The sequence below is a fragment of the Pempheris klunzingeri genome, chromosome 22, assembly GCF_042242105.1.
Source record: "Pempheris klunzingeri isolate RE-2024b chromosome 22, fPemKlu1.hap1, whole genome shotgun sequence".
Lineage (NCBI taxonomy): Eukaryota > Metazoa > Chordata > Actinopteri > Acropomatiformes > Pempheridae > Pempheris > Pempheris klunzingeri.
The window spans coordinates 15220594-15345420 of NC_092033.1; the positions used below are offsets into that span (position 1 = coordinate 15220594).

General features: G+C 41.4%; 8 protein-coding genes across 10 annotated transcripts; 3 read left to right on the top strand and 5 right to left on the bottom strand.

The window, feature by feature from the left end:
* Positions 1-2961: 2961 nt before the first annotated feature.
* Positions 2962-31886, bottom strand: creb3l2 (cAMP responsive element binding protein 3-like 2). 2 transcript variants are annotated; one of them, XM_070853674.1, is made up of 12 exons: positions 31761-31886; positions 12808-13051; positions 12481-12680; positions 12298-12376; positions 11944-12146; positions 11578-11724; positions 11346-11404; positions 10602-10670; positions 8915-9014; positions 8499-8628; positions 6411-6645; positions 2962-5464 (listed from the first exon to the last, which is right to left on the bottom strand). In XM_070853674.1, exons 1-12 carry the CDS (start codon positions 31857-31859, stop codon positions 5389-5391), a joined length of 1641 nt encoding a protein of 546 aa, XP_070709775.1. In that variant the 5' UTR covers positions 31860-31886; the 3' UTR covers positions 2962-5388. The 2 variants fall into 2 exon arrangements, with proteins under 2 accessions (XP_070709775.1, XP_070709774.1); XM_070853673.1 differs by having other exon boundaries at positions 12481-12683.
* A 1974-nt stretch (positions 31887-33860) lies between these two features.
* On the bottom strand, positions 33861-41047 carry ssbp1 (single-stranded DNA binding protein 1). Its single transcript, XM_070853775.1, has 6 exons — positions 40817-41047; positions 40224-40281; positions 38946-39086; positions 37464-37551; positions 35877-35965; positions 33861-35650 (listed from the first exon to the last, which is right to left on the bottom strand). Exons 1-6 carry the CDS (start codon positions 40952-40954, stop codon positions 35607-35609), a joined length of 558 nt encoding a protein of 185 aa, XP_070709876.1. The 5' UTR covers positions 40955-41047; the 3' UTR covers positions 33861-35606.
* A 2530-nt stretch (positions 41048-43577) lies between these two features.
* On the top strand, positions 43578-49982 carry LOC139221659 (peroxisomal succinyl-coenzyme A thioesterase-like). The gene is made up of 11 exons (XM_070853578.1): positions 43578-43720; positions 44578-44783; positions 44933-45032; positions 45739-45929; positions 46074-46237; positions 47030-47149; positions 47328-47410; positions 47497-47590; positions 48302-48382; positions 48918-49059; positions 49358-49982. The coding sequence occupies exons 2-11, from the start codon at positions 44591-44593 to the stop codon at positions 49480-49482; spliced, it is 1293 nt and encodes a 430-aa protein (XP_070709679.1). The 5' UTR covers positions 43578-43720; positions 44578-44590; the 3' UTR covers positions 49483-49982.
* Positions 49983-51030: 1048 nt separating this feature from the next.
* Positions 51031-63734, bottom strand: c22h12orf56 (chromosome 22 C12orf56 homolog). The gene is made up of 14 exons (XM_070853577.1): positions 63483-63734; positions 59692-59887; positions 58941-58956; positions 56952-57165; positions 56100-56255; positions 55435-55523; positions 55115-55259; positions 54494-54588; positions 53642-53731; positions 53463-53550; positions 53306-53380; positions 52278-52355; positions 51944-52125; positions 51031-51144 (listed from the first exon to the last, which is right to left on the bottom strand). Exons 1-14 carry the CDS (start codon positions 63732-63734, stop codon positions 51033-51035), a joined length of 1788 nt encoding a protein of 595 aa, XP_070709678.1. The 3' UTR covers positions 51031-51032.
* Positions 63735-68799: 5065 nt separating this feature from the next.
* Positions 68800-86376, top strand: cd9b (CD9 molecule b). 2 transcript variants are annotated; one of them, XM_070853675.1, is made up of 8 exons: positions 68800-68976; positions 78996-79098; positions 83984-84081; positions 84672-84746; positions 84855-84956; positions 85313-85402; positions 85532-85615; positions 85717-86376. In XM_070853675.1, the coding sequence occupies exons 1-8, from the start codon at positions 68908-68910 to the stop codon at positions 85780-85782; spliced, it is 687 nt and encodes a 228-aa protein (XP_070709776.1). In that variant the 5' UTR covers positions 68800-68907; the 3' UTR covers positions 85783-86376. The 2 variants fall into 2 exon arrangements, with proteins under 2 accessions (XP_070709776.1, XP_070709777.1); XM_070853676.1 differs by lacking the exon at positions 68800-68976 and adding an exon at positions 74607-74718.
* Positions 86377-89255: 2879 nt separating this feature from the next.
* Positions 89256-96710, bottom strand: tmem243b (transmembrane protein 243, mitochondrial b). The gene is made up of 5 exons (XM_070853479.1): positions 96654-96710; positions 93192-93468; positions 91914-91964; positions 90551-90655; positions 89256-89911 (listed from the first exon to the last, which is right to left on the bottom strand). Exons 2-5 carry the CDS (start codon positions 93267-93269, stop codon positions 89792-89794), a joined length of 354 nt encoding a protein of 117 aa, XP_070709580.1. The 5' UTR covers positions 93270-93468; positions 96654-96710; the 3' UTR covers positions 89256-89791.
* A 1354-nt stretch (positions 96711-98064) lies between these two features.
* meig1 (meiosis/spermiogenesis associated 1) lies at positions 98065-99378 on the bottom strand. Its single transcript, XM_070854154.1, has 3 exons — positions 99307-99378; positions 98490-98641; positions 98065-98294 (listed from the first exon to the last, which is right to left on the bottom strand). Exons 1-3 carry the CDS (start codon positions 99353-99355, stop codon positions 98166-98168), a joined length of 330 nt encoding a protein of 109 aa, XP_070710255.1. The 5' UTR covers positions 99356-99378; the 3' UTR covers positions 98065-98165.
* Positions 99379-99728: 350 nt separating this feature from the next.
* Positions 99729-110241, top strand: dclre1c (DNA cross-link repair 1C, PSO2 homolog (S. cerevisiae)). Its single transcript, XM_070853752.1, has 16 exons — positions 99729-99907; positions 100040-100091; positions 101058-101142; positions 101926-101985; positions 102092-102147; positions 102455-102556; positions 103307-103379; positions 103481-103621; positions 103762-103863; positions 104773-104909; positions 105080-105134; positions 105278-105366; positions 105946-106043; positions 107705-107791; positions 108488-109317; positions 109504-110241. Exons 1-15 carry the CDS (start codon positions 99799-99801, stop codon positions 109258-109260), a joined length of 2019 nt encoding a protein of 672 aa, XP_070709853.1. The 5' UTR covers positions 99729-99798; the 3' UTR covers positions 109261-109317; positions 109504-110241.
* The last annotated feature ends 14586 nt before the right edge of the window (positions 110242-124827 follow it).

A 124827-nucleotide genomic window follows, 5' to 3' on the forward strand; every position in this document is an offset into this window, starting at 1 on the left:
ATCCTCCCTACGCCCCGACCTTGTCATTTCTGACAGATGCCAGTCATTCCCATTCATTATCTCAAATGAAATTAAGCCTCTCTGCGTGTCCCAGACTATGGAGTACCGTGACTGTGCTGCTTTCCTGCAGGCTTCCATGTTCTGAGGTATTTTCACCATGTGAGCTTAAAGACCTCATAATTTTAGGGACTGTTGATTCCTAAACTTATTAGAAAACCTCAATGTCGCCCATCTAAACTTCCAACCTGATTGCCATGACCTCTGAATGCAAGATTCAGAGATTTTTCTGACGTGGAGGTTTTCTTTTAGGTACTTTATATACAGTTTAGTCCAGTTTAACCCGACACGACGGTCAGGGGCCCTCCAAAGGCCCACAAAAGAGTTCTGACACAAATCTGTTTCAGTTTTGGGACTTCACTCTTGTAAATTTCCCCGGCATGGGACTAATAGAGGAATGTCTCATCTCAGTCTTTACCTTTTTTGGAGGGTTTTACCTCTGTGGGCTTCATGGTTTCAAATGAAACCATCTGGGAAATTTAGACTTAGTGGAACTGACAACAATTCAGTCATCTGAAACATGTCAAGGGTAGAAGAAGAGTATTAGGGCCTGTCATAAGGGGGGAAATTTAGAGGAGGGAGGGTTTTTATTGCAATTCAAAACTAAAGTAAAACTGCTGGGAATAAACACAACGTTTCATGGGTAAAGTCATACTTGTTGTGGCGGAAGTTCCATATTTACTGCTTATATTTTTCCCATTTTACATTCATATTTTATATCAAACTAAGGTTGAAGTGTAACCTGTGTGCCAGCCAGCTTGACCTTCAGTGTGCAGAGGCTTTAACTCAAAGCGTCCTCCTAGAGGCTCCTATCTTTTCTCCCTCACACAGATGAATTGGAAAAGCCTGTCTTGGCTTAAAGAGGAAGGTTAAGACAGCCAGGTGTTCGTGGCTATGAAAGCTCGTATTGTTTAAACAGAAAGGATCTTTGTCAAGGCAACTCTCACTTTTTTCTGTCACTATAAGACCTCAGCCTTTGGTCTTTTGTCTGTCACACCTCTGATGTAAAATCTTCACACTGAAACACTGCATTGTCTCAGTACTACAGGTATGTTGGCAACAGAGATGCTTTTCAAACAAAGCCTTCGCTAAATGCATGAACATTAAAACTAGCCCGCTCACTGATCGGGTTTTCCAGCCTGCCTGCCTGGACTGTGTCTGATTTCCAAGGAAATCCCCAGAAGGGATGAAGACAGTTTTATGAAATGTATCCATTAGTACTGCAGCCAAATGCAAAGATGAGACAGAAGATGAGGTATTAACACTAAGTTTGGTTTTTAGGGCTTTGTTTTGGAAAAGTAGGTTGCCATCCTGCACTAAATCCAGTCAGGACAGTCAGGGTGATGATGAGCCATCTGGCCTTCAGCTGCAAGACCTGCATTTGCTCTTAAAGGGGGCGGTTCGGTGGCTGCTTTTGACCTCTGACCTTCCTGGGAGCCTTTTTCAAAATTACGAGGTGGGATGTCAAAACGTTTACCACAATATCCAGAATTATTGTATCATTTTAGAGCCAAATGCTGACCTCTTATCACACACTTTTGACTCTTACTTTGACTTAGTATTTCATGATTTTCACTTAGTACTTTAACATTTTGACATTATCTCACAATCCTGACTTATTTTGGCTTAGTATCAGTAGACATAATATCACATAATTTTGATTAGTATTAAGTATCTCATAACTGTGACTTACTTAATCAACCTTGTAACTTTTTATTTTTTTATCACATAATCTTATTTTTAACTCCGTATCTCATCATTTTGATGGATGTCTACACTTTGACATTCTGTCTCATAATTCTGACTTGAAATCATACATTTTTGACTTTGTCTAATTTTGACTTGGTATTACAACATGTTATCACATAATGTTGATAATGACTCTTCCAAGTCAACATTTTGAAATACTTTTGACTCACTATCTCTTCATTTTGATACCTTCTCTTTCTACTTTTTTTCTTTTGCTAACACAAATAGGCTTCCATGGACCTCTCTGGAAGGGGTAGCAAAACACAATTTTTGGAGAGGGAACAAAAGTCTAAAAACCCTCTTTAAATTTGATGAGTCCAGGCTCGCATCAGGACACGAAGGCAGAAAACTATGCTGAAACTTTCTCTGTGAGCCCTGATGAAAGAATTTTCCATTCATAATTAACAAGTTGTCTGTTTCATCACCCGTGCTACACAGTCTGCTCTATTTTATTTAGTTATTTATATCGATTATATCGTGTAACACATTTACTGTGTTACTGTGGGACCGGACTGTCATGAAGCTGTGGGACTGTGTATTGTCTTGGGACTGTCAGAGCAATTCGCACTGCTTATTAAAAGGCTCTGTTGCTGATCTATTTTCGGATCCTCGTCATGATGGAGGAGATAAGCTCCTCTTCAGGCCTGTGTTTTGACCATGAGACGCAATTCTGGCTTAATGGAGTTTGGCCTTAACTTAATTTAAAGTTGCACAGAAAATTCTTTGAAGCTCTGAACGACTACTTATCCTCCACTGAGGTAAACATTATATTTTAGGCATGTTCAGTTCATTCTTTGTTCTTAATTTTTTTTGCTTGTTTGTACTTAACCTAAAAAATATGACAATGATTGTCATCTTTTTACTTTTGAAAAAACAGTAAGCGGTGGATATAGATCCAATTTTTCTCATATGTTTCAGCTTTGTGACAAGACTTTTTCCAGCTGATCCAAGAGAGTTTTAAATAATTAAGTTAGATTAAGACCGAGGAGAATTTTCTTCAAACCATAAAGGAACATTAAAATACTTGGTTATCCTCATACTGGATGTGAACATGTTCACAGTTACAATACTAATGTGTTGATGTTTAGCTTTCTGTCTTTTCTAATGGGAGCTATTCACCCATGAACAGGACACACACACACACACACACAACCATAGAGGATATGCTTTTACTACGGAAAATACTTTATTCACTTGAAAGCAAAGAGACAGGAAGCCTACGTCAGGGTGGCTTTACACAGGAGCAACATAGGAATGAAATGTGATTTGGGAAAAAAAGCTCTCCACTGGCTGCTAGTTTCAGTCTCGTAAAAATATGTTTATCTTATCTCGTGTTTCTGATGATGTTTCCTATAGAATCTTGACACAACAACATACAGGGTTCACAATAAATCTTTGATGACCTAGCCACTGTTCTACAAAGCTTAAAATATGAGAACTACACGTACTAATCAAACCAGGATCTATTTCTGGTGACAAATCAATTCATCCTCAGTTGTAAAACACGATTACTTAAATTTCTGGGCTTAATTTACCTCAATGTTGAAGGTCAACATTACTTCAAACCCATCTGAGTAAGAATGTTTTTAGCATGAGAGTGACTTTTTACAACATGGATGAACAGAAAGAGAACAGGCCTCACATCTGCCGTCAAGTCTTTAACACACGAGAGAACATGTCTCAGTAAAGCTCAGAAATTTCAAAGCACATCTGTGATACTGGGATTGACAATTAAGACTTTTAAAGCCAAGATCTGTAATCAACAAACTAACAGAGAGTGAGGACAAACCGTGAGGGCATCTTACGTTCATAATTTATCAACGACACAACATCCAAAATAGACTCCAAATGAATTATGGATTGGTTTATAAACTCCAGATCCCAGACACATTAGACTTTCTTATTTATTCACAACTTATATTTACAAAAATAGATACTTTTTTTTTTTTTTCCATTTCTGGGAAGAATGGTTTTTGGCAAATGCTGACAGATCGCAGGTAAAGACACTTGGAGCCGGCGGCCAAAGTGTTTAAGGCAAAAGCATCGTAGGATTAAAGGCCAAAAAAAAGTTAGACAGTGCAGACAGTTAATTCTGTGGTTCCATCACAAATAAAAAAAAAAATTAAAAAAAAATCTGACATCTGAGGAAATAACACTCTGGAAACAGGGGAAACACGCCGGCCTGGCTCTGTTAAAGGTAGCAAAATCTGCCTACCAGCACCTTTAGAGCTCGTTAACTAATATATTATCTTATTAGAGGAGCTGGTAGGTGTATTTTCAGCTTTGGACAGGGCCAGGCTAGCTGCTTCCCCCTGCAGCTGCAGCTGCAGCCTCATGTCGAACATACAGATATGACAGAGGTATCCATCGATCTTCTCATGTAAGTTTCAGCAAAAAAGCAAACAAGAATATTTCCTCTAATGCCAAACTTAAAAGAAAGTCAACATAATGGGAGGCAGTAGTTACTCTGAGATGTTGTTTGCTTCAGACTGCACACAACAGCTGTAAGAGCAGCCTGACAGATGTAGCCCCTTAAGATGCTTTGACTTTTGACTCTCACATATTGAGTCTTGACTTGCACACAGTGACCGTCAAACAGAAAGAACCAAGTCAAAATGTCTGAAGCATAGCTAGCAGGGTCCCCACATGCCAAATATGAACTTTTATGGAAGAAAATCCACTTTCTGCATTTGGAAAACATTCATATTTTACTGGATGTTTCACAGATTTGAGTGTTACCGGCAAAAACCCCAACATGATGTTTATAGGGGTGTTGACATAAGCAACATTTCGTCTCCAGCCTCAGGAAATCAGCCGCTCTGCATTATTTATGTCAAAATATTTTGTCACCCTTTTGCAGGCAAATGGAAACTGTGACACTCCTTAGAACCCCCGAGCTAAGCCGTCAGATGTAGAAAATATGAACAATGCATAAAAGAGTACAATAAAATAAAAATACAAACACAAAATACAATATCAACACAAACAAGTATCAAAATGGGATGTATGCATCACTGGAATGGAGTAAAAACATTTAATATTAAAAGAAATACAACTACAAAGAGCAATAATTTTTTTTGAAAACAACAAAAAAAAAGGTTTCTATAAATACAAAGGTTCTCAGTCAGTGTCCTGTAAAAAGCCTCACATGTCATATTTTAATATATCTTCCACTGGAATAAAAGTTACATTAGTCACTAGCTCTATTTGAATTGATCTCAATGTGATTTTCTTAAACAGTGTTTCAAGCTGGGTCAATTATGACAACAGATACAACGGGCAAGTTGACTCATATAAAACCTATTCAGTGCAACTTTACTTCAGGAGTTAAGGCAACCAGTGCCTCTTTGTTATCATATGTTATATTATTATTACTATTCACTAATTAATTAATACTATTACAGTGTATCTGATTAAACAGAGATAGTAGAAAAAATTACCTTAAACAATCAGCAGTGGGAACTACTGTATGAGGTTTGCTCCAGGACACTGAACCATGCTCTACAGGGGTCAAAGGTCATCATGGGGTTCAGGGGAGGAGGTGGTGGTGGTGGGGGTGTGTGGGGGCTGTTGACATGAGCCTCAGGAGGTCTCGTTGACCCGTCGCTCCAGCTCTATCACTTTACTACTGCTGTCGTTCATCCTCTGCTCCAGAGACCTGAGACACAAAGAGCAGAGGTTGGTTCAGATGACACGAAACAACCTGTAATTACACAACCAGCTGCGTGAATCATCTTTAATGGAGGTTTTTTTGTTTTTAAACTGTTCCACCGAGGTGATTTTTAGCTTTCCTTTGATAGTTGGACATACCTAGACCTTACATTTAAATTTAAATTTAGTAATCTTCTCTTTAGCCCCTTAGTTTCTCTAAGACCAGTGGTTCCAAACGTGGGCGTTAGGACCAGTGGTGGAAGAAGTACTCAGATCTTTAATACAATAACACAAAAAAAGGCAGTGGTAGACCAGTGATTCTTGTGTTCTGCATGGTAAAATGACTGTTTTTGTCAATGGAGTCTGGTGGCTTCAAAGAGAGTGATATGAAAAGGTTTATCTCAGTAGGGTTCCTTCCTGTTATGTTGTCAGGCACTTAGAATAACAATCTGAGCCTGTCCGTGGTAAAAATAAACACTTTTATTGGACGCACTCTGACCGGAGCAGTAGCCTGAAAGGAGCTCATTCACAGCCTGTGGCTGCCAGTGGACACAATTTACTGCACCAATTCCGAAACTTTTTGTACCTTGCAGTCAACTTCAACCCACATTATGTAAAAATATGGCACAGGTTTAAAAATATCAGTTATAATAAAATATCATGCTTTAATAAGAAGTTGAAGTCCACTACAGACTTGTGAAAAATGAGGGTGAGGAGGAACAAAAACACAAAGGTTTTAACTATAGTTTTTATGAAATAGATGCAAAAGGTCACTTGGATTTGGAAGCAGTAAGAACTGGGATGGATTCACAGGAACAGAATCAAACCACAGTTTCCCTCTCAAGGGCAAATTGTTTAAGTTGCATGAATTAAAAAACCACTGCATTACATCTAGGACTTAATAAATAAATAAATGCTCTGGCCGCTCACGCTAACTACACACTGATGTTTACCTGTGCAGGTCTAGGAGCAGGTTTTTCGATGTCTGCGTTTCGTTGCTTTTATTCCTGAAAGGTGGATGTGTTTCCACCATGTTGGGCTCCACCACCAGTTTCTGTTGCTCCGAGCGACGCCACGCTGCCATGACGACGGCTGGCGTGTCCTCCCATTGGTCGGGATACTCTCCGCCCAGGCCGAGGAAGTGCGGCTGCTCGTCTTCAAAGGTTGATAAGAGACTCCTCGATTTAACTGAAGAGAGACATCGAAAAGATTTGAATGTACTTTTTAAATCACTTTACTTTTTTTTTTATTTCTTTAACACATAACTGTTTTAAAAGAAACTGTTATTCTGTATGTCAAACTTGGAAGATCAAAGTTTTTTCAGACTGAACACACCCAGCGGCACCAGCTGTCCACAAGAGCACCACAGTCACACACACAAACACACACTATCCCGCTCACCCTTCATCATTTTAGCCCCACGTGTTCTTGGCTGGTTTTTGAAAAACAGTTGTGTGTTTGTGTGTGTGGGCAGGACGAGGCAGGAAAATGAATTTGATTGTTAAGAAAATTATCTCTATTACAAAAGTGTACGTGTGTGGGCGGCAGCAGAGAGGATGTAGTGAAAGGTCAACTCTTCTAATCAGCCTCTGTAGCTGTTGTAGCAGTGCTGTAGGTGGAATCTGATTATTGGAAATGTTATAATGGACCTCCGCAGTTATATAGTCGGGAACTAATGATTCATTATGGCGGAAACAGCAGGATAGGTCAGTTTAGCTGAAAACCGTATAAAGAGACTCACTGTGGGTGTTTCTACTTCCAACTCTCTAACTCAAACCACTCTTTGGTAGCTATATTTCAATGTAGCTACACACACCTACGAATATATATAACATATACATTTATGTAACTGTGGTCCAAATGACAACAAAAACATTTATCTTTCAAAATATCTTCCAAAATAGCAGTTTTTATCCCATGTCTAGTCATTCCGTTATATGTAACCAGATTTCTACAGTTGCAGATAAAGATTAGGCTACACTAATATTACAGTATTATACTTAAGAAATAAATTACTTCAGTAAGCTGTTAAAAACCATCAGCATTCACTTCACTTGCTTGGCCTTCATCATCATCACTTTCATACCAGCGACTGTAGAAAGTAAATCAGCTCGAAACCGACAAGTTATATTCATCGAAGAAGGTTCATTTAATTAGAAAAACTCATATTACATAATATTCTCAAACTCATATTAAATGCCTTTATTCAAATTGAGGATTTTGTTCAATATATATTTGATTCCTTCTCCATCATGGTCACTTATATAATAAAGCTTTCACACCAAGTCTAATTTGTTTCCTCCTGCATTAAACAAGAGGCTGTTGTCTCACTTGGGTCTTCAATGTACATTAACCACTTGACGAATAGAAGTCCAATATTATCCCCTTTTGGCTTTGTTTTTGGTCTCCACCAACACCTAAGCTAGGTGGGCAGTCACTTTTACAGTTCAAAGTGCAGTACAGTACAAATTTCTACAGATAATTGTTTCTGTTCTTCATAAGTATGTTGTTTTTTTATCTCAGCCTCAGTCTCAACCACATTATATTAACGTTTTAGAAGTGCATCTTAAATTTAAGCCTTTCAAATTGCATATTTTAACCCACATCCTTTGTAGGGGACAGTGGAACTTGCTTCTTTGTACTTTCAACTATTTTCCATACTTCAGGAAACAGAGAGTCGGACACTGAGCTGTCAGGAGATGGGGATGAAGAGAGCCACGCAGTAGAGCGGGTTTTTAACTCTACTTTATGTTTGTTTCAAATATTCATTAAATAAGAAATAATCAATGACAAAATGCAATGTTTTATTCATGACCAATTTGTGCCCTGTAATTTACTTTGTGAGAAAACTAAATATTGTCCACTACAAGGGAAATAAACCATTAACATTGTAGAGAAAACAATCTTAGTGGTATGTATCTTAGACTCCGACTACTTAGATTATGTAAAGAAAATCTATATAGTATATATAAATAAAAATCTATATATTAAACCGGTTTTCTTCTGTGTGTGTGTGTGTGCGTGTGTGCGTGTGTAACTACCTGTGGTTGTGTACGACTCTTTGGCAGCCAGCTGTTTGGAAGCGATGCCAGTTTCAGTGATGGTGGAGCACGGACTCAAACTGCTGGGGTAGAAACTCCCCAAAAACAGAGCAAAGCACAACACGACCACCTGCAGACAGAGAGAGAGAGAGAGAGAGAGAGAGAGAGAGAGAGAGAGAGAGGAACAGGGGGAGGGAGAGGGTAAATAAATTATGAATCAATGCTAACCTGCTAATGAATGATGGAAGCAGATGTTTCCAATTCAATATTTTAATGAATGTTTCATCACCACAATCTCCTGTCAGCATGCACACACACACACACACACACACACACACACACACACACACACACACACACACACACACACACACACACACACACACACACACACACACACACACACAGTATAGTACCATTAAGCATGATGATGTCTGGGTGCCAGCCACCCTGCAGGACTTGGGGACTTTGCCTGCCACCACCGCCTGCAGAGACTGCAGCTGCTGCAGCAGAGACCTGGGACACACACACACACACACACACGTTAGATACCCATAACATATACACACTCACGCACAAGACATAACCCGCACACACCCGATAAAGTGTATGATACAAATGCACGTAAAGGGAATGATGGAAACTTCCACTCCTTCCAAGACTAAGTCGATTTTAAAAGTTTAAATCATACATACAAGGTAAGTCTTTTTACTTTGTAGCCAATAATATCCCCGTGCTGTCATTTAATGTTTATTGCAGGATTTGTAAGAGATTATTTGAACAGCTTTTATTGTTGTAACGGATCTACATTTTCCCCCACCAACTTTTATATAAACTGCAAACAGTAAGTGAGTAAAATAACTTTTGTTGTTTGTTAATGTGTCTCATTCCGCAGAAGTCAGATATTCAACTGAGGTTTTATTCTGCTGTCTGCTTCACTAAAAAAGGCAGCCGAAACCTCCCGACAACACATGCACGCTATTCAGGTGTACCAGCATCAACACACACACGCACACACGCACACACACACACACACACACGCAACTGGTTCATTTAACTTTTAGACAGTGACGATAAAGCCCACTTTAACCACTGAGTGGAAAACAAGACAAAACAGCTGTGTTGTAGTCAGCTACACTTAACACGCTGCACTCACTGGGTGCATCACACGCACACACACACACACACACACACACACACACACACACACACACACACACACACACACACACACACACACACACACACACACAGTTTATCCATGCATAACGAGAGCAAACAACACAGTCCAGTTGAAGCGGCTTGAGTCTTTTACATTAAAATAGCCTCATGGTTATGCATGGCTGCAGAATTGCATCTGAACACCTCTACAGGAAGCTTCTGATTTTGTGTTGTTTGCAGAATAATAAAATTCAGTCGGTGTTTCCCGACGCATCCTCCCTCCTCTCAGCCACACACCGCGTGTTATAAAAACAAGCAGCTTTTTAAAAGAGGGGATCAAGGCGAGGAGTTGAATGTGAAAGCGTAGAGGATGTATCAGGACAGACACACATCCAGATAGGAGCATTTTTAGGTCTGAATCATCCCTTCCTGTTTAGACTGTCACCGCGCCAGAGTCATTGTAACTGACCGGAGTCAAACTTGTCAGGACTCCTGTAGCGTACTCATCCGTGGGTTACGACTGACAAGTTGAATTTATAACTAGTTCTTGCCTTTTCCTTAAAACTGTACAAGCTTTTCATCACTTTACTGCAAGAAAACAAGAAAAAAAGACCTACTTCATATTATTTAACTTTTAAATTTAGCTATTAAATTAAACCTTATCTCTTACTCCAAAGTCTCCTTCACACAATGAAACTACTTTAATTCATTAGATCTTTATTAGAAGTAAAAGGTTTAGTAAATTATCTAATGACATCTGTCTGAAGGATGAATACCATGTTCTGTTTGAGGCAAGCATTGTTAACTCTGAGTCTGAATCTAAAATACATGCAAGGGCCCTTTATTTTATATATATATATATATAAATATATATATATATATATATAAAAAGTCAATTAAAGTGTGTGAATGTGTCGTGTGCATTGATGGTGTTGATCTTACTTGTTTGTACACTCCAGCGTTTCCACTTTCCTGCGTAGCTCGTTGTTTTCGTTGGAGCAGGTCTCCACCCTGTGACCGGACAGGAGCACTGCAGGGTCAGTGACAGGACATGGCCGCCCTCACACAACATAGACCACTTTTATCTATCTATCTATCTAGACTAGATTTCTTACAACATTTGGAGTTGCTGTTTCGTAGGCCCTCACTTTTTGTCACTTCATAACCTGCTGCTCTTATTCTGAATCAGTCAGTCAATCCAAATGTTTTTCTACTGCTCCTTTGGCACAAATGACGCAGTTCAAAGTGCCTCACAGATGAATGACAAGCCGACAGTAAGACAGAAAAAGTGTAGACCGTAATAACAATTATAGACCAATGCACGTGAGAAAAAAAAAGAAATAATGAAAATGTCATGAATTAGGTTTAAAAGGTATGATATCAGTGACAGCAGTGAAATGGGGATTAAAAATTGGATACACTGACAAAGAAATAATAAAAAGCAATAACAATGATAGAATGGATTTAAGTAGAAGCTTGACTAAACTAGGTAAAATAGATAAAAAAGACAAAACAAATGTTGCAAGGGATACAAATATGTATAATATTAACAATAAAAATAACATAAAGTTAAACTTATATAACTTATAATTCATGCAAAAAAAATCAGCCTTACAAAAACATGCTGCGTTCCAGATTAGATCATTTAAACACGTTGACAGGCGGAAGAAGAAGAGGAGGACTTACTTCTTCTCCAGAGTGTCCATGTACTCTTTCTTCTTCCTGCGACTCTCCTGAGCAGAAATCTAAGCCAGAGTGAGAAGACAAGGGAATATTTTGGTTGAAAGAAGCACAGAAGTTTTCTCTGTGTATGTGTGTGTGTGTGTGTGTGTGGACTATGTGGACTTAAAGACACGCACTCATATTTGGGGTTTTCCAGATTACAAGTTTTCACACCCTTCCTGTCCAGAATTTGTACCTTATTCTTGATCTTCCTGCGGATCTTCTTCAGCGCCTTCTCCTCGGCTTTGGTGAGCGGCAGTTTGGTGGGGACGGGGTAACCTTCGGCCACCAGCGTGCGGCGCTCCTCCTCAGTCAGCATCAACGGGCCCGATCCCTGCAGTTTCTACACACACATAAAGATGAATTCAGTCGTTGTGGCCCATAATATTGTTGGAACTAGTTATTAAAGCTGCAAAAAGATGGATTACTTCAAATGGATTGAAAGAGATGCACTAATCTCATCCAATTGGCACATTTCTGTCTGATTAGTAATCAAAAGTGAGATGTTGTGTGGGATGGGGAGAGTAAAGCGGCAAACAGGTTGTTATCAGATATTACGCACGTGGGGGGCGGTGAGCAGGGGGGAGTTGGAGAGGCAGGAGGAGGCTCGTGGCGACACCTTCAGGCTTGCCTGGGATGGAGGGGGGCTGGTGGGGGAGGTGGGGCAGGACAGGCCGGGCGGGGCGTGAACGGGGCTCTGGCTGCCCTCCCAGTCGCTGCCATGGGAGCTGGGAGGGGTGGGAGGCATCTGCAGCGACTCCAGACCTGAAACACGATGGTTAACTGATTAGCCATTTTGCAGTCATTTGGGGTTTTTTGGCCAAACAGCCTGCAGGGGTCATCGTAGCATCAGATAACTGACATGCAACAACAAGAGTAAAACAAGGGGGAGTGAGGGAGAAGTTTGAATTCAGACCTTTGGGTGAAAGATTGAGAAACTGATCCACTTCATGAGGTTCCAGTTTAATCTGGGGGATGATGTTCTCCTCCTTTATCTGCGAGGAGACACAGGAACGGTGAAGAGAGACAAGAGAGGGTTAGAAAACAGAGGACAATCTGCAGAAATATCAGTTTCCATCATCAGCCCCGGAGCTCTCACCTTGATGCCTTTGCCCTGGTTCAGGCTGTTGACTGTGGGCTGAACTGGGGTGGCGGCAGCGGCAGGGGCCACAGCAGGGCCCTCGGGTGCTTGGGGCCCCGGGGCCAGAGAGAGGGACAGGGTGGGGAGGAGGGAAGGAGTCTCACACAGGAGGCTGTCGATGGCCTCGTCCTGCTCCATGGGCCACTCGCCGTCGGACTCTGCTGAAGAGGAGGCAACAATGGAAGCAGTACTCCGTTTAATCAGTTCTTTTGATTGGTAGATTAATAACTGAATTTTGATTGTCCTTAAAATTTTAGCACTTTAAAGGGCCAGTCTGTGTCTCACCTGCTTCACTGCCTTGCTCTCCGGTCAGGTGCGACAGGGGCGACTGTGGTCGGCTGTCCCCGCACAGCGAGTAGCTGTGCTCGGCCGTGATGTGCGGGGGAAGAGGGGAAGACGGGGACAGGTCGCCTCCGTCTCCTTCCTCCATGGCCTCCCCGCCGCCCCTCCCTCCGGACAGGAAGGGGTCGCTGAGCAGCTGGCCCAGCAAAGCATCCTGGGAGAGGTCGTCTAGGAGCTCGGAGAAGTGCTGCACAAGAGGAGAAAAAAAAAAAGACACTATAAATATCTTTGGGGGATATTTGATGCAAGCTTAACATATCAATTTGAACCCATCAGAGAGGAGGACACATGCAGGAGGAGCCAGACAGATAATTATATAAAGCCACATAGTTAGAGTCTGTAATTAGAGGCTGCTAAATTTTTTAGTGCCACCTTTCCTTGAAGTTGTCCCTCTGCTTTCTCCCCCGAGGAAACACTAAAGCAGCCAATTAAAAACTTGTAAAATTGTCTTTCACTGAAGACAAACCGGGCTGAAAATCTCACCCCTCCAATCACTGTTTCTCTGTCTGTGTGTCTGTGTGTGCGTGTGTGTGTGTGATTCTCAGTGTGGTGACACATTTACCAAAACAGAAGTTAACAGACAACCCCTCCCCCCCTACCATTAATCTCCTCTTTCATCTCCCCATCCTTGCTCCTGACATTCCTGCCGCTGCATTCTTCTTGCCAACTCTTTCTCTACCATCCCTCAACAAGGTGAGTGCAGCTCTGCCTCCACGTTCAGGTGTTGTGCCTGACATAAACAGAAGTGCAGCCAAAGCAAAGCTGGTGGTGATGTGCTGAGAACATACCGACATGCATCTATCTCCTGTCAGTGTGAGCGGTGCATGCAGCTGTAGGTCTGTAGCACCTTTGAACATTTTCTAACATGAAACTGGCCTCTAATTATTGTTTGTGAATCGTCACCAGCAAAAAACATAAGAATCAGCTCTAAAGCTGCAGTTTTACAAGTGTTTTCATTATCGATTTTTTTCTCAGTTAGTCGATTAATCTAAAAAAAACATTAGAAATTTTGTTTAGTCTTGTTTTGTCTGACCCAAAAATATTCAGTTTAAGATTATATATTGAGCACGTTGGTGAAGCTGAACTCAGAGAATGGCTGACTTATTACCTAATTGTATAGAATAAGACAGATTGTTGAGTTGGCGTCATGAAAAATGACACTTTATTCTAAAAAATTCTTTCATTAGAAAGAAAGAAAGAAACTGCATTCATCCATATTCACCCATTATCTTTTATTATAGTGTGAGATGTATTTACTTTATAAACCAACACACACTGGCACACATGATATGAACAACATTTCTTGCTTTCTTGCTCTGAAATCTAAAATCTTCTGCTTGTTCAATAGTTTAGTCACTGATGAGCCTCCCTACACTGGCCTCTAACACATTACATATATATTTTGATGAATGAATGCCTACTTCATGCCTACTTCAGACTTTTCTTTTTCCACTCCTGTCTTCACTCGAGCTCATCGTCCAAAAGAATGTGAAAATATTTCTGATGTAACTTCAACTGCTTGAATTTTGTTGCCGGGCAGAATACGCCGAATGTGTCCTTGTGGAATTTACGTCTACTTGTCGGAAACACTCCGGGTTTGGCCAATGAGAGGGAAAGAAACGATCACACATGGAACTGTGAGATTTTAGACTGCCGACTGTTGGACGAAAAGAAAAAAAAATCTGCAGTTTAGACAAATTCTGTTTAGTTATGTAACAAAAGAAGGGTAGATGGATGAAGTGAGAGTGAAATCAAGATGGAGGACGGGAGGAAACAGGAGGAAGGTGGAGGGCCGAAAACCAAGCATGAGGCTTCAATTACGGGCCGGGAGAGACTTGACTTCTAGCATTTTCTATTTTTCTACACACACACACACACACACACACACACACACACACACACACACACAGTTAAATGACCTTTTCACTCCATAAACACACAGCACACTCCTGCCGCCGTTTGCTGCCCTAAATGGCCCGATTTCGTGCCTCTCTATGTGTGTGTGTGTGTGTGTGTGTGTATGTATGAGAGAGAGCAAGAGATAGAGAGAGAGAGAGAGAGAGAGAGATAGAGCAGTGCAAACACCGACAGCATACCGTGAATCTCTTGAAGGGGAAAAGACAAATATTTACACATGTATCCACCAATGGGTCCATTTCCATCTCTTAGAACAACCATCGGCGTGAACAAGCCATGATATGGATGTATGTTTAAGCGTGTGTGTGTATGAACGCCTGTCGTGTGAATGCACGTGCCAGAAGCCATCACATTACGTGCAAACATTTGGAGTAGTTCACAACACTTCCCTCCAGCGTCTCTTGGTAACTACATCTCCGTGGTTACCGAGAGTCATCTTATACATCATACTGCAGCTGACAGTTATGGGTTCTGCTGTGGTGATGATGATAATAATTATGTCAGCTCAGATGAATAAAATACCAGTTGTTGCCTATAAAAATGTTCCAAAGATAAAGATAACTATCAAAACTACATATTAATTCAAGTTTGAAGAAAAATGGATTTGAAATATCTCCATAAAAGAACCATTAAGGACATTTTTGCATTATTAACAGAAGTATGGCCTAGAATATTTTCCTAATATATGATAAGTTGACTACTGTATCATGATGATACAACTCATGTTTTGGGGATTTAAATACAATTCTGGCAAGTTTTTTGGATGATCAGGCCTAAGGTGATGACTGATTCAGGTCAGCTTTTAGCTCAGAAAAACATCAGGATGGTAAAAGAAAAGGAGGGTGTAGATTTTAGGGAGGAGAAATTACAAATAGAAACCATTTTAGAAAAAAATGCTAAGCCATATCTTGTGGGTTTAAATCCAGTTTAAGTGACCTTTGATGTCACCTCTTTCTCTCTATTGCTTTGTCCCGCTACTCATTTCTGAAGAAAAGCTCTTAAGTCATTTTTTTTTAAATCATCTTAAATGGCTGATGAATCCACCAAACATGAGGACACAGTAAGGAATGAAGCCTCATCTTGTTTAGGAAAAGGAAATGGGAGGGGTCCAACCCGGCCTGCATGAAAACAGAACCACACCAAAAGCACATACTGGGGATTATACGCTCCCTGTCATTTTTGCAGTGTGTGGTTGTGGTGGGTGTGTGAGTGTGTGCGGAAGAAAGAAATGTGATGCAGGACAGTGGGCCGGGCTGCAGGATCGCTCACTGGCCGGGTGTAACTCATCACACACAACAGAAACCTCTTTGTCTCTGCAGCCCAACAGAGAGGTGTTATTTAGGGCCGACTGTAACTTGATGCTCTCCAGCTGGGAAGCAGAACCTGGGGAGTTGAAGTCTAAACGGGAAAACTGGGAGTTTAAACTGGAACTAGGGCACGAATCAGTTGGTAACACTCTGGAGGAGCAGTGGTGATGGTAACAAAAAGGCTATTCTCATATTTCTGTGACTAACACGTTGCCTTTAACACGGAAAAACAAGCAGAGAACATTGCAGAAAGTGCAGATTGTAATCTTTTAATGAAGTTACAATGAAGTCGGAGGACGGAGGAGGAGTGATTATCTCTCAAGCTCTGGTGAAGCATCAGTGTTGTGCACAAAAATCCTGTGTCACCCAGAGAAAAGACAACCCCCTCAGTGAATCGGCTATACTTTGTCTGATTTTAAGCAAATCAGAGAAGGCTGACGAAGCGTACATGCCAAACTAGGCCAGACCAGTCTGTTGAATAATCAAAAAGGAAAAAATATTAGCTGAGTTTGAGCTGAGGGATGTTGACATTAGGCATTATGGATTAAACAAGATGAGGATTCCACTAGAGACTAGATGAGGCAGTGCCAGAAGCACAGTACTTTGAGCTCACTGCTATGCTTACATACTTTCAATGGCAATGCTAACATGCTGATGTTAAGCAGGTATATTGCTTACTTACTATTGCTTACCGTTTTGGACTGGCACGATAGCATGCTTGTATTTGCTAATCAGCACTATATACAAATACACTATACTATACATACGGTTCAGGAATGTAATTGGTTTTGCAAGAATTTGGACAGAAACCAAAGTACTAGACAAAATTAAAATTTCAAACTGATGATGGTGGTGAAAAGTCTCCAAGCATTTCACAATTCATCCTGTGGGGGACACGAATGTTTGCACCAAATTTCATGCCAATTCATTTGAGTTGTAAAAGTCAGAGGATCAACAAAGTCAGTAGGAACCATCCTCCTACACGGGGAACAAGACTGCTTTTGCTGAAGTTCGAGCCAGTTCATGTGATAGTGGTCAGGACTTTTGAGTCAAAACTACAAATGTTTAGGTCTACCTCATGGTGGCGCCGAAGAGGAGAAAAATCAGTGCACATAGAAGTAAGCAGGATTCAACCACTGGAGAACATGAATATCCGGAAAATTCGTCAAATAATAAAATAATATTTTAAGTGGTGGACCATTAAAAAACGGGTACTAAAATGTTCCAGATTGGCACAAATATTTAAACCTTTTTTTAAAAGAATATTTGACTATAGTAGGAAGTAATCATTATTTTATGTACAAAAAACAATTGATACCATTTTTTTCACATTTTTGAATCACATCAAAGTGTATGCTCCGTTTGTATTTATGTTCTCATCAACTGATGGGTAAACTGACCAATAGCTCTATTTCCTAAAAAAAAACTAGCTACTAGGCAGAGTGGTGATTGACAAGGCTTGACAGTAAAAGCCTTGACAGCTGTATTGGTCACTAGTTAGCGTCTAAATTAGTGGGAGGCGGAAAGGGGCTGAAGGAATGTCCTCTCAGGTCTGTAATTCCTCTGTAAAGTAGGATGGGTCTGTGTGTGTGTGTGTCTGTTTTAACCCTTAATGACCACAGGTTTCAGCTTCGGAGGTAGGAGGAGAGGAAAGTTTGATGATGTAACACCTTCCTCCCCTGAAAAGCCAAACCAGATGTGAAAGACTACACCGGAAAAAGTAGCCTGACACACACACACACACACACAAACCCACACAAAGCCAAGGGTCATCTCCCTCAAGTGTCTGTATTAGTGTGTGTGTATTAGTGTGAGTGTGTGTGTGTGTGTGTGTGTGTGTGTACCTTGCCCTGGACTTGTCTGCGGGCATTTTGCTGATGGTACAGCTTCCCAGACACTCTCACACACACACACACACACACACACACACACACACACACACACACACACACACACACACACACACACACACACACCTTGACGTCAAGATAAACTGAATGACTCATTTGTAGACTGGACCGTTTCCACCATGTGTCCCATCGTATCCTGATAACCACTGTTAAAGTTTGAGATATGCAACCATTTATCTGCCAGCTGGACTAATTATACTGCAAGAACTTATCAGCTGCTGCACTTTAAAACTCTTAGTGCCCAACTGCAACATCGAAAAATCATAAAACGAAAAACGAAATTTTCTTCACTGTCACTATGAAGGAGAGGCATCAAGTACAACTCAAGGCTATTCTATAAGTAAAGAGAACACTTCTTCAAATTGAATTTAAAACACTTTTATACGAGGAAGGTCAGTCTTCCATCAAAACCCTCTCGGTCAAATGCTTAGCTCAGTGGTATTTTAGCACAGAAGAGGAAGATGTTCATTCCTCTTCTCTAAAAGCTGGTCTGAGATTCTTGTACAATCCAGTTCTTCTGGCTCTCTGGTGAAGCTCCCAAAACACTTAAACATAAAAAAAAGGCACATCATTTGCATATTTGAACCTTGGTTGCTGTAGTTACAGTGCTTTAGCATTAGCATTCCCGCCTGACACTGGTGCATCCCACTCGAGCAGCTGTAAGCCAAAGTGCAGTATCTGCTGGAATCCTAACAATGTGTGCAAGCTGTTTTAACACTTAGCTGAAGGACATGTGTAGAAACTTTATGTGCGGAGCAGCAGGCATTCCTTCACTGGCTATTGATTCAATCTTTAATACCTGTTAATGACTTAAAGTGCAAAATGAATGAATAAAATAGAGCCAGGAGACAGCCAGCATTAAATTCATAGAGAAGCTGTTGTTAGTGTGTTTAGGAATGTTTAGGAATAAGATGCCATTTCCCTGTCTTCTGTCCACTATATTTGATGGAGCATATTTATGTTGACAACCATGTTGTGTATGTGTTCATGACTAGTTGTGGGGTTTAGGGTGGGGGGTTTGTGTCCTATTTTTACATACACTGTGGTCAAAATGAGTGGTAGCTTTAAAAAGTTTTGGAACTGGTCCGGGAAGATCGCCTCAGCCGGCAGCCACAATGGCTCTAATGTAGTCCTTTGGGTCGACTGCGCCCAATCAAATTAGGTCCACTAAAAGTGCTTGTTTTTGCCTCCGACAGTCTGACAGCATCATGGAAAGCATCCCTGCAGTGACAGACCTGTAAGATCTTTTTGGTTTAGCCAGAAACAGTCGTTATATCGGCAGGTTCAAACCCACCAGACTCCATTGACAAAAGCAATGTTTTTTCCTCGCAGAACGCAGGAGTCGCTGGTGTTTTAAAGAGTTTGCTCGTATCCTACTCACACAAATATTATGTTGGAACAAAATATATGTTTATCAGGCTAAAAAGTTTTGAGGATTCAGCCTCTGGGGACCATGAATGTCAACTGTTTAACCGACAAACCAACTGGCATTTGCTTCCAAGAGCCACAAGCTCAACGCTCTTACGTTAAGGTATGTATGACCAGACCAACACGAGCACTGTAAGGAGTCAATACAAATCTCCTTACAACAACTAACCCTGTTAGTTTCAGCTGAGCCAAAGCATGCATCAGATAACCGTGATAGTTGGCAGGACCATATATCACTCTGGAACCACTTATCATTTGTCGTAACAGCACAGAGACTCCACTGTTTTTGCTGTGGCATTGATATTGTGTGTGTCAACATAAAAAGACAGATCACAGGCCTTGAAGGGCTTCTGCTATCTGGGTCTTATCCTGGAGGGGGGGGTGGACTGCAGGAGGCGAGCCCAGCACCAAGACCTCATGTCTGGACCGGAGTACTTAGAGGGTGCAGCTTTATGTGTGAGACCTTCATTTCTTACACAGCGGCTACACACTGTGGCTGCTTGTCTCCACATGCAGACACACAAGCACTCGCCAGCCTTATTGACATCATTCGTTCCATAATGTCTGATCTGCCTGGAAGAACTGAGGCCGGAATGACCTCGCCTCACAAAAATGTCCTCGTTCCAAGGGAGACTCAAAGTGGTTCTCACAAGGATAACAGTACAACTCACACACTCCCGCTGACCCACATTCTAGACAGCGATCCCGGCTCAACTTGCCAAAATTATCTGCTAATCAAGGAGGTACAGGAAGAAGCACAATAGTCATGGATGAAAGAAAAGGAGTAAAGAATCTTTTTAGTCAACAGTATAATTAACATGGGAGTTGCTGGTTTACTGCGGCCTGGATGTTTGGGTAGTGTAAACCACTTTTAGTTAGTTTGTTATAGCTAGCTGGGATCTGAACTGAACCCTGGCTATAAATGACAAACAGGTACAAAAGGTTTTGGAACTGATCCATTAGATTGCCTCAATAAGATCCTTTTGGCTTAACCAGACGCAGCTGTTAAATCACTCTCTTCGAAAGACATTCAAAGCCATTTCACTTTGCAGAACACAGTACTTTGTGTGACCGCAGTGTTTGAAACTGTTTGATTAAATTGCTCGTTTAAAGCACCAAAGTCACACATTAACACAAACAAACAAAAATTCGAGGCGATGTTGTCTTACTGTTTTTGTCTATGGAGTCTGGTGGCGTTTGAGGAGAGCGATATAACAGCTTTTTCTGGTTCAACAAAAAGGATCTTGCTCTTTAACAAATTGGTTCATCTCTTTTAGGCTTCTCTCCATGATGCAGTCAGATGCTTAGAATAAAAATCGGAGCCTGTCAGTAGCAAAAACAAGCACTTTTAGTGGAGATACATGGACGAGCGCAGCTACCATCAAGGATTAGCCACTGAAGCCACTGCAGCCTGTCAGATGAGAGGATTTATTGCTCTTCTCTTTGTCAGCATGCACATTTTAACTATTGTCTTAGATTGCACCACACAAATGATCAAAATCACTCTAATCATTGATGAAAATAGTGACTTGTTGCAGCCCTAAATAATAGCCACAGCTTTTCCTGGTGAGCACTGAGGCGGATACTTAACTCGTCCAACCCTCGAGGAAGATATTAACTAATCAGATACTTCAGCTCTGAGAAAGGAATGTGTCCCAAAAAGAGATGTATATTCAACACAAGCAAATAGCTGATTGTTGTCCACAGATTATTTTTTAGCATCCAATATGTTTGATTACACATATTGTATAGTTGAGTAAAAGTACAGACTGGTCAGGAGGGCTGCTTCTGTCCTGGACTGCTCCCTGGACTCCATAGAGGAGGTGTGTGAGAGGAGGACATTAACAAAACTCAAGTCCATCTTGGACAACCCCTCTCACCCCCTGCACGGGACTGTGGGGGCCCTCAGCAGCTCCTTCAGCAACAGGCTGAGGGAACGCTACCGCAGGTCATTCCTCCCATCAGCCATCAGACTCTTTAACATCAGCATCACTGGCTGATGTTAACACACTGTTTTATTATCACAACATATATTTATTTGCTATTGCTTATTTTCTACTGTTGCTTTCTTCACCCTTTCTTTTCAATTGTTGCTGCTGTAAAGTGAATTTCCCCCTATGGGGGATCAATAAAGAAAGTCTAAGTCGTTGGAGAATGCATTTGCCATAATGACACCAGCAAAAACTGCATTCAAATAGTCAATTTCAAACCTCCTGAATATAGAAAAAAATCTGCCTTGATGTCGTCATATCTTTGACTTTCTGTCAACAAAAATGTGACGGAGGTGAAGTGATGGTTAATGGATGTAAACAACAGGATGTGAGAGAGGATACCAGTAGGCGTGACATCCAGCAGGGCTGCAAGTGTTTACTCTCCACCCACAGGCGAGGACAGAAATACACATACATAAACACACAACGTCTAAATGCGACAAATATCACAGCAGATCCCTTGCAAACCTTTTCCCATTGAGGGAAGTTCCATTTCCTGTTAAACACCAGGGGTCCTAGACCTATTTTCTGTCCACTAATGTTTAACGCTTGAATAAAAGAAGGCCTTAAAGTCAGAATTTATGCAGAGCCACAACAGGAAATGAATAAAAAAATAGTGTCCTTGAGAGAGAGAGAAGTTCACAGATTGGAAAAGAAGCGGATTCAAAGGTCAAGCCCATGTTGGTGTTGGTGTGGTGTTATCTGAGGGCCGCTGTGCCGATATTAAAGTGCACATGTGTGGGTGTGGGTGAATTAGTAATACAGATCAACAGGACTGGCCTCAAACTGAGAAAATAAAGGAAAACAGACGAAGATGACAAATGGAAAAGGCCTCCTCATGGGTCTCCCGTCTTGTAAAGTCTTTCCCCATCTGGATCCTGAAGCTTCCCAAAAGTCCAAAATCCCACCCCCAAAATACACACACACACACACACACACAGTAACACAAACTTTCCAGTCTAGCTCTGCTCTGTCACACTGACCGATCACTGAGTGCAACCCCCGCTCTTCCCACACATATCCAAACAAGCACTGACCCTCCAGATGTTACACAATGACTTCACCAGTCTCACACACACACACACACACACACACACACACACACACACACACACACACAGAGATACCAGCTTGGAAAAGTTTGTATTTTAGGCTGATATGTGTCTTCTTCCTCTGTGTGATAGAGCTCCATTAAAAACACATCAGTGAGTCACACTGTTTGAACTGGGTTCCTTCTCACCACGAACACACACACTGTAGATCATTTTGACTCACCAAATATTCACCAAAACACCAAATAGGTATTAATCCGTGAGTGAAAATAGCCCCAACAACAAATGCACTATTTCCTCCTGTCTGGGTGACTTTTGCTAAAAACTATAGAGTCAACCTGTTTTAGGAAAGGACTAAGCCTTTTGACTCTTTTCTTATAGAAACAGTCTGACACATTACCCATTACATCACACCTCAGGTCTCGACAGATTAAACAAACAAGATATAAGGTTTATTCATAGCAATAGAGGTGCTGGTACGTGGCTTTTGTTACCATCAAACACAGCCTCCCCGTTTCCAGACAGCCAGGCTCAGCTAACCTGCTGCTCCCTGTACTTTTATATTTACAGCACAGACAAGGGGGTGGTATTGATCTTCTCATGTAACTCTCAGCAAAAAGGCAAATAAGTGTGTTTAAAGATTTACATCTTCAGTAGGAACCAAGACACTAACAGGGTAGGGAAGTCAGAAAGTACTAAAAGATGAGAGAGGTCAGAGAGTATTGTGATGTTTTGGTCAGTTTGCAGAATGCAGGAAGAAAATAACACTTTTTAAAATGTTTTCAATGTTAAACCAACACGAATGAGAAGTGCTCAGAAAAAATGGAAATTTGAGGATCTACATTTCCATGACAACTGTGCATCTCCATCTGCTGAGGAAGATAATGTACAATCATTTAGGATGAAGTTTATTATAATATTGGACTGAATGTTTGGTCCATCTCTCCCGGTCCTCAAACACAGCTGCCAGATGCAGAGAGACTGTTTGTGTCAAACTCTGTCTCACCCGCCTCCCATCCTGAGAGTGTATGCTTGTGATAAACTGGGTCAGCACACACACACACACACACACACACACACACACACACACACACACACACACACACACACACACACACACACACACACACACACACACACACACACACACACACACACACACACACACACACACACACACACACACACACACGCATAACTTTTTCCATCTCTGCACTGTAACACTGACCGGTCATCAAGTACTATCGCACACACACACACACTTCCAGCCTTTGCTCAACCGGTGAACTCCCTCACCCTCTCTCCTGCTCCTTTCCAGCTCTCCCTTTTGTGTTTTTACATTTTTCTCCTTCCAACCTTTTCTTTTCCATCAAGTCTCTCTCGTTTTAATTCGCTTGATCCCCACAAGTGCCAACTGGAAATGACTTCAGGGCACTACTGCCTTGAAAAGAGAGGATTTAGTTGAAGCTGAGCTCACCTCCAGCCAACTGACCGGCCTCATCTTGTGTGTTTTCACTGTGTTTATCTGGATGTTTGCTGCAGGATTAACTGTTCGTCAGATCCCCTATTCTACATCGTGCGACGACAAAATGCAAAGCGGTGGGTCTTGCGGCACCGAAAACGTTGTGCCAGAAACAGATGTGGTTCTGAGACGTCTAACTCCTCCTTCCACCTCCTGCTGGATGCTGGGTAAAAACTGGGTCAATGCCGGTCTTGCTGAGTCCCCCATCATGAGGGTTTTAATCCCTGGAAAAGGCAAACACTCCAGGAAACTTGTTTGGGCGCGTCGCTGATCTTAATTCCTTAGTTAAAGTGGAGCTCTTTGAGGCGAATGCTTGCCAAGTAGAGGCACGCTTGAATGTCAAGTTATACACACAAAAACACACTCTCTCACACACACACACACACACACACACACGTACACACTGAACTTTGCATGGATGAATGGGCTTGTTCATGTCTGTTCCAATGAAAAGGGTCACGTAAGAGAAAGGTGTGATGGAGAGTTGTTCCTTTAGAGGAATGCAGACATGGGCCAAATATGATTTGGTTGCTAAGGGTTTTGAAATGTTGATACCACGACTCATATTCTGGATTACAAGCTAATAAGCAATTTTTGTTTTGCAAAACCAAATTTTGCACCTTAGTGTGTTTACCAATGTCACCACTACAGCGCTGAGATAGCCAACAAAAGTCCCCCAGACATCAGACATCAGACATCAGACTTCCCTTGAAAAGAAGGCATATCACAACGAAGCAGTTCAGCAGGAAAAATGTGAGCAACGGAGACGTTTCCGGCATTTTGGACAGGAGCCGACTCGTCCCGACTCTGAGCTCAGCCTGGAGGACGAGGAGGAGGAAGAGGAGGAAGAGGAGGGCTGGACAGAAGGGTGAAAGGTTAACTAGATGACGGATGGAGAGGTGTTTTGTCTTAAACTGGTCTCGATAGCACAGCACACAGGATATGAGCTGCAAGACCCATAAAAAAACCCATCAAAGTGGAGTGGCTCTTACAGCTTAAACACCTCGCTGTTTAATAAGCAGTTTAGCAGCTTTAAACACTTTGATGCTCTCAGGCGGTCTGACTACAAAAACTACAAACTAAATATGTTGAAATTTCGTTGATTCTACAGCTTTAACGTCCATAAGAGGGGTATTTTTTTTTTCCAACATCGGTTTTATTTAATATAAGTCCAGAGAAAAAAAAGTAGCAGTGGAAAAGAATGTGACGAAGAAAGAAAGGGAAGTCGGTTAGCTGCCTTTCACCAAGCTGCAACTATACAAGACTACTTCTAGGCTCATTTTAGGGCTGGGTGTAGAAGCTACTCACAGGGATATTTAGCCCACACCCTGCTAACCACACACACACACACTCACACTCAACCATTTCAAACATTTGACGGGGCCTAAAGCTAAACTAGAGAGGGCAAATACAGAATCAAGAGCGAGGAAAGAGTAAATGAAGACAGACAGAGGAGGTAAATTTAGCTCTTCCTCAGAGAGTGAAGGCTCCTGTGGATTTTCCATAATGATCCCTCACACACTGATTACTACCTTCGCTTTGCTCTCCAATGGCCGCCTGCCTGCAGCAAAACTTGAGCCCGAGTGCACTTTCAAAGTCAGGGGAGAAGTTGCATCAGATTCGAAAAAGGAGAAAGATGTGTCCTCCACATCCATCTCTCTCTCAAACAAGCACGAAAAAAAAAAAAACACTTTCAAGTGGAAATAGACACACTTCTAACTGTGACTTATCAATCTGAAGTAAATGTTGATTGCACAGTGTGATGGCTGGAGAATAATGACACCATCAGCGTTCAGATCGCTTGAGATGAAGGCTCGATTTACAGCACAAGGAGAAGTGCGACAACTGTTGCGCAACCAAACGGGAAGTGGATCGTGCTTTTGTTTTCCCCCGGGGGCTGATGATGGCTACGGCCAGTAGCTGAAACGGTGGACGCCGGAACATCCTAAGTATCAGTGGAAACTCTACGCCATTGATGGAGAGACGGCAAAGAGGGATGGTTGATTAAAACCTGAGCTAAACAAGAGGGGACTTGGGGCGGGCCTTCACTCGATGGGAGAAGCTCCAGGACTTGAGAAGGTTCCAAACGACCTGTTAACTGGGTGTCCGACTCTGCCTTTATCACAAAAAGTTGCCCGTTTTCACTTTAATACGTTTTCTCCAAGCAGCAGAGATACCAAATCCAGTCAATTCTTTGTATCATGTTTCCGCCTCTATCTTAAAAAGACACCATCAGAGCTGTTTCACACAGTAAACTCTTAGACCGACCTGTGGATCCAGCACCACACCTCCAGTAATAACCCTGCACGCCTCATTATCGTACACGGGTGTTCTCTTTTGGCTGGGATTCAAGCTGTGGCTCGTCTGGTTGTGATATTCGAAACTGGAACGTGAGCGGCACTGAAATTTATACATACAATAGAGGTGCTTGACCTTTGATTGGTAATAAAATGTGATGACTTGTGAACTCATTTATTCATTATCTATATAAAACAGGGCTGTGTATGTGTGTGTGTGTGTGTGTGTGTGTGTGCGAACTAAATGACCTTCTCTCCCTACAGACTGACACTGCAGACACATGGACCATTCAGAGAGACACAGAGCGAGGCCAACAGCGAACAGGATGCCCTGCCCCGACGGAGAACAGGCTCTGCACTGTGACCACATGGATCAAGCTGCTTACCTTCAACTCTTGCACTTGTCGAACAAAGTAACTCTATCCCCGAGCGTTGCGCCGAGCTGCCCGAAGCCACCGTACGTTTTAATAAGAGCTCGATTAACAGACGGGGGGTGAGCGCTCCTCTGCAGGTATGCCATGCGTTGTATAAGCGGACACATAGCTGGAGAGCCCTGAAGCATGTGCAGAGCAAACATACTCTTTTCCTCTGCACGTCAGTCTGAGTACACCATGTGCTGAGCACCACGCCAACATTTATAGGATGCAAGTTCATATGTGCAAGTGACTGAACTAGCGTTTAAATTTAAAGGCCACTCGCTGTCTTGGTCTATTTCCTGAACTCTCTGACAGAAAATGTGATTTCAATGTCATTTTTCCTCTTTCTTTGTATGTAGCTGATCATAATCTTTTACTAAAGGCTCATCCCCAAAATATCACAGCTTTCTGGACTGTATACTTATTTACATTCATTGTACAGCTGCAGCACTAGTTGTCTATGACAGTTGTTCCCGACAGATGGATTACCCAGATCTACCGTAGGGGACAAAAACCTACGTTTCCTTGAAGATGCCATATTATGCAAAATGCCCTCTTGAATGTTTTTTTTTTTCAAACATAAATGTGTGTCCCTGGTGTGCCAAGAGATCAACTGACTATGAGAAAAGACCATCTTCTCTTTTTTTCTCCTGCTCCATCTCTCAGTAAATACGTGCGAAAAACACACCGTTTAGATTCGGCCCCCCTTATGACGTCATAAGGAGATCCTTTTCCTGACTAACATCAGCTCCCGGTAACGTGAAGACGTCAAAGGCAAAGCAAAGCAGCAGGTTGTTCTTCTACAAGTGAACTGGCAGAAAGAGGATGAAGACAGAATGTGTTTTCGGAACATTAAACAATGTAAACCTCCAAATACATCTAAAATAAATAAAATAAATCTCCCAGCTGTGCATCAGCCCAGAAACACTTAACACTGTGGACTCATGCACAAGAGCAAAAGAAAAAAGAAACTTTAGCACAAAACCTGACTGACAAGATCTTCCAGTAAATAAGAAAGAAGAACCAACAGACCAACAGACACCAACCATCTATGTTTTCCATCAGTTACAGCATCATTTGAATTCCTGACAATACTAACGCATATTGCATGAGTAAGAACCAGTACGAGCCACGTCACATCTATTATTACTCCACGTCAACGTCAAAAAGGTCATAGATGAATGGAGAAGAATGAAGGCTCCACCTTCACCTTGGTCCAGTGTTATTGCTGTAAAACCTGAGGAACTTGATTATGATCTGAGCCTTCGTGCAGCGGAGACAAAAAGTTGGGGGGGGGGGGGAGGATGGGAGAGCCATGCGCCTGACGAGGGAAGCAGGCGTGAAGGTTGGGGATCCCACACATGCAGCTCACTCAGAGTGTTTACATTGTTGTGAGGAATCCCAAGTCAACAAACCCCCAGAGAGAGAAAGTGAGAGTGAGACCGGGACCCAACAAAGACCCCAGTCTGTTTCTCAAGCTGCCTGAGATTCAAACACTACAGTCTTGTTGGTCTTTGCATTCAGGCACCCCCCCTCCAACCCTCTCCCTCTCTCTCACACACACACACACACAATTCCTGCTTTACTAAATATAGAAAATTCACCTCTCTAACAGGAGCATCTTAGTACTGCTCCTTAGCACAACCTGGCCCTTGTGAGGTTACGGTAGGTATGAGTGGAAGCCTTTATATTCAACACAGGGCAACTTTTGGTCCAGTTTTATACCACAATAACACCAATGAATGTAGAGCCAGACTGCCTAATATGAATACCAACACTGACACTGTGTGTTATTAAAAGAAGCTTTTGTATAATAACGTAGGAATTTGTCTTCATTTATGAGGCGAACGCATCATTAATACTGGCCGATGACTGGCCAGACAACAAGAATTTCTGATCCAAGAAGGTTTTAAATAGTTTATTTAAAGTTTATTCATCCTCTTAAAGAAGGAGGAGGATTTTCTGCAGTTTATCTTTTAGTTTATCAGAAAAAAAAAAATCACATTCAAATTCATTCAAATGGCCCTCTGAGATGTAAAGTAGAAGGACAAAAGCTCCATAAAATGAAGACGAACAAGTACAAGTATGTCAAAATTATACTTAAAGGGAAACTAAATGCAAATGAACAATATTTAACATTCCCTTCTCATTTGTCCGCTACGTTGTTCCAACTACAGATTGTACAGATTTTAATAGTTAACTGCTGGAATCAGACATTCGGGGCTGCTTATATGAGCTATAATACAGTCTGGGGGAATAATAATGGCACATGGAGGTCGCCACAGTCAAGAGTCAGGCACCGCCAGCCGTGCAGTGCATTCTGGTTGTTGTAGGTTTTCTACCTTTTGTGCAAAAGGGAATAGCACAGCCCTTTCTATCTGATCCTCAAATCATGTTGTACCAAAACATTTGTGCCTCTGAACTGCGTAGACAGTGCAGCTTTATTAAAAAGGCCATCTTCACGACTAGTGTAAGTAAAGTACTCGAGTAAATACTTTCCACCACTGACATTCAGCAGCTATGCATCATTTCCTCTTCATTCAGACACTTATTTTGTTAATTCTTGTCGTGTATCTTCTGTAGCCCTGAGGGTAATTGTCTTTGTTCTCATCGCTTAATCCAATGTGTCGATCAGCAGGCCTATCTCCAACGTATTCCTGTCACTTTTCCAAAAGCACAAAATCAGCTGCAGCTCACTGGTCTGATACCATCTGCGGGTAACTGTAGCCTCAGGACTTGTTTAAAGGACCATCACAAGTCTTTACCTGTCTGTAGGTAAAGTCTGTGTGTGTGTGTGTGTGTGTGTGTGTGTGTGTGTTGTCTCAGGCTCAGTAGGCCTCTGTGGTGTCTGATTCCCGTCCTGCACGCCAGCTGGATTTTTCCCTGTAAACTCAAACGCTCCTCCCATGGTCTTCACACACAAACACACACCCATGTGCACACACACACACACACACACACAAGTCTGTACGGTCTCACTCTCTCCGTCTCAGACACTCTCTCCTTTTGGCCCACGGTGTTTCCCAGACACACATATGGCTGGAAAACACACTCTGAGTTACATAACTAGAAGTGAAAGCACATTTTAAAGCAGCCATTTCTACCGTATTCTGCCCACTATAACTAATGCTAGTTATCAGGTGGTAAACGGTAATGTAATCCAGTAAAATCATAAATATGCTTCTGTGCTGGACCACTCTACATAATGAGTACTTCTACTTTTGCTAAAACTACATACTGATGCTCAGACTTTTGTACTTTTACTAAAATGGTAAAGTCATGATGAGGAACCCTGCAGGACCATTTTACACATACACTTTAAATGTACAGACTAGAACTCCATCCTCTAGAAATTAAGTTTATACACAACAAATAAGTTTTAAAAGAAACATAATGCCACCTTTTCTTGGAAAATAAGCGGGTGGTATATAAGAATAACTTCCAGGATACGGGGCTACACTAAAAAACACTTTTTACACACAAGGGATCTCAAACTTCTCCTTAAACTTTCTCAAACAGACTCGTATTAGATAAAGAAGCAGATGTCTAAAAAAAAATCTGCCAGATTTCTAAAACCCTTTGATAGCTACATGCCTTTTGCACACATTTCCCTGGTCGGTGTGTGCCGTGAGCTCCAGAGCCCAACCACTGTCACCAATAAGGCCCTAATTAGACAATGAGTCCTTTCTGCACACTATTGAGTTGTTGGGGAGACAAAGAGTTTTTCCAGCAAACTCTTGCAGAGCTTAAAATCGTGATTTAGACGCCTGCTGTGCGTCTGGAAATTGGGAGCACACTGGGGGTTTTACTTTGAAGGTGACCCACGGTTGCTATAATGGCTCATTCACCCGTGCTGGCAGATCTCAGATATCATTATTAACTGTTTAAACGCCCTCCTGAGCTCAGTGATATCATCATTATATTCACATATTCAGTATTCAGCATTTTCATATGACTGGGACTACTGACAATTTCAAAATGGAAATTCCATCCCAGCAAAGTGTTGGTGAGTCCATTAGTGCCGCACACTTCCACTCTCATTAGAGATGTTTACTGTTTCAGGGCCTCCATATGAACCTTGTCAGACGGCCCAGAATAATAACTGCTGGAAAACAATAGAGACTATTAATGCACCAGCTAATAGGAGGCCTGCACTTGAAAAAGGTGCCTCCACAACTATGTTTACTCATTTACTCAACAAACATTTCAAATATGCTCAATTTCCAGCTTCTACTATGTGAATATGTAGTGAACATGTACTGCTTTCCTGTTTTAGATCATCAACACATGGATTAGATGGAATGACTTTGGGTTTTGGACAGTCGGTCAGACTTTTTTCACTGCTTTTGACATTTAATTGATTGCACAAGTGATTTATTGATGGAAAAAATGTGCCTTTGGGTTTTCCATCAATCACATCTTGAACTTGCTTGTTTGTATTTACATTTTTAATACATCTGTTCAAAAATGGCAAACATTTTCCTTTCCTGGCTTCTCAAATGTGAGCCAGTGTTATTTTTGTCTGTTTTATATGATCAATAAATTAACTGAACTGAATATCTTGACTTTTTGGGACTATTTCGCAGACAAAACAATGAATTTGGAGAACTTTTGACGGGCATTTTATTGATTCAACCATCACGGATACTTGGGAAAACTTGAATACACACGTACTATAATCTTAGACTAAACTGACTCAGGTGGGTTTCCCCTCTCACATATCCTCTCCCCAGCACTCACATCTGTAAATTATTTTAGTCATTTCAAAGACTTTCCCACCATTGTGCTAAAAATGTGTTTAAAAGAGAGGAAAAACAAAAGATGATTAACAGACTGAGGCACTTGCATCCTGGACCCAAAGGCTCAAATTGTGAATGGAGAGCCGGGTACCACACACACACACACACACACACACACACTGTGAACACACACACAGTGAACACACACCCTCCCCCTCCTGTTAATTGAAGCCAGATTCAGAGTGAGATAAAGATGATCATTTCCCCCTGATCGATCACACACACGCTTCCTTCACCCCCTGATCGATATAACTTACATTGGTGTACAGCACACAGTCGATCTCCCCGGCCTCAGACAGCTCGCTGAGGTTCCTGTCCCAGTGTAGAAAGGGTTCACTACTGTCCAGGATCTCCATGATTCCTCACACACACACACACACACACACACACACACACACACACACTCGGATGGTTTGTTGTCGTTGTGTTTTCTCCTTCAGCTGATGAAACGTAGCGTTGCTTTTGTTTTGTTGTTGTTGTTGTTGTTGTTGCTGCAATGCAATCAGACTGGAGACCAAACTCCGGCAAAAAGAAAAAGTTCCCAAACAACTTGCGAGTGACGCAAAAAGGGTGCAAAAGCCCGACAGGAGGAGGTCCTGGTGTTTCTGCAGCGGAGGATGAAGGTGTGTTTATGTGAGGGAGCTGCAGCAGTCACACCGAAGAGGACTGTTGTTGTTGTCTATCATCTCCTCTCTGGTCGCGGGTCCACAGGCAGCTTTTCTGCCGCCTCTCTCTCTCTCTCTCCTTTTTCTTTCCTCCTGCTGCTCCTCCTCGACAGCCCAGACGCTCAGGAATGTGTGGGCGGAGTCACGCACCCAGGGGCGCAGAGGCAGGAAGAAGAGTTAGAATAAGGAATAAGACATTAAATGTACTGAACAGCAGCGAATGCGAGTGAACACACAGGAGATGGAAATGAAAGGTATGAAATATGAAGTGATTCATCTGTTCCAGCTGTTTATGGCTTAGTGTCAATTTTACAAATTCACATTTTTAGTTTCCGGTTGTCAATTTCAAAGTAAAGTCCTCATTCCACATATTACGCCATTGCTATTCATTTCATACACAGATAAGATAACTTTTTTTTATTGATTCCACAGTGGAGAAAGTTCCTTGTTATTGCAGCTGAAAGACAGACATAAAGCAAACAATTAAAGAAACAATAATTGAATTGAATTAAAGTGCTGGTTCAGACTGAAACAATGGATGTCTCCAACTCTTTTTAAGAATGTGTATATTAGACATGATGTTTCATGAGTGTATGGATGTTTATACACTATATGTGAATGTGTGTGGACACTGACACATGCTTTATCATCAGTGTACTGTGTTTATGTTTGTTGTGGTTTTATTGTTTCTGTACTTATACATGGTGTTTTTGATACGGCTGAATTACAACAAAGTGTAAGAAGGTCAAAAACGGAGTCAAGATGTTAGATATCAATAAGAGGAGACATTAAACCTCCATCTGCCGCGAAAGATCGTATGATTTAATCAAAAGCTCTGGAGCAGCTATTCAATTTTTATCTTTACAAACAACAATCAAAATCATATATATTTCAAATTATTTTCTAATCAATCATATTGTAAAAATATTTTAAATTATATTTAACTATACAAAACTGTAACTCAAACAGAGTAAAATTAAGATGTAACCTTTTGGTGCATTTTATGTTCTTAAATATTTTTATTTAATTTAAATTTTTAAGCCTTAGATTAACTGTTACTGAGGTGCAAACTCATTATGACACCTATTGTTAATGTACTATAAAATAATTCCTTATATGGGCCTAATTGTGCACTAGTGTGTCTTCAGTTTTAGTGTATTTGATTTGTATGAATATAAAAACGCTTTTATTTTTAAATCCACTTCATCCATTTCCGGTCTCAGCCTTAGTTCCGCCGTCTTGACGCAGCTTCTCTGAACTGAATCCACAGGTTTCCCCAGAACTCAAAGCCCCGCCCACATCCAGCGGCCTGACCAATCAGATCAGCCCTCTGTTTAAAGCCCGTTCAGACGTGCAGAGCTCTGCCCTCAAGAGCCTTTGACTGAGAAGTAAGGCAGCCAATCAAGAAAGGTGTTGTGAATTCTTGCCACCAATAGTTTTAGGCCAAGAATACCTTTAACTTAGGCCCGCCCCCACTGTCATAGAGACAGCCAATCACCGTCCACCAGTGGAAAAGCATTAAATAAGTTGACATACACTTTCTTAAAAGACATACTTATGATTTCACTTTGCAAATACACAATTAAGTTTCTTTGACTTCATGATGTGACATTTCTAGGGTCACCTGTACCTTTTCTTCCGTTTCTCCTCTACAACGTGCTTTCAAAGTACAAACACATTTATTAACTCAGGTTAAATCAAACATTCTCTGGCTACAGAAGATCACACAAATGTGGAACCAAAGACAGTCTGGAAAAAGGTCTTTTACAGAGACCGTTACAGTGAAAAGAAGCTGCAGATGTGAGCTGAAAGCAAAATGTCACTGCCCAGGAAGGAAATGAAAAACAGATGAGAGTGATAACAAGTAACAAGAGTGACAAATCTGAAAACAGGTGTAGATGAAACATTAAAAAAAAAATAACACATTTTACACACTAATGCCCAAACTGCAGAATCAGGAATGTGAACAGGAAGAAGTGATGAATCTAGCTGAAGGTGCTTCCTCTAAATTTGCATGGTTTCTTTTACCCTCACACGTTTCAGTCATCTGTCCATTTCTCTCCAGTTCAACCTCCAAGCACTCATGAGACATTTGCATAAAGACAAGTGCGAGAAAGACAGCGGACGTTTGGCAACTGGCAAAGTCAGACTAATGCATGATACCAGCTGAGAGACGGACAAGACCAAATACTGGTTATCATGCTCCTCCATCATGCTGGACACACACACACACACACACTGTAGCTTATTTTGATCCATCCTTCATACGCCTTCGTGCTACTAAAAACATTATGGCAGAGTGCGTATTAATCCACAGCTGAAAGTAGTCCCTAAAAAAAAATGCAGTATTTCCTCCAATGTCAGCAACATTTGCTGTGAACTAGCTTTTCAGCTGTCTGAGGAGATGAGTGAGCTTTTTTATAAAAATGTAATTATATATTTGTGAGATGATTTTACAGATCTGTGACTGTTGGGCTGGAGGACTGGACTAGGATTTTGTTGGTTTTGGTCTTTTCATTGGATTTTTGCACGATAATAAAATGACTGAACATTGACGGCAGTTAAAATGAACCAAACTGCGACACCTCAGATGTCAGTCAGGTGTGTTTCAGTTTTCGCTCACAGGTTTCATTCCCCGGAGTCTCAGACTAACCAACCATACCATGCATGCTAAATGTATTATCTATGTAATCCTGTAAAAACCTAAACGTCAACATTTCACAAGTTAAAGAAAACAGTTTTTAGGGTTTTTAAAAACTACATTTTTCAACTCTTAATCCTCAAGTTTATATACAAAGTTAGTGCATTTGGAGATAGATGGTTTTTAATCCTACAGCGGATTTTTTTGGCTTCAGTTTTGCTGGAGTGTTTACTGATCTCCTTCCAATCAAGCACTGGGCCAAAATCACAATGGAAAAAGTTTAATGCGCTGAATTTAACAAATTCTTGATGTCTGTCCACCAGAAACTATTTCTGATTTACTGAGTTTAGAGAAGTTGTGTTATCTGACACAATAAAGACAATCTCTAACATTTGCCTAAGAGCTTAAACAACACTAAGAGTTGCTCTTCACAGAGCTACAGCGTTTAGAACATCTTCTATTGAGCTTGAACACTGTCAAACATTTTTCCACCTTTCAGACTTGTTTCCAACAAGTCCAAGTCTCACACATAAAAAAACAAAAAGGCATAACTGTATCTTTGTAACGGTTCAAGTAGCATAATCCAAATCTTGATAAGTAAATATGTTTGTTCAATTCAAGCGGGCTCTTTCTGCTTCTCTTGATGCCTCAAGGTCCGCAGGAGGTGTCGCAGGCAAACACGACCCGAGTGTAGCAGCGTTTCCTGTCCTCTCGGGTCTAGTCAGCTCTTTTACTTGGTGCGCTCAGGTCATCAGTCTTACTTGTGTACTTGGGAGGAGACTAAGAGGAAAAGTCCTTCAGGCTCTGTCTCGAATGTTGTCACTCAGGAAGACGATGTTGTCTGGAGAGGGGACACAAATCATTTCTACTGATTGATGTTTTTATTGAAAGAAAAAGGAGCATAGAAAGCACACAGGTGACAGCGTTTCTTCTTTTATGTTTTACTTTTTAAACCCCTCTCATTTCAGGAAAGGCATCAGGTCGTTGAGCCAAAGCGATGCCTGAGGTGGCTTTGTGGATTTCCGATCTAACCATGTTCTTCTACGAGGCCGAAGCTTCCCTCTTACCTGCGATGATGGTGGTGGCCTGGCGTCTGACTTGGTTCTTGTCCACGTACTCTCCATAGTCCAGCTTCCCCTCCACCAGAATCCTGGAGCTGAGAGACGGACACACTTGGCATCAGTCACATCATTCGCGGACACATTTCAAAGGTTCGGGGTTTTTTGTTGGCTCGAATGGATGGTTTACGTGTTTACAGCTCTGCTTTCCCACAGAATTGACATTTTCTGAAGTGAAGCCACTCAGAGTGCCTCAGACCCAAACACGTCTTATGGCCTTATAAGTTTATGATGAAATGCCCGTCTTAAATTAAAGCTGTTCAAGTAAAAACAAATCATTTCAAGTTCGAGCAGTTTCATCCAGTTCAGATGACTATTTTAGGGTCGGCGTAGGAGTCACTGGCTGGATTGACTAAAGCCTGAAAACAGAGCGAAGAGGAGGTGCAGGAGACTAGCTGTCACTCAGGCTGCTCGCATGGCAACAGGCTGAAAGGTGATGATTGACACCCAAAATAAACTGCCTGCACCAGCTTTAATTACTAATCACAATTCCTGTAGGTTTGAAAAAAAGATGATGACATATTCCATCTCAGTTCATCATCCCATAGCATAACATGGAATTGGATGGGAGTGGTGGGGACATACAGATGGACAGCAGCGAGGTGGATCGTGGGACATGGACGTTTTTTTACGGATATTTTGAGACTGCACTACTGAAAACCCGTCACCACAGGAATCCTCCGAAACTGAAATAAACGCCAGCTGACCACAGCTGTTTCATACACGGGGAAAAAAATGAAACGTCTTCAGCCCCTTTTGGAGCCTTTAGTGCTTTAAGATGCCAAAAATATGAATCAGCATCATTTTCAGAGACACAGTGGTTTAACACACCAACCACTGAACCACTGCTTCAGTCTGACTGTCACCTCCTCTGCTCTTAGAATATATGAGGAGGAGGAGGAGATTATGATGGAAGAGGAGGAAGTGATAGTGGTGGAAGAAGAGGAAGAGGAGGAGGAGGTGGAGGAAGTGGTGATTATGGTGGAAGAAGAGGAGGAGGTAGTGATCGTGGAACAAGGAGAAGGTGAGAGCAAAAGGAGGAGGAAGTGGCGGTGGAAGAGGGAGACGAGGAGGAAGACAAACAGGAGAGCAGGATGACAGGAGGAGTGCAGGGGGAGGAAAATGAGGACGGAGGAGGGGATGATGAGGAGGAGATGGGGGTGGAAGAGGACACGGAGGAGGAAGACAAGGAAGCAGATGAGAGAGAGGAGGAAGAGGAGTATGGAGGAAGACGAAGAGAAGAACAGGGTGAGGAGGAGGTGGAAGGTGAGGGAGATGAGGAGGAGGAGGAGGGGGAGACGGACGGGGAATATGGGGAGGAAGACAAGGACGGACCCGATGAGAGGAAGAGGAGGATGAAGATCCTTTACTAAAGTCAAAGTAACCACAGTGTAAAAACACTCTGCATTTGAACTTCCTCTTGAATAGAAGAACACAAGTATTACCAGAGTATGAAAAGTAAAAGCAGCATAATAAAGAACTCAAGTCATTTAAAGTGTGTGTGCAGGCGGGGGCCCTAACACGTGTGGGTCGTACCCTTTCTTGACGTACTGGTAGGCCACGTCCCTCAGACCGGGCTTGAACACCGACACGCGATGCCACGTCGTCTTCTGGCTGATGTCACCTGCAGTCACAGTAAACCAGCCTCGTTCACATAAAGAACCCCGAGTGACAAGAAGCATCGAGCCTTTGAAAGCTTCCTGGAACATCCTGAGGGCTGTTGGACTCAGTGGACCATCGTCTTAGATTAGATTGTATTACATTACATTATATTATAATGTTGTGTTATATTTATCATTGTAAATGGTGCATTAGGGGCGCAGATGAATAGTTCGGGGGAACACGTAGTGTTAGTGTGCCTACTGAGTGCTGATTGAGTTCATCACTGTGGTAATTGAACACCTTGAATTTAAAACAATGATCTATTATGTGTTCGCTCCCACTGAGAGCAGAGTGTAACAGTGACATCTAGTGGTAGAACACGTGTGTGTCACAGTTTTATCACAGTGTTACCATAGCTACACATCAGCTCCACAGCGAGTTCATTCTTATTTAGCGCAGTGTTAGGGCTTCATCCAACCGTTCATACACATTTCTGTGAGTCATTGTCTCAATTATTCATTTGGTTTATAAAACAATTGAAAACGGTGACAAATGTTTTCATATCCCGGAGCCTGACCTCATCACATGTCTTGCTTCGTCTGACAAATAGCCCAAAGCTCCAAAATATTCAGGTTATCATAATTCAAAACCAAGAAAAGCAGAACATTTTCACATTTGAGAACCTGGAACAAGGACTTCGACAATTAATTGATTAGCAAACTAGTTGCCAGTCAGTTTTACTTTTGACTGACGAATCAATTCATCGACTGCATCGCAGCTCTACTTAGTGCTCAAATAAGTCCATTAGCGGCCTTAAATCATGTACTTTAATACTTAAACCTGAACACTATTATTTACTTTGATCTAAAATAAACAATCCTACAATCAAACTAATGCCAGTTTGGCTCCACAACAGCTTAGAACAACAGGCCTGTTTCCAGGTTTGTGACATTTTTCATCTAATCTTATGTTTTAAAACATTTTTTTTTAATGATTTATTGGCTCAGGAAGTTTCTCAACCCACAAAAGGAGCCATTAGCACCTTCCTGCAGGAGAAGCACTGACACTGAAATGTCAAAGGACATCCAGCCCGACCCTGTAGGGCAAACTTTACTCAGCTGTTTTATTCAGCTCTCATCCCTCAGCGAGCACATGGGGTGACATGGAAAGAAACGGCGCCAGAAAAGTCGCGTGGAGGCACTGAGATTTACAGGTTCAGTAACTACAACCAGCCAAATGTGGGGTAAGGAAAATATGTCAATAGTTATCTAATTAATTATCTAATCAATATAATTATAGGTTAGCAAAATTGTCGTGCTGAACAGGAGAGCCGTTCATTAGATTACATAAGCATAACTTCCCTGCCCAAACCTAAAACACAGTGTTTCTATAGTCGAGTGTCTGCTGACATTGTACCTGTTGAGCTAATTTCTCCATCTCCGGAGCGCCACATTTCATTGGTCGCTAACGAGAAGATGGTGACAGGGTTACGACCCTCCACTTGTCTCATCACCGGGTCCTGACCCACTCGGCCCAACAGCTGCACACGGTTTATCGCTGGAAAGAAGACACAGAGATCCCCATCATCAGATTTTAGAATTAGAGAGAAGGAGAACTGGGATCTACTATTTGTAGACGTTTTGGTGTCTAAATGATGAGCAGGTACAAAAAGTTTTGGAGTTGGTTCAGTAGATCGCCTCAGCTGGCAGCCACGAAATGGGCAACAACGGCTGCAATTTAATCCTTTGGGGCAAATGCGTTATCAAAGTATGTCTACTAAAAGTGCTTGCTTTTGCTAATGACAGGCTCAGACTGTTGCTTGAGATGTCTGACAACATTACAGAAAGGATCCCTGCACAGATAGACCTGTAAGATCTTTTTTGTTTACCAGAAACAGCCATTATTTCACTCTCTTCAAAGCCACCAGACTCCAATGACAAAAAAAGTAATTTTTAACAGAAATGAAGATAGAGTTAATGGTCTCCTGCTGCATTTCTTGGTTTGTTAGTTTTTGTTACGGTGTGATACATAAATTTTATGTTGAATCCTAACGAATCCTTTAAAACACCAAAGGCACATAATAACACAAACAAAGTAAAAGATCAGGGCAGCGGAAGACCAGCAACTCCCGTGTGTAGCAAGGTAAAATTACTGTTTTTCTCAAAGGAGTCTGGTGGATCAAAAGAGAGCGAAACAACTGCCTTTTTGGGTTAAACAAAAAGGACCTTACAGGTGTATCTGTGTGGGCATCTCTTCCATAATGTTGTCAGACACTTCTAATAACAATCTGAGCATGTTTAGTGAACTTTACCTTGCAGAACATGGGAGTTGCTGGCTACTGCTGCCTAAATTGCTTCAAAAGGGGTTAGTTTGGTGGCAGTGTCACAAAAAAAGTCCTGTGTTCTCAGAGTTAAATGACTGTTTTCGTCCTTTGAATCCTTTCCATAATGTAGTCAGACACTAAGAATGATGATCTGAGCCTGTCAGTGGCAAAAAGAGGCCCTTTGAGGACGCTCTCTGACGGGGCAGGACTTAGGCTACATTGCAGGCTTGTACCTAACACTCATCTAGTCACCAAAATGTGTAAAAATAGGACGCAGGTTTTACAAATACCAGAGTTCTCCTTTAATTTAATGGGAGAAGCAAGGATGTACAAATCCTTCATTTACAGTGTAAAACACAACGTTTACTCACATCTCTCCAGGATGAGGCTGGAGTCTGTGCTGCTGTGTCTCACCACCTGTCTGAAGATCTGTGGAGGGGCGAGAGGTTGGCCAACCAAATTAAATATTCAATTTGTAAAGCCACGAGCATGCAGAGCTATTATGCACCTTCCTGCGCGCACATTGTAAAGCCAATTTTTGCAAAATAATAATCGACTAAAAAGTTAAGTGTCCAAGAATTTAAACTTATTAGAGATAAAGGGGGGGGGTGACACGAGGCTCAGAGGCTCGTTTTACTCCCCTGAAGTGCACTGTTTGAGTGCAGTGTGTCAGAACTTGTATCATCAGATGAAGAAGATCAAGGTTTTGCAGCTAAACAATATGATCGGTGCATTAGTGGGATAAAAAGAGGAGAGAATATAATCATACATAATCCGAAGTGTGGGAACATTCCTACCTGATATCTAATAAAAAAAACAATGAGCTACTTAACTGAATGACTATAACCATGAAGTTAAAATACACCAATACAAGGTACATTCAAATTTCCTGTCAGCAAAGAATATTCTATATGTTTTCTGGGCTACCCAGGCATTTTGGAAGAATGAGTTCTCTCTGGCTCACCTGCGCCGAGGCTCTTCTCAACATCTTCTCTGTGCTGCTCGCGGCTCTGACGGCTCTGAGGACTGATCTGAACACGGAATGGCAATCAAAGAAACAAAAAAAATCACATAAGTGTGAGTTAGTGTCACTGAAGTTCATCAATCACACTGCATGATGAGGGTAGACCTTTTCCCCCCTTCCCTCTCAGTACTCTGTCATACATCAACAAACTGAAGCCTCCACAGTGATCACACAGGTGAACAAACTCTTCTCTAAAACATCATCATCATCATAACTTTCAGAAAAAGCAGGATTTAGCACGACTCACTGCTGTAACTGTTACTATTAGACTGAATTAGCTTTAGTGAGGTTTACCTAATAATCTGGTACCTATAGTATTATATAATCAGCAAGTTAATGAAAGGCGAGAACAATATCTGCTTAAACTAATAATAGAGTAGAGACGAGCCGAACATGTGACCATGGACTCAAAGTCAGAACAAGGATTCTCTCAGCAGCAATGAGGCGTCTGGAGTCTCCCCCCCCACCGGATGTCAACCTGAAATAAATGTTCTACATTGACGTTTTTCGCAACAGGGTTTGGTTTACAGGTCACAGCGGCCGAAACAGCAGAAGGGCAGTAATGTGTTGAAGAAAATATGAAGAAAACGCTGAGAAAGTCCACTAAAAGTGGGACAAAAAGCTCACTGAAAACTCACCAGGTGTAAGACTTCGGTAATGTCACGAAACGTCCGGTCCGTGTACTTTAAAGGTCCGACAATCTAGGGGAAGACGTAATGGTTCCGCTTCGCAATTCTCACTTCTCTTTTTTTTTTTGTGGCTTTAAAGATTAAAAAATAATAACGTCAATATTATACTGTGATCAATTCTAACACATCAGAAGCAGCAGTTAAGAGCATGGCTCTTTTAAAAGAATCTTTATTGATCAAAACACAAATAAGTTCACAAAGGGATTTGACAAAAGCAGACAATTATAAAACCTGATCTGTTTTGAGGACCGTGCTGATGCGCATGAATACAGGCCTATAAACAGATTGTTTTAGGATAACATATAAAAAACATATAAATTAAAGTTAAAAATTAAAGTATGTAAGTATTATTAGCAAAATCGCCTTGACTTTCCTGTGTGTTTTAAATGTGCTGAATAAATTAAGCTGCTTTGACTAAAATGTTCAGTACCAGTACCTGGAGTCCTGACAGACATTAACTCACCTGTGGGATAAGTACAGCAGGGGAGGGTTCAAAAGGCTGTATCCTCCCTCAACACCTACATGCATGCAGAGGGTATAAAGTCCACTGGACTGTTCAAAGCATTTGTAGATTTCTCTGAGCGGCGGAAACGTGAGTCAAACTCTGTGGATCCTTCGTTGAAACTGTTCTGACATTCTTTTTACTACAGATTTGAAGACAGCGCCAGCAGAAAAAAATGTTTACATGTAAATAGTTGATTTAAAGTGTGCCAGCAGTGTGAGAAGGAGATCTCAGTACATCTAAAGTCTCCTGCTCACATGACAGAGTGAACAGCTTGGTGACAAATCAGCTAGTCTAGTCTATGCTAGACTAATGTTTGAAAATGTGTTCTTATTTAATGTATTTTTATTGTGGTGTCTGGTTTTAAGGCAGCAATTCCCTTAATCCAGTAATTAATTAATTAAATCTATGAAAGTATTAGCATCAATTTCAATTTAACTACTTTTCTGCTGATAATCTGAACCTTACATAATAATAATCGTAAGCATAATTCAATTCTGAGTTAATTTACGTTTTGTACTAATAATGTATATCTACAAAGTAACTAAAGGGATGAAATAAATCAAGTAAAAACTAGATTTGCCTCCAAAATGCAGAGGTGGAAGAAATCCTCAACTCCTTTACTTAAGTAAAAGTACCAATACAGCAATGTAAAAATACTCCATTACAAGTAAAAGTTCTGCATGACATGTCCTACTTTAGTAAAAGTCGGCCACATAAGTACAAAGAAAAATTTGCTGTAAAATGAAGTTTCCTACAGAGACCTTCCAAGGAGTCACCAGATAAATCTGAGGGGTCATCATATGATGGGAGGGGACACAGTTCTGACTTATCTGTTCCTGGTCCTTGACTTTTTTTTTATCTAATCTTTGATTTTTGGTGATATATTTCATCATTTGAACAGTTATTGAAATGAAACTATGTAAGAGGTTTAAAGCGGGTAAGAAATCACTATTTGTTGGAGCTTTTAACAACTTATAGACATCTGAAAAGTGACCCCAACTACACTCTGCATTCAGTAAAACATCAAAACCCCAAAAAGTTTGGAAACCACTGGGTTAATTGTGTTGTATGTTAAACAGCTTGTTATACTATCCATTGTGTCAAGTGCTTATCTGAATATTAACTAGTAACCAAAGCTGTCAGACAAATGTAGTGGAGAAGAAAGTACAATATGTCCCTCTGACATGTAGTGGAATAAAACTAGAACATAACATTAGATGGAAAATAGACTATAAGCACCTAAAACTTGTACTTCAGTAGAGTGACTTAATGTACTTAGTGATAAAATATGTAGGATTTATGTTACACAAAACAAAAGCACTTAAAATGTACAACTTTACTTGTTTGTTCAGCCCTGACGCTGCAGTTTCCTGTGGGGCTTAAACACATCAACTGTCTTTCACACTGACACGTAAACGCAGCGCGACCTCTCGCGACTTACGTCATCATTTCGCGCTTCAGTTTGGCCTCGTCCATGTTTTGGTCCCACTGAAAACTAAACTCATTTTATTTTAACTTCAAGCAAACTGTCTCGGTCGGTGGACCTAGATTATAGCAAGTGCGAATGAAAAAGACGGTGAAGAGGAAGAACCACCTGTTGACGTCTCTTCAACGAGAAAAAAAAATGCTAAATCTGAAGTAAACTTTGAGGTAAAAGTTTCAAACAGTCTGAATATGTTTGGGTTCAGAGGAGGTGCTCTGTGTGCTGTACACTTCACTGCGAGACACCTGTAGTGTCGCCATTACCTGCCTCAGGTACTACTGTTTGAGAGACAAGGCGATAGCTGCTAGCTAACAGCATTTAAAACCATTAATTAAAAGCAGCAGCACACTTTAAAAAGCTGAAAGTTAAAGTCCCGCATTTAAAAGCTGAATTACAGAAGCACTGGAACCCGCGGAAGCTCGTGAACATGCAGGAGCTGCTTTTAGTGTGGCGGATGTTTACTGCCTTGTAGTTTAATCTGTAATAGCGTCACATTAGATCATCATCTAGTATTCAAGTATCTAGAAAGTGTGACCTCTGAAATGTGGTGAGGTAGAAGTACAACTAGCATATCACATCCAAAGTCAGTGCTGTCAGGGTGTAGATGAGTTACTGTTAGCCAATAGTGGAAGAACCACTGAGTAAAAGTGCCAATCCAACAATGTAAAAAGATCTGATTAGTAATAAAAGTCACTCAAACAGTACAAAAGTATTATCAGCAAAATGTACTGTATCTAAAGTAAAAGTCCTTCTGCAGAAACTCTTCCTGAAATATTATGTTATGACATAATCACAGTAAATAGATTGATAGATAGAAATACTTTATTATTATTCTGGTGCTACAACAGCAAAAGAGCAAAAGTGAGTAAAAGTGACCACCACCATGAATAATTAATACTGATTACTGATTTACTGTTGTACCACTACTTTATATACAGTTGGCAGTAAATCTAGTTGGTTCACAGTCATCCAGCAACACATGTGGCCTGTAAACCGTGACTCACACACTTGTTTTTCCCCAAAGACGACCGTCAGCCATGTCTCAGGCCGTGCCTCCGATCCTCTCTGTTCAACCTGTTCGGGCGCTGGTCGACGAGCCGTTCAAGGTGGTGGTGGAGAATCTGCCTCCAGGATCTCCAGTAACCGTTCACTCCCTCCACCACTCCGAGGACAAGGACCACTGGGAGGCCTTTGGACACTACATCAGTGATCACGCAGGCACAGTCTGTGGTGGGTTCTCAGCCCCAGCAGGCAGACTTTCACATCTAACTCTAAACGTGTTGGTGAAACAGACCACAGATGTCTGTTGTCTGTCCTTGACTTTACAGCTCATGTGCTTGTTGGATATTTTACTTATTATGTTGTTGATGCTTTTGCAGTGGCAGAGGATTTCAGTTTTGGGGGCACATACACAGGAAAAGAACCCATGGGTTTGTTGTCGAGTATGCGCCCTGTCCCAGGCAGCCGCAAAGGCCTCAGGTAATACATTAAGCAGGATTAATTGTAATATTTCTCCATGTAATGCTAAAGGAAACAGGATCTTATTAGGTACACCTGTGCACAAGATTCTCAGCCTGACTAGTTTATCTCTGGTTAATTCTTTTATTAATTCTCTGGGCAGCAACGGTTGATGTGTAATGTTTTGGAGCTGCTCAAATCATTAAAGCACGCCCACTGAAAGTTCTTGTTTGTACCACAGACAGGTGCAGATTGTTAGTGGAAGTGTTTGACAGTATTACAGAGATTATCTCTACAGAGACAGACCTGTAAGATCCTCTTTGTTTAACCAAAACCAGCTGTTAAATCGCTCTCTTCAAAGACACCAGATTCCATTGACAAAAACAGTAATTTTAGTTTGAAGGGCACTGCAGGCGATATACTGGACCAGTTATCTATATATATTTTCTTAACTATTTTTATTGAGGAAAGTGAAACAGGTACGACATAATTAGCTGCATATAAGTGTATTTGGCTTTTACCATAACATCACAACTCAGGATGGCAGATTTGTCAGGAAGTTTTTAATCTAACATAAATGGGATAGATTGGCAGTTTAAAGAGGTACCAGCACGCTTAATAGATTAAGGAAGGACTGGTTATTATCCCAAATGTGTTAAAATAGGACGTCGATTTAAAAATACCGTAGTTATCCTTTAAGTGCTCTGTCCTTTTCTGTCCCTGTCAGGTTGAGAAAGATGGATGTCTGCACCCCTCTTCTGGTCAACATCTCTGTCTACAGCGGACACGTAGCTGAGGGCTTCATGGAGCAGGCTCCTCTGGCCTCGGTGCTCACAGAGAGGTGGTACATGGCTCCAGGGGTCCGGAGGATCGATATCAGAGAGAAGGGAGTGCGAGGGACCCTCTTTATACCTCCAGGTACACCTGAAAGACATATTTCCTGCTCTCATCTGTTGATCTTAAAGGAGATTTGGTTTGTTTGATTTTGGCATGATGAATGATGGGTATCTCTAAGATCTGTTCTCTCAGACTAAATCCAGAATCTGTTTCTCATTGCCTCAGGGCCAGGACCCTTCCCTGGGCTGCTGGATATGTGGGGAGGTGGTGGAGGGCTCTTGGAATATCGTTCGGCCTTGCTGGCGTCCCACGGTTATGTGTCTTTGGCGCTGCAGTATTTCGCCTCTGGTGAGCTGCAGACCGCAGAGCTACAGCTGCAGTATTTTGAGGTTTGTGATATTTTAGTATCCACATTCTGTGTGAAGGGCATCGGCTGTTTGTGGGTACAGACTCTTTCGCTATTTTGACCTTACAGCCTTTTTTTTCTTTACAGTTTTCATTTCTTATTCGCCAAGTTTAAATTGATGTGATTAGGTCTCCAACATTTTAAGAGATGTAAGGACTGGACAGCACAACAGCACTGCCTCTGTACAGATATCACTGCTGTCTGTATTCAATTGCGTTTTCTTTTTTGTATACATGAGTACGGAAGCCCTGAGAGGCAAGTGAGGGGAAAAAATCTGGTAATCTATTTTCTAAGTCTGATCTCAGTTCTGTTCTCTTCTGTGTTTCTGACTTTGCCCAACTACTCTTTCTGAATTCTTCATTTTCTTTGTGAAAGAGGTGGAGGAAAAAAATGATGCTAATTCAAAATTCCCTTGAAGGCGTATCAAAGGTGGCGTTCATCATGTTTGCACCGGGTCATTTGAGGAGTTATCTGAGTTTGGGAATGTGTGCTGAATGTGACACACCTGTAACAGCCCACTGTTCAAAAAAATAAAGTTAAAATTTGATCGTTAGCGTTAAGATAAGAATAAAAAAATGTTTCTCTCATGAGGCCCTTTGCTGCTCACTGTCTGAAAGAGCTTCCTTACATCCGAGTCACTTCACTCGTTTGAAACTTGTGAGGATTTTTCAAGCTTTATAAGCTTGATTGAGCTTTTTATAGAACTCACAGATGCAAATACAACTTTTTACTCACCTTTTATTGAATGAATTTTCTGTTATCTACTTCTGCGCAGACAGCGTTCAATATAATCAAGGATCATCCTCAAGTGATGCCAGGCAAAGTTGGAATATTTGGTCTTTCCCTCGGCTCGATTGTGGCCATATATTTGGCAGCTTCGAGCACCGTTATCAAGGCAAGTAACACATCCGTAATGTCACGGAGTCGTTTTTTCTCTTTAGTGTTGAATATGTAGCTGTTAGCCGTGTGCCATGGAGGGCTGAGAGCCGGCAGGTCCGGGCCCTGATGGCACACAGTGGGGAGCCAGACGGAGATCCAGTGTTATGCGGGTGTATCACTGTGTTGTGTTCCAGCCCCGTTGCTGTGTTTGTATCAGCGGGAACCACCTTTATCCGCCCGGGGAGACCATCAATGGAGTCCACCAAGGGATTTTTAAGTAGGTGCTCTGTTCTGTCAGTAGCACACATACAGTGCACAACGTTTCACAGGTGGAGTGATGAGATCCTTGACTTGTGATGGCAGGAATGCTTACAAGATCCGCGCGGATGAGAACAACCAACAGATATGGCGAGATGTTGGTCTACCAATCCCCAGTGACGTCTCGCTCAAAGTGGACGTAAGTACACGCTGCACTGAGAACACACAAGGATGAGACTACGCTTTATGGTGGTTTGCTGAAATATCAGGCGGAGATCATTCGTTTTGCAGGTATTTGTTCATTAAGAATAATATCGGACATATTAAAACACGTTGACCTAATAATGACCCCCAGATTTTGAGCGATGATCACCACATTTAGAGACTAATCTGTCTGGACTGAACTGGAAGTTTAGTTACTTCTTTGGATTTGATATCTTGAACAGTTTTTGCTCAACAAGTTTACTCAAATGCTTCCTCGTGCTGTTGCAACCACATTTGGTGGACGTGGAGACACGATGGCTCAGTGAAGTGACCCTGACAAAATTGGAGCCGTTCGACCAGGTTAACCGGCTAACAATATCTTTCTTTATTGAACAATAAAGGAAGAAATCTGTCCGGCTGTACGTGTGTGTGCGTGAGTGTCCTTCTCATATGTTGAGAATCGCTCATCCCGTCAGATATTCCTGAGGACCCAAAGGAGTACAGCGGGGAGCATGAAGCTGATCGGATGAGCGGTTCTCATGAATGCCACAAGCGACCCTGGGGAAAAGGGATTCATCCTGTGGGGACCATGAATGTCAGCGCTTGTCGATTTTAAAATAGGTCGATTTTAAAAAGCCAGTCACACATATTGGTGTACTGTAACGAATGAATGTTAACGTTGTTCGTGTGGTTCATTCTCTTTGAGGTCGGGAAAATAAACTGTCCAATGTTGTTGGTCAACGGCCATGATGATCAGAACTGGGCCACAGTGGAGTATAGTGAGGATGTGAGTACACACACACACACACACACACACACACACACACACACACACACACACACACACACACACACACACACACACACACACACACACACACACACACGGCGACCTCTCCTTTCTCCCAACACGGCCCCTTTGCTCTTGACCTCCTTTGCTCTATTCTCTAATTAATTTTCTGTTGATGAGCTTCAACACATCTTTACTGCAGAGTTGTAATATTCTAGGTTTTTCGGTTCATATTAACTTTCTCACTCTTACAGGTTCATTCTAATTTCATTTCTGATTTTCATTCAGTTTTTCCTCACTGCGAAAATTTAAATCGTGATAATTGCAGCAACATATCTTCACAGTTTCTGAATAACCTACATGCTCCATCCAAAGGCAGAATTGTAATTTAAGGTGATTAATTCATTATCGATCAGCAACTATCGTCTTAAAAGCTTGTGTTAAATCTAAGAACTCAGTTAGAGCTACTGTAGGTTTCACGTGTCCACCGCAGACATGAACTCCACTTTGATTTGACCCCGTGACCCCTCAGATCGCCCAGATGATGCATACATCAGGGAACGAGCACCTGCTGACCAGACTGAACTACCCCGACACTGGACATCTGATCGAGCCGCCCTTCTCGCCTCACTTCAGAGCTTCTAGGTTTATAGTGGACAACACAAAAGAGAGAGGTGAGTGGGGGCGGGGGGGTCAGATTATGTAAGACATACCGTGTTCCCTTAAAGGATAAGTATCTTTAAACCTGGGCCCTAGAACAGTAGCTTTACCTTTCGTGTACCTTTACAAGAGCGGCTGCCGGCTGAAGTGCACTGGACCGATTTCAGAACTCATTTGGGGGTCAAGATATGAAAAAGTGGTCCCAGGTTTAAAGATACCAATGTTCTCCTTAAATGTTAGGGTTTGATGCAAAGTATTTCAGACCTGCCGTGCAGCAGATCGCTCTCTCCAGTACATCATTGTGTGTTTCAGTGATATTGCTGTGGGGAGGACAAACTAAACCCCACTCAGACGCTCAGGAGGATTCCTGGAAGAAGATCTTGTCTTTTCTACGGCAGCATCTGTGTTACAGCTCAACTCTCAAAGCCAAGATGTGAGTGATTACACGCGTCCCTGAATCCCTGCTGGAAAATGTGGAGTTCCCGACTCGACAGCGCAGCATGCCCATGTGCCTTTGTCCCGGTCAACTGATGGCCTGATGCCTCTGAATTATCAGTGAGTTGTTTGTCCTGATCAAATTGTGCCTCTGGTTTCATTCCATTTATTGCATTCTCATTTAATTATCTGCAATGTTTGAGGTGTGGCCACATGTACAAGTACAGTTTCTATTGAGCTAATTTTGTGATGTATTTGTTTTTTAGCTGCAAAGAAACAAATGGGGAGACTAATTATATTTTTAATCAAAAATGATCAAAAAGGATTTGGGCTTTAATACATTATTATAAATCTATCAAATATTTATCTAGTGTTGAATGTTTAGGTCATTTTAAATCTATCATCTTGTTTTCTTTTCATATTCTGTTGTCATTTAATTTTGGATTTAAATCTTATTTGTCTGATTTTTGACAGTATATTACATTAAAGTTCATGCACGATTGATTGCGTCCACAAGTGTTGACTCCTGTTGTTGTGAGAAAAACAAGCCAAGCTAACTGTAGCAAAGCATTATTAATCCTGCCCTCGTCCTGAGTCGGCTGTCCTCTTGTTTTCGTACAAAAACAGGCATTTAACTAGATATTCACTGTTAAATTTAAGGATGAATAGGTGGAGCAGAATGAATTGTGACGATAGCTAATATTTCAAGACCCGAAACTCATCCATTATCTACTACACATCTAAAAATCTTGGCTGTTTTTTTTTTAATTCTGATCTGAGCTACGAACGATCTCACTTAATCAACATCAATTTTATAATCAATCGTAATTTTTTAAAAAAAGCCAAAATTGTCTCTGATTGCTATGAAGACACATACCTCAACTTTACTTTCAACTCCTTTTTATTTAGAGTTCACCTGAGGACTCTCGGCAGACTTACAGGTTTAATTTCTGAACAGACAGCTACACGTGCACATGCACTGTACACACAGGCAGGTCATAGAAAGATCATACAACAGGAATGCGGTCAGGAAGCGCTGAGGAAACAGATGCCTAGATTTGAGTTTATTGCACTGAATTTGCGGAGGGAGTCTGATGACTGATGACCTTTTTAAGCTAAAAGCACAGTGAGAATAACCTTACACAAACTAACTGGATATACAGTATTCATACCTGCCGTAGTCGTGGTAATATACAGTACAGTAGTGCTCATTTGCACTACTGTTTTAACTTGAGTAAAACTGCAGTAATGTAATCAGTAGTAACTGGTAATAAGGTGTCTACTGGTGTCTAGGAACCCCAGTTGTAATCTGTCTTTTATTATATGTACACACATTACCTTGGCCTTAGAGAGTCCGTGAATGAAGAAACATTCTCAGGTCCTAAAATTCTGAATACAGAATGCAAGACCTCAGGCACAAGATAGTAAAGACGTGCAAAACAAATCTAAGCCCAAGTAAGACTGTCACTGACAAAGTGCAGCTTAGATACTTTAGAAAAAGGCACACGCTGTCCTTTTTTTTAGGTATAAGTGCACGTGTGTTTGTGTGCGCTCATCTGTGCAGGTTCAGAGTCAGGATCTGCTCGACCAGTCGTAGAGTTGGTTGGCTGATCAGATAGTGAGGCGGCAGCTTCTTGTCGGCACACGACAGCTTCACAAAGTACCTGGAGGGAAGGAGCGATAATGCTTCAGCACCAAAACACACCTACGATCAGATAACAGCTCAAACTAATCCTCAGGTCATGATTCCCATTGTTTGAGTGAATGTAAATGAAGTACGGAAATTAGTAGTTTAGGTATTAGCAAACGTGGGCCCTATTTATTTATTTTTTTACACATTTTGGGTTTGCAGTGACTGGAAGAAGCAAAGGAATTATGTTTCTTTTGGAACTGGACCAGTAGATCTGTACTGGCTGTACTGGTTGCAACATAATCCTTTGGGACAACTGCATCTAATCAAAGTATGTTTACCAAAAGTGCTTATTTTTCCACTGGCAGGCTCAGATTGTTATTGGAATTTTCTGACAGCATTACAGAAAAGATCTCCACACAGATCGACTCGTAAGATCTTTTTTGGTTCACCAGAAAGGGCAGGCATCCTGCTGTCTTCTAATCCACCTGACTCCATCGACTAAAACAGTAATTTTACCTTACAGACATAAGAGTTGCTGGTCTACCACTGCCTTGATTGGTTGTTGTGATGTGTTTTTATTATGTGACTTTGGTGCCAGGCAGCAGTAGACCGGTAACTCCCACGTTCATATCTATTATTTTAAAATTATGTTTTGTCAATGGAGTCTGGTGGGCTTAGAGACAGCAATTTTAAGGCAGTTTCTGGTTAAATGAAAAGGAACTTACAGGTCTAACCATGAAGGGATCTTTTCCCTGATATTGTCTGATACTTCAAATAACAACCTGAGCCTGTCAGTAGCAAAAACAAGCACATTAAGTGGCAGCACAGACCTGAACTCCTCTCTGAAGTGGGACTGGAGGTGCTGTGCCAGCTGGTTGTTGTGCTGCAGGCAGGCCAGCAGGAGGCGACAGCGCTGGAACAGCACAACAGACTGAATTGGACTCAGAGATGACTCCTGTTGGTCTGACAAAACCAGCACCACCTGCTGGGCCTGGTAACCAATGAAGGAAAACTGCAAAGAGACAAGGGGACAACATAACCAAAATGCAGAGCGGCTAGTTCTACCTTTCCCCTAGTGCCTCCCCTACAGTCCGTCCCTGTGTCTCTGTGGTGACATGAACATTACGGTGGAGATTTGGTTTGAGTGATAGCGAGGACGGTTACCAGGTGAGGATGAGGCTGCAGGACGTGCAGGATCCATCCAACACACAGGAAGTTGTCAGCAGCGGAACATCTGCTGGCCTGAAACACAGAGAAGTTTAAATAAAGTGGAAGTCACAGGCTGAATCCAAATTCTTCCAACGGTCTTTCTGGGCACTTCTGGGAAAATCCACAATTCATGTCTGCAAAGTCCTCCAGGGAACCTCCTGCAGACTTCCAGAGAGTAGATTTCTCTCAGATTACCCACAATTCAGAGCAAAATGGATATGATGAAAAGAAAAACACGTAAGAAAGGTTTATTGATGTAGAGAGGTTTGATATTTTACACACAAGAATATTCATTGGGCAAATCATTTAGATCTGATTGTTACAGACAAGTAGAAGCTGGTTTTCATCCAAAATGGGACCCTTTTTGTACATTCCATCATCTAGGTCTTTAAATACTATACAACCTTATTGTTTTTATGTTCATTTCTGTTTTATATTTATGATGATTCTTGACTTTTCCTGTACTTGATTTTCATTATGCATAAAAATACTACATACAACTCAGTGAAAATCGACTTTGCAATAAAGCCGATTCTTTTTCAGACCGCAGGTGCTAAGATGCTGCCCACCCTGCCTGCTGTTGGTGCGAGCTGTATGGGCTGCATCAGGATAACTGGATGACTTGGGCTCCAGGAGACAGCAAGCAAACCTCAGGGTTTGTTTTATATGATAGTGGATTTGAACAGGGTTGCTTATTTGTTTTACTGAGCGGCAGGACAGAATGGTTGATTTGGTCAGAGATACTGGTAAGCAGTTCTCAATATATCATATAGAGACCCTTTAATGCTCAAGCAATCAAAGTAAAGGGACCATTTGAATGTAAATATTACCCATTTTCTATTTATGTAAACCAGGAGAATTCGTAATTATCCTCCATAAATGACCAATGTCAATAACTGCTACTGATATTTGGATTCAGCCCCAAACTTACTGACAAGTTCATTATGGATGACGTGGCTTTGGACTGTTTTGTCCTGACTCACCTCATGGCCTAAAAGCAGCAGCTCGAACAGCAGAGAGCAGGCAGCGTCCAGATACTCAGCGAGTAAGGCCTGAAGCTGATGGAGAGGAAGACGACCTCAATGTTACAAACGGATAAGACAATAAGCATATTAACGAGAGTGTAGAGCAGCAGCTCACCTCACAGTCAACCTGAGATCCTCGGGTCCGTGTTTGCAGCTCTGGATCACATAACAAGGCAAGCAGCATTCTGGAGGCCAGGGCGCCTCTGCACGGGAGGAAAAGAAAACACAGTTAAAAGGCAGAGACGAGATTTATCCATTAATTAAAGCATTCAAACAGGCAGAGGACAGGTTTACCTTTTGGCAGAGAGCAGGTTGAGTCTGGCAGGTTCCACCTCCGTCTCTCTGAACATGATGGCGAGCGTCTGAACGATCAGAGAGCTCAGTCTGAACACAAGGATTGAGTTTGAAGTTAACATACAAGGTTATTAAAAGGATCCTGCATATTGAATCCATTTTCCTACAAATCATGCAGTTTTACATTACTGCGGACCAGTTCTTTGAATGATAATGTTGCCTTTTAGATCTCCGAATTAGGCCTATTAGGGCTATTTTTTTCGCATACATTTGTGAGTTTTTTCTCAAAAATGTACCACTTTAATCTCAGAGAATATCCAGGATTCTGGTCCTGAAAATTGACGACTTTCATCTCGGAAATGGAGAATTTTACCGCAGTACAAACAAAACAACTTCAATTGAATTCAAAACTCTTAAATTGTCCCTCAACACATAATTAAACCCCCATAAGTTGAGCTTCACTTCAACATTCTTCCACAGACGCCACTGTCGTATACATGTAAAAGTCCACATATCAAAATCATCAGCTCCAGTCACTGAAATCTAAATAGTCCTTTTTTAGATTGCTGTATAAACCTACAATTAAATACCGAGCGTATGAATATCCACTGTATCAATGCAGGTTTTAAAGCTGGGTTCTCTTGACTGTGTACAAACACACACATTCACTGACACACATCCAAAGCCTGGTTCCTTCTTAAACACAGCTAAGTGTGTTGTGTAAAAGCATCATGCAGCTTACAACCACAACGAGCGCTTTCCTTGATTGTATTAAGGGACTGAGACACTTATGCACACACACACACACACACACACACACACACACACACACACACACACACTGAAGCTTACAGTAGTTGATCTGCTGTGTAGACCCCACTGAGGCTCTGACAGCCGTGGAGAGATTCCTCCAGAGTCTGAACCAGGAAGACACACACCTCACTGGACTGAAACACACAGAGCGACAGAGAAAGTCTTCAGCTCCAGACGCAGAAAACTCCGCTCAACTCTGCTCAACTCTCTGCTTGGCCTCTGTGTCTTTCTGAGGGCATCTTGCTCGATTGAGGCTTGATTCTAAAGTTAAGCTTAGAATTTGATCCCATTTTCACCTGCTTTGAACAAAAGCGCTGCACTCCACTCCACTATATTACTTTGTACTATACATCCATTTTCTGCTACTTTCTCCTTACTGTGTCACATCTAAGAGGCAGTTATACTTATACAGTACATTTATGCGACAGATACATGGCATGTATTCATGATGAAGTTAAATTAATCTGACTAAAGAAGGAACTATACAAAGACATGAGTGCTTTGACGGTAGCCAGGCTTGCAAGTTTTAAGGTCAGGTTAAAATTACAAATATGGAAGTGCAGGGCAGCAACTATCTAGGATTATCTTTCTTATCGATTCATCTGTTGCTAATTTTCCCGAGTTTGGTCTTTAAGATGTTAACGTGTTTGAACATCTCACCCTCCAGAAGAGTCTGCGTAGTGCGATGTTGCGGTGAGCAGCAGTTCTCAGCTCCTGCAGCAGCAGGTAAAGACTCTCCAAACTGATCCCCTCCTGTAGGAGCTCAGAGCTCAGCTGACCAAACAGGTGAGCTGTTCGCTCCCAGCTGCACACACACACACACACACACACACACACACACACACACACACACACACACACACACACACACACACACACACACACACACACACACACACACACACACACACACAGTAGGTCATAATTAATGATTGGGCCTAGTTTAAGCCCTGTCCTGTGTTACAACAGAGTTTTGTTACCTAATGGCAGGAAGTCGCATTCCGGGAGACGATTCAGACACAACGCTGCACCTCCCTCTGTAGAGCGGGTCTAACAACATAGTGGACCTCTGAACACACATACAAACACACACACACAGGTTCTCAACATCCAAATAATTTATGGAGGCAGGACATTTGGTCTACAGACCTTAAATTTGTTTTAAAAGTTCAAATACGAGTATCAATACCAGAACCCTTAAAATGACACCGATACCAATGGAGTATTTCATTTGATCATCTGTCTGCATTTGATGCATTTATTTTCAGTGGACGCCACCGGCGTGTAATACAGTCATACATCACCGTTTTGATGGCACCCTGAACTACCAACCCAAGTTAAATTTCACGAAACACCACAGACTGTAGTGGTTGTAGCCAAAAAAACAAATGCAGGTGATGTTTCCATACTATTTGGTACTAGTTGTTATATTAAAAGGTACTGAGTACCAAATGCACTACTTCTTACTGTCTGCCATTTACTGAAGAATCACCTTTTTTTAAACATTAAACTACATAGTTGTGAGGTGTTTTTAAAAATTTTTTAATCTTCAGTAGACCCAATGGGCTTGGAGCTGAGCACCACACAAAGGAAAAACAGAATAACTCCAGAATAGTTCTCCACGTGTGTCTCCGTCATCACTCACAATAATAAAGCTGTTCCATGAGCTCTGTAGATGGAGGTAAAGTCTGGACGTATGGGACACGGCGTAAAGATGCAGCTCAGCCTCCCTCTCCTCTCTGCTGTTCACAACGTCTCTTCTCAGCAGGCGAGACAGAACTGAGCCGATCCTCCTCTGCACCTGGAGCATCACAGCAGCAAACAGTGGCTTATTCTCCTTTAACGTAATGAGGCTCAATACCCAGACAGTTTTACTGCTTCAGCATCAGTAGCTATTAGCTCAGTGTCTGCACTGCTTATTTTGCCTTTTAAAATACCTTGTTATTCAGAACAAGAAAATTAATAGCCTGCTTCACTGAAATGAATGAAAAACCTAAGAAAGTAGATTGTGATTGTTCACTGTGATGCGTGGATCAGCCACCTGACCCCTTATGAGAGCAAATCAGCTCTGCTGACAGAGAAGGTGAACTATTGCACAAAACGTTTCTGTAAGTTACTAAAGTTGGGATGTTGGAAATTTAAACAGTAGAAAAAGTAAATCAAACATTTTTGTTGAATTACATTCACACGAAAGCATTGCTGAATAATACTGTTTTTCCTCAAATCCAAACATGAAGTCATAAAAAGAATATTGTAAATAGAGTAGCCCCTTTTATTCAAAAGCTCATGAAAACCTGGGTAGTACATACATTGTAGTTCCAGTCTTATGAGATGATGATAAAAGTGTTATGAACATCGATCGCCCTGCTGAGTTAATTTGCAGCCCAGTTACAAAGCTAAAATACAGCTGTTGATGTCAGTTACCATCCATCCACCCACCCATCCATCCATCCATCCACCCACCCACCCACCCATCCATCCATCCATCCATCCATACCTGGCCCGGTTCTGGGATGTTCAGTCTTTGAGCCAAGGGTGAGCGAGGAGAGGTGGGGGAGCTGATGGGGGAGTAAAGGGGGGGTGGTGTGGAGGGAGGGTGAGTGGGTGGCTGTGGGACCGTCAGGAGGCCAAGAGTTTCTGGGTTTGGACAGGAGGCAGAGCGTGCGGGCGCTAACGTGTGCACCTCCTCTGTCCTCGTTTCACTGTGGTTCCTGATAAACAGAGAGGGAAACAAAAGGACACAGATGAACCCTCACTGTCCGACGTGTAAAAGGGTGTTACAGTAAAAAAACACTGATGGTATTGGTCCTGCTGTCTGCACTGGTTGCCGATTAAGGCTAATTTTTAATTTTCCAGAATGTCTCATAATAGCAAATGCTATTAATGCTATATAAATCAATCTGTATCTTAGAAAAGGCACAAGATGGCCAAAAAACAAACAAACCAAATAAAGACACCTCACACTGCAATCATACAGTCTTCAGTTGTCCAATGACAGACACACTTGTAGTTTTGCTGACAGTGAACCAGCAGGCTGCTCGGTAATTTGAACATAATGGTTCAATGGCTTTAAACGGCTTCCATGACCAAAGAGCGGTCATTACTTCTTTGAGTGCGTGTTGTGTTTAATGACCTCCCAGGAGTGAACTCCACTTGAGCATCAAGACGGATAAGCACAGGATGGTGTTTACATCACATCACATCACACACACACGCACGCACTTCGCAATTTGTTGTAACCAGGCAACAATCCAGTGTTCAGTGACAGTAAATCTGTTCACACTTCCATCTCGTCTCTTCACAGTAAACAAACTGTTTCCTGACTGGCACACAGGGGGACTTTTAAACACACAACACAGAGGAATTAAAAGAGACAATATGATCCCACTAGATCCAATAAAAAACAGGATGCAAAGTAAGAACTGGATCCAAATAATAACTTTTTATGTTGCCTCGCTTCACCCAGCCACTCCCGGTGCCCGCTGTGGTCCTAGGTCCACACCTTAGTGTGATGGGACTATTGGGGCTTCAGAATAATGGCCCGTCAGATCTTCGAATAGTTCACATTGACTATCAAATAGTATTGTTACTTGAAATGGACATCCCCATTATTTTCATTTATTCATTTTGGCTGATTGAACTTTCTTTAAACAGACAGCAAATGGCATTACAGCACAGTGATGCTGCCTCTCTAAAGAGCAGCAGGTGAACTGAGGTGGAACACGTCTAGCTTTATTTAATAAGTCATGAGCAACCTGAGACACTGGAGAGGATCACTGTAGAGGCAGCTTTCACTTAGTACATTATTTAGTAGTTTCCCAACTGAAAGTGGGAGATGATATTCGATTTCAGTGAGGACTGAGATCTGACAAACATTACTACTCTCTCACCATCACCACACATATATAAATGCAGGTATGTACGCGTGCAAGCTCCTACAGTTTAACCCTCAGCCATCTCTCTTGTGGCCCCGCAGACAACAGCAGCTGTAAAGGTTTTATAGCTAAAAGAGTTTGTCTGTCTCCGTGACTCCCAGACAGAATCTCTACAGCACACTTTGGACAGACAGGATGGGGGGGGGGGGGGGGGGCAAAATTACATACAGTTACAACATGCAGTGCTAAAAGTGTCCGATAATCAGCTCTGAATTTAAAAAGTGATTGGTGGGAAAAAATGATTAGTGATGCAGTGATTAGATTTAAGCAATAATGCTTCTCTGCACATGGGGTCATTGTTTGTTTGTTTCACCATCACGACTCGAATTAAGAGGTTTAGTATACAATAATCAATCCATTTAGTATTTTTTAAGTATTCAAATAGTACAAAACCTGCTCAAAGTGGATGTGGAAGTATTGTAGTTGGTATTTCTTTAACAGGGATAAAAAGTAAGAGCACAGCCAGTCTCCATACATGGATGTCACCTGACAGACCAGACCTGTGTCTGTGTGTGTGTGTGTGTGTGTGTGTGTGTGTCTGTAATGCTCACCTCTGTGCAGGATATCCTGTTGAGGAAATAAAGACACAGGATGGTTCAAGTTACAGTTAAAGGTATCAGGGGAAATAAATCACATGAGCTGCTGAGCTGACCTGCTCACAGATTACAGAGAGCAGAGCTGACTCACATTTTACCTGTTGTCACTGCTTACATACCACCTGACGCTTTAACTGTTTACAGCGCACACACATCAACAGTCTCCAGCGCTTCAACCTCAAATTAAATTTCAAATGCTTTCATCCCCAGAAGTGACTCTCGGCTCACTGGAGCGGAGAGTAGCTTGTGGTGGAATTGCGCCTGGTCTGGATTTGATGGAGGCCATGAACTGGCCGTGTCAAACAGCACCGAGCAGATGAGCCGGGCAGGAAGTCACACAAAGAAAGGGCAGTTTTCTAAATAAAACACCCCCTGCATACTCCTGATCGTATATCCCTACACTACATGAATAATACTTCATAACTGATGGGACCAGGTCAGACGTCCACCAGTCAGAGTTTTTTTTAGCACCATGGATAACAAGAACTGGACAGAATAAGAACTGTAGCCTACTTGCTCATGTTACTAGCAAAATCAGAGGACAATATCCCAATCAACAAAATCTGAGCAAGTTAACTAATCAATGAAATGCTCCTGATGGGATCTGAAGCCATGCGGAGGGCAGAGCAAAACCAGACTGCAGCCAGAGCATGACGCAGACATGTCCAGTGATTTCAGGGTGAAGCAGGTGGACTCTCGTCTTTACCTTCTAAGGTGCTTGTTATTGTCTGGCAGTGGCTGGTCCTGCGAGGAGGCTGGGCTGCAGGGAGAAATCCCACCCGCTTGTCTCTCCTCAGCCAATCCCGCCCCCTCCCAGCAGGCTTGTCAGTGACGTAGGTGATTCGAATGTGCTGGCAGAGTTCCCTGTCCTTCCCACGGAGGAAGTCTGGGAGGTCATTAACCTGTATGGATGGAACAGAGATAAAGATGTTTAGTGGATTGGTTTCCACTCCAGCTTAATGGGGTGACTGATGTTCAACAGCCTGGCATCAACCTACACAGAACAGGCAAGTATATGATGTATTAAGTGTTACTGCCGAAGCAATTAGTTCAATAAACTACTAGATACTTAGTTTAATCAATAGTCAAATAAAAAAAATGAACTGATTGGAAAAAAATAATGAAGGGCAATATATAAACAAAGAATACATTTTTCTGTATTTTTTATATATTTATGTGCATTTTATTTTGAGATTTCTTTATATATATATATATATATATATGTATATATGTATAAATATATGTGTGTGTGTGTGTGTGTGTGTGTATATATACACACATATTTCTACATTAATTTATATTTTTATTTATTAGATTAAATTATTTTGATATTCTTTTATCCACTATGTTTTTAATCGATGTCGTCTTTTATCTGTTTCGCTTGACATTTTTTCTCTTTCTTCTGAGTGATTATGAGGGAGGCTGTGAACGGTAACAACAGTGTAACGGTATAGTAACGGTATAATAAAAAGGCAAGGTGTAGTTTTAGTCCCAAATATATATTATGTATGACTTCACTGTCATAAATTGACACTTTCTTTTTAATGTGTGTTACTTTTTTTCTATTTTTTCTATTCTAATTTTGGTATTTTTAATTTTGTACTTTAATGTTGTACATTGGGCTGTTGCAACACCTGAATTTCCCCCATTAAATAGTAATAATTATTTAATAATATTTATTATTAAATAGGTGTTACAGTGTTTCCGCCCTCCCAAGAGGAAAACTCCAGAGGAAGCACTGACTCCTTGTTGTGTCTATATAAGAACACCTGCTGAAGCCACAGTAAGGGCAACACAGGTCAACGTGCAAATAATCCAACGGTTTACTGCAGACAGGATTAACGTGAGGAAGAAGTTTAACCTTTGACCTCGGACCTACGTGACATAACAAGATGATAATGGCAATTAGAGGCTTATACTGTGCTGCTCCACACTGACTCTGTTACTCTGTTGGATACTAAATATAATAAAGGGTTATATAACAGCAATGAGCTTGAATCTATTTTAAGCCCCTGGTGGTCTGGACTGGTTATAAATATAAGATATGCAAAACAGTTTCCTGATTAGTTCATTTCTTTAAGGGACATCATAGAGAGCAAAGCATCATATACTCCTGACAAATGATAGGTGATGTACTGCACAAGCACTAAAGTGAAGTGTTAGGCAACATCATAGAAAGGATCTCTACACAGATACACCTGTCATATAATAGCCCTTATACACTACTCACAAAAAGTTAGGGATATTGGACTTTCAGGTGAAATATATAGAAAATGTAAAAAGTGAATGCTACAGTGATATTATATCATGAAAGTAGGGCATTTAAGTAGAAGCATGCAGTGGTCATTTTATTCATCTTAAACTATTTATTGAAAGAAAATCTAACAACAGTGGTAGGTATACCACAACAAAACATTTTCAGTGTCTCAATAAATTGGGATGTGGCCAAAGGACGTCCACTCCTCTCCTTTCTGTGACTCTTCCAGTCTCTGTATCACTGTTCCAACCTCCTGATGACACTCTGTGACCCTCTAAGCTCAGTGAACACCTCCGTCTGAGGACTTCCTGTTTGAAGCCTCCAGTGTTGAGGTGCTGCTGATCAACTGTTAGGTGTCGTCTTGGTCTCATGATGTCAGAATGTGAACAGCAGGATGAGGAGGACTGTTTAAATACCAATTCTAACTGAAGCAGGAAATGTATCGGTGGATTCATGGATCAAACCTGTTGTGAATGTTGCTGTTAAGCTTCTTGTTAGAGAACAGCAGCTGGTGCAGAAAGTGCTGAAACACTGAACAGTTGGACATGTGCATTCAAAGGTTTAGAGAAGGTCACATTAAGTTCACCTGGAAAGGTTAGAATGCATTTACCTGAAAGCTGAACATCCCTAACTTTTTGTGAGTAGTGTATATCACTGAGCCACCAGACTCCATTGACAAATACAGTAATTTTACGTTGCAGAGCACAGGAGCTGCTGTTCTACCACTACCTTGATCGGTCAGTTTTTTTACACATTAATCAATCAAGGCAGCAGTGGGCCAGCAGCTCCTGTATTCTGTTAAGTAAAATGACTGTTTTTGTCAATGGAGTCTGGTGGCTTTGAGGAGAACAAAATAACAGCTGTTTCTGATTGAACAAGGATCATATTGGTCTGTCGCTATAGAGATACCTTCCCTAATATTTCTAGGCACTTTGAATAACAACCTGAGCCTGGCAGAGAGAAAAACAAGCACTTTTAGTGGATGTACTTTCATCGGGTGCAGCTGCCCCAGAGGATTACATTACAGCCATTACAGCCTGTTAGGTAGCTGGTAGCTGCCAGCTGAGGCGACCTACTGGACCAACTCCAAAACTTTTTGTACCTACCAGTCATTTGGAACCTAAAATATGTAAAAGTAGGGTTTAAAAATACTGGAGTTCTGATTTGAGAAATTGTACACATTTTTAGGATCATCAAAATGTTCTGCAGCTAGTACTAAAATAAAGAATTAACGGATCACTTTTAACTAAATCATTCTGTTTTGTTTTACTTTTTATTGATGAAATGATTAATACAGACATCTAAATAGTTGAATGGATTCATTAGCAGATTAATTTAATGATCTGGTGCTACAAAGATGTTCTCTGCACGTGTAAAGTTCTTCACGAGCGCAGCGTGCTTTAGAACAGCAGGAAAAGGTGTGAGGTGAAACCTGTAAGTCAGAGTGACCGATCTGTAATCTGAGGAGTTTAATAGGGATCAAACAGCAGGAAGCTGTTAGTTCATTTGCACACAGTGTGATGTACTAATAATGTACTTTGCTTTGGTCACACTTGGAGCCGTGATCATTTTCCAGATTAATTATTTAGTCAACAAAATGTCAGAAATTAGGTAAAAATGCCGATCGTGATGACATCATTCAATTGTTTGTTTTCTCCCAAAATCTTTCCAAAACTAAAATCATTAAGTTTTCTATCAAATTAGATGAAGAAACGAGGCGGCAGTAGAGAATGTTTTCATTTTTGTGTCTTCACTCAATAATCAAATAATCAAAATAGTTGCCAATAATTAGTTGACTGATTGATTAGTTAATAGAAAATTACTGAGCAACTGTTTTGATAACAGATTAATCATATAGTTAAAAGAGATACCAAAAAGTACATTTTTGACCTTGGAAATGGCAGTTTGACAAAAAATGCGGTCTCCTTGACAACTGAGCATCTCTGTCCACTGAGGAAGTCCAGGACATGTGGCTAAAAGCTCCAGAAACACCAATTAAGTGGATCTTGTGTTGAGAATGTTTTGTCAAATCAGTTTCTTGTGGACATTCACTATTTATGACATTTTGATGATCATGTGACTCAATCAATGATCATGTGACTCACCTGCTGATGATCAATGATCATGACATCATCCATCTACTGATAGATTAATGGCTTTTTTTCAGCCACAGTCACGGTGTTCAAGCATCTCTCACATTAAACTTAAAAATCGGACTTGACTTTCTGCTGTAGACTCACCAGCTCGATGTCCCGCACGCGCCTCAGGCTACAGGCTGCAGTGAGCGTGCGCGGCGGGTACTCGGTGAGGTACACGCGCTCGTCGCTCAGCACCACGTGCATGTATACCTTGTTGATGGTCTCCGATATCACCACGCACGGTTCGTAGGCTCGGACCCGCTCGTACACCGTCCGCTCCATGTTCCGCTGCAGGAAGGAGTCCAGCTTGATGTTTCGGTGGGCGGGCAGCGAACCGGAGCCGGTCCGAGCCATGACGGTTCATGCGAGGCAGTTAGTGACAACTAACTGTGACGTTAAGGTCCACTTTGGTGCTCCGCAGGTGGTCCGCTGTCGCTTCCCATCCGGTAGGTTTGAACTTCACGTCGGTTAAAAGGCACCCGGAGAGGTAACGGCGCCTGTCCCGTCCCGTCCAGCACTCTGAGCAGGTAAACCGTTACTGTCTCGCTCCATCAGTTCCACGCCGCTCTCTGATTGGTCCGCGCAGTGATGAGGAACGCTGCTGATTGGCTGGAAGATAAAGGGTTAGTTCATCATTTAGCATTCAGCGTTGGCTCACAGTTTCAGAGCCACTTTAAAGCCACTTTACATGCATATGAAACTTTCATAGATGTTATTTATTTATTTATTCAAATGTTTAAATACTGTTTCATAGCCTTCTTCACACTGCCAGGTTTAAAATTAGGGTGGTGAAATATTAAAGCTTCATTTGTGCCTTTTTTTTGTTAGATTTAAAAAGCAACTTGCAGTAACTGGTCACTACTGTGAGGAATGTGTGCTGTAGACTGTTCTGTGTTAGTGAGTGTGTTCTGTTTTCATTTGTTTTTTATTTCCTCAATGGTTTTATGATAAATCTGTGTCCCTTTTAATTTAATTATCAGCTATTTATTTATTTTCAATTGATATTTTCATTATTGTTTTATATCCTGTCATATGATCAACTTGAGGGAAGGTTCTGTTATGTATGTAAAACTTGTTACATGTTAAAGAAAATTGAATGTATGTTTGAAAAAAGAGCGGTTTGCTAGATTTATACCTCACGTCTCGTGTAAATGATGATTTGAAATGTTAATGTACAATGTTATTAGTTTTACAAGGCATGAAGACAGTCATTCAGAAGGAAAAGCAGGAGTTTAAAACAGCAGGAATTAGTCAATTAAACCCAGTCCACCCAAACTGCTAAATAAAAAATATTTATTTGGCTTAAAAGTAATCTAATTCAAATATGATAAGTCTGTAAATATATGAATGAGCCTATAGAATATCTGCTCCTCCTCAGTAGTTCGAGCCTGTTTGCTGTGTGTTGATCAAACATAAGTTAATTTAGGAATGTGCATCATGTGGATTAGGATCACCTCAATGTGGGTTTTGACAACAGACTGTTAAAGATCAGGTAATAAAGCAAGACCCACATGAAGGCACTTATCATACCAGATGGTTTCATCAGAACTGCGCAGTAACTCTCAAGTATAACGCTCATGTATATATGGTCAGAGCTCATCAGTATATCTGCACAAAGTCCAAGATCTGCAACCGTAAAGGGAAAACAGCTGATATGGGAGGTTAACAAGGTTGTTGGCAGAGAAAAAATTAGACAAAGCTGAGGTTTATTTACTTTTCTGATTTAATATGAATTCTCATAGATGTGGTTAAATAAAAGTTCTGCCCTGAAATTAAGTTGAATGGGACATTTTAAATGTGAAGTCATGGAAATGTTGCAGAATTTCAATATAAAATACACGTGTGAGCACCATGTAAATGCATTTGTTTTGATAATAAAAATATGGTTTGAGTTGAATAACATTTTGAAAAGTTTCTAAATGATACGCTCCTTGAATGAAAGTCTGGTAAGATCGGTGTTGTTGCAGCTTCCAGAGGCTACCACCAGATGACGGTCTGGCTCTAATTACCCTCTAACAAGCCACTAAACCTAAACCTCTACTAAACCCCCACATGTAGGTGGAATTAAACCAACCTCAGATGTTCTCTTATATACTTTCTGCTTTTCTGCTCATTACTGTTGAATAATGAAATTAATAGGTCGTTCTGTCTTGGGTCACTTTGGCTCGATGTAAACTTGAAAAAATGCTGAAGATGCGATGTCGACTGCTTCACCCTCCCTCTCTGCCTCATCTTCACACACACACACACACACAAACACGAAAACACACACAAGCACACATAGAGGCGGTGGCTGCAGCTTTGAAGGGGAGCTTTGTAAAGGGGTGCAGAGATGAACGCCGGGCTGTTTTGGACGGACACACACACACACACACACACAAACACTATGAAAGAGATGAAGGCAGTGTTGTTTTACAGAGAAACACACTCAGTCTTTTATCCAGCTCAGTAAGAAGACTGAGACACTATAGACACACAAACTAGGCTCCAGCTAAACAGGGTTTGTGGGCTGAGGCTGCTGTTATTGTCAGTATATTAGCTGATTGTGTTTGCTCCTTTTATTGTTTTTTACATTCAGTGCTCTCTGTACCCTTTGTTGCTTTTACACCTTTTAATGCTGCTGTACCTCTAACGGCTGTATATCCTGTTTTTATACTTTTATGCTTCGTATAAATCTTTATATATATATATTTTACCTTTACATTGTATTTTCATCTCTTATCCTGAATATTATTTTATCTTTTAGCCTTTATTTCACATCATCTCTGATACAGAGCCTCCCAGCCAAAGATTTTCACACACCCAGGGTGACAATAAAGGCCATGAATCCCTCATCAATATAAGTCTTTCACACACACATAACATAAGTCATCCTGTTCAATTTATTTATTTTTTTTTGGAAATGCCTCTATATCTTTTTGAACGGGGTCAGTATAATGTGAAAAACGTGCACACTGGGTCAGCTCCAGCCAAGCTCACCCAAAAAAAACACGGAGTTCAGATGAGGCCATCAGCTGAGTCATATCATTCAATAAAAGGGATTTCTTTAGCTGCTACAGCCGCTGTTGACTTGAGCTGGTAAAGGTCATCGTGGGAAGAAGTACTTAGATGAATAAAAGTTGCAATACTGTAATGTAAAAATACTCTGTCACAAGTAAAATTCCTATATGTATTATCCAAGTCTAAAAATATTAAGGTTATAAATTATAAGGTTTACTATATGACTGGATTATGATTACCATTTGTTCAATGGTGATATTCTGTATTATTCATATGAATCTGCAAAGAAGCTTAACTTATTATATTATCATATACATGTGGTGCAGTGTTTTCATTTTTGTGTCTTCACTCAATAATCAAATAATCAAAGCAGTTGTCAATAATTAGTTGACTAATTGATTCGTTAATGGAAAATTACTGAGCAACTGTTTTGATAACAGATTAATCATATAGTTAAAAGAGATACCAAAAAGTAGATTTTTGACCTTGGAAATGGCAGTTTGACAAAAAATGCGGTCTCCTTGACAACTGAGCATCTCTGTCCACTGAGGAAGTCCAGGACATGTGGCTAAAAGCTCCAGAAACACCAATTAAGTGGATCTTGTGTTGAGAATGTTTTGTCAAATCGGTTTCTTGTGGACATTCACTATTTATGACATTTTGATGATCATGTGACTCAATCAATGATCATGTGACTCACCTGCTGATGATCAATGATCATAGCAGGTAAAAAGTACATATCTGCCTGTGGGTTGAAGTGGAGTAGAAGTACTAAGTTGCATAGAGTGGAAATACTTACACAGAAAATGTACTCCAACACTGACAATGTCCCTATATGAGAAGTATAATAATGTTTATTAAGTACATATTTAACACATATGAGAAGCATAGAATAGTGTTCTCTAGTACATTTTCAGTAAATGCACTTTGAGTTTATTGTAGTTTAAACTTGCTGGACATGACGTGTGTGATCAAAGTAATAAGAAAACACAAAGTAGTGCGCACTTAAACACTCAAACCTGGTGAACAGCAGCAGAGATGTGGACGTGTCACACTGACTTGCAGCGCACCGAGTGCAGCTTCACTCTATAATCTCAGTTTAAAACGTCAGCGTGTGATACAAAAAGAAAGCTGTCAGTGTTGACAGTTATTTTACTCCCATGGCTGTGCTTCTGGTCAGCTGGCTGCACTGTTCTCCTTCATCCTCATCATCCTCATCATCACCAGTGTGTGTTTGTGTGCAGCTGCAAACAAAAGTCTGTGGGCTGACTGGTCACACTGCCGTCTTTGTTCTGTAGAAGAAGGAAGACAGTCACATTTCCACCGAAGAGAGAGAGAGAGAGAGAGAGAGAGAGAGAGAGAGAAAATAGCCACACACACACACACACACACACACACACACACACACTGGTGTGGTTATGGTGGGTGTTGACCTTTGTGGCTACTTATGAGGTTTGAAGTTCAAACTCTGAAAACGTGACCACGGTCATACGGCCAAATTCATGAATTTGGTGGGTTTTTTGGTGGACACAAGTCTGAGCCTAAAGCAGCACTCAGCGGTGCTGTATGAGTGCTGGGATGTGTTTTATTCACCTACTGATGACTGACTGTAGCCTTGATCTAATTTTTCCTGTGTGCATTATTTAGTTACTTCTTATTTCTATGCCGTGCTTGACATTTGGCCCTCCATCCCACATGGCATCACAGGACGCTGTTACTTATCAAGCATCAAAAGAACATAACATGAATCCTCCAGTAACGTATGGAGATATTAAACAAGGGCTCACAACAAGCTAAAATGATCCACATCTTTTTTTTTGTCATTGTTTTATCTTGTATTCCAATCCGGGTTCAGCCATGTAGGACTTTCTGCTGAAACGTGTTGTATAAATCAAGTTTATCATTAGAATACTGAGGTGATTAAATATTGGACAAAGACTTTGTGAGACTTTTTACTTTTGATTCAGTACATTTACATTTAACTCTATAATGAAAAACTACATTTTACTGTGAATTATTTTTTACTTCTAGTGAGAATGTGTGAAAGGCCGGACTCGTAGCTCATTTGTGTGGTATTTTGGTCTATCTTGTACCACTGAAATGGGGATTTGAATCCTACTTTTTGTGATTTTTGGATATAAGTTACAGTTTATTTCTGTCTCTCTCACCCTAAGCCACATTTATCATAGTCAAAGCTTGTTTGCTTGGCTGTGACAAGGACAAAAGAAGCACAGAGGAGGCAGAAAGAAAGTAAAAAAAGGACAGAATGAGGTCAGAAACCTCTCTCTGTGTGCATGTCCACCACTTGATCTTCACCGTTTCCTCCCTGCACATGAGGCGCGCGGACGCACACAGCAGCATCTGTCGAGGGCGCGCTCCGCCTGTCCTGCTGACGGAACTGACCGAACCGAGCCGAACCGAGCCGAGCGCCACACATCCGAGCGCCTAAAACCGGACAGACGCCGAGAGAAATCCAGATATTCCACAGGTTAATTATCAGCTAACAGCGTGAAAAGACTCAGCGGGGATGACAGCTTTAAGCAGCTGGGAGCTGTGCGTCAAGTATGCCCTCTTCATCTTTAATTTCATCTTCTGGGTAAGTTAGGAAATTATTTCTAATCAAAAAGTAATGATGTCACAGTTTTTAACAAGAATCCTGTTTAAAGGTTGTTTTTTTTTTTTAACAGGTTTGTTGTTATGTGCATACTATTACACATGACTGGGAGCTTTGTTAATTTATTATATATATACTGTTAATTTTCATTTAGTTGATATTTAAATTGAATTAAAATTGACTTTAGACTTCATTACTGCGCATTCAGTGATCTAACCTGCTCTTTGTTGCTAAAAGGAAGCTTAACTAAGCTAAGCTCATGAAAATGGAACAGAGAGGCTTTTGGCAGATTAATGTGATGTTTTACAGCGTTTAATGTGAAAAGACCAGTTTACAGGAGCTCATTAAGTCCTGAATGGTGATACTTTTTTTTTTTTTTTTCTTGTGTGCACAAAATAATTACTTGAAATTTATAGTTAGAACCTAACATTAGCTTAGATTATCAGTTATTGTTATTATTGCATTCACAGGTGAGCAGCATGTTAATGTGGCGGTCCTTATGAAGTTCATTTGAAAATCAGAATAAAAAAAAACTTCATCTTTCAGGACTTTGGGGGCTCTGCTCAAGTTGGATATTTCCAAATGTGTCCTGTTGGAGAGAAGCCCAGAGGGATTTACTTGGTGGATTGAAACTGAAAAATGACACGGATGTGCTAGATGTTAGTGAACCGTCAAAACCAGATGATCAGGTCTCTAGTGAGCCCCTGAAAACTATATGTTTTGTTCTCTCTCCCATTGCATCCAATGTACAATGCTACAGTATGACAACTGTACTGTGAGCACTGTGTTAAAGGGATAGTTTGAAATTTTTTAAGGTTGAGTTGTATGAGGCGGTTATCCATAGTTAGTGTGTACAGTCTACCTACAGTAGACGGCAGCTGACACACCCCCAGTTTCGAGAAGCTAAGCAACGCACTGCTTTGGACATGGGCAGCAGATAAGTGTATCTGAGCCATCTAACAAAAGGACCACCCAAGAAAAGTGAACACTACTGGACTGAAGCTCTCTTTCCCTTTGCTCGCTTCAAAGCCACCAGACTCCATTGACAAAAACTGTCATTTTACCTTGTAGAACATGGGGGATGCCGGTCTACCACGGCCTCGATCAATGAACCAGCATGTTAGTTCAGATCTGATCTAACTATTTAAAACACCTAAGTCACAAACAAAGTGATGGACATTAACATTAGGCTCAGACCAACATAAAAATGTTCAAACCAGTCTGATATTAAGCCTCCGACTGGACCGGAGGGGTGATACTAGATTTTACCACAAGGTGTCACATGCGATGACAATTGCTACTTCAGTTTGTCAGCATTAAATCAAACCGGGTTAAGCTATACTGGATTTTACCACCAAACCTGTAAACTGACCCAACCCTAATCAACACTGGCCGAGAGAGCACTGCTAAACCATAAGGACATCAGACATGACAGATGTGTTATACGTCAGGGAAAGGCGAAGGAATACACTACTCACCAGAGCCACCAAACTCCACTGAAATAAAACAGTAATTTACCTCTCATGTCTACTACATAATACCTGATACTGGATCATAATACAGCTCAGGCTGATGAATCAGAGGGAACGGCAAAACTAGTTTTGAAAGAAAATTCCAACGTTATCCTTTTGAAGCTTCGAAGTTCTCCACCCTTCTTTGGAGCTGTTAAAAACTGAACAAGATTATTAATTAATGTGAGAAAATGAGTGGAAATATTGGTCTTTCTAAGGGATTTTGTGATTTAAGTTTGATTCCATCGGTATATTATAGCTATAGTTAAATTTAATCTAGCTAATGCTAAGATAAGCTAATGTTAGTGGATGTTAACAGCTCCGCATATACAGATAACCATGTTGTGGTCCTTTCAATCAAATTTAAACACTTAATTGTTTATGTATCATGATTTAAGCAATTGAGGACAACTATGAAATGAGTCCACGTGGAACTTCTAATATTTCAGCTCTTATTTCTCCGTGCAGTTTGCCAGTCAGCAAATAAATGTTAAATTTACAGGATTCTGGACTGAGTTTGTTGTTTGGGACCAATCAGGACATCATTTAGCCAAAGATTTTCTGCAGATACATTCAAAAGTATGTGTGCAGTTTAACTTGGCTAGACGCACTAAAACAGCATGTGTCTTTATTCATATTAAAAAGTCAAAGTGAAAGAATCATAAATTAGATTTTACATCCTACCAGTCTGACTGTGACCAGCAGACAGACTGGTCTTGTTCTGTGCAGCCATCTATTGACTTTCCCACCAGGAAACACCACTCACATAACTGACAAAATGCAGATGTACACTCGATTAACTACTTTGTGAGAGTTGTTATCTGACCTCAGGCCCATGTTTTGGTCATTGTCTTAAAGTTTGTTGACAGTCACTGAAAGAACACAGGAGCAAGGAAAAAAGCTGCACTGATAAAGATAAAGATCCCTTCCAGCTGTGTTTGAAGACGCTTTGAGATACTCTGCTCCGAATAATACTTTGTGTTTGACATGTTTTTTTCCACAAAAGAAGTTAAAATCACTGAAAAATCCAAAATATATGAATGTGGAAATAGTTTTCATTTTAAAAGTTTAACTAGTGGACACTGTTACGTCCCTTTTGATGAGTGTCAAGGCTTCAGGTTTGCACACCACACTTGTGTAAGGTGCATGCTGGACCGTGATTGGCTCCAGTCTGGCTGTGATGTCACAAATTATGCTCGCAGGTAAAACGGCTTTAACATTTATCTACTGCTACTTTATACATCTCCTCCAGCGCAGTTCAGAGGTAAATACTGTACTTATTACTCCAATGTATTTATTCGAACGTCACAGGCATGGGCGTGGTAGTGGGGGGAAAAGTGGACCTGACTACCCAGGGTCCGAGTAGGGAGAGGGGCCCATGAAAATCCTGATATATATATATATATATTTTGTGATGTTTTCATTTCGAATGAATTGGGCCCTCCAATTAATTGGTGTCATAATTTATTTCAAATATATTGATAACATCAACTGAGAGAATTAACTTTATGTCAAAGTCCTCCCAACATATTGGACATTCTGGGGGCCCCCTCTTGGAGGCGCAAAATGGTTTAGTCTGCCCGACAGCGACCGGCGACAAGTGTAACGTCAGTGAGCCCAGACTGAATGACCTGGGGTCTAGACATGATGCTGCCCAAGGAGCACAAGTCGGGGTATCAGAAGAGGAAAGAAAAAGAAAGAAGGCAGAATGAGGGGAGGCAGTGGCAGCTGTTGACTGCTTTCTTTCCCAAAGGTGAACCGAGTTTGCTTGTTATGCAAAGTCCAATTAACTTACGTTGGTATGTTGGTTAGGGAGGGAGAGACAGAGAGAGAGAGAGAAACCATCACAACACTTTATACACTTTACAACACTTTAACACATTATAAATCAATATCTGATTTTGTTATTATTAGATTATTTTTTCTCTTTATCTTTAGTTGTCATAGTAACAGGCTCCACTGGGATGGGGCCCACTGACATTGAGAGTGTACAGGGCCTAGAATTTGGTGCTACGCCCCTGGTCACAGGCAATACTTTCGCTCGTAGTCAAATACATTTACATTGTTCTTTTGGTACTTTTACTTGACTAAAGGATTTGAATACTTCCACTGCTGCACGAAAAATGTGCTGATGCACCTTCCATACTTCAGACACATGCTTGGGCTCTTCTGAATTCCAACAGGAGGCGTGATTGAGGCCAGTCTGTCATGAAAGGTGCTGTGATTCAAGTCTTGAGTTCCCTCTGCTCCGCCTATTTAGCTCCTTTTGTGTCCTCTCTTCTCCCCAACAACCTCCTCTCACTTTTCTTCCCTTTATCAGCTTTTGAATATTTCCTGACACAAAGATCCAGTTTTGGGGATGAACCCAAATGTAACTCAGGTTGCAGCGTGGACAGTAGCATGCTTGTCAAACTAAATACTTTGTCACTCGTGGCGGAGAGAGAGAGAGAGAGAGAGAGAGAGAGAGAGAGAGAGAGAGAGAAAGAAGGGAGGAGGCAAAGAAAGAGTGATAGACAGGGAAGGCTTTAGCGGCTCGGAAACAAAGCTGGTGTTGTTGGTTCCACTGGGTCTACTGGGAGAGGAGAACAGCTCGAGTTACCTCAGCAAACAACACTGAAGCCCAGTTCCAGGAGGTGTGTGTGTGTGTGTGTGTGTGTGTGTGTGTGTGTGTGTGTGTGTGAATACACCTGTGAAGCCTTCGTTTTTCTTCATTATCCACCTTGTTTTCTGCTTCTGCTTTTGTCTGAAGTTGTTCAGAATGAGGCTGAATATTGTTTTTGTTGAATCAAGTGGTCCAGATTTCTGATCCGTCGCTCAACAATCCGAAAATTGTTTTGCTTTGCTATCAGTCAGCGTGCCAGCCCACCAGTATGTTTTTCTCTCAGACTTCCCAGAAGCTTAGTCATCATCAATTTGGATAATCTAGTGAGTGTTAATGTCATTTATCATGGAAGAATTCCAGTTATTCTCTGTGTTCCCCGCCTCTCAAACTCTGAGGCACTGCTGCTTCTCTCTGTTTTGTACAATTGTAAGTGAATATCTTTTGGGCTCTGGAGGATTGTGGTGAGCTTTTTTCACTGAATTCAGCACTCCTTAGACCAAATAAGTGAATTAGTTAATCGTAGAAACAGATGAATCAATAATAAAAATAATGGTTATTTGCTGCCGGACTCTATATAACAAAATGAGGAACAAAAAACCCTCTAACAAAAATATTAATGTGAAGCTCAAAGTGTTTTATATTGTATTATATTTTTGAATGAAGGGGAACATTATGGTGAACTGCACATGTTTTTACCACATAGATGCTTCATGTTTTTAGGGCTCGAATGTTAAAAAGACAAATCAGGACAACATTATGAGGACACACTGAGATACTGCTAATATTATTTTTTTTATCAGGGCCAGCAGATCAATACTTAAACACACTTAGATTTTGCAGTCCTTGAGACAAGACAAGAAAATGTGAAAAGTCCTCAAAAACAGTATTTCAGTTAAAAAACTATTATACATGATAAAAAAAAATAATGTTGTAATAATAGAGGCCCTAAAAATGTGATGGTGACTGACTGAAGTATCTAGAATGTATAAATGTATTCAGTGGTCCAATCCAAGGTTACAACTAAAACTAGGAGTGGAAGAACATTTAAGTTAAGTGAACTAAAAATACAAACTTAAAACTGACTTAAGCAACAGTGCATAGTTATAAAAAGCAAATAGACTAAACTGAATACTAAAACCAATAAAAACTAAATTTAAACCCACTTTGGAATCTAACTGAAACTAATGAAGAACACAGAACTATGATGACTCTGCTCCAATCACAAGTTAATGAACTGATCACTGTGTCTGAGTTTTGCCAGTTTTCTAATTTCCCTGCTCTTTAATTGCATTCAGCTGCTCTGATTTCACCCTGTCCACTGTCTGGAACTCAGTGGAGCAGATAGTGCTCTCCCCTCCCCCACATCCAACCCCCACCCCCCCCTGACTTCCCCAGGTGAGTCGTGCATGGGTGTCGTTCACACAAAACTCCTCCAGCTACTCCTCTCTGCGCTTTTCTTCCTCCCGCTGCGCCAAAGACGACCGGAGTTAACTGTTGGACTGAGAGCACACTTTTGGATTTTCTTTTTAACATCTAAATCTTGAACTGTGAGCCATGGGGGCACTGCAGTGCATCAAATACCTGGTGTTTGTGTTCAACTTCCTCTTCTGGGTATGTATTGTCACTCTCACAATGCTACTTGTGGTTGATAAATGAGACTGTGGGTCGCATGGAGAGCTGGTGTGTGAGGGTTCATTTTAATGGTTAAAACAAGTGATAGTGAAGAGAACATAAGGTTTAAATCCTTCCTTTTTAGTTTGAGGAGTGTTTTATGAGGATGAATTCTTGAGTCAAGCTCAAATCCACTTAGAGAAAATGTTGAGCTTTAGTTTGAGGTGGTGTTCCAAAATGATTCTGTTAGACAGCCCCAGCCTTAATACCAAGAATAAATGCAAATTGTGGTTGTGAGACATTAAAGTGAGTCCTCCCTCTGAAAACTAGATTGGGTAAGTCAGTTCACCTGTTGTCTGAGGTGTCTGTGGACACATTCTGTCTCCAGGGAACTGGAAAAAAGGGGGAGTACTCTGGTGGAACAATGCCTGGCATGGAATTAAAGCAGATGTGCTGCTCCTGGTGGAGTTGCAACACATTTTCCTACAAAATAGTCATACTAAATGTTGAGTCGGCTGTGCTTTGATATATAGATCTGATGTAGTGAAACATTTCAGGTATATAATGTATACACAGCATTTTGACTTGGTAATCTCAGTCTTCATTTTAAATTTGAGTCGAGATTAATTATGCGTCGGCTGCAACAGTTAATCAATGATTGATTTCAATTTATCAAGCAATAACGCCAAACATTCTTTGCTTCATGTTTCTCAAATGTGGTGATTTGCTTTTTCTCTGTTAATGTCAGTGTAGATTAAGTTAGTGTAACTGAATTGTTAGTTTGAACTCTTACTAGTTTGATGTGGCGGCGATGTGTCAGACTCTAAAGTTTTTGAGTAGATGGGCATCATGACTTAATGATGTGTCTGTAGCAACAGGCCTCACTGGTATGTTAACCCTCCATGTACTCTAGCACGCAGCATGGTAAATACCTGCTGTTAGAACTAGCCACTTCACTTTATTTTCAGAATCTTCCACTTATTTTAAGATTGGGGCAGAGCACAGAACATTTCAATGATCAGCTTCATTCATGCTTCACCGTCACCGACTCATTCATCAGCTGTTTGGCTACAAGCTGACTGTGGTGTCCAATCATGTTAAAATCCAGGCGCAGCCATTATAACCCCCGTCCTCACTGCCACTTTCATGGCAATGCTGGTGTTCTCTCCACCTCTGCAACCTCCTCCTAATGTGCTAAGTTTTTGGTATCGTTGATTTAACTTTATTTCCATTAACATTAAACCTGGGGATTCATTCTCGCAGCAGATTCCTTAATGTCAGTGTCTGCCTGACCTACAGGCCAGTGTGGCCTGCTGCATGTTTCACAGACACACCTTGCTAGCCAGTCACACTGGAATGACTCGTGCCACTTTGCTGTTGTGGAGTTTTACTTTCAGTCAGTGGTCCTCACTCAGTCTGAGCTTTGGTTTGACCTCCACTGTAGAAGAAAGGGGATATTATTGTGGACCTGGAGTTATTTAGCTGTTGGCGTATTTGACTCCAAAGTGTCCACACTGCCTGCTGTGTTATTACTGTGATTGCCTGTTTACAGGGTTAGAGCAGCCCACACACACACTGACTGGTGGTCTGAGCTTAATGACTGTTCTGACCTCTGGACTCTGCAGCATCGCTGTGTAATGAAGGCACCGGCGGTTATGGGCGGAGAAATGAGATAATGGTGCAGTGCAAGTGAAGGACTAGAATGATTTAGAGAGAAGCCTGATCTCTATAAACATTAGATTAAATTTGTGTATGTATTAAAAAATGTGATGACGAGCTGTTGGGAACGGGGCCAGAGCAGAATCAGCTAAGACAGGTTTCACTGCGTTTATGTGGAGCGGCATTCAGTTGCGGTGGCGGCGGCATGTGTGTAAAACGGTGTGAAGGCCTGTAATGGCTGTCAAGCCTCTCAGTAATAATTAATTTCTTCGGTATAGTTGCTGTTGTACTGCTAATGGCACTTCAGAGCGCCTTTTGTGGTTAATGAGGGCCAAAGTGAGCCTCCAGGGAACAGGCTCTTTCTTCCAGGATACTTAAGACGGCTCATTGCTGCTGCCTTTACACAGACACCCCAAATCTCCTGAGTGTGTTTATTGTACATTAACCCCAATATCCATTTCTCATTCAGGTTTCCTGTTTGTCCTGACTTTTTTTTTTTTAATCTTTAGTGCTGCTCTAACAACAAGCTGTCAGCTAGGCTAAAACATCCTGGACCAGTCTTTAAACATGTTTCCCTAAACGTTCTGTTCGCTCATATATTAAGAGCCCTGCCCAGTTTGAAGTGTGAGAGCTGCATCATCATTTAGATTTTAAGATATAACTTGCATTTCGTAGCTTCTCTTGAGCAGCTTTCAGTCACTTTTTAAAAGTGCAGTGTGTTGGATTTAGGCGGATCTATTTAGAGAAATATGAAATATTCCTAATTCTCTGTTCAGAAGTGTATAATCACCTGAAACTAAGAATAGTTTGTTTTTTTATTAACTACATTAGCTGTTTTATATCTACGGCTACTTTGACTTTTTTCATTATGTGTTCCCTCTCTGGTGTCTGATGAGGATCTCTGTGTCAAATTACAGTATAAGTGATCATAAATGTCAGAATTATTAATGAGCTGGTGAACAGGACGACAAGACTATTAACAGTTGGCTCTCTAGTGTTGGTACTGACTTACTAGTGAAAATGTAGTAATGTTGATTTCTGGTCAAACTTCCACTCAGGCTGCTGGAATGTACAAATATTTCCCATCATTGTACAGTGAGTGTGTAAACTAGAGCCTTTTGAATGTAGGGATACTGTACTACACTGTGGCATGCACACAGTAAATACACACACACTTAACTCACACTGACCCTGAGTTCAGCCACGGTTCAAGCTGGAGGCTACACGTGAAGGTTTTGATAGATGGGGCGTCCGTGCTCGCTGACTGCTCACAGTTAATACCACAAGGTGATGTGGTGATGACACATCGTTGGGTGTGGTGGTGAATAAGTGAGATGTATATTGGATAATAAGGACTCTGATGAGTCTACTAACCCGTGATTCTCACTGAGGTCGAAATGATTTGCTGTAATAATGCCCAGAATCAGTAATTTTGATGAGTAAAGTAGTTGCAAAGTGTCCCAGTGGACTTTTCTGAATGCCACACTAACCATGAGCCTCAGTCAGAAGTGGGAATTGCAGTGGTAGCCAATTTAAAGGATAACTTGGGTATTTTTAACAAAGAAAAGTATTTTGGGGGGTTGAAGTGGCTGGTAGGAAGTCTGTCCATAATGTTTACAGATACTTCGAATTACAATCTGAGCCTGTCAGTGGCTGAGGCGCTCTAACGGACCAGTTCCAAACGTTTGTGCACCAACCAGTCATTTTGAACCCAAAATATGTAGGGTCCAGTTTAAACTCTACAGGAGTTATCCTTTTTAAAAACACTCTGTTGTTGCACTTTCGGAGCGCCAGAGTAGCTTATTATTTGTTCCTTTTTTCAACGGTGTTATCTGTAGCTTCCTCTCGCTGATATTGGCCCACGTTACAGAATTTGATGCTTAATTTGATACGTGTAGTTGAAGTGTGCGAGTGTCTGATTCACGGTCAGCCGACTAGAGCGGGACAGACCCTGAGGACATGTCGGGGCTTAATACTGCCGTCAGTCGTCCTCTGTTGCACAACAACACAGACGTCATTATGGAAGTTATTTGAGTGGCAACAAAGTTTCTGTAAACTGTCTTGTGGTTGCTGAGGAGAGATTTAGTCACTCAAATGGATAATTACTGTGGTGAACGCTGTGGGATTCCTACACACATCAGGGCTATCCTCCCTGTCCGCTTTCATGCTTATTTTCACTCTGTTTAACTTGGTATTACAGTTGTTGATCAGGTTTTTCTGGGTGGGTTGGGTGCTTTTTTTTTTTTTAAAAACAAAACAAAAAAAAGTATCTGTTTTAAGGCACACAAGCATCATGGTGGCTCCGTCCACCTCTTCTATACAGTCTGTGGTCCACACTGAAATATCTGAACATTGATAAGATGCAATAACCATTTTTATAACGCACTCCTCCATGCAGTTGGTTTACAAGACACCAGTGGTTATTATGTGAACATCAATACTGATAATGTGAAGTGTATTTGGGTTACTGACCCTTTTAATAAGCTGGAAGACTTTCTTTACGGCCTCGTTAACTCCACACTCGCACTACTGAATGTGACCGTTTAGCAGTCAGGGTGAAATTATCCTGTATTTTTGGGGCCCCACCCTTCCATTCATGTTTTCTTTCTCTCATTCAGCTGGCAGGTACTGCCGTGCTGGCTGTGGGCCTCTGGCTGCGCTTTGACTCACGGACAGAAGGACTGTTTGAAGGGGAGGAATCGCCAACGGTCTTCTTCACCGGTAAGGCCTTTGACACTTCACTGTCACACCCAGGGTGCAAAACCTCAGGAATACACCGTTACGTGCATCACTTGCCACTGAGTGTCTGTTGTCATAGAAACCTTGGTTTGGTGTTGTGTCTTGATTACTTATTTTTTTAATTACATGTGTCCTGATTTTAAATCCTAGCACAAGCAGCAATGATTAGTCTTTCAACGGAAATTAAATTGGCAGCTATTTTTATATATCGATTAGTTGTTTATGTAATTTCTTTAAGGGCAGAAATGGCGTAACTGTAATGTTCTTCAGCATTGTTAAGTGTGTAGTGCAGCTTTTAAGACAACGCTCAGGAAGTTCCCTCAAGGGATCTTTAGAGTTTCATGGTTCAGGAGTGTCATTAGCACAGTTTAGTGCTAAGTGCATGTCATGCCGCAGTTCTTGGCGTGTGGGAAGGCTGCTCTTAAATCGGCACGCTGTCATTAGAAGGACTGGGCTCGCATTCACCAATGGACCCAAGAGGTTCCTCTTAAAAGCTGCCGAGAGCTTTGTGAGCAGATGCTGTGGTGTGAGAGTGCTCCGGACAACTGGCATGGAGGAAAAGCTCTGATTGAGCTGGTAGTCAAAGACAACCTGCCTTAACCTGAAGCAGGCTTTGTTTCACGCTCCTGTCCGATCCCTCCTGTACACTACAGTCAGTGTTACCCACTCCTCTGGTACCAGAACACGCTACAGTTTCTCAGAGATTGTGTGGTGGTCTCCTGCTTGAGCTCCAGTGGTTACTGAGTGATTTAGTGTGTTGTCAATGTGTTTACGTAGTCTTAAAGGATCTTTTTTTTTTTTTTTTTTTTTTTTTACATATTCTGGGTTTGAAATTATTGTTGGGTAGAAAAAAAGGTTTTGGAATTGGTCCAGTGGATCATCTCAGCTGGCTACATTCAAACAGGCTGCAAACAAGAACCAGAAACAGCTGCTGTTCTTATTATTGCTCTCTTCAAAGTGACCAGACTTCACTGACAAATATAGTAATTTTACCTTGCAGAAGGCAGGAGCTGCTGGTTCACCGCTGCCATTTGCTTGCATTATTGTGTGTTGATATAAATACTGTGGTGGATCTAAACTAATCCTTTAAAACACCAAAGTCACAGTAACACAAACAGGACCGGACTTTGGTTGGCCTCCGAGACTAAAAACAAAGATCAGTACTCAGGCTAGCGGCTGTGTTTAAAGCACAAGCATACATAATATTATGTTATATATACGTTTTTATTCTGCTATGGTATTCACGTTAGACTTGTACTGATGTAGGCTCCTTTTTGATTCATCAGATCATCTCGGTGACCAATGCTGATTCAGCCAGTTCGCATAAAATTAAAGCTGGCTAAGATGTACATCGGACCAGACTGACACAACCAGAAAGCAACCCTAGTGCGAATTTCAATGAGTTCGAGTGGAGGAACAATTATATAATTAAAAAAAAAATTATATCTGCAATTTGATGCTTAATTTGATACGTGTAGTTGAAGTGTGCGAGTGTCTGATTCATGGTCAGCCGACTAGAGCGGGACAGACCCTGAGGACATGTCGGGGCTTAATACTGCCGTCAGTCGTCCTCTGTTGCACAACAACACAGATGTCATTATGGAAGTTATTTGAGTGGAAACAAAGTTTCTGTAAACTGTCTTGTGGTTGCTGAGGAGAGATTTAGTCACTCAAATGGATAATTACTGTGGTGAACACTGTGGGATTCCTACACACATCAGGGCTATCCTCCCTGTCCGCTTTCATGCTTATTTTCACTCTGTTTAACTTGGTATTACAGTTGTTGATCAGGTTTGAAAAGCTGCCGAGAGCTTTGTGAGCAGATGCTGTGGTGTGAGAGTGCTCCGGACAACTGGCATGGAGGAAAAGCTCTGATTGAGCTGGCAGTCAAAGACAACCTGCCTTAACCTGAAGCAGGCTTCGTTTCACGCTCCTGTCCGATCCCTCCTGTACACTACAGTCAGTGTTACCCACTCCTCTGGTACCAGAACACGCTAACTTTTCTCAGAGGTTGTGTGGTCGTCTCCTGCTTGAGCTCCAGTGGTTACTGAGTGATTTAGTGTGTTGTCAATGTGTTTATGTAGTCTTAAAGGATAACTCTGGTGTTTTTAAACCTGGGCCCTCTTTTTTTTTTTTTTTTTACATATTCTGGGTTTGAAATTATTGTTGGGTAGAAAAAAGGTTTTGGAATTGGTCCAGTGGATCATCTCAGCTGGCTGCATTCAAACAGGCTGCAAACAAGAACCAGAAACAGCTGCTGTTCTTATTATTGCTCTCTTCAACGCGACCAGACTTCACTGACAAATATAGTAATTTTACCTTGCAGAAGGCAGGAGCTGCTGGTTCACCGCTGCCATTTGCTTGCATTATTGTGTGTTGATATAAACACTGTGGTGGATCTAAACTAATCCTTTAAAACACCAAAGTCACAGTAACACAAACAGGACCGGACTTTGGTTGGCCTCCGAGACTAAAAACAAAGATCAGTACTCAGGCTAGCGGCTGTGTTTAAAGCACAAACATACATAATATTATGTTATATATAAGTTTTTATTCTGCTGTGGTATGCACGTTAGACTTGTACTGATGTAGGCTCCTTTTTGATTCATCAGATCATCTCGGTGACCAATGCTGATTCAGCCAGTTTGCATAAAATTAAAGCTGGTTAAGATGTACATCGGACCAGACTGACACAACCAGAAAGCAACCCTAGTGCGAATTTCAATGAGTTCGTGCGGAGGAACAATTATATAATTTAAAAAAAATTAAATCTGCACTATATCAAAACTCGATGACGAATAAGCACTCCACTAAACATAGGCTATAAAACAAATGGGAGTCAGAGTTCAACATGAAAGTTTTAGAAGATGACTGGCAAGACGTCAGGCATCCACCAACTCACGGATGTGGAAGGAATTCTCTTGGAAACATTTAATCAGTTTTATTTTAACACGCCCACACTCAAGAGGAAGAAGTTAAACACAAATTTACCATCCGGGAGTGTGTGAGTCTCTCACACATTCAGGATTTGCCACAAAATGGGAATGTTTTGGGAAACGGTGGAGAGAATTGTTCAGATGATACTAGGATGTCGCCATGGGCCACATGGTGCTGTCTTTGCTATTTCAACTGTACTGAAGAAAATGTACAACTAAGAGATGGTTATCTGCTCAAAATAGTGTTATGGCCAGTAAAGAAGTCATCGCAAGGAAAATGGACCCCCCCCCCCCCCCCAGGAACAATGAATAAATGCACTCTGCTTTCTAACAAGAGCATTGTTGTTCCATGTGTTTGCCAGATGTGACCTTGCAGATGTTGCTTTATTATTATCAGGGATCGCGGCGCTACAACAGAACCAACCCGATTTTTAGAGGAACGGCAGCATGCAGGGCGTACAGCGGTCAGCTGAGGCCAAAGTTAGCCCACAGCGAGGCGGCTCCTCCGGCCTGGCAGAGCCCTCCACATGACATAGTTTCCATTCTTCGCGGCTCGACAGGGACGTCTTTGTTCCTCCACTTTTGTCTTCCCAGAGGAACTCGCAGGAAGACGGACTCGCCTGCCTCCTTTCTGTCTTTGTGTTTCGCGTCCATCAAACTGATGAGTGAAGTGGGCAGTCAGGCGACAGGATTGTTTTGAAATGACAAACAATCTTAATAACAGCTTGGGAGAACGAAGCGCTGGAGGAGGAATATTTGTGTGGCTACTGTACCCATGACATCAGCGCAGTGGTTGTTGTTGTTAGCCCACATCTTTATGATTCATCATTCTGGGAGCCACATCAAAGCATGATTAACATGTTTTAGCGTCCTCTGGTTCATAGTTGTTACAGTTGTTTTGTTGACAGGCCACATAGCAGCATTCCCACAGCTGTGTATGATTCATAGTCGCACCCAGAGATGATTCCTGTGTGGTCTCTACCTGGACTGTCACTATTTACAGCCGTAGCTTGACTTCACTACCCTTAACTAAACAGGCTTTGATGGTAAATGCAAATGAACACGTAGAAGCAGCAGATGAGGACCAACTGTTGTCAAATCCTACGTGTCTTTTAAAGGCATTAAAGTCATTTTTAAGGATCCTGTTATTCTTCTTTACTGTGACACCAGCTGTCATAATCGTACTTTGCTCAAACTTGACTCCATTTCCTCTCGCTGAAACGTTTTGTTTATGTAATACCCAGTAAAAGGGAAGCTAGTCTGACCTTCAGCTGTGAGAGGAGGGATAGATTTCAGTTCAGTTGAAAAATATAAATGCAGCACAAGATGATCCTGGTCCTGGTCCCGCTGATGTGGTTCTCCATCAGCCAATGGATGTGCGTCTGTCCAAGGCTACAGCCTGTCCGTCCTTGGGAGCTGGATCTCTCCTTCACTGTGGTGCTCCCGGAGGTTTCTCTTTTCCCACTGGGTTTTTTGAGTTTTTCCTTCCCGAAGAAGGAGGGTCATAAAGGGCAGGTGATGCCTCGGACTGATCCACCGGACTGATCCATTGGCCTCATCGACTGCTGGACTCTTTATTAGATTGTTTGTTCGCTTACACTTGTTTATTTCATTCATTGATATTGGGCTATACAAATAAATTGAATTGAATGTATTTTGCAGTTGCCCTTTATTGATTTAACAGTCCGGACTGGACATCAGTCCATCACAGGGCTGACAAATGGAGACGGAACCATTTTAGAGTCACCATGTAACCTGCATGTGTTTAGGATGCACTTAGGGTGAGACCTGAGTATTTTCAGATACTCAGTCATTGGGGAGGTATTCAGTTTTCAGTCTTTATTTTTCCATTGATCCAACACCTCGCAGGGTGGTGCTCTCATGCAAAGGTCAGATCGTCTGCCCCTAATGTGTGTCTCGTTGTTCCGTAGGCGTGTACATCCTGCTTGCCGCGGGGGCTCTGATGATGATCGTGGGCTTCCTTGGATGCTGCGGAGCCATTAAGGAGTCGCCGTGCATGCTGGGATTGGTGAGTCTTTCCCGATGTTTCTGTCTTCGGGAGACTCCAAGTGAAAACCACAAACGCCACACCATTTGACAGCTGCTCTCAAGTGGCCGATGAAGCTCCATCGAGTTTGCCTTTACTTGAAGTCTGCTTACTTGACATGCAGGGCTGCTTAATGTGCTGTTGAGATTTGGGCATTTACCCTCAATTCCCTCATTAGGCTTCAATTTCAGGAACTCTAATATGATGTAATAAGAAACCCAACGGAGACTGTGACAAAAAGGAGCGGAGGTCACAACCCCCCCTGACTGGATGACAAATATCCTGGTAGGCTGTAACACGAGGGCTGCGTTTGTACCGTTGACCTCATCGCCATAGCAACGGAAAAAACTCATCGTCACCATGACTCCTTCCTGTTTTTATATATAGACGGCTGTGCAGTAACCGTAACGTAGCACCCACACCTGTTGGGGTCTGAATGCCCAGCTAGACGACAAACACGACACTCGCTGAATCAACAAGTGTTGACTTCAGTTATTTATTACACCACATTGTGAACATCGGCTGCAGTGCCACGAACATGCTGAGAAAAGTGACTCCTCTGTCTTGTTTAGTTCTTCGTCTTCCTGCTCCTCATCTTCGCTGTGGAGGTGGCAGCTGGAATCTGGGGCCTCTCCAACAAGGACAGGGTACATGACACACACACACACACACTCTCTTTGGTTTTGTTGTTGGCAGGCAGCAGCAGCAGTCAGCGTCCAGTCAGTAATTTAAATGTGTGTTTTCTGTGTCTTCAGGTGGTGGAGGACGTTACAGAGTTCTATAAGCAGACCTACACCAACTACAAAGACACCAGGCAGGAAGCACTGAAGGAGACCCTCCGTCTCATCCACTTTGGAGTGAGAACACACACACACACACGCAGACACACCGAGTAAATTTTAATATAGCAACAATTCATATCAAACATTATCCGAAGACTATGGCCTTGAACGGGTCATGGCGATGCTTCAAATAAGAGACCCGATAATTCAAGAATTCAAAATGAAGGATCCTAGAGTCCCCACATGAGAAAAGGCACAAAGACAAAAACTCTAGCAGGTAGAAAGCTCAGACGGAGCCCTGCTCAGAGCTGGGACCGTGTGTGTGCGGCTCCAGTGACTAATCACTGTTAAACTTCGTACAGTATCGGTACACACCAGTTAACTTTAGGATTCGTCTGAGCTAAAGTTGTGTTCTCGCCTCCCCCTCCCAGCTGGACTGCTGCGGCCCCACAGGGACGGTGATCGATGCTGCCAAAGATATCTGCCCCAAGAAGGAGGGACTGGAGGCCCTCGTCACCACGGTAACGCAACATGGGATAGGGTTTCTGAGCTCACATGGAGACAAGGACCACTAGTTCTATATGAAGTGTATTCATTTTTTAAAAAAACAACTGTGAAAGTCACATCTTTCCTTTTCGCCGTTCTGGCAGAGCTGTCCGGCTGCCATCGACGAGATGTTCAATAACAAACTGCACATCATCGGCGGGGTCGGCATCGGTATCGGCGTCATCATGGTGAGTCTGTGGGCGCCACCGGGGCTCTGCTCAAACCTGGAAATGTCGACAGATGGCGTTGAGTCTACTAACCCTGTGCTCGCGTCTTCTCCCCTCCACAGATCTTTGGGATGATCTTCAGCATGATGCTCTGCTGTGCCATCAAGAGGTCCAGAGACTTTGTCTGAACGGCCACAAAAACCCACTGAAAGCCCTCCGTAATGATGTGTCCTCTCTCTGACCGCCTCTCTGCTTTAGTTTGTATCAGTTAAATAATGACTTTCCTCCCTGAGTTTGGGTCCATACAGGATGGCCTCGTCGACCTGTGAGAGTATGGAACCTGTGCAGTGACCCTTTGGCTAAAATCCCCCCGATCCAAAGTCTGGTGCCACTATAATGAATCCACGTCCTGCTTTTCATCACAACAGAGCAGGTTAATTATCTGCAGGAAAAAGATGTTCATGACTCTGCTGCCCTCTGGAGGACGTTCATGATTACTGAACTCTGATTTCTTCTGTCAGCTCTTCACTGTTGGTTAATATCGACTTCAGTTCAGTTTGTAAAAGGTGTTGACGTGTGCCTGGGATGAGTTGGAATCTAACAGGCTTTTTGCTGCTAACTTAATTTTACTGTGTGACTTTTTTTTTTTTTTTTTAGTTTGCGCCAAGCTGAGGTTATACATTAGATGATTTTGATTTTTATAAAAACAGAACTGCAGAGTTTTATGCAAATATTTTGAATGGAAATATCTTATCTACCAAATAAATGAACTAAAACACTGACTGGTGTTAAACATGTTTTTTTTTTTATAGGACATTTTTCTCATTAACGTGGCTTCAAAGAGGACACTGATTACTGTAACAGAATTACAGCGGTAGCACAACAGGTTCTGAGGCCATTTGGCTGCAAATAAAAGGACCTAATCAACAGGATACATTCTCACAGTAGGTGGGTTTGACCTGTGCTGTGCAGAACTAGAAGCTTTTTGAAGTAAAAGGAGACCAATTAAGCTTTTCTTTAATTAAGGCATTGTTGTGAGGGAAAAACACAATGAACATTAATGTTGAAACTAGGCTTCCGTACAAAGCCAAATATTTATGAATAACAGTAAAATCAAAATGCTAATTATGCCTTTGTTTTTGAATAATACATCCCAAAAAGGCTGAATCAAACTATTTTTAAGATTCCATTTTAATGTGTGTTATCCGGTGAGGGGAAAAAAGCAAAGGGCCAGTCAGGGTACACAGTTATTTATTCCATAAAATACATGAAATAAATAAAAGAAACACATGGCTTTGACAATCCTAAAGTCGTGGCGAGGTTCCACTCCTCAGGTGGAAGGCGGGGCTTGTGTTCCCCTGTTTGGTCACTGTACTGTCAGTTATATTAGTCACTGGTTACACAAAGCTTTACTGCAGATCCCCTGTAAACAAAGCTACAGCTGCAAAACGACGGAATAAATGCTACAAGAAGTGACCGGAAATGATGCTTCAGCACCCAGAAATCCTGTCGGGTGACATCAAGTAAGAGTCTCAAGATATCTATGTTTTCCTTCTTGCCAACAAATCCCAAAAAAAGCCCAAACTCAACAATGAATTGATCATACAAATGTGTGTGTGTGAATCCAAAGCATGACATCATCTCCCTCCATCACAGACAGGATATGGCTGTAATCATCCTTCATCACCATGGAAACACACACTGTAGTTTATTTGGACTCAGTCCCACAAACACCATCCTGCTGCCCCAAATACTCACTCGAGCACAAAACGTTACTGTGATTAAACCGCCGCTGAAAATCGTCCCCAACAAGTGCTCCGTTTCCTCCAGTCTGCTGGATAAAAACTCCTCTGCCTTTAAGATCTCCCTTTGATGAGACCAGTTATTGCTTACAAACCTGACACCAGAATAAGACTTTGGCTTTTTGGAGGGCGTGAATCTGCAGAGACTTCTCTCTGTTGCATTCTTGGCTGTAGAGCTGAAGCAATTAGAAGATGAATCCCTTAATCATCTCAGCCATTTTGAAAGCCAATTAATAAATAGACACTGACGTCAAAGAACACCAAATATCCCCCGATTCCTGCTGCTAGGATGTGAATATTTTCTGGTTTTCTTTGCCTTGTCTAATAGATTGAATGCCTTTGAGAAACTGATGTGCATTTTTCACTATTTCCTAACATTTTTCAAACAATCAAGAAATGAATCAGATAAATCGACGATGAAAATTGCTCAATTCCAGCTTAAAAAGTACTTTTGTCCAACAGCCCCCCCCAACTTTAGTGCAAAGGTGCATTTGGAAACAGTCCAGCTTTTTGTTTTGTTTTGTACTTGCATGTGGAGAGGATCACTAGAGCAGCTACATGGTGTGTAAACCTCAGTGTCCTTCTAACCTGCGCCACACAAACCAAACCTTTTCTTAAACACAGTGAATGTGCCGGGATAAATAAGCTCAAATACCAAACGTCTCTGTGGCTGTACTTCGGGATGTAAAAATAAACTCATGGCTACTTTGTGTGCTCCACGCGCTGGAGAGGCCCAGCTCAGATTTGTAAATGGCAGAATTATTAGTGCAAAATTTCAATGGCAGACACATCAATGTGATATAGAACCTTAAATATAGATCTGTGTAAAGATCCGTTGTGCTGTGCAGCTTCAGTGTAAAGCCACGTCAGTCATTGTTCCCGTCCATTTTCATTGGTGCTGCAGCTGGCCTGAGCGAGTGTGTGTGTGTGTGTGTGTGTGCATGTATGGCTTAGACAAAAGTGTAGGTCAACCAATGCTAAGTATGTCAGTCAGTCCGTGTAATTCAGCAATTAAATGAGTTTCAAATAATAAAAAAATCCTCTTTGCAAGTCCTTGATTTGGAAACTGAATTGAATCATGATAATCAGAGCAGCAGAGAAGCAGAAAAACATACAAACTGTTGCATATATTTACCCTGAAGCAGCTTGTGCTATTGTTGCTTTAGCTACTACAGTCTACAGTACTGAAGGGAAGCTTCACTCAGTGTGTTTACATGCTCATGGTCTCCATCCTGGTTAAAGGAAAAACCCGCCCTGTTAAAACCTCAACAGTTAAAAAAAAAAAAACATTAGATATGGAGGAAATGTTTTCGTGACATGCGTCCAGCAGCTGGAAGCGTCAGTTTGAAGTGCTTTCAGAAATCTAGAACGATTGGCAGTTTCAAAGCCACCAGACTCCACTGACAAAAACAATCATTTTACTTCGCAGAACACAGGAATTGCTGATCTATTTACAGTCACTTTGGTGTTTTGACAGGTTAGCTTGGATCTGAACTAACTTCTGAAAACACCACAGTCACACAATAACACAAACAAAGTAAGTGATTAGACCAGCGGCTTCTGGGTTCTGCGAGCTAAAATGACTGTTTTGTCAATGGAGTCTGGTGGCTTGAAAGAGAGCAGCTGTTTCTGGTTAAACAAAGAGGATCTTGCTGGTCCATCTCGGTAGGGATGTCCTCTGTGATGTCGTCAGACACTTTGAATAACTATCTGAGCCTGTCAGTGACAAAAACAAACACCTTCAGTAGATGTACTCTGACGGGCTAAGTTAAGTTAGTTAGCCCTAAATGATTACCTTACAGCCATTGTAGCATTTCCACAGATGCTGGCTGAGGCGATCTACTGGACCATAAATATTTGATGACAGAGAAAATCAAAACAAAGTTATAACAGTATAACAATACACAGACGAGATGGGACCAACGGTAACAGGATGATTCAGGCAGATTTTTCCTTTAACGGTTGCATCATGATATCCCACTCATATGTGTCTTACTTTGATGTGCTTGTTGTGGATACGACTGTAAATGATGGCGTTGATCTGCATGTAAACACACCAGCTTCAACTCAAAGTTCATCCTCCAGCAGTGTCTCCAGGCCATGTCATGATTTCTACACTGTGGCGATGTGTGTGTGTGTGTGTGTGTGTGTGTGCGCAGTGCATTATGTTTCAGCACCAACAAGTCTGCCAGTCTTTATCCCACTGGAACCATCAAGTTTCACTGGTTTTGGTCTGAGGAATCTTCAGTTTGCTGCAGGTCGCTCAAGTTAATGTGTGTTGAGTTCTTATGTGTCGTGTGTTGGTCCGTCTGTCTCTCCATGGAGTCCTTCCACGTGTGTTTCCATCTGTCAAGGCCATGTCTTCCCTTCTTCCTCCTTGTCCTTCTCCCTACCTTTACCTGACGTCGTGGAAGTAGAGGTTGGCACATAGACACAGCAGCACGATGGACGCCAGCATGAAGTAGATCAGATTCCTGAATTTAGGCTCCAGATCGCCCTGCCGGTACCAGTATATCTGAGGGGGGGATACGTGAAGAAAAGTCTTTGTTTGTGGGGATTTTTCCACAAATTTTACTGCAAAAACTAGTTTGGCTTCAACTTATTTAATCAAAAATGTTATGTTACTAAGCCACAAAATGCATTCTGCTGTGTATTCATAGTGTTACCTGAAACAGAGTCATGTGGTGTCAATGACAGCTCAGAATAAAAAAATGATTCTTTTTACAATTAATTGATGAATCATTTAGTCAAAAAACACCAGAAAGGAGAGGATGGAGCAAATAAAAGAATCAAAATAAATAAAAGTTTTGCCACATGTATGTTGTTACATTCAGCAGCATGTTGAAATGATTTTGGCTCTAAATTGTGCACTACTTAAAAAGTAATTTATTTTCTCACAGCAAAAGAAAATAACTTTTAAATGAGTGAAGACTCTCCAATAAGTAAGAAAATACAGAAGTATGTAATAACCTGGTAATGACTGTAATTAAAAGGCCTGATAATGTACGATGATAAAGACAAACGCTCATGGAATTAAATGTGGGCTGCATCTCCTTCTGTCTAAGTTACTATGATTGTTATGATTTCTACTGGAAAGTCTTCTAGAAAAAAACAGTATTGATCAGTTCTACAACAAATATGTCATTGTTGTTACCAGCACTATAGTGGATCCACAGGCTAACAGGATGCACACGGCGAAGAAGACATTAAGCGGTCGTGGAGGCAACGAGGGGAACACAAATGAACTGATGACAGTCACCTGGAGGGGAAAACAGGACAAATGTTAAGAACACCTCAACACTGAAGGTCCAACTCAAGTCAGACATCCGCCATGATGTAAAAGTGATGGAGGAGCCTATTCAAATATGTGACATTGCAAATACATTTCTATTACATTCTATAACAGGGTGCTTGTCTGTGAAAATGAGAAAACCCATTTCTGTCATGTCACCAAAAAAAAAAAAAAAAAAAATCATTATAATGTGAAGCTTTCTCAAAATAATGGCTTTGTATCTAAAAATTATTACTTAGAATATCTAAATAATGAAAAACCTCTCATCATATCTCTAAATAATGAGAGACTTCTTCAGAGTAATGACTTAATATCTCAAGTCAATACTTTGAGAATGTTTGCTTTTTTCCATCACACTGGCAGAAATGAGCTTCCATAGGAAGAAGCAGCAGAGTGCTGGAGTGTGTGTGTGTGTGGTGATTTACTACAGACCGTCAGCTTATGGACAGAAACTATGAGTGCAGTCACACTTTTCACTTTGGAGAAGGAGAAGTAAAAACTGTTGAGCCACTGTCTTAACAGCAAACTTCCTTTTCCTCTTAAGTGAGCCAAAGTTAGATGTCCAGACTTTTTTATACTCTAGGAAAAAGATTTTGGCTCAAAAATAATATGTGTAGGATCATGAGGACACAGTTAACCCCTTTAATATTGCTGACTAATCAATGTTCTGAAGCCATAAATGAGATGATTGATAAAATACGACATCACAAATGAACTAAAAAAGGGCCCACTTTGTGTAATTCCAAGAGAAGATACGAAGTGTCAGGAATTCCTGCGCTAAAATAAGATGCATTATATGAGCATGTGAGACTTTAATTGCGTTGAAGCCCCAACGTCAGATCAATTATGAGTGTTCCAGACTTAAAAGGACACACACACACCCTGTCTAATGGTAACAGACTCATCTCTAAGATACAAGAAGGGACAGTATGCATAGCAGTAATAGAACTACTCAGATCCTTTACTAAAGTAAAAGTACTAAAACCACACTCCACTATACTGTAAGTCCTGCATTCACAACCTACATTAAGTAAAAGTGTGTAAGTATTATCATGTACAGGTAAAATATTATATTTGATGTTTCTGGATTAATGTCACAGCTGAACTAATGTGTGATTTGTATTGTACAGCTGTGGGTGGTTTACATTCCACCACTGATCCACACATTACACACTGTACAGTACAGTACTGTACACCAGTGTTGCTGCAGAGGCTTCGTACTTACTAAAACAACTAGGGACGTAAACCCTCCCACTGCCAGGTTGATGATTCGGTCCTGAAAGACAATCACATCAGTTTACACAAAACAGGATCGAATGTCTGACACTTTTGACTGATATCAGCAACAGCATCTCCAGTTTGTCCGACAGAATGACAGAGACCAAACACCAATGACCATATGTTGCTATGGTGATGTCGTACGGTTGTAAAATTATTGTATGCATTGCATTATTATATCATAATACGGCATTATATACATTTTCTCCTTGTATAAGGGACTGCGTAGTGTCTAGTTGTAAATTCTGTCAGAACGGACGGCAAAAAGTTTAAATATTCTAACTGTGGACGTCAGTGCCGTCTATTATCATCATATTCTCTGCCAGCCTCACCTAATTTTACCATCATGCTCTTGTGCACTAAAATGATTGGTTTTGCTGTGAACCGTCTCCCTGAATCCTTGTGAATCCAGCAAAAGCTGTTATATCTAATTCCTCTGTGCCATGGAGCCACGCACAGGTTTTAGCCTATTTGTGGGATTTGTTGGTGAGAAAAATTTAGAACAACGGCAGTCTTAAAGGATAACCTGGGCCCTATTTTTACATATTGTACTTCTGGTGTTATTGTGTGACTTTGGTGTTTTAAAGAGTTACAAACAAATGAACTGATTGAGGCAGCGGTAGACCAACAACTCCTGTGTTCTGCAAGGTAAAATGAGTTGTTTTTGTTAATGCAGTCTGGTGTGTTTGAAGAGAGCGAGATAACGGCTGTTTCTGGTTAAACAGAAAGGATCTTACAGGGCTAAATCTGTTGGGATCGCTTCCATAATGTCTGAAGGACAGTCTTAGCCTGTCAGTGACGCACGTTTAGTCGATGTACTTTGATCAGGTGCAGCTGCTCCGAAGGATGACAATACAGTCATCACAGCCTATTGTGCGGCTGCTGGCTGAGGCGATCATTATGAACCACTGAACAACCAATGGTAACAGGATCAAGAATCGAGCTGATTTTCCCTTTAACTAATAAATATGAAAAACAGGGGCCAGGTTTAAAAATATCCATGGGTGTTTTTTTGATAACGGTGTATTATAAATGTATTGTAAGCACATTTTTACTCTTTCTAAGAACAGCAGGTGTTGTATGGACACTAATAGTATCCTGTTACCTATCTTGTCCTCATGTTAAACATATTTTCACATTTATGCTATAAAATTGTACAATCCATGATGATCAAAGGCACAAAGTACATTATTCAAAGTTCCAGTAAAACACACCAGGCACCTACCCGTGCCGAAGTCTCCCCGAACAGAGGCCTGTTGTCCAGGCCACTGGTGCCGTACGTCCTGGTGGCGAAGTCATCCATGGCCGACACACGCTCAGCACCGACCACTCAGCAGCGCCGCCTCCTGGAAACACCGGGCCAGTGCTGCATGCTAGCTAGCTAGCTAGCTTCCAGCTGCCCTCCCTCTGCTGCACACGGTCAGTGAAGCTGTGAGGGTCAGCGGGCTTACGGGCACATCATGGTGGGAGACTGTGCTGACCGGGTAGTTTGGTTAATTCACCTGTGAAACAGAAAAATCCCGAGATATAACACAGGAAGTGCTGACAAAGGGGTGACATCCACAATCAGACAAAAAAAACTCCCTCCTGCTTTCATTGTAAAACCATTTCAAAATCCTGTGTTCCATCATTTCTCTATTTCATTTACTGAAACTAAAGCAAAAAACTGTCCAGTATCAATGTTTCCACGGCCACAGGGACGTTTACAAGTATCTCATATCAAATGTCTTATTTAACAAAAACTGAATCTCACCAAGATGTTGTTTTTGTTGAAGTTACAGCTGTTCAGAACTGTTTTTATTTTCATTTATCCATTTTGAAAATGTAACTTACTTTCTGAAGTTTACGTGTGGCTTTTATGTTCTATTTTATAATGTTTCTTTTTTCTTATTTCAGCTGAAAAGGTCATCACTTGATTTGTTGATCATTAGGAAACTAATCCTCAACAGCTTTGCTCATTGATTAATGGTTAAGGTCATTTAGAAAGCAAAAATACCAAACACTTGTGGTTTCCTGCCTCCGACAAATGTGAGTTTGCTGCATTTCTCAGTTTTATCACTTGAATTGAATATCTTGATGTCTGATTCCAGACTCTTAATTGTAAACATTTTCTGGTTTCTTTCCTCCTCTCTGGCAGTAAACTGCAGCAGAGTTCACACTCTTGTTATCTGCATTTAATACACAGCTTCCCCGACGGACGATGAAGGTGGTTTTTCTTTCTGTGTTGGTCAAACCGCTGCTGATTAAAACGAAGAAAAACCAGACGTATATTGCAGCCCGCGCTGCTCCACTTCCTCTATTTTCATGTGTGATAACAACCACAAGTCGGTTCTATCTTTCAAAAAGAGAGCAGCAGTGACGATGATGATAGCATCTGAAAGAGGAAGCTGAAAAATCAAAACTAACTCTAACTTAAGCCACAATGTAAAAGTCCCCCCTTCCCCCAGTGGAAATTACGCCCTTGCACTTCCCTACTAATAAATACCTGTACACTTTCTTAAAGGCTTATCAAAAGCAGTGCACCAAGTGACAATCATTTATAATATTTTACTTGTTTATTAATCTTTGGACTTTTTTTAAAGCTGTTTTTTGCAACTCGCCATACAAAGTATAGCATTTAGATTATTATTTGTAATAAGTAATTTATGCCTTATAATACAAATGTACAGTGTGCAGAAGAGTGCTGAAAAAATAAAACAATTAATTTGAAAAATAATGATAATAATCATAAGAAAAGTAAAAAAAATAGTTGCCAATTAATTTGTTGTCGATGTGACTTCCTGTGTCACCCGCACAACATAAAGCAGCTGTTCACTGCAATGAAGACGCAAAAACGTGTGAAACAAGCTGTGAAATACATTCTGCTGTTATGTATTCTGATTTTTAATGTTCTCAAAGTTCCCTGGAGAAATTTTAATTTTCTTCTGATTTCAACTCTAAAAATAATTCCTGATATTCCAAAGTTGACACAACCAGACAGCCGTTTGCACAGCTCACATCAGTTCATGTTTCCACACTTTGATCACAACGTTCACATGCTGACTGTGGAGGCAGCTTTCCAGGAGGTGGGGACGTCAACACCTCGGCAAAGGTTAAAAAAGCTCTTCTGACATTACAGTCCCACACCACCTCAGAGTTAAACCTACATTTTCACAAAAGCGGTGCAGCTGCGGTTGCTGCTTCCTTTCTGGGTCAAAAGGCACCGGGAAAGGAAATAAAACCCTCACAGAGCTTTCTCAGCAGAAAACACACAGTGGAAAACAAGAGCTTCATTATAAACTGGCATAAAACGGGCCTAAAGCTACATTCCTCCAGAGCCTTGTGATTCACTAGGCTCCTTAAAAAGAGACCCCACGACTTAACTGAGCTAAAGCGGAAAATATCTAGTTCACGTGTGAGCCCAGTGCACAAGCCACAGTGTAAAGACACCTCGAAATCTTGAGACTGGATAGAAAGAAAACAAATCGAGGAAACAAGAACAGCTTACTCATTCAGTCATTTTCCAACAGGCAAGTGTTGGCAGGTAAATCTAAAGGTAGGCAGACAAGCTTTATGCTGGCCTGATGTCATCCTGATCATAATCTAGGGCTGCAGCCAACGTTTCCTACCATTAGAGATTAATGTGGTGATTATTTTCTTCACTAATCAATTGCTCGTTTAATCTATGAATTATCATAACAGCAATGACTAATTCCCATTTATTCTTCTAACACATGGCAGACCAACAGTCCAAAACTCAAAGATATTCAGCTTTACTATTACAGAAGACACATAAAACTAACAGATACCTGATCAACAGCCCAATGCCCACTTCAATTTACTATCATATCAAACCAAGCGAGTGTTCCCAGTTTAGAAGCTAAAACCATTGATTTATTGACATTTATGTTAGAAAATCTAATATATTAAAATATTAAAAAGATAATTTAATGACTTTGACAGCTTGAAATTTGTTGGGATTCTATTATAGAGATTTTAAACATGTAAGGACGTGGTTTATGGTGCACTGGATCGTTGTAAATAAGTTAGAGGCAAGAATGAGGGCTTTTATGGCCAAACATCGATGACTAAATTAATACTAAGCTTGCGATACAGTTAAAGAGGATATCATGCTGCTCCAGCCAAAACATAACCAGCATGCTTTGGTGGGCGAGCTTTGAGATCAAACCTGCAGCCAAACACCTGAATGTCAACAAACACACAACATTTCTGAGCCTGCTGACGAGACGTGACATCTCTCCACCACCCCACCAATTACACTGATCAGTAAATAGCTTATCTTGCTAGCAGTAGCTCAGCAAACACCCTCAACTTTACCCAAACAGCTTGGTAGCCGTGGAAATTATTGCCAGGGGCTAAACGCTACCTTTAAGCAACCATATGTTACCGTTACATAGAGAATAAGCCAAAAACACGCCTTATATTTTACTACCAACACTTCTAAACGGGTATAAAATAACGAATTTAATCGATAACACTAAAGCTACCTTTACTACTGTAAGCTAACCTGAGATTTACCCGTAACAAGGCCAACTCTAGAGCAGGTTGACTTGCTAACGAAGCTAAGCTAACCATCCAGGCAGCCCCCGAACTGCACAGGAGAAGCAATACATTTAAAAGATTTAATAAAGAAGCGGATGAGGCCGTATGTTAGAGTCTAACCCCTTCAGTTTTCCGGCACACTTACCTTACAGCCTCCGTGTTGTCTCCGCTGGAAACATAACTTCAGAGAAGCCGAGCAGTCGGGTCGAGTATGAGTTAAAGGGAATAAGCCCGGTAGGGCCAGTTCAAGCTGTTAAAGGCGAGTGCAATTACTGTTGAGCCGACCAGCTAGCAGGTTCGCTGACGCACGCGGCGCTCGCAGAACTTCATTCAAAATTCAAGACATTTAACAGTGGATGTGAACATACTGCTTATCATGTCGTTTAATGACCCATTTTCGGAAATACTAGATGCATTTGAAAACTCGGGAAGAATATACCATCACTAAGCGGAGGCTTTTAGTTGCTACTTAGTTTGTTTAACGTTACGTTATTCACACAATTACAACGGAAGTGCGGAGCCAAGCGATTATATTAAATCGGCAAAAGTTTGAATGGAGTTTGGCTTCAGGGCCTAACGCTGGTGCGAATGTGATTATGGATCCACAGTTTATTTAGTGTTTTTTGTTTTAGCAGTTTCTTTGAACAAAACAAAGAATGACTTTAAAACATAAAAGATAACATTCGAGTTAACTGCAATGCATTTTCATTGTCAAACGTAGTCGCCTACTTGCAAGAGTACATTAAATAGTCCCAAAGCCGGATTGCATTTGGTGCGAGTATCTCTGTACATACAACTAACAGACTGTAACACACATTATATCATGTGATTTAATCACCAGCAGCAATTTTCTTAGAACCAAAAGGTGGCCTGACGTATATTAAAAGAGAGGTAGTCTTTTTTTTTTCTTTCCTTATGTAGCCATTCATATAATGTAATATAAACGTAATGGAATTAAAGTTAAGTGACATTACTCACTTGTCTTGCTGTCCGAGGTGCAGCAGGGAACAGTCACACCAACCTGTAAAGTTCTCTGTGCAGCACCAAGGGGTCCACTTTATTTCTGCTTACAAGTTAACACTAGAGCAGACAGACATCTAGATAAAGCACTATGTTCTTGATCTGGTGAATAACCTCTCATCTGAGAACCAGCAGGGTCCATATGTAACCTCACTCCTCATTTTGCCACATCACATGAGGAGAGTGTGACAGGCCCGGAGATTAATCCCTGCAGAGGGAAACTTCAGTCACATTTTTAACAGCTCATGTGAGTGGACGTGAAAGTAGCTTGTGTCGTAGTAAAAGTTTGGTTGTTGCGATGATGTAATTAAAGTTGAAGAGCTTTATAGTGTAGTTTAAGTTTTAGAGATGATAAATTCTAGAGGAAACCTGAATGTTTTTGATGCGATAAATGGGTCAGTCAGGTTCACACAGTAATAGAGGGGTGATTTTAGTTTTCTTTTACCACTTTACCACTTCCTTTTCCACTCCACTCTCGGTTTTCTACAAAGCAATTCTCACATGCACTTTTAAAACGTCCTTTATTGAAAATAGAGACCATCCTTTTTCTTCTTTAAAAGTGGTGCATCTGTGCCTTAGCTGTGTGCTGAAAAGCTAGCATCGTAGCAGTGATAAATGGGTTGGAGTTCAGAACATCTTAATATGCATAGACTTTGACTTTGTGTACATCCCGGTCCTCACACTCCCTTCTCCTGCTGTAATAGTAAAATGTGTCGTCTCGACGTTGGAGCTTCTTCACAAAGCCAGTCTCCGGCCATTTGTCAATCTGAGACAGAGACAGGAAAAGAGACGGGGATGATATTTAGGTGACTTCCATCCCTGAATAAACAGCTACGCACTGATACATACATGTAGGTAAGAGGTGTTGAGTTAGGGAATAAGGGAGTGACTATGTGGGACAACGAACGGTGATCCTATTTCTGACACGACTGCACAATTCAGATCAGATCAGAATATTTACCACAGCCCCTTGTTTGACTTGTATGTACTCCAGTTCGTCTCTGTAGCCCGCCTCCTGGAATCTGTACAGGTTTTCCACCTCTGCCGTCCATCCTTTAGCTCTGCTTATGGACCTTGGCTTGGAGTTGATCTCAGTAGTAGAGGACATAGTGCCTGAAAGAAATGCACAGTTTCTTAAATTCTTTGTCTCTGATAACTGGCATGACATGATAACAAAATACCTTATAAGTAGATCATAACTGACTCAGCAACTGGGTGAAACCTCCAACTGGATCAGGAGGTAACCTTTGAGTTATATTCCTACACTCATGATAATTAAAATACAGTATATTTAGGTTAATGAGAGGGTGAACTAATTTGCTTGATTGCCATATAAGACAAAAACAAAAGATGATCTATGTTCTGGTAAATTCAGCATACAAATGATTCACCAAGCAGAAACTCTAGTGTAGTTTAGATAGAACTGTAATGCAATTCCCAACGTATTTTGGCCGAGGAAACAGGCTTGCTTGTCATAAAAAGGGACATTTTTCAAAATTAAGCGTTGCATGTTGTGTTACAATGTGTGCCGAAATAAAGATGAACACTAAAACTTGTAAAAGATGTGACATACAATTGTTTCGCGTTGGTATGTTTGTCTATCAGCACTAATATTTTAAAATGTACCATTCTTGAACCGAGTTTCCTGCGTGTCGGGCTACAAAGAAGAAAACCTCAGCTGCTTTCTCTTAACAACAATAGGAAAGAACCCAGGCTCATATGCTCACACCGACACACGCTTCCCCCTTTCATTTCTTTAAAAGACAGTTCATACTCACATTCGTCTCCGAAATTAACGCTAGTTGTTTTCCTGATGACAGTTAGCATGCGGCGACAGTTGCTCTTTGGTTGCCTAGATACCGTGAACTTTCTTCTTCTATGTTGGAGGACAGGAGCCAAAAGCTTCCAGAAGATGGCGCCAAAGCAAATGGCAGAAGAACATTGGCAGCAGAACAATTTAGAAGCAGATTACTTTGAAGCAGCAGTGAGCTACTATTCACCTGGTATTTAAAGGAAGGAAGCACACATAACAATGTGGGGAAAAGAGGGAATTAGTTAATGAATATAATACCGAAGGATACATTGACAGTGGAGGGCGCTAGTGCACGCATTCGAACCGTCGTAAAAACAAACGAAGAAGAAAAAGAAGGAAGTGATGGTGGTGGGCGGCACAAACAAACACCAGGTATGTTAGGAAACTCTGCTCTCTGTGAGAAACACCATTTAATTAATGAATGTAAGACGATACTACCGAAAGGTTCGGCGCAAAGATGAGTTCATTTGCGGGTCGAATGAAGGAGTATCCGACAGTTTCTCTGGACCGGTTCGACCGAGAGAACTTACATGCCCGGGCATATTTCCTCTCCCACTGCCACAAGGGTGAGTTAGCTAGCATCACAACCGTAGACAGCACCACAACCTGTGTAACGGTGCATTTACCACTAAAGAGCCTTGTAACAATAGATTACGAGAAGTTTAACCACCGTTTGTCTGTTTTATCGCTGTCAACAGATCACATGAAAGGTCTGAAAGGACCAATACTGAAGAGAAAACTGCAATGCAGGTGAGGACACTTTAGGTCTTTGAGCAGAGTTTGACAGGAATAAGAGAGGACTGGAACTCTTTGGTTAATTATTCCTTTGTTTTTACTGAAAGAGGATAAAGTTAGTAAAAAAAAAGGAACAAAAATCAGCTCCAGATAAAATCTCTGAAAGAAAATCATAAATGTACCTTTTGGATATTTGGCCCAAAATTGAACCTTTCATTTAATTTTACATTTTACTTTTGGCACGTTTTAGTAATTAAACAAAAAAAAAACCCCTATGATCAGTTTATGGATTTAAAAAAAAAAAATCCATCCAGCTTTTCCAGTCATTTTGCCTCCTCTGTGTAACAAACTTGATTTGATTACAACTGGACAAGCCAACTGTAATTTCCCAATAAAAGCAGTTATTTCATAAGAGCTACTGAATTGGCAGGCAGTTATCTTTTTACAGCTTAAAAAAACCTGAAAAAAGGAGCATAAATGTCTGTAGAACAGATTAAAACAACAGTGTTGTGCAAGTTTGATAAAGAGGCTTCTGTGCAGAAGCATTATCTTTGTCTATGTGTGGTCAAAATGTTTGACTAAGACTCCAACAGTCCAACATTTACCTCATTATCACATATCTATATCTCCGACAGTACCTGACAGCCTTCCCCTCTGAGCCTTTGAGTGAAGCACAGATGTTTTTGGAAGGTTTAGAGATGACAGATCATAGTGGTATTATTTATATTCCTTTGTACAGTGCAGTAGATTTATAACTTGTTGAACCAAGTGCATCCTAACAAGGATGACAATCAGATAAGTAGGCAGCTGTCGTTTCCAATAAAAGCAATGATTTCATGAGAGATATAAACAGTAACTGGAACAATTACAACAGCCCCGAATTACTTAGACAAATGAGTAAGTTCATATGGTGTGAGTGGGTGTATGTGTGTGTGTGTGTGTGTGTGTGTCAGGCTGATACTGTGCTATCTTTGGTTACAGTCGTACAGTCAGGCTGTACTGCTCCTTTGTGAGCAAAGAACTTCTTCTGAGCAATCCCAGGTACGCTTTCTGGGAGGAATACATCGTAAGTCCCTTCTAGTACTGCCCTTTTCTTCAGCGAGTAACTGTGGACACCATAATCAGAGTCAATTAACCCTTCGGAGTCTAGGACCGCCACACGGCGTCAAAGTCACATGTCGCACGTTTGAAAACGTAAAGCTGTGACACAAGCACGCAGGTGCTCAATTCAAAGACTGTTGGAAAGCGGACACTTCAAACTTTTTACAAGTGTTTGAATTTTGTCGATCGGCCTATTAAGACTAAAGTTATGAAGAGCAGAAGTCGCGCACTACAGCTCTTCTACGAGTTAGAAGATGCTGAATCTGGGGAAGAACGCTCTGATTCTGAGGAAGACTCCTTTCAGAGGATGAAGTGGATGCTGCGTGTGAAGACGAACGAGAGGAGGTGTCCGCGCAGACCCCCGCTCCTCCAAAGATCCAACTAGTTCCTACTCGGATTTTGTGTTTCTTTTGCACTTTTATATACAGTGTGTCCATATATTATGTCAGAATAAATAAATACTTGTAGAATCACATAGGTGAGGTTGTGCTGAAAAGAAAGACACAAAGAAAGGCAAGCTAAGCAGTTTTAATGGGAAACACAAAAGGAAAATGAAAAGTAGTAAAAAACGCTGTTTTACCCCAGACTCTGAAGGGTTAAGAGTAGACAAGATACATATATTATACATACATATATATATTGTATTTATTTACCTGAAACTGTTGGATATTGGTACACTGTTCAATGTGTTCATTTCTTCTTCCATGTATAATTTTTACTTACTCTCCTGATGAATGATCTGTCTTAGGTTCCCTTGGAGCTGGAAAGCCCAACTCAGATTTCTCTTGTTGACGAGGCATCTGGAGAGGTAAGAACTGAGAGGATTTTATTCATTCAAGTCAGACATAAAGGTTCGGTGTTCCTCTAACTGATGTAACATTTTAAACCCGTGGTGTCTGGTGTTTGTTTGACAGAAAGAAGACATTGTGGTGACGCTGCTTCCTGCAGGCCACTGCCCCGGCTCTGTTATGCAAGTCAAATCATTCTTTAAACTCCTCCTGATTTTCCTTGTATTTGTTGGTATATGCTTCTCCAACACAACATGCAAGAAATGAAAGTACACACCAGTTTTTGGGCCCAAGTTTGTAAAACACCAAAGTTATCTTCTAATGGGCTCCAGTGTGTATTATTAATACATATAAATGACAAAATGGTTCAAAGACTCTCCAAGAAAGAGTATTCAGAATGTATTTATTCATCTTTTGTTAAAAATGGTTAATAAGACACCCGTAACACCAAAAGTCAAAGTCTGAAACGGTGTGTGTCTCTGTGTGCAGGTTCCTGTTTGAGGGTTCCCAGGGAAACGTGCTGTATACAGGAGACTTCAGGTTGGCAGCTGGAGACGTCTCGAGAATGGAACATCTGCACTCTGGCAGCAGGTCGGTCCCAATGAGCATCGTTGCTGTTTTCTGTCCCTTCAGTAACGGATGTTCTACAGAACCAGACACTAAATGTTTAGGAATCTGATTTGATTTCTACAGAAAAATCAGAGATCAATTTTTCATCACTAGCGTAGCTGACAGGACTGAGACAGTGTGTTAAAGCAAAATATAACCTAAGAATCAAGTCACAAGACACAAAACAAGTCATTATACAAACCTAAAGCTACTTAAATGTTCCTAAATAAACCAGCCTGACCTCTGTAGTTCCTCACTCACTATATTTTAGGTCAGACTATTAAACTATTAAAGAGTTTCAGCTCTTATCCTTCACAGTTTTCATCTTGTGATGTGCTTCGTCTTGATCGTTCCATTTAAAATCCAACAAGCTGAATTTTAGCCCTTAAAAAGTCTTGAAAAGTTTTAAATATGTTTTACAGATCTTCAAAATTGATTGTGGCGTAAACGTTACTTTTACTAAGTTACAATAACTTCAGTCTCGCTTTGAAATGTCTTTTTGGGGAAACTCCCGTCCATCATGGGCAAGTGTTAGTTCAGTGAGATCTTGCTTTAAAGCGGGGCACTAGGTTGAAACCTTGCCAGTATTGATGTGAAATAGGTCTCATTGCATTCATAATGGCCTTCGAAAGGTCTTAAAAGTCCTAAAGTTCACTTGATGAAACCTGTAGAAACCCTAATTTCTTTCATCACAGTTTGTATAGCTGATGTTTTTTCCTGTTTCACATACAGAGTGAAGGATATTCAAACTATTTATATCGACTCCACTTTCTATGACCCACGATTCTACCAAATTCCTTCTCGGGTAAGCTTATTGGGACGGGGAACAGGGTTATATTATTAGTTCCAGCTTCTTCAATACGAATGTTTTGTTGTTTCTGTGAATATGTCTGTGTGTGCGTGCAGGAGCTCTGTCTGAACGGTATCTCCAAGCTCGTGGGAAACTGGATCAGTCAGAGTCCATATCACATTGTGTGGCTCAACTGTAAAGCTGCATATGGATATGAGTATCTGTTTACCAACCTGGGAGAGGAGTTCAACACACAGGTGACACACACACACACACACACTTCTGTACACATACCCAATAAGGCCTGTCACGCACGGCTCCTTACAGTGTATGTAAATGTCTCCTTGTGAAGCACATTTAAGTGCTTACGCGTTCTGTTGTTTTATTCTCCTCTCAGATCCACGTCAAAAGTCTGGCAATGTTCAAGAAGATGCCGGAGATCCTGAGCTACGTGACGACTGACCGCAGGACACAGATCCACGCCTGTCGACACCCTAAGGTCCCACACACACACTCAAATATCCAGGGCTTCTCTTTAGGTATTCAGGGCCTCGAGCGGACGCGGGGATATGTGGTTTCCAGATGTCCTTGTTATTCGTTCAGAAGCCATCCTCTCCTTGTAGACATGTGTTTTATTTAGTGATGACGCCCTCAGAAACCCAGTTCTGAATTAGTACGTTTTTTTTCTGTGTCAGTACTGACGGTTATAAAGCATAACCTGTATGGATGTGGTAGTTACTGTCATTGTTGCACGGTGTGGCTCAGGTTAAGCCCTGAGTAAAACATGAACAAATACAGAGAATGAATGCCACAGAACTTTCTTTTATCGTCTAGTTTGACTGTCAGTCATAAAGAATATAGATGAATAAACAAATCTTGTCTCTGGTGACCAGTCCAGGGTGTGCTCTGCCTCTGACCCAGTGTCAGCAAGGACTGGCTCCAGCACCCCTGCAACCATCTAAGGATGAAAAAATAAATGAAAAGATTAACAAATTTAGCAAAGTCAAACTAATCTCTAATGTAGTTACTAATACTTTTTTTGTTTCTGTGACACATCTGTCTCTCTCTTAGTTGTCCAGTTTCTACAAAGTTCTCAATGTCTTGGAAATGTTTCTGTTAAGTGTCAAATTTATTTAAAGATATTCCTAATCCTAAAAGCACAGTAAAACAACATTTATTTTGTTAATCCTCTAATTAAGAGCGTCAGTGACTAGATTTTATTTTGCATTTACTAGTTTAATCAGCAGGCACACTGCACTTTAATAGGCATTGCTGTAATCGTACCAGAGTTAGCCAAGAGGCCTTTTGTCACCTGCAGCCTCATCAGTCATCGGTTTGAACACATTGGATGTTGCCCTCTGTCAGTTCGATCGCTGACCACTGATTTTTTGCGTTTGTGTGTGTGCAGGATGAGGAGTTCTTCCAAGGCAACAGGGTGCCATGTGGCTGCACAGCGTCTGACGGGACTCCTCTGCAAATCATTAGCATCAAACCGTCCACCATGTGGTTTGGAGAGAGAATGAAGAAAACCAACGTTATAATCAAGTAAGAGCGAAGTTCGAATGTCCCTTAATTTGTGGGATTGAAACCTGCCAAGGTCTGATTAGAGATGTGTAAATAAGTGAGTATATGAGACATAGGATAGAAGAATTGATCATAAATCACATTAGGTTTGGTTTACGAGTCCTAAATATGCCTTTTTGTTGTCTTTCCAGAACAGGAGTGAGTTCCTTCAGAGCCTGCTTCAGTTTCCACTCCTCCTACTCAGAGGTGCTTCCATTTTTTCTTTATTGAAATGATCAAACCAATTATGTGACTGTGGTTACACATGGACTCTATATTACACATCTGATGTGATTATAATTACTGCTCACACACACACAGATGCTCACCATGTTCCTCCATAATTTCAGATTAAAGACTTCCTCGCTTATCTCCAGCCAGTCAACATCTACCCCAGTGTTGTCCCAATCGGTCGGACACTGACGGAAGTTACACAGATGTGAGTGTTTGCATTTATTTTGGTTCTTTTAACCTGCAAAGCAAACATTTTCTTTTCCTGTATTAAGTCCTCTAGCCAAACATCCTCTGATAAGGTGACAGTGAAATCTACAGCTGAAATGATTAGTATTCAGCACTGCGACAGCCATTCGGATAACCAAATAATAAGTTCTGTTAAGCAAATATACCAAACATTCCCTTGTTCGGCTTCTTAATTGTGAGGATTTGCTGCTTTTCTTTGTTTCCTGTGCAGATTATTTTCTGACATTTTATAACCAACAAGCAATTAATTGAGAAAATAATTAGAGATTACAGATTAATCAAAAATGAAAATAATCATTAAATGCATCCCTAATAAAGTACTACCTATATACATGTATAATTTAGAGGCCCCTCCAACAGACCTTTGCTATTGATTAAAAAAAATAATACATTGAAAAATGAGTTTCATCTGTGATAACGTTTTGAAATATTGATTCATTAAATTGGATCAGTTTGTTCATAGTTATGATAATTATATATTATCATCATAAAAACAGTTTAAAAGCTGGAATAACATTGTCACTGTGTGTTCGAACAGGTTGAAGCTGATGTGCAGGAACCAGGCTGATCAAGCAGCACCGGTATACAAACCTCTGGGAGTCCTCAAACGCAGCAGAGTGGAGCGGCCTACTTACGGTGAGACACACACATACACACACACACATATATATAACCCTGACAGGTGTTCTGCACAATTGTACATCTATAACTGCCTCCATAGCTGTGGTGATTGTTTGCAGGAAAATGAAACATAAAACGTGTGCTCCAGAGAAACTAGCTGAAGGTTCCACTGTATCATTATTCATATTGTCTGCCACGATTCATCTTCTTTTCAGAACACATGGAGTTTCTCGTTCGCAAATAAATGGGAATATATCCAATAAGTACTGTTTTTGTGTGAGTGCCACTCATTTAAAAGATGGGTGACTTAATAAGACGTACGAATGATTTCAAGTATTAGCCTGGAGGGTGAAAGCAAAACAGTCCACAGCCTCCTCGAGCACACATGGAGAAACAGAGCTCTTGGTTTGATTTTTTTTTTCTTTCCAAGAGACAAACCACAAAGACAGTTAGGACCGTTCTCAAAGCCGACCAGGTTAGAGATACCCCCACCCACATCTCCAAAGTGATGAGCCAGGATGGGGTCCAAGAGATGGTCTGGATAGCCCCATATCGTACAGTAGGTCAATGGCTGTGGTTTGTTTAATAAGCTGCTGCATGGAAGCTAACGGAGCTGCAGTACGCTTTGACATTTACCGTTTTGGTCCATTCAGGTATTTCTGTTTATGAAACAACGTTCCGAACTAACGTTTCCTGTTGCACCGTGTTGTGTTTTTAACCTTTTCTGACTTTCAGGAAATTTCTCTGAGAGATTAAAGTAAAAGTTTGTGCTATTTTTTCACTGTGTGTGTGTGTGTGTGTGTGTGTGTGCTGAAATCAGGCTTAGTATAATTGGTATGAAGCATGTTGTAAATGATCTAAAAGGGCATGGCCTCCCTCAGGCTTATTTCAGACTTGTAGATATGTTTGTGTGCATCACAATATTTCTGGTCATGCTGCTGGTTTTGCACGTGCAGCAACAGAAAAACAACAGGTAACAGACCTCATTGTATTTCAAACCAGTTTCTGATTATAGTGAGATGTATAGATATAGAGACCCTGTAAGAGGTATACATGTGTACATATTTATAACTGAACGAATTCCAGTCACATGCGCCTGATGAGACGACGAGCGTTTGAGAAGCGAATGATTTCAGATTTGTAACTCCGCAGTGAACGGATATCCTTTCACGTGCATAGCACACAACAGGAGATGGGTGGTATCAGGTTCCTTTAGAATTAAAAAAGGCTTTTATTTTAAAGAAATCACAGGAAGTCCTCTCCTATTAGTGATAGCTTCACAGTGGAGTGTTCGGGCCCAGTCACATCAGTGCTGGCTTAGGAACGTTTGGAGGGCCCCAAAAATTCCTCTCTGCAGGAAAAACCCTGAAACATCTTCTCCATTAACAAGACAAAAAAAACAGTGGCTCTCTGGTAGGTCAATACTTAGTAGCCTTTTGGTATATTTTTGAAAGCCAAATATATACAACTAAACAGTTGAAACTGCGTTTAAATAGAAATGCCATTTAAAATGGATTCAGATTAGAATTATACAGAAGTATACAGAAGATGACATTTCAGAGGTAGCTATTTGACTTTTTTTTTTATCAATGTTCAATATCAGCTTTGCAAACTAACGAACTCCTTTTATTTTTGGTCTAGTTAAAGTATTAACTGTCTATTTCTTCTCCTTTCAGATTCAGACAGCGATGACGAGCTGTTTGACCCGCTTGACCTGGCACCAGTGAGGAAGAAGATGGGGCTGAACCAAGAAATGAAAAATGGTGCGTCAGATTTTTAAAGGGGCATTTCACCGCGTGTTATGTGGGTGTCCAGTCAGTGCAGAGAAAGCGGCCTCCTGCAGCTGTGCCAGGAACAGCACGCAAAGCTTCCTGTTACCAGGAAGCTTTGCGTGCGAGCTTCTGACGCCCAAACCTCACATCCTCTCTGCTCTGGTCTCTGTGTCAGAAACAGACGTCAATAACAAGGACATTAAGGACAATAACAAGAACTACACACCTAAAGAGCTGCAGAGCTAAAGGCTAGTGAAGATAGTGTGAGAAGATAGCGATTAGCTATTTTAACACTGAATAAGCATTCGAACTGCTTTTAGTCTAGCCAGTCAAAACGCTGTAAAACGCGTCCTTGTCCTTTAACATCCTCTGCGCTCACATTTTGGGGTCCTGTTTTTACTATTTGAATTTTGCCATACAAGCAGTGGGAACATTGCAGTTTTGTTCCTCCTGGCTACCCAGACTAGAAATCCAAGCTGGCTTAGCATCTAGTTCTTCTGGGCCTGGTGACCAGGAAGAACAGACCCACTTTCTGGGTCAATATAGCACCCACTGAGTTATTTATTTCTTCAACTGACAGATTCAAAAACTTGGATGTCGGCTTTCCCTTTTAGTTTTCTTTTTGAGCACAATGTCTTTTTTTTTATGCGTCTGGTATTTGTTCCTTTTGTTTTTTTTCTATCTTAGTGGAAGCTCACAGTCCTCAGAAAACGGCGCCCCCTGTATCTGCAGAGGACTCTTTTCCTGTGACCGTCTCCGACATGCAGACTGTTGCATGCAACTACGCGGACTGCACTGAGTCCAACGATGAAGAGGAAGGCGATGAGGGTCAGCAGGAGAAGGAGAACGAAGGAGAGGGGGATACAACAGCCATGAAGGGGGAGGTGAATGAAGCGGTAGAGCAAAGTGAGAACAGTAAAGAAACGGAGACGAAGACGATGGAGGTAGAAGGACCCGCTTCGTCCACTCCTCCAAAGTGGGAGGACTTCTTCACCACGGAGACGCTGACTGACAGCCAGAACAGCCTCAGCAGCCAGTTGCAGTCCTGCTGCTCCGTCCCGAGCCCCTGTCCCTCCAGAATGACTGGCTCACAGACCCCAGAGCTGTTCACCGATGAAGAGGAAGCCCCCTGCAACCACGAAAATTTCAGCCTGACCATGTCTCTGTCAAATCATTCCTCCCAGAACCAGGATTCATATTTACCTGACACCTTGATTCTCCAACCAGAGCAGGGGGGGCGGGAACAAGGGGAGCTGACGACCAATAATGTGTCTCAGGAGAATGAGAGCAACGACCAAAACGTCCAATCAGAGGTGGAGGAGCTCTTTGAGTCTCAGACGTCGTCGGACTTTGACATTCCCTCCACACCGGAGTCAAAAATGCCACGACCCGATGAGCTGTCGCAGTTGTACAGGAAACTGGCTTCGGGGGAGGACGTGCTCATCAGAAAGCGCGACTGAAACTAACATTCCTGTTAGTCCACAGCGGACCTGAGGCTGTGGACAGTTCGCAGACAGGTGAGAATTAATGTGCTAGCAATGCAAACGTACAAAAAGGAAAGTGAGAGTCGCCATGTATTCAGACTGTGAGCATTATGGTTGTTCAGGTTGAATCTCAGCAGCTAGAAGGTGTCGAACTGGCAAACCTCAGATCTCAGGCTCGGATTGTTATTCAAAGTGTCTGACAGCATTATGGATTTGCAGGTCGGTCTCTGTAGAGATCCTCTCCATTATGTTGTCTGACAACATGGCTGCCAGCTGAGGCGATCCAGTGGACCAGTTCCAAAACTGTTGTCTTCTATACTTTGGGTTCGAAATGACTGGTAGGTACAAAGTTATCCTTTCAGGACCACATGTTGGCTCTTCAAGTTGTTTTAAAACACATCGTAAGGACGTTTAATAAAGACACAGTTTGGTAATATTTATCTACCCAAAAATAGTCCATATGTTCATTCAGTTTCCAATTCTTTTGTTGGTCATTTACCTGAAAGCAAACCACTAGTAAGGATGACTTTGTTATGTGAGGATTTATTCAGTCAGTTTGTGATTGGCTGCCGGGAGTAGAAGGTTAGTTGCACTTTATACTGATCATGTTGCTCACGTTGTGAATACATTGTTACCTCACCTATATGCTGCAAGCCTGCTGGTTTGATGTATGTGATTAACACGTAAAAAAAGGAATACCTCACACGCCTCAGAAGTGACACCGCTCCCCTCCAGCTTCCGTTGAACCTCCAAACCACACAAACCTCAGGATGTAAAGCAACAAACACACGAGCAACATGTTCCAATGCACTTTCATTCCATCCGTGCCCCACATGCACTAACGCACCTGTGCACTTCACTGCTGACGGCCTCTTCCTGTCGACAGTTTGTCTTCTGCTAAACCAATGTCCTGATTGTGAAGAAGATCGATTAATGTCAAGCTGATTAAGTTTTGTGCCAAAGCAGGCCTTCTGTTTCAAATTAAAAGTTTTACATTTCAACTGAACAACATGTTTTTTTAAGCACTGAAAGTTAACACCACTGATTGGGTTGACTTTACACAATACTCATTTGGGGAATATTCTATATGTTTCAAGTGATGGTCATGAAAATACTCATGACAGCCAGATGTCAATCAATATTTAAGTTAAACAACTGGATAGCAACATACTACTTTTAACTATGAATGCATGACGAACAAGTAACACTTTAATCTAAAGCAAGCTCTAATAAAAGATTCTTTAAATGTAGCTAGCACAGAACTGGCAATCTGTCATAACTGATATATCACAATATGTAATAAGTAGTAATATAATAAGTAGTCCTACTTATTTGACCATAAAAAGATATCTTTTCACATAATTATAGTTTTAGTTACTTATCTGCCGACAGGTGCCAACACCAATACATCAGTCCAGAGCGCCTCCAAGAGCCTCATTTAGTTCCAAAAAAATTAAAAACATTTTTCACGTATGACCTTTATCTTCTCTCACTGCGCTCCGTGTTCTCTTATTTCTCTTTTACCTGGTTAAAACAGTTGATCAAACCTAACTTGGTCTTGGAGGATAATGTTCTTTAAGTTTCTTTAAATGTGACAAAAAAGGTGCAGGTTGTGATGTGAGGAAAAAAAAGCAAGCACTGAAAATGAATTTTCCAGTTTTCTAAAAATGTTTTAAAGACAGAAAACGAGCACAGACTTCTATAAAACACTTCCAGACATTATGAATCCAACTGAGCGACACAATGAGACACCGTGAGTCTGACAGCGTCGGTGCTCTTTTAATTCACGTAAACCTCATGAGTTACTGTGTTTGCTTTGGAACGGATCGGGTCCATTTTGGTTTCACAGCACACAGTGTGACCTGCTGACCTCCATCTTGGCCTAAGCCACGTTACACATTTACACAAGTTAAACAAAATAAACTTGCTTGAACCTCAACTGTGAAATTGCTCCGTCAGCACTTTGACTGCTGGTTTCCATAGTTACCACATAGAGTCCCTGGGATCATTCTATTTTTTGATGCTGCATCACGAAACAGTGTTTTTCTTACAATATCACTAGTGATTGTTCAACATGAAACACCAATAATCTCCCATAATATGTAGTACAGCAGATGATGACTGATGTGATGACAAGTCTGGAGCATTAAAGTCCTTTCCAGTGATTTGCTGTACTATGTTTTCCTCTCATTTCTATCATCATTATAGTTATTAGTATTATATATTTCCCCTCCTTTATAACCGTCTTATTGTTGTTATTGTTAGAATAAGTCACGACTGCCGGAGATGATACTCTTGCTTTTGTAGTGATAGATTTGTGTGACTGTCATGTCTCTTGTACATGTTGTGACACCAAAAAGGGGAAATTAACACAAAACAAAGGCTCATGCAGAGCTGCAGAGTGACGCACATGAATAAGATGCATCAGGCTTTGGATGCACACAGACAGTGTGTGTTAGTGGGATCAATTTCTTGTTGGCTTTGGTCTTTTTGTAGGGTTTGCTGACTGAATATCTCCAGCTTTATCCTTTAATATGTTTTCCACGAGGCCCTGCTTGATAATCCACCTCTTTCAGGCTTTAAAGTATTACTGCTCACCCTCTACAGGGAGAGCTGCAGCACAGCACCAGCTTCTCTATCTGCCATTTTGTGATAATCAGCTGATTGAGATTCACTGTAACACCTGCTGCTGGCACTTCATTAAGCAGCTACACAACATGCAGCATGCCAATAAGGCCAAATGAATCCCGGTGGGATCCTCTGGTTGGTGAAGTCGATTCGTCAGAGTGAAAACCCGCAGCTTCTTCTTCTCCAGTGAGCTGTCGCTGTTTTCGGGGAGTTCAGGTCGACCTCTGCCGCCGCGAAAGCGCAACAGTCTCAAACCAGTTTTGTGGACACAAGCGGCTCGGTTAAACCAGGCGGAGCCGGTCCTGTTGAAGTCCTCGCAGGGGGAGGCTGAGAGAGAAGACTGGCTCCACAGGGTGCTGCTGTTCCCCATTTCAGACTCGCTGGGTTCCCGATGACCTGAGGACCTGAAGAACACCTGCAGGGTTTCCTCTTCCCGCTTGATGTGCCCCCCTCCTGCTGTATCATTCCTCTGTAGCACCTTTCAGTTCACAGAGAGGCAGAAGAACACAGCGGTGCGATTAAGATCCAGGATTTGACCATATTAAACTGGTTAAAACTGAAACATGAGCACATTGTGACTGCAGGATGATTATTATAATGGCTGCATGATGTAGTAGACACAATGTTCAGAATACCCAGGAAGTTAGCTGCAATACTGAGTAAATGTACTCTAATTAGTTATAGAACCAATTAATACTTATACTACACTTACTGTAACAAGCTCCTGTTACTCTCACAAGGCACAAAGCTTGTGTTCGTCTGTTTACAAACTAGGAACAGAAATGGTGAGTTTACTACTTTAGTCCAGACTGAAATATTTTTTTCAAAAAAAAGAAAAACTGCTGGATTGCTTTGGAATTTGGTTCAGACATTCATGAGCCCAAGTTTAATCTTTGCTCTCCGGGGTTGGATAATCCATCCTTTTGCCGGTTTTTCAAAGCAACGTTGCTTTGGATCACCCTGATCCAAATCCAAACTTTTCACAATGACCAAATGTGGATCACCAGTGCCCCTGTGGGGACTACATATCCCACCGTAGGCCACTAACTACCTGCACAACTAAAGCCATTCCCTTCAGCTGTGCTTAGTGTGTTTAGTGCTCATCAGTCAGCGTGCTGTGCCAAAGTGCAGCCTCACTGAGTCCTGGCTCTAAACTCCAGCGGGCGTTGATTGTGGCAGAAAACATAAAATACAACCCAGGAAGTCCAGTTTGAGTAATTTGAATCTGAAGTCTTCTCAGTCTTCACAATTTATGATACACAGAGAAAAGATTTTACCGCTCTTGAAAGTTGTCACGACAGCATCAAGGTAAATGATTTGATATAAATAAGTGACAGGGCTGCAGTCTTTGAAGCAGAGCTAGCGCCCACTGTGACACAGCCTTCGTTGCGTTTGCTTGTGACCCTTTTTGTGACCTCTTATCACAGGTTAGGGCTTCAGTGTGGCTCTGAGCTGCAAGCTTTTTATTTCTGGAATCATCTGGAACCTCCACAGTTTATGGTTCTTTAGAACCAATGCAAACCACTGCCACATTCAACCTAAAGGGCCACACCTGATCACGTGTTTGTCAGTGTGATATCACGGAGCCAAAGGCATTTGTGATTTAGGGCTGCAACTAGTGGCTATATTTATTATCTACTAGTATGTAGATTGATAAATCCAGTAATCGTTTGGTTTACTAAATATTAGAGAAAAGTGACTTTGTAAAATGCTTTGTTATGTCCAACCAACATTTCCAAACTCAAAAATATCCAATATACTCTAAAGTAAAACCAAGGAAAGCAGCAAATCCTCGCATTTGAAAACCTAGGGGATATCACATTTTTTGCATTAAAGAATTATTATTATTATTAAAACGGATGCTGATTAATTTTCTGTTGGTTGAATGATAAATTAACTTGATCTTTGCAGCTGTAATTTGAAGGATTGTTAGAGGCCTGAAATCGTGAAAGTGTCACCATTTTACAAGAAAAAACACTACATTTAAAAGAAAAATGAAAAAACCGGACAAATCCGGAATGAAAGCTGTTGAAAACAAGGCAATTAAATTATATTTCACCAGGAATAATTCCTTCAGTGTTAACACTGCTTTCCAGGATTATACTGTATAATAAAAACAGAACTTTTCCTTTACTTATGAGGAGAAATCTGTAGGCAAGTGTGTTGTAAAGCAGTGAGGTGAGGAGCAGGTGAAATGAGGAAAATGAGAAAAAAATCACTGACATGCTCCTTTAACTGCTGACATGGCATCATAGGTCTCATTAATGAAAAGGCAGAGAGAAGCTGGAGGAGGTCCACACACACACACACACACACACACACACACACAAACATGCACAGACCTGGCTCTTCATTAAAACTACAGTCCGTTTCCCCACAGCGGCTTCCTGAGGGACGTCGAGTCTCTTTCACTCTCTGTGGAGGACAGTTTCATTAATTAACACTCACACACATCAAATATCAAACTAAATGCACTTGAATAACTTGCAAATTCTACAATGCACCGACAGTTCGTCTGTACACACACTGTACACACACGTTGGGGTCACAGAGATAAAAAAAACACAAACACACGACACAGCGATCATCAGTGTTTTCTCTCTCCCATGCTCTCATGACCCTGGAGACTCGACAGGAAATTGAGGCTGTGTGTGTGCAGAGCTTATTAGGGATTGGATATGGAGTAGTGAACTCTCACGTACGCATGCTGCCTCACGCCAAATGCAGAAATTAAATGCGAGCGCATGTTTGTAACTAAAGAAAAAAAACCTTGTGAAGCTCCGCCGTGTGAAACTGCTGCGACATCAACGCGACACAAACGCACAGGAGAACAGCGACGTTAACCTTCCCACCTCTATTCACTGGTAGCCTGCACTCTGCATTTACTGATAAACTGACTGCTAACTTTCCCCTCTGCTCTGCCTGCGTTCATCATCATCATCGACTCGCTCGTGTGTGAATGGTTATATTAGTTTCCCGGTGAGCAGAGCCTGCGCCATCGGTGTGTAAATGTAGTTTCAAAGCAGTTAAAACAGGACATTTATTAATAACTCCGCAAACTTGACATCACTCATTTCAGCCTGGTGAGCGCCACCTGCTCACCAGGGGTTTGTGAGATTTCGTCATTAGCATAAGCAGTGAACTTAACGTTGCTTCAAAAGGCTGAAGCTTCCGGTCCTGTTGGAAAATCAGCAGACAAAAACAAACAAATCTGGCAGTGCGGTATTAGAAGACCAGTATATCTCTGCAGACAGAGGAGCTCTGTAGAGTGACAGAAAGAAAGAGGAGATAGATTTACATGAAATTGGATGCTAAAAAAAACATGGCATGCTATTTGCACCTGGGGGTCAGTAGCCAACAATACTACTTGCACCAGCTGCAAATAGCATTGTACGGTATAGTATAGAATAGTAATAATGGCCTTTTCTAAACCTAACCAAGTAGTTTTGCTGCCTAAACCTAACCAAACTGCGACTGAAAAGTGATATAAACTCCTGTCCTCCACTGCTGTCCTCATGTGGGTCTTGAATCTTGACCTCCAGGGTGAATGTTCTGTACCTAAACCTGTCTGCCACCGTACGCACATCCAGCTCAGGAATTTGAATTTCTTTATACTGCATGACCACACTTGGGTGTAAATAGCTGAATAGCGGCCGTCTGGCTATTTGCATCCAGGTGCGAATAGACACTCCAAGCAGCCCATGACACAAGAGGCTATTGACAGGGACATGACCGTCTCTGAGATATTCGATGAGAGAGTATAAATGTCAACTATGGCTCGAGAAAATTGGTGAAGCAGTGCCACAAATGTTCTTAAATCGCTTACATGTGCCATTTAAGAACAACTCTATTCATATGAATGATTCTTGCATGAGGACCAATGAAACTTTGTGTGTGTGTGTGTGTGTGTGTGTGTGTGTGTGTGTGTGTGTGTGTGTGTGTGTGTGTGTGTGTGTGTGTGTGTGTGTGTGTGTGTGTGTGTGTGTGTGTGTGTGTGTGTGTGTGTGTGTGTGTGTGTGTGTTACCTCTTAGTGATCCAATCCGTACTTGAGGAATGTTGCTCAGGTCTGTAGGGAAACCCACATACACACCTCCATAGTTCCTGTACACAAACACAAACACACACACACACACACACACATAGTTGCATAAGCATTGTTCATGCCTATAGGAATCATTTGTATATTGTCTAAGTATATATGTGTAGAAACAGATATTGTATGCAGTGAAAATGTGAATTGAATGACTCACTTCCATTTGTCGTCCTCTGGCACAGACTCCTCTGATCTGCCAACACACACACACACACACACACACACACACACATTAAAACGGACGGTGTGTATTGAAGTCAGTGGCTGCAGGTTAACAGAAAACATCAGAGAAAGGTCAAACAGCACAGGCATGTTTTAACAGCAGAATGTGTTTGTAACTTACCCCTTTGATGAAAACTCCGCTCGACCTGAGCTCAAGGAACACACAGATGAATCAGATTGATAGTTAGCAAATGTTCGATCACTGTGACTCGCTGTTTTTCTCACAATTCAGCTCCTGATCTGTAACATTTACACCTGCAAATGTCTGTTTGCCATCATCTACTTACATAGTCTGAATGTAACAGGTTTATCGAGGAAATTTTTAAAACCAGAATGCAGTTCACGGATTACAAAATTCACACGGATCATTGTTAGAATGATTATCTGTAATTTGCCAAAAAGAACAGCTAATTGTAGGGTAAGCTATACACAGGAATAGAGCCAGTGTGGATATGAAACACCACTGGAAAGCTTAAATGAATGGAGCATAGCCGTTACCTCATTGCTAAGCTTTAGGAGAGGAGAGGAGAGGAGAGGAGGCCTGGCTGTGACGAGAGCAACTGGGTACATTTACATCATTTATCCTGCCGTGTGTTCGTGTGAGGGTAATCAGTACATAGTGTTGAGTTTCATCATTTTTTTTTAAGGGAAATTTCGTTTCCCAGAGGTTTAATTTCAGTTTAGCACGTCTTTTTAAGGACACTGCCTGTCATGTCTTCTGAGTTCTGAGTCTTCTGAAGTTATTTTTATTGACACTAAGTGACTCTAAAATGAACCCTTTTCCAGAACCTAACCACGTAACATTAACATTGACACATGACAAACCGGCTACTGTCACCTGCAGTGTTTCTCAGCAAGCTTTATTCTGAAAGTATGATGAGAAGAAGAAAAAAATCAAATAAGACTTCCATTCTTAAACCTACTTAAAGTGCTGTATGGAGCAAATAACATGCTCACTCGATTGATTGACTTGTGAAACATGAATGTGTAGCATGAATTTTATAGTAATATGTCCATTAGATGTTCAGATCTTTCTAAGGTGCTCAAAGAAGGTGGTTAAGGAGACCTGATGGTTGTGTTGCATGAAAGGTCACATAGATAATTTGGATTTAACTCCAAATAGGGACCAATAAGAGAGAAACTTTTAGTAATAATAGTTATAAAAACCATCTACTGGTCCACCTGCAGTCTACAGTGCTACGAAAAGCATGAATGTATATAGATGCATCAAGCAATTAGACGATTAGAAGAACATCCACTAAACCTTTTATTTTCAAAGCAGTGTGCCAGTCCAGCAATGAGTGTAACAATCAGAAATAGTCCATTTGTTTTACTTTACGTACTGTAGACCATCCTGTAAGTATTTACTGTCCACTATGAAACAAGCATGAGCTCATGATGTGATGCTCCCGGTGTTTACCTTCAGTTTAAATGGTCAAAAATGCCTTTAAAAGTATTAGATGACAGAAAAAGTCTCAAGGACCACTGAGACATATCTGTTATATTTTCTGCTATCATCTCTGATATGCTACCAGTGGTGCTTAGTAACTGAATACACTCACTCAAGTACTGTACCTCAGTCTATTTCAGTCTTCTCTACTCAGGGGGTAATTAATACTTTTTACTTCACTTCATGTATCTGATAGCTACTTTACAAACTTGCTCTTCTCTTTATTGTTTCTATAATTTGAATGTATTTTTACTAATGTTGAGGTTTGGACTGGAGGTTGGTGTCACTTTGGGCTGTGGGCCATCAGTGGGAGCCTGCACCGAGTACTTTTACTTTTGATACTTAAAGTACATTTCAACCTGACATACTTTTACTTTAGTGACATTTCGAACTTTCACTTGCGATGGAGTGTGGCAGCAGCACTCTAACTGACAGTAAAACACGCTCCACTGTATGCTACTAGATGACAGTGTTCTTCTATTTTATGCCCAAACATCCTCTCAAGTTGTTTCTCACCTGCAGTGCTGCTGCTGCTGTTGTTGGTGGCGGCCGGAGAGGAATTTCCACAGCCCATCTCTCATCCGAGTTTTTTGCGAAAAAACCTCAAGAGGAAGAGGAAAGGAAAGGAGACGCGAGGTGAGAGAAAGACGAGATAAACAAATAAGATAAAGCGACGGGTCAGAGGAAAGGAGGAGGGCGGAGGGGTTGGAGGTGAAGCTGACTGAAGACGTCCTCCCTCTGTCTCTGTTCTGTGTCTGCCCACTGTGGCTCTCAGCGTGGAGGAAGGATTAATAGAATGACGGCAAGAAAAGAAAGGAGGAGAGGAGGGGAGGGAGGAGAGAGAGAGAGAGAGAGAGAGAGAAGGAGTGGGTTCACCCCTGCTGTTGTGGGAGCAGAGCCTCTCATGAGTGTGTGTGTGTGTGTGTGTGTGTGTGTGTCTCGTGCTTTGAAATCTCTGCACAGTTTGAAGGAAGTAGATCAAAGTCAGCTGGAATTGATTTAATTGGTGCATTTCTGCCCGAATAGAGGAGAAGTGGACTTGAGTGAGATTAGGGGAGAGTGGGGGACAGACAAAATATTTTGGTGGGTTTTCAATGTTTTTTTTTAAAAAACAGCTGAGAGCACACCTGATGGAAACTTAATTGACCAAGTGTCAACACGTACAATGTGTAGGAATGTACCTGAATGATCGATTAGTGGTCACAAAATGGCGAAAAATGTCACTGAGTGTTTCTCAAAGCCCAAGATGACGTCCTCAGATTCCTCATTTTGTCCACAGCCTAAAAATACTCAAAATAATGAAACAAAAATCACATTTAAGAAGCTGAAATCAGAGAATTTTGATCTTTTTCCTTCGAAAATGAGTCCAACCGAGTAATCAGTTACCAAAACGGATGCCAATTCATTTAATATTCACACAACTAATCCAATAATCGATTACTTGTCGCAGCTCTACTTACACACAACAGACAGACAGAAATAGACATAGAAACAAGGAGGACAAAACAGATGAGTGAGTGGAAGACATGTAAAGGATAATGTACAGTGAGCTGAGCAAATATGCAAATGTGTATGAGTCGCTGTATTTCCAGCTCATTTCATGGCCTCATACTAAAATCCATCATTTGAAACAAAATACTGGCTTGAAAATGATTTTCTTTATTCAAAAATGATTTCCCCCAGCCTTTGTTGAGGATTTCACAGGAGTGCCTTAAAATATTGCATTTACTCCTTTATGGCCTTTTATGTTGTTGTTTTTTCTCCTATAACTTTGTGTTTTTAACCTAAAGTTTCTTGTTTCTTGTTAGTTTCCGGTCTCTGTGCTGACTTCAAACACAAGGTGAGTACTTCTCTGGGCTTTTCTTCCTCACAGATCCATCTACATTGTTTCTATTTAATCTTTATTTTTTTTATGTTTATTAGTAGTGTGAGGCAAGCGAGTGTCAGGAAGGAACTTAACCAATTCTGGTTGCTTTTCTAACTGATGAGATTCAATAGTCAAGTTTAATTATGACAAAAAATATGTAAGATCAAAACATATAAGGTATTACAAAACCATATCATAAGGTATTACATATATAAAAACATATAAGATAAGATAAAAACATAATATAAAATGGGGTTACAATGAAAAGGGATTAAGATAATAAGAATAAGAAGATATAATCATTATTATTATATTAAAAAGGGAATAACAATCATACCGACGATATAATAATAGAAAAATTAAAGTTCTATCACACGCTTTAAACTCAACAAAAGCTTTGAGGACACCGTTGGAGCCTGAGTCAGTAAGCAGAGTGAGAATCAGAGACTACAGTTAGAGATGTGTCACCAGGCAACTTCCCAAACCCTGTGAGAACACAAACTCCCATGTGTGACCGCAGCAGAGCACAAAGGGATATCCAGCAACAGTTAGCTCATTTCTGCCTCAGAAAGGTAAAGAAACTGAAGGGGAAAGACACATCTGCATCAAACAAGGTGGATGAAGTGATGCCAGGTTCTTCCTGCTGACTGAGGAGCCACAATCATGATCCAGTCCTGTCTGATTGGCCAGAACAGTAGCAGTACACGTCAGAGTAAAGTGAACCTGTGTGTGCCCGGATCACTTTAAACAAATAACCTACATGTTAAAAGTGACACAATATATCTGTGAAGACTAAAACCAGAAACACACCCACATTAATACACCCCACAGTCCAGCCGTCCACAGACAGCCTGCAGCAGGGAGGATGCTGTTGGTCCCACAGTCTCCACAGGCCACTACTTACCTGGTCAGAGAAAAGATTCTTATTATTATTTATTTATTCATTTTTTAAATAGGATTTAAGTCATTGGTAGTGAAACATCTAACAAAGATTCTTTTGTTTGTTGTGTATTACAACAGTAGTGGACATGTTTGTCTGCCATTTTTGGAAAGCCAGAGGAGGTGCTGTGTTGGTGTGGTGTGGTATGTGGTGTGTATCATCCGTATAAAAGCCCAGGACGTCCTCAGTAAGACTAAAACACATTTACATTCTAGTCCTCTGTGTCCTCCTCAGGGGACAAAAATGAATTGCTGGGTTTCAGGATGTGTGTTGACTCCTTGAGCAGATGCGGGATGTCAAAAGTGAGAAACGGATCAATCTCAGCGCTGCCAGAGTGTCATTCTATAACACCAGCGGCCTATTTGGGAGAAAATGAGTGTATATTTAAGTCTATTTAAGCGACTCTTTGACACGCCTGCAAATCGACTGTAGGATTCTGCCATATGAATCTAGGAGGAGGGGGGTGTGTGTGTGTGTCCATAAGACCATCGCCAATGCGCTAACGAGCTGACTGACGTTCTCACCTCCATGTTCAACCTCTCCCTCAGCCAGAGAACTGTCCCCTCCTGCTTCAAGACCACCACCATCGTCCCCCTCCCCAAAAGGAGCCCGCCCACCTGCCTGAATGACTACAGGCCAGTAGCACTCACTCCAATCATTATGAAGTGCTTTGAGAGAGTGGTGCTGACCCACATTCAGAGCTGCATACCGGACACTCTGGACCCCCTACAGTACGCCTACCGGACCAACAGGTCCACTTCAGACGCCATTGCTGCAGTCCTGCACACCTCCCTCTCACACCTGGAGAATAAAGACTCCTACATCAGGATGCTCTTTATCGACTACAGCTCGGCGTTCAACACGGTCATCTCCCACAAGCTCACCCACAAACTGTTGTCACTCGGACTGCACCCCCCCCCTCTGTGACTGGCTCCTGGACTTTCTGACTGGCAGGCCTCAGTCTGTCAGGATAGGAAACAGGACTTCAGCCAGCATCATCACCAACATCGGCACACCTCAGGGGTGTGTCCTCAGCCCCATCCTCTACACCCTGTTCACCCACGACTGTGTAGCCTCCCACAAGGACAACACCATCCTGAAGTTTGCGGACGACACCGCTGTGATAGGACGCATCACCGGTGGGGACGAAGCATCCTACAGGAGGGAGGTGGACACTCTGGTGACATGGTGTGAGGACAACAACCTCACCCTCAACACGGACAAGACGAAGGAGATGATAGCGGACATGAGGAAGGAGAGGAGCCCTCATCAGCCACTGCTCGTCCGAGGTCAGGAAGTGGAGAGGGTGAGCAGCTTCAAATACCTGGGGGTCCACATCAACGAGGACCTCACCTGGACACTGAACACCACACAGCTGGTGAAGAAGGCCCAGCAACGGCTGTATTTCCTGAGGAGGCTGAGGAGGTTTGGCATGTCGTCAAAAATCCTCACCAACTTCTACAGCTGCGTTGTTGAGTCCATCTTAACCGGCTGCATCACCGTGTGGTACGGCAGCACCACCATCATGGACCGTAAACGCCTGCAGAGAGTGGTGAAGACTGCGTCCAAGATCACCAGGACCCCCCTGCCCTCTCTGCAGAGCATCTACAGACGCAGAGTCCACCGGAGGGCTGCCTCCATCATCAAGGACCCCACCCACCCCCAACACAAACTGTTCACTCTCCTCCCCTCAGGCCGGAGGTACAGGAGTCTGAAGTGCAGGATGTCCAGACTCAGGAACTCCTTCTTTCCCTCCGCCATCAGGCTCCTTAACAGCCGATAGGAGTCACTACTACTACCTCCAATGACTGTACTTTATTTTAAGTATTTTTGTCACACATGTAAATATATTTATCACACATGTAAATATATTTATATTTAGCAATAGCAGTTATATTTACAGTTTATATTTATATGTTTTATATTCTATTCTATCCTCTCCTTTTTCACTCTTTGGCATTCGGTGCGGATGGCAAAGCAAGATTTTCATTGTACAGGGAAACTTGTTTCTACACTGTATACATGACAATAAACACTTTGAATCTTGATTGTCCCCAAATCCTCCAAAACATCAAGCTAAGAGGGCATTTAGGGATTCTGGGGAGTTGGTGATTAAATCAAAAAAAAGATCTGGTGGTTAGTACAGTGCCTCGCTGTTGTCACCGTAATTAATGTTGCTTTTTAATTGAAGCGACTTTAACAAGAGCCCCGTTATCAGCAGATTCTTGGCCGATTATAAAAGATTCTGGTGCAGCTGCAGAAGATGGAGAACCGATGTCAGGGCAGAAAAGGAAAACGTTCTGTTCCTCTGTGACGTCTCAAAAGTGCTTTTTTATTGTGTCCGTCCTCCTTCCTGTCTGAAACTTCAAATGACTCATGCCACCCACTCACACTCACACACACTCACACACACTCAGGGCTAGCAACAACTCTCTCTGCTAAACTCAGCTGGATTACAGAGGGAAGAAAAGTGAATTTCTGTTCTGAACGACTCCAAAATGACTTCTGGCCGCACGCTGAGTGTTTTTTCCTCAAGCACTGTTTCAGTGTGCTGGGCCCTCACACAATGGAGAGACTCTTCTGCTGTTTGCTTCAAATATAATTTAATCCTCTTTAGATTCAATGAAAGGAATATCTCTGTGCTCCGTGTGACCAAGAGACAAATAAGTCCTTAAAGATTTTTGTTGTTTTTGGCATTTTCTACTTTCCTGTAACTTCCGCTCTATTTAGAAAGTTACTATTAATATCGTTACTTTTGATATTAAGCATACAAAGTCTTCCTGGTGACTGATAAAAACCTTTTTTGAGGCTGTCTGAGGCGAAAAACAAGCACTTTTAATGGATGTACTTTGACAGGCACAGTTGCCTTGGTTAATTTGCTTACAGTGTTATTTTGTCTTTCCATACAGAGACTTCAGCTTTAAAAAATAACTTTGGCATTTTAAAACCTGAGCAGTTTGAAATGACTAATAGATACAACATTTTCGGAGTTGTTCCAGTAGATCGGGGTAAGATGGCTGCAGCAAAATCCTTCAGGGCAACTGTGCCTGTCAAAGTACATCCATTAAAAGTGTTTGATTTCGCCTCAGACAGGCTCAGATTGTGTGTTACATACATATTGTGTTGGATCCGAACTAAGTAACCTCCCAAATTCTGTGAAGTAAAAATTGCTGTTTTTGTCAATGGAGTCTGGTGGTTTTGAACACAGCGATATCAAGGCAGTCTGTGGTTAAACTTAAATGGATCTTACAGGTCCAATTGTGTAGGGATCCTTTCCGTGATGCTGTCACACGCTTCAAATAACATTCTGTGGGAAAAACAAGCACTTTTAGTGGATGGATTACAGTCCCTGCTGGCTGAGGGGATCTACTGGACCAAACCTTTTTGTACTTACCAGTCATTTAAAACCCAAAACATGTAAAACAGGGCCCAGGTTGAAAAACTCCGAAGTTATCCTTGATCTTTAACACACAGGTTTGTGGGCCGTAACAAGTGATCTGGAGACATCACAAATATTCTGTTCTTTTGGGTGAGTGTCGCTGTCTTTGGCTAGTTTGCCTTTAGACTAAACAAAAGCTACTTAAGACCCTCTCCTCAGCCATCATCAGCTCACTGTTTCATTACAGGGTAAAGCAAGAAAATGAAACAACCCAAAATATTGTGGCTGTTTAAAGATGTAGTTCCTCACAGGCAACACAAGAGGGCAGTGTTGCCGTATATTTCTCTCTGTTGACTGTTATTCAGCACAGAAATGACAGTTTTCACAAGTCTAATAAACTACTATTATACTAACAATTACAGCACTGAGGTCATACTTAAAGCAAACATGCCAAATATATGCTGGTATCAAATGTGTATCAAAGATTTGCTGCTTTTTTGTATTTTTTTTGACAGATAAAATCCATGACCAATACATCAGCAGGGCAACATCCAGTATTCCTGTGAGGAGAAATGTATGAAGTGTGGATAGTGCCACTGATGAGCCATTGACGCAGGAGGGTCAGGCTGTATGAAGTGCCTGTGCAACATACATCACCATAGTAGAATGCATCTTCCAGGGTCAGATTATTAATAAAAGATACTGTAAGTCAGTAAATACGTATTGTAGTATTAATGCAATATTATAAATGATGAGTTACCAGCTGTATTATTGCATCGAGTGGTGACCACATTGATGCATCACTAATTTTAATCTAATAATGTGACATACACTACTCACAAAAAGTTAGGGATATTCAGCTTTCAGGTGAAATTTCAGGATGAACCTAAAATGCATTCTAACCTTTCCAGGTGAACTTAATGTGACCTTCTCTAAACCTTTGAATGCACATGTCCAACTGTT

Excerpts from the sequence above, each read along its gene's own strand:
- creb3l2 (XM_070853673.1), bottom strand. The coding sequence starts at position 31,859 with ATGGAGATCCTGGACAGTAGTGAACCCTTTCTACACTGGGACAGGAAC. Across the intron at positions 10,671-11,345 it reads ATGGACACTCTGGAGAAGAA|GGTGGAGACCTGCTCCAACG; the intron begins GTAAGTCCTCCT and ends GTCCGGTCACAG. Across the intron at positions 5,465-6,410 it reads CTGCTCCTAGACCTGCACAG|GTCTCTGGAGCAGAGGATGA; the intron begins GTAAACATCAGT and ends TTTGTGTCTCAG.
- ssbp1 (XM_070853775.1), bottom strand. The coding sequence starts at position 40,954 with ATGAACTTCAGTGACACTAACTCACACTTATGTGATTTTTTTTGTTTC. Across the intron at positions 40,282-40,816 it reads TGAGAAGAGCCTCGGCGCAG|ATCTTCAGACAGGTGGTGAG; the intron begins GTGAGCCAGAGA and ends GCCCCTCCACAG. Across the intron at positions 35,966-37,463 it reads TACCAGTACGTCAAGAAAGG|CTCCAGGATTCTGGTGGAGG; the intron begins GTACGACCCACA and ends TCCGTCTCTCAG.
- LOC139221659 (XM_070853578.1), top strand. The coding sequence starts at position 44,591 with ATGTCTCAGGCCGTGCCTCCGATCCTCTCTGTTCAACCTGTTCGGGCG. Across the intron at positions 47,411-47,496 it reads GTCCACCAAGGGATTTTTAA|GAATGCTTACAAGATCCGCG; the intron begins GTAGGTGCTCTG and ends TTGTGATGGCAG. Across the intron at positions 49,060-49,357 it reads GGACAACACAAAAGAGAGAG|TGATATTGCTGTGGGGAGGA; the intron begins GTGAGTGGGGGC and ends TGTGTGTTTCAG.
- c22h12orf56 (XM_070853577.1), bottom strand. The coding sequence starts at position 63,734 with ATGGCTCGGACCGGCTCCGGTTCGCTGCCCGCCCACCGAAACATCAAG. Across the intron at positions 53,732-54,493 it reads TACACAGCAGATCAACTACT|ACTGAGCTCTCTGATCGTTC; the intron begins GTAAGCTTCAGT and ends CCTTGTGTTCAG. Across the intron at positions 53,381-53,462 it reads GATCTCAGGTTGACTGTGAG|CTTCAGGCCTTACTCGCTGA; the intron begins GTGAGCTGCTGC and ends CCTCTCCATCAG.
- cd9b (XM_070853675.1), top strand. The coding sequence starts at position 68,908 with ATGACAGCTTTAAGCAGCTGGGAGCTGTGCGTCAAGTATGCCCTCTTC. Across the intron at positions 84,082-84,671 it reads CGCCGTGCATGCTGGGATTG|TTCTTCGTCTTCCTGCTCCT; the intron begins GTGAGTCTTTCC and ends TGTCTTGTTTAG. Across the intron at positions 84,747-84,854 it reads GCCTCTCCAACAAGGACAGG|GTGGTGGAGGACGTTACAGA; the intron begins GTACATGACACA and ends CTGTGTCTTCAG.
- tmem243b (XM_070853479.1), bottom strand. The coding sequence starts at position 93,269 with ATGGATGACTTCGCCACCAGGACGTACGGCACCAGTGGCCTGGACAAC. Across the intron at positions 91,965-93,191 it reads TCGGGGAGACTTCGGCACGG|GACCGAATCATCAACCTGGC; the intron begins GTAGGTGCCTGG and ends ATTGTCTTTCAG. Across the intron at positions 89,912-90,550 it reads GTGGATCCACTATAGTGCTG|ATATACTGGTACCGGCAGGG; the intron begins GTAACAACAATG and ends TCCCCCCCTCAG.
- meig1 (XM_070854154.1), bottom strand. The coding sequence starts at position 99,355 with ATGCTAACTGTCATCAGGAAAACAACTAGCGTTAATTTCGGAGACGAA. Across the intron at positions 98,642-99,306 it reads CGTTAATTTCGGAGACGAAT|GCACTATGTCCTCTACTACT; the intron begins GTGAGTATGAAC and ends CATTTCTTTCAG. Across the intron at positions 98,295-98,489 it reads AAGTCAAACAAGGGGCTGTG|ATTGACAAATGGCCGGAGAC; the intron begins GTAAATATTCTG and ends TCTCTGTCTCAG.
- dclre1c (XM_070853752.1), top strand. The coding sequence starts at position 99,799 with ATGAGTTCATTTGCGGGTCGAATGAAGGAGTATCCGACAGTTTCTCTG. Across the intron at positions 101,143-101,925 it reads CTTTCTGGGAGGAATACATC|GTTCCCTTGGAGCTGGAAAG; the intron begins GTAAGTCCCTTC and ends GATCTGTCTTAG. Across the intron at positions 104,910-105,079 it reads AAAACCAACGTTATAATCAA|AACAGGAGTGAGTTCCTTCA; the intron begins GTAAGAGCGAAG and ends TTGTCTTTCCAG.